Below are 143,589 nucleotides of genomic sequence, written 5' to 3' on the forward strand. Positions count from 1 at the left end.
GAATACATGTTTTAAAATAAATTCCAAACTGGTTAGTTCTCCTTGATGTTCCAGTAATTCACATTAAATACACAGGTAAGAAGGGAATGTAAAAACAAGCACTTCCCCAGTTCATCTCTTCAGCATGTTATGCAATTCATTTTCTTCAGTCTGACACTATTTAACATCCTGCTTGAATGCACAGAATTAAATCCAAGAAAAATAAAGAAGCTATTTCAGAAAAAGAAAACAGTTACATAGATTAACCTAATTTAAATGCACAGGGGAAAAAAAATGTCTCATTCACACAACAACAGAGTAGTTTTCCTAAATTCAGACTTGGAACAAAGCAGACATAAAATTTCTGATGCTGGATTCTCTGGGTTTGCTTGGATAGGAAAGTGAGAGTGACCCATGCAGAGAATCCTGGAGACAGGAGCTGTGATGCAGCCTGCTCTTCTTTGAGCAGAACATGGAGTTTTCCCAGAGAAGGCAGGTTTCCAGCAATGTCCCAGGTACAGCTCCCAGCCTCTGGGCCTATGAGGGATGAGTGTGTAAAGTGCTTTTAAACCAACTGTGACTTTCCATCCCAGTGAGCTACTGCAGCTGCCTTAAGGGAATATCAGAGGAATCCAGGTCCTTATAGCCCCGCTGAAGTAGTCAAAATTGATGTCTTAAAGCTGATTCTGACCTTGGTCTGAGATTTACAGAACAGCACACAGTCAAAGAACAGGCTTAATCCCTTGAAAATCAGGATTGCATCTTCAATGAGAGAGCTCAGCTCAATTAGTCCAGAGACATATCTCCAACTGTCTTGTCCTGGAAAACTCAAAGCACAGCTGAATAAATTCTCTTTAATTTAATTCTCTTTCGTTTAAGTTGAATTACATATCTCTCTAAAAAATCAATATATAAGGTCCACAAAGATGCTTTCTCTCTTATTACTAAGAGAAATTAAAAGAAGAAATAGGTTTCCTCCCTGTTTAAAAAACCATACTGAGAGATGGATGCCAGGCACAGAGAATCTTTTGTGTCACCAAATAAAGAAAACCAGGCATCTTCAAAGCCATCTTGATTTGTACAACTCCTGTGCTATCAATTCCCAACATTAACCCAGGAGAGTTTGTCAAGAATGAACCTGCATCTGTATAGGGCCAAAAAGCCTTCAAACTAATAATATCTAATCCAAAATATTAAAAAACCCTGCCGGTGCAACTACAGCCAGTAGGATTACACACAGTGTTAAGGTACCTTTGTGGCTCTTAATGAGACCAGGCTGTAACTCACTGCTGACTGAGTTCAGTTTGTTCAGCCTGGAGAAGACAAGGCTTTTGGGGGACCTTAGAGCAGCTTTCAGTGCCTAGAGAGGCCCTGAAAGAGAGCTGGAGAGGGACTCTTAAGCAGGGAGTAGTGAAAGATAAAATTGCTACTTCCTCTTTTTTTTCCCTTTTGCCAGTCTTGCCCTGATTTTTTTTGGGCTCTTGTTGTGGAGCTGTATTTACCAGCCCAGCTCTTGGCAGGTTTAGGTTCTGGCCAGTCCATGCTAGGAGCCAAATGGAATCAGAAAGTCACAACACAGTGGCTGGTGCTTCCCCTTCTGTGGTTTCCTTGCCTTTACCAGCTCAGCAAATCTGGGTACCCCTGACAACATCCTGTTATGATGCATTCATATTTCCCCATTATGATTCTATTATTTTCTTACAATTTCCCCATCTGAGGCCTATCTATGTGAACCTAGCATTGCTGAGTCATCCCAGAAGCCAGGTATGCTCTCCCTTCCTAGAAGACAGCCCCATCCCCATTGACAAGCCCCCCAAGTCCATGTGGAGTCCATGTGGGTGCTGCCAGAGCAGCAGGTGGGATACTCCTGTGCACCCCTGCCTCACAAAAATAAAGTATCAGGTCCCCAAGAAGAAAGGTGAATGCAGAACATCCCCCTGAGCACCGGCCAGAGCAGATTTTAGCTGGTGGCCCACTGCACGCAGAGGCCCCTGAACTGTGGAAGATGCTCTGGCCTCTCCCTCATGCAGTTCATGGCATTAACCCCAGTGGCACCCCAGCATGGTTTTGGAGGTGACACTGGTGCTGTCTCCAGGCACTGCTCAGGCTGTGCCAGTGAGCTGACATTGTGCCAGCAGGCCATTGTGCCAGCAGGACAGGCTCGGTGTCCACAAGAATGGATTGGTGAGTCTCCAGAGCTGACACTCCACGGCCCTCAGCCCTCTTTTCCCTTCCTGCAGTGCCAGGCCAGCAAGCTGAGCCAGACAGGGACCAGTGAAGAGGGATTCTACAGCTTTCCCCTGACAGCCAGCAGGAGCTGACGCAGTTGGCACAGAAAGTGAGGTTAGGAGTCTTCATGCCCCCAGTCTGGCAGTGCACAGGCAGGGATGCTCTGGTAGCCAGCTGCAAACCACCAACCAGACCTTCATTTACCCAAAAAGGCTCATTTCTGCAGAAATTAGGTCTTTTGAGAGGGTACATGATGGTATCAGTGGTTCCTGTGGTTCTCACTAGCCAGGCAGCCCACTAGCAGGGGTAAGGGGTAACCAGGCTCCCCGGGGGAGTGTGGCACTGACATCCCCTCAGGGGCTGCACCTGCTGCTGGGGGGACCTCAAACACCACTGCAGCAAAATTCTTACTTGACAAAGGTAGGATATAATCAATTCCTAAAGACCTCAGCAGTGCACTGTCACCCCATTTCTCTTCACAGAGAAAAGCAAGGCACAATTCTTCCCAAGAATATTTCTGGGTTTCACATTCTCTGAACCTCAAAGGAAAAACAATTCTTATCATTTGCTGTGCCTGTGTTTGTGCAAAAGTAGAATGCAATATGGAGATGTTTTTTACCCAAAGAGATGGTATTTTGTTTCCTTGGCCTGTCAGGGCCAAGTGTGTGTCTGTGTCAGGACTGTCAGCTGACAGTCACGAGATTCTGTACAGTGTGTGCAGAGTTGAGTGCTTGGTAGATTCAGTTTAGATGTAATGTAATATAATGTAATATAGAATAATATTGTATAATAAAGTAATTAATTAGCTTCTGATAAGATGGAGTCAGATGCATCACTCTCTCCCCTCATCGGGGCAGCCTGCTAATTGGATAGTGCACACTCAGAAAGCAAGCTATGAAACTTGCTACTTCCTTCTTCTTTTCCAGTGTTTATCCTTGTTCTGGTTCTCCTCAGAACCCTGGTCAGCAAAGTTCACATCCCATCCTGGCTCTCAGCTAACAGGTCATTGCAGCAGTAGCAGGGCTTGTGTTTGGGGGTTTGGCTCCGGCCAGTCCCACCAGAGACTCAAATGGAATCTCAAAGTCGCAGATCTGTCACATGCACTTCCCCTTCTGTGGTTTCCTTCTCTGTCATGTTGCACTCATTTTCTCTCCTTTAAACCCTGGATGAATAGGGACTGAGCATTGTGAAGAGGAAAACCCTGCAGCCACCCCAGCTCCAGTCCAGTTTGTGCTCCCTCAGCCTCTGCAGTACCATGAAGTTGACAGAAACAAATTGTAGGATCATTTGTGTTGGAAAAGACCTTTAAGATCATCAAGTCCAACTGTTAATCCAGCATTGCCAAGTTCACCACCAAACTATGTTCCTACGCACCACATCTACATGTCTTTTAAATGTCTTTAGGGATGGTGACCCCACCACTTCCCCAGGCAGCCTATTGCAGTGCTTGACAACCCTTCCAGAAAAGAACATTTTCATAACAAGACCTGGTTCAATGTGAAGCCATTTTGTCTCGTCCTTGTAACCTGGGAGAAGAGAGCAACCTCCACCTCACTACAGCCCTTTCAAAAACTTGCAGAGAGCAGTAAGGTGCCCCTCAGGGGGGCCTCCTCTTCTACCATCAAAGAAACCTATGGAAGAGGTTTTACAGCAACTTCTGTGGTCCAGAGGGAAGTTTGATAAGAGGATCCATGTTTACTCCTGAAAGGATTTTCCAGCAAGGTTGTTGATGTAGAAGCCAAGAAAGAAAGAAGGATAAATAAGAGAAAACTGCAACTGTCTGTTCCAATAAGCACCTTGTTTGTCTTTTGTGACCAATGAGTAAAGTGTAAACTTAGGAGTTTTGTAAGAATGTGTAAAAAGCATGATACTATAATAAAAACAGGTCTGAAGCCTTCTGAAAATTGAGTATGTTGCTTTGTACTGTGACCATCTCAACTACAACACAAACCCAGCTCCTTCAGCTGTTCCTCATAAGACTTGTTCTCTCTCATCTGATCTGAAAATCATAGCCCTGTGGCTGGCACTTCCCTTTCTGCAGCTTATTTACGTCACATAATTTTGCTGGTATGACAGACTCATTTTCTTCCGTGAAACCCTGTGCCCGCCCAGTGGTGGGGGATAGAAAAAGAGATCAGCAGGAGCAGGGGCTACTGTGCAGAGGACAGCCCTACAGACACCGCAGCTCCAGCGTCACTCGTGGCTCTCTCAGCCTTCCCAGCACCATGAGGGTCCTGGCAGCTGCCCTGGCTGTTCTGCTCCTTGTGGCCATCTGCTCCCTGGCTGAGGCTGATCCCAGCATCCCCAGCAGCGCTGCACTTTACCACGAGAACGGTAGGTTCTCTTTCCCCAGGAGAGAGCCCCATCCCCACTGATTAGACCCTCGTGTCTATGGAGAAGGCTGGGAGCTGATGGGCATCACCAGTGCAGGGACTAAGCCTCAGAGATGGAGGTTTCCGGAGGTGTTCCCAGCACCTCCTGGGAACACAGCATAGGTGATGGCAAATGCCCTGAGAGCCACAGGCAGAGCCTCTGCTGCAGTGTGGGGTCTCACTGGACCCATCTCTCTTCCCTCACAGAAGCTGAAGACACCACCTGCTGCTTCTCCTACATTTCCCGCCCCATTCCACGCAGGATGATCAGCTCTGCCTACGTGACCAGCAACACCTGCTCAAGGCCAGCTGTGGTGTAAGTACCCAATACTGCTGGGGTCCAGGGTGCAGCAGCCAGGGCAGTGCCCCAAGGGTGTCCAAGGTTGTCCAGGATGGGGAAGGGCATGGACAGGGACAAACAGGGGCTACCAGCAGGACATAGAAAAAGCACCTTGATGCCCTGGCTGAGTGCCTCAATACTGGTTTTCCCAACAGCCTGGTCACCAGGAGAGGAACGAAGGTATGTGCAGACCCCAGTGCTCGCTGGGTGCAGGAATACCTGAAGGACATGGAACTTCAGTAGTCACTCCTCCCTGCTGCTGGTCCCGGGCAGAGTGCTCAGCCCCCACCATGGGGACTGCAGTAAGAGCGCTTGAGCTGCATCCTTCTTCAAAAGGAAAATTTACTACAATTGGCATACACTGGTTTAACTAAACTTTGCTTTTGCATAAATGCTTGAATAAAATGTTGGCTTGTCAAATCCTTTGGGTGTCTCTGAGGTCTCTGCTGGAACCACAACATGACAGAAATGACAGACAAGATAGAACCACGTATTCCAAAATGACTCAGGAATACATATATACACTGTAATAATGAGACTAAAAGAAGCTCTAAATCCTAAAATTGATGTGTAGAGCTGCACAAGATTTGGGCAAGGCTGATGGACTTCTTTCTGCATCATCAGTTTGCTGTACTTCAAAGCTCACTTCAACTGCTCTTCAATGCAATGTATAGCGCAATGCTTTTGACCACTTCTGCAATTCAGTCTCATAGCAACAGCTCCTAGGTAAATAACATTGAAAATCTCTGACTTAGGAAAAATGTGAAAGAGAAAACACAAGATTTTTATATTACTTTCAAGGCAAAAATTACACTCCAGTAAAAATCCTCCGTGGCTCATTGTTTTCACAAATCTCATTACAGTTTAGGCAATCTATTGGTTCTTACAAATACACCAACACTGGATTAAACACTGTGCATTTTCACAGCATCATGGAGGTTTTTTTCCTTAATACAGCTTGACTTAATCCCCTCCTAAAAACGCCTGTTGACCACTGCATCCTTTGGCTGGCTCCTTGAAGAGGACACACTGAGGTAGGAGGTTGGCACCATCAGGACCAAGAGCTGCCCTCTGAGCACACACGACTGAGCCCAGAGCCATTCCACTTCACCCCTGGAGAACAACCTGTGAAAAATACCAATCACTTGTTTTTAAAATTGTAAAAGTTTAATAGTAATAAAATGGTTATAAAAATAGTAATACAATTAGAGTAATAAAAATTTGAACAATTGAGATTAGGACAATATGAGACAATTAAGACAAAGAGTTATGGACAGTCCAGGTATCTTTTCTGGGCAAAATAAGCCTGAAAAAGGACATACGTTAACAGAGGATTAACCCTTTAAAACAAAGGATTAACCCTTTAAAACCTGTTGCATATTCATACACCTCATACATGATGAATAAATTCCATTCAGACAAAGAATTCTGTCTGGTCAGGGTCAGCTTCTTCCCTTAATCCTGACGGTGTCTTCATGCCTGAGCGAGGCAGAAAGAAGTTTATTTCTTCTGATAAGAGAGCAATAAATTCTTTTTCTCTGAAAGATTTAGGTGTCCTGTGACTGCTATCTTGTGAGTCCTTTCTTTTAAAAGGACTTATATATCTTATATAGCATAGTTTCTATTTTAACCTTATGTTACAACTTAAAACTATATTTAACACACTATTTAAGAAAATTAATACAGCATAACTTTCTAGCCTAAGACATATAATATTCATTTTAATATTTACAAAAAGCCAATCATAAAATACGTATTTTTCACAAAGCCAGACTAGGTGTCCCTGCATTTCACACAGCCCTCCTTCTGCCCACACCACCATCCAATACCACCATCCATCCCTCTGTGCTGCAATAAGTACAGGTGTTCTTCCCTGCCACCACCAAGGGGGAACCCGTTCCCATTCCTGCCTTCCATTCCTTGAGCTGCCTCCTTCTTTTTCTGTTTCTTGGACATTGTGTTAATATCTGAAAACTTTGTTTGATGAAAATAGCGGTGTTCAAACCCACTGTGTCCCCTTATTCCCGCACAGCTGACATCAACACTGAGTGTTGCATGGGAGACTAATCATAAAACGTGCCATATTCAGCATATTTTGTCAAGCAAGTGCTGAGGGGAATGAGAATTGAAAAATGTGTCTTTTATTATTGATTTTTTGCAAATATTGAAATGAATATTATATGTGTTATGTTAGAAAGCTATGCTGTATTAATTCTCTTAAGTAGTGTGTTAAATATAGTTTTAGGTTATAACAAAATGTGAAACTATGCTATGTAGGATACTTTTTTTTTAAGAAAGGACTCGCACTGAGATAGCAGCCACAGGACACCTAAATCTTTCAGAGAAAGAATTTATTGCCCCATTGTCATGAGAAACGAACTTCTTCCCGCCTCGCTCAGCTCTGAAGACGCCGTCAGGATTCAGAGGAAGAAATTGACACTGACCAGACAGAATGCTGTATTTGAATGAAATTTGTATATCATGTGTGAGAAGTATGAATATGCAACAGGCTATTGTTTTTAAGGGTTAATCCTCTGTTAACGTGTGTCCTTTTCCGGGCTTATGCTGCCCAGAAAAAGGTACCCGAACGTCCCTAACTCCTTGTTTCTATTGTCTCATATTGTCCTAACTCAAATCGTTCAAATTATTATTACTCTAATTATATCACTATTTTTATAACAACTTCATTACTATTAAACTTTAAGAGAACAGCACGAAGCGCAACAGCCCACACCTCACTCCCCTCACGGTCCCCAGACCCAAACCCCACTCTGAGTTTCCGGATTTCCGGCCTTTTCCCCGGCTCATCCAGCACCGACCTCCCGGCCCCGCAGGGCATCTCGGGAGTTGTAGTTCTCCGCGCGGCGCGACATGGCGGCTGTGCGGGCGCTGCCGGCCCTCGCCGCCGCGCTGCTCCTGGCTGCCGCCGGCCAGGCCAGCAAGTACTCCCGGGAGGCCAACGAGGGGCTGGCGCCCGCCGACGGCAAGCGGCGGGAGGCCGGGGAGTTCCGGGTGGTGAGGCTGAACCAGATCTGGGAGAAGGCGCAGCGGGTGAGTGGGGCGGCGCTCGGAGGGGGCTCCGAGGTCGGGCCCGGCCGCTTCAGACACTCCTTCCCCGTCGGGGAGATGGCGAGGAGCGGGCACCGGTGTGTGAGGAGACGCCGAGGCTGTCTGGCCCCGGCTCGGGGCATCGGTGGCGTTTGTTCCGTTCTCGGGCACGGCTGTCCCCGAGCGTCACGCAGCGAGCGCTGCGCTCAGCCCCGCGGCCGCTGCTATGCCGGCGGCGGGAGCGGCCTCCTCCCGGCACAGGGATGGGTGTCCGAGCCCTGGGATGTGTCCGAGCCCTGGGAGGTGTTCACCTGCCCTGGTAATGCAGCAGCTAAACCACATGGCTTCCCGGGACAGAGATGTGTGTCCGAGCCCCGGGAGGTGCTCACCTGCCCCCGGGTAATGCAGCAGCTAATCCGCATGCCCCGGCAGTGCCAGAGAGAGGGAAGCCCCCCTGGTGCCGGGTGGGATCTGCGCTTGGCTCCCGGGCTCGCCGGTTGAAAGCTTTAGCCGTGCTGTTCAGGACTGGGATGCTCTCAGCTGTCTGAAGGTGGTGGGCTCGGTTCCTGCTCGGCACAGGGCAGAAGTTCACTGCGGGAGAAGAGGAAATCTCCACCCTGGTGGTTGTGTCTCCTACGTTCACGTCAAGTAATGTAGACAAATGCAAGAGGACCAGCAAATGGGTTTTGCCATTCCCAGATGAGAGCCTTAATTCTGACAGTGAGTCAAAACAGTACTTGAGTTTCTCTCACAGTGGACTACAAAAGATGTTTAATTAAAGTGAAAATACAGTCAAATTATTTAATTACAGTGGAAATACTTGCTTATAACTAAGAAGAACAGCTGCAGTGGGAGGAGAAGAATGTACTGCAGATATCCCCTGAATATTGTGGACCATGGAAATCAGGGTGATGACTGGCAAAGGTTCAGTTCTTTCAGGCTATGAAATATAGTTAACATTAATTTTGGATCTTCTGTATTCTGAATAGCCTGATCTATTGAATTGGAGGTAGGGCATCCCCAAATTCAGCCAAAAACTAGAACCCTGCTATACTGCTGCCTCCCAATGTGCTAAAAGATGGTATCAAAATTACTCCTTACATCAATGGGAGACAGATGGAATGGGGCATAGGAAAGTGTGTTAATAAAACTCCAGCTGTTGAACTGACAGCTGAAAAAGAAACAACACTGAGACTGGAAATAATCTGTAATTATAGTAATGTCAGTTACATGTCACCTTTCCAATTACAGTCTTTTTTCATATCTGGCTCTTCTGAAATTAAAATTTGAGGTGCTTTACATCATCTGTGTTAAGATGCTAAAATATAAAATGGATTAACTTTGTCAGTAAGGAACTAAGGCTTAGTAAATTCTATATGTGTGAGCTGGATTTTAGAGATGCAGAACCTACTTGAACTAAATTTGCTACAATCGGAATTTCACTTTTGAGTACAACTGTCATCCAGCATGTGTTTTATAAAGTGATTTTTCAGTATGTCTGGGCAATATATAAAATAAGAGGAAAACTTTGGCTGTGTATTGCATTTGTATTTAAATACTATGTGTGTCAATGCAGAACTCTTCATTCCTTCATTTTGGTAGTGATAGAGAAACTACTGAAAACAGGGGACTTCTTTGTTTTGACATAAAAGTCGGATACCACAATTTAGCATTGCAACACACAGCTGGAGGAGCAGTCCCTAAAAAAAGCCCCAAAATGTTACTTAGTGGGAGCAGGAGCTGGCAAGCCAGACTTTCTTCTTGTTTCCCTGAGGATGAGTGGAAGGGAGTGCTTGATCTTTCTCCAGAATCTCTTTTCATAAAGAGTAAATTTGTAGTAAAAAGCTCTTTTCTCTTGGAGGCAAGAGTGTAGGTAAGGGTGTTGCAGGTAATGATTGCAGCCAGCCCAACAGCAAATGATGCAATTGTTGTAATGTTCAGCAAGTTTCCAGCACTCATTCCCAGAATTTCCAGGTGCCTGTCTTGGATGTTAATGTCCAGGCAGCATAAGGAATGAGGAATAAGGAATGAGTTTAAGGAGCTTGTTGCTTGGTTATTTAATCATTAAACTTAACTTTTCACCCCTGCTTCTAGTTAGTTATTCCAGCATGTGAGTGATGTTAGTAAAGTGATGAGGAGTCTTACCACTGACATTTTTTACCTGGTGTACTCAGGGTCCAACATGGGATAACCTTAAAGGAAGTAGTTCTTGAACCGAATACTTTAAATTAATTTATGTATTCACTCTGTTTTGCATTAATAGGACAGGCAAGGGGCTTCCAAATGGTTTCAAAGGATTTATAATGCTACAAGGACAGTTACTTTAGTTTCCTACTAAAATTATGATGAGAATTAGAAAAATATTGCTCTAATTGGGAGAAATTTGAATAGAATCTTGTTTTCTCTTAAGGAATAGTGGACTTAAAAATGTAGCTCCTTAGTATTTATTAAGACTTAAACATGTTTGATTGATTATGTCTCCAGACTTTATGTTTAGAAGTTCTGATATTCTTTTCTATAACATCTAGAAAAGAGAAAGCTGTACATGTTTATGGGATTGCACTAACTGCAGAGGGGCTCTAACATAAAATGCACTGTAGAATCTTTTACACAGTAGTGTGTTTCTGATGACAAGGTCCCACATAAAAGATTTTATTATATTTGCAGTACTTAGGAGTTAAATTACTTCTTATCTAATTATGCATGGCTATTTATTCTTGTATTTCCTCAGCCCAAATACATGTGATGTCCATGCTACTTGCTGACTAATATTAGAGTAACTAAATAAGTACCAAGATATTCGGCCATTCCCTTCACAATTTGTAGCAAACCTCTCACTCAGTCTTGAAGCTTCAGAGCACAATTCTTGCTGAGGAAAATGATTCTTGGTGCCACTGCAGCAGTGACACTTTGGCTGTCCAGGTCACCCTGCACCAAAAAGTAAATAAGTACATGATTAAGGTTTTTCTTTTACTCAGCACATCCTAAGAACCATAAATAAAGTGGTTCCTTCTAAGTGCTTTGTTTCTGTAAAGCAGTTCCCCAAAAGTAGATGGTAAAGGTCACAACAGGGACACTCTTTTCCTTTAGTATTAGAGGGATCAGAAGTTTTAATGTGTTCTGTAAGCATTATATTTACCTGTGATTCTAGATTTTAGTAATTTCAGTAAGCCAAGTGCAAAATGCAGAGAAAATATAGTTTAAAAATCAAAACAATTGCATGCAATGGCACAAGATTAATTAATAGGACAGCCTATGATGGAAACATAAACAATAATGTGGATAGTTTCATGAATTCTTGTCAATAGGAAGCGCATTAGTTTAATTACACTTTTTCTAGTTACTTTAAAATAACCTAGTGACACACTAAGGAATGGGTGAATCTTTTCAGTATCATTCAGGTGTTTAAAAACAATACTGAGTTCTGAGTTTGTGTTTATCAAACATACTCCTTCCTCACTGAAAATGGTAATTTTTGTAATCTGTAAGCTGGTTTTAATGATAAAATAGATAAACTTGTGCTAGGACTGACGAGCCCAGGTGGTTTCCAGCTGGATCTGAGCTCCCAGGAGCTGGGCACGCGGTAGTTGGAGGGGTTTTATCTCCTCTCTTCTCTGGGCTTCTCCTCACCTCACCTTCTGTTTTTTGACCACATAGACACAAAAAAAAAAGTGGTTCTGAAGTATTAAGATGGTTTGTTACATTTATTTGTTTTAAATTGAATAACTAAGGTGACTAAAATCTGGAAGTTCGGGATCAACTCACAGCGGTGCTGATTAGCCAACCACATATTAGTCATTGTTCCTGTTTTCTCTGTAGCTCACAAAATTTCAATTAGTCCATATTTTTCCTGTTTTCTCTGTAGCTCACAAAATTTCAAGCTGACCTAGCATTCATTTAAACTATTTTTTTTTTCTATCTTCAGCCTCAGTGTTATACCTTTTTTTTTTCTAATATGTTAGACAGGAATACCTGTAGGTTTTGTATGTTTTAATGCACATAAACTGTGTTAAGAAATTATTTGAGAATTTCTTTTTTCATTTTGATCATAGTAAATATTGCTGATGAAGTGGCTGTCTGACCTGCAAGGCCATCCTCAGTGACCTGGGAGACTGAAAAACTGTACTAACCAATAAAGTTTTCCAACTCACTATAACTGTATGGTTGGAAGATGGTCCACAAGAAAGGACATGTGATGGCAATGGCATGTTCTTTGAGAAGAATTGCTGTGCCATGCTGGTTGTTATCTGTCTGTACGGGTTCCTGAGGTAGCTCTGAAGCAAAAGGGGACTCCACATAACTAAATACAAACCTTTCTGTGTTCTCGTCAGCTCCATCTCTCTGCTGTGAAACTGGCAGAGTTGCATAGTGATCTAAAAATACAAGAAAAGGATGAGCTGAGCTGGAAAAAACTGAAAGCTGAAGGGCTGGATGAAGATGGAGAGAAGGAAGCCAAGCTCAGACGGAACTTAAATGGTAAGGGCTGTCTTGGAAAGGAGGAGTTTAAACTTTGCATCACACACACACATGGTTAGACACTTGTGTTTATTACATAACAGGTTGTCTTTGTGGACACTAAGCACACAAGTTCTCTGCAGGTCAGTAGGGAGCTGCAGGAGCCTAACGGAGTGCTTTACTCCCAATAATTCCAGAAGAGGTCATTGAACCTGGGACCACTGTGTCTTGAACTGTTTGTTAGCTTTTCCTCTATGAGCTGCAAAGTCCAGCTCTGAAAGTCACAGATGTAGCCCATCTCTCACCTTCCATACATCCATAGTTGGTTCTCATGTTTCTGTATCTTCTATTCCCTTGCAGTCATTATGACTAAATATGGAATGAATGGAAAAAAGGACTCTCAGCTAGTTGATACCAACTATATTAAAGATGGCACAGAAAGCGACACACTAGATGATCCAAGACTGGAGAAATTGTGGAGCAAGGTGAGTAAGATTTCCAGGAACTGGAGTGTAGGAAGTCAGTATTTCTTCATTGAACTCTTAGCTGTGTCTTCTGTGAGCATTCAGACTTGGAAATTAATGGCTTTACTACTCTTTTGTTAAGTACTGACCAAGCTGCCTTGCTCTGTAGCTCACATCTTCATGCCCTGTATCCAGACCATCCAGCTGTGGCAGGTTGTCTTTGGCAATTAAAACACCCAGTTAATCTGAAAGGTGGAGCCTGGGTCCTCACATTTCCCTGAACTCATGGCTTCCCTTAGTGTGACTGTCACACTGTGTGGTAGTATATCTATGGTGTTTTTCTCAGTTTTCTTCTTGTTGTTTGTGGATATTTTTTTAAAATATATATTTAAAATAGAACCATTTTGTAGACTGTCTAATGTGAAATGTATTGTGGGGAAGGGTTTTAAATAAGGGCTTTCTCAACCTAGTATTCAACTGAAAATTTCAGGATTTGCATTCATGCATAAAAAGTGGAAGATGTACTGTCAAATTTGGGCAGTTAAAACTGGCGAAGTCATAATCTTCAGCAATTAAATAATTCAAATTTTAAGAAGCAACTAGTCAGGTAAATCTAAAGAATTCTCCCATGAGTGTAGTGCAGTGATAGAAAAGCAGAAAAAAAGATTTGCTGAATATTTAAATGTTACTGTAACTAGGTACAGCTTTGGCAAGAAACATGTTGTCCTGTGCTTTGGGGAACAGTAAAGTGCAATAGGAGAAATATTCCCTGAGCAAAAAAAACAAAAGGGGTCTGGATAGGTTTCAAAAATATTCACTTTTGATCAGGCATTGCAGCAAGTATCCCCCCAGATTTGTGAGTAGTGCCCCAGTTGTGTGAGCAGTGCTTCTTAAATGGTTAGAGAGCAAGTGCACAGCAGTGATAAAATCTTCACATGCCAGTAGAGTAAGATGCAGTAAAGACTGTGTTTAATATCCGACTGCATCCCTCATGCAAATGGTTCCCTTACAGTTGTCTATGGAGCTCCATGGCCCTTATTTCTGGATTAAATTGTTTCCCATGGAATAGAAATGCCAGACACTTTTCACTGGGTAATCCATAGCAAGTCCAGCTTTATAAGTCTGAAGCAAACTTCTTTTGACATAATTAAAGGCATCTCATCCATCAACATCTAAATCCTGACCACATACAAATATTAAGAGAATTAAAACAAAAGATCTAAAGAAAAGCTGCACTTAAAAATTTTCTAAATGTGGTGAGGAGTGGGAAGACATTTTGGCAGTTGAGGGCACTTAAAGCACTTGGCCTGGAAAGCATAATGAGCTCATGTTTCTTTCAGGCCAAGACCTCTGGGAAGTTCTCTGATGAGGAGCTGGATAAGCTTTGGCGAGAATTTAAGCATCACAAAGAAAAGATCCGTGAATACAATATTCTGCTGGAGACTGTGAGCAGAACGGAAGGTGCCTGGACATTTCTCTGATGTTTCAAGATCAGTACATCTCTTTTCTCTGCCCATTGTTTCCATCACTTCCAAATGTCTTTGAAACTCCTCACATTTCTGTCAGAACCACTTGCAGATGCTGGCATTTTCAGATACCTCCTGGGTTTAGTTCTGCATTAGCTGCCAAAATTCTTGCCAGCTAATGAAACTGTTGCCATTTCAGTTTTCTGATTCTGCCTTCATTTCATGCAGGGAAAATGCCATCAGATTAGCAATGATGGCCATTGTAGTTTTACAGGAAATTAGGCAGCAAGCATAAATCCACTGCTGCAAAATGCAATTCTAAAGTCTGCAGAAAATATGTGTTTTGTCTCACCAGCTTTATTTGCACTCAACTGAAATCCTAAGAACTTAGCACTTTTTTATTCACCTCAGATTTGGGGGATTATTTGGAGTTTTTGAGCCATCAAGATTTGGCCCACAATCAATAATACTTGCTGTTCTTCAACAGATATCCACAAGAATGTTATCAATCCATCTGAGGAGAACCTGGTGAAAGAGGAAATCTTGCACAACAAGCACAGAGAGCTGAAGGAGAAGTTAAGGAGCATCAATCAGGGCTTTGAACGTTTGCGTAAAGTCAGTTACCAGGGATATGACACAACCAGTGGTATGATACAGCAGGATTTGTGCTTCTTTGGGATTCATTTCATTTTTTAAAAGTTAAAATCAGTAGGCAAGGGCATAGTCACAGTATCACAGTGTGTTGTGTGCCACAGTGGGCTGAAGATACAGAGTCAGCCAGTCCTGTCTAGCACCAAACACTGGTAGCCTAATGAAAGGATACAGTCATTGTGTTAAGAGGATAATTTTGTCTTCCATGAGAAGGGATATTGCCCCGGGAGGGCAAGTAAATGAGACAACATGCAGGACAAGCAATGCCTTTATCCAGTTCCTTGGGTTTGGGGTTTTTTGCTTTTAAAAACCTACTTGTTTTACCTAGTACTAGTATCTAGTTTTATCCAGTACTTGGGTACTTCTCCCAAGTACTCAGTTTCATCTAAATTAGATCTATTAGAAATGCAGTGCTTAATGTCTCTGTGCTTAATTTAATAACTATATGTATGTGAGAAAGCATCTCTTCATCTTTCATAGAAGTTGAGCATTAAAACCATTGTGTCCACATTTTAATTTTGTTATGTGTGTTTGTTTAGAATTTGAAGAACCAAGAGTGATTGATTTGTGGGACATGGCCAAATCAGCTAATTTCACAGAGAAAGAGCTTGAATCTTTTCGAGTAAGTAGAATTCCAGTGACTTCTCTTGCAGAAAGATATTTTGCCACATAAAGAAACGCTTGATGTTACTCTGATTGCAGCCACTTCTGTATTACCCTCCAGACACCATAAAAAAGGTCATACTGCCTTTTTAATTCTTCAAATTTATAGACATGTGTGTAACTAATCATATGCTGGTTCTGTTATAATCAGCAGAATGAACATTCTGAATCCTCTCAAAACAACTGTTGCATATTTTGAATCTTTGAAAGATCAGGCCCTGCTTCTTTGTTGCCAAGGCACCAGATTTACGCCTCTTACCAATGTCTTAATTATGTCTTTGGGAGGCACTGTAATCTGTATACCCAGCAATTTCCCTCTCGTGCCCATCTCCTGTACTGCTAACTTCCCATGTTGGAGCTGTGTTGAGCTGACACAAAACTATTGTGATAAAGACCGTTTTTCAATGAAATAATGTAGAACTTCATTCCTGTGCAGTTCATGCCACTTTTATTCAATTCAAGTTGTTTACAGAAAAGATTTATTTTTTTTAACTGACTCTCTCTGTTTATCAGATTTCAAAAAGAGGCTTTTCTAAAAATCTGTCTCTCTCCCCTCATTCTGCTGTTCTTATGCCTAAATTTTTGCTTGGTGTTCACTGCTCTCATCTTGTAGCACCTCACAGCCACCCACAGTCTCCTTTTGAGGACTGCAGTGGGTCGTTTTCAGCACTGCTTTCAAAATCAGCAGTCTGGTGGTGATGGTAATGGATTGTCCAGACACTTTTTAAGAAGCAGGGAACTGAAAAAGCTTTCTGTGCCTGACTTAGTAGAGTATCATTAAGAGTGTCTTGGCAAGAGAAAGGAAGACTTGGAAAGAAACTCCTCTGAAGCTGTGTGTGTTTGTTATCTTAGGAGGAGCTGAAACATTTTGAAGCAAAGATTGAAAAGCACCATCATTACCAGAAACAATTAGAGATTTCACACCAGAAACTGAAGCATGTAGAGGAAACTGGAGACAAGGATCATCTGAACAGAAACAAAGAGAAATATGCCATGCTGCAAGAAAAGACAAAAGAGCTAGGATATAAGGTCTGTATAAATGCAGTGTTACATACATGTTGAAAGTTTAACTCAATAGTAGAGAGGAAGCAGATTATCCAGTGCTGATTTTTCATGCAAGCTGAATGACTTCCAGAAGGGGAGTTCAAGACACATCTGTTCTCCATGTTTAGTACACCATACACATAATTGTTCTTACAGACTTAAAAAGGCCTGAAATCTTCCTGCTCTCTGCTCTTTCTGTTGTTACAAATACTTGTGGCAAAGTCTGAATATATTACTCTATTGATAATTTATTGTCTTCCTGATTTTTTTGTGTGTGTTTTCTTTTCCTGATAGGTAAAGAAGCACTTGCAAGACTTATCCAGCAGAATCTCTCAAGGTCTCCAACACAATGAGCTATAAGAATTTGTCCTGCTTCATGGGATCAGTCTGTTAACACAAAGCAGTTAGTGTGGTTTTTTGAGCAGGGCTTACCAAGGAGTCCTTCTGAAATAGTAAGGATTGAACAGATGTGTGGTGTAAGAATTTTTTTTTGCCTACTTTATTACAAATTTTGTATTTGCACTGTAAAATTAAACGATTAAATATTAAGGTTTCACATCTTGGATCATAAGAATCTTACTTCTGAATCAAGTAGCAGCCTTTGAAATAATCAGTTTTGTCAAAAGGAAACAAATATGCAAAAATCAAAGGATTCCTGCTAGTAAAAAAATACTAATCTGATAGTCAGGTAAGGTATTCTGATCAATGAAAGCAAACACTGAGGTACAGGAAGGTTAAACAGGGGCCAGAAAAAGTCTTTATTTCAATCCTTGGCCTATTGCATTTCCAACTTAAGGTTACAAAAATATTTTTACTGACTTTGAGCAGTGGCTCAGAGCTGGACTGCTGCACTGTATATGAATCTTTCATGTGAGAGGGGGAGGAAGGGTAATGAGGGAACAAGTACTGAGGTCAATTTGCACAGTTTAGTTATTGACTAATGTGTGTGTACAATTATCTTGTTCATGGTTGCTTTGGTTTTGCTACACTTGGTCATTAAAAAATCAAAACAAGATACTGGTGAGTCTTTTTCTTTTCACCTTCCCTTTCATAAAGTGAGAAGTAACCAGACCTGTTTTTTGAGCATGTTGCTAGTTCCTGTAATGTTCATTCACACATCAGTTTTTAAGAGAGGAGGGATAGTTTTGCACCACAAGGATGTGTTTCTATGTTCTGAATAGGCAGAAAGATTTCTAAAGTAGCTTATCTCTGAGTGTATATTTCAGTTCAATCTCCAGTAAAGATTATTATCACTTCTTCTTTCAAGACCGGATTTTTCTGGTCAGAACTTTGGCACACATCAGGCACTTGGATTGAAATTGTCTATAATAACAATGCTGACCCTTTATTTCAAATGAAAGTTTCAAATTAAACTGTTCCAGGAGCGAGGCCAAGGCCAAGGTCCAGTGTGGGTGAATCATTACAGCTTGGTTGGGGAGCTCTGTCCCTCACAGACGGCAATGCTGAGGTGTGCTGGATCAGGCAGCTGTCTTCAAGCCCTGCTCTGCCTGCCTGTTCCATGAGGAATACTGAAGAGACCCATTCAGTCAGAATAGGCCACTCATCCTGGGTCATCATGGCTTAAAAGTAACGTGATTTTTTTTACTTAAAAACTATATCTTCATGTGCAAAAGATCTGAACCAAAACTCTGGTAGCAGTCTGACTTTGAGATTTTCTTTGAAGATAGAATCTTTTTCTTTTTTTTACTTTGAAGATAGAATCTTTTGTTTACTTTTTTAATTTAATGTAAGCTTAGAATTATTTATATTGCAGAGAATCATTGTCCATCACAATAAGAAGCCACCACTAATATTAGCAATCTCCTTAGACAGCTCTGTTCATGTAGTTTAGGTATACCTTTGGTTGGCAAACTAAAAAACGTAAATCCAAAAATAGTTACAAGCCATTTATGAGAAAACTGCTTTGTTTTGTTTTTTTTTCAATTGCTACACACTTATTTCTTCTCCAGACTATGGCTTTAAGGGTTGTATCAGAGCAGTAGCTGTATTATCTTTCATGTTTCTCTACATCAATTCCCTGTGAATGCAGAACAGAAATGTAATCTGTATTATGTTAGAAAGCAGAGACTTCACTGTGTCCTTCAGTGCCCCCTTTGGCAGGGTGGGCACCAAATCTGTGAGCTGCAGGTCAGTTTGGTGGCTGTGGCCTGGGTGTGGGGGGTCCCACAGCAATGGCCCTGGGTGAAGAATTTGGACACATGCAGAGGAGAGGAGCTACACAAAGCACTGAGGCACTGCTGCTGGGCAGTCCTGGCAGGGTGGTGGGGGATGGAGCAGCTTTCCCAGGGCACAGAGTTCAGGTCCTGCTGCTGGGGGAGCTGTGCTGCCCATGGGAAAGCAAAATATCCCAGCCCGCACTGAAGGCAGGCACAGCAGCTGTGTGCTCCACACAGGAGGGCACAGCACGAAGCTGGGTTTCATTCCAGTGTCTACCTAAAGTAGAATATGCTTATCCAAGAATTTCTGAGGATGTCTGGAACATCAGAAGGTGCTGTATTCATGGAGTGAATAACCAGGGTCGGATCAGTTACTGAACAAGTGCAGAGGTGCTGCAGCAGAGGCTTTAAAGAGGCAGTGGCTGTGCTGTGTCTTTACCTACCACACCGTGACAGTAATTCGGCTCAAAGGTCAGGTTGGCTCAAGCAGAGAGAATGCTTGGCAGGTGCTGCAAAGTACAAGAGGCTGACAAAATACTTACATGTCACAGTAATGTAAAACTGGGAACAAGTCACAGCTCATCAGAGGCAAAGGTTGGAGAGTGGGGTCAGCAGAGTCACCTCACTTCAGTTACAGAGCAGAGCTGTTAATGAGTCTGAGCACACAAACCTAGAGGAGAACAAAGTAAAAAGGCTGTTGCTGCCCTGCACCCAGCTTCCCATTGGAATAGTCTGTGGCTGAGTTAGAGTGCAACAGCATAAGGGAAAGCATGAGCAATAGTCTGTTCCTGTCAAGGTTCCTCAGGGCTTTCCCTGCCTTTTAAGATTTGGGACAGGCTAGGGGGGTGCAAAGTCTGATTCCACTCTAGTTTCTATGGTCTGCACCTCACATGCATCAATGTATTACTGTATTTGCAGGGACCCCTGTGGTAGGGAGGAATGATGAATCTGACTCCATGTTCTCAGAAGGCTAATTTATTACTTTAAAATACTATATTATATTAAAGAACACTGTACTATAGAATACAGAAAGGATACTTTCTGAATGCTAAAAAGATAATAATGAAAACTCATGACTCTCTCCAGACTCTCGACACAGCTTGGCCCCAATTGGCCAAAGAGTCAAAACAACTCACACCAGAATCCAATGAAACAATCACCTGTGGGTAAACAATCTCCAAATACATTCCACATGAGAAAAACACAAGAAACCAAATGAGATAAGAATTATTTTCTTTTTCTCTGAGGCTTCTCAGCTTCCCAGGAGAAAAATCCTGGGCAAAGGGATTTTTTCCGGGAATGTGAATGCTACAATGTATCTACAATTCAGTTATTGTTGCAGTTTTAGTCCTCCAAAAACTGTTCATATGGTCAAAATAACAAGAGTGGGTAGTGTTTGAGATATTAAAGATTAAAAAATAACTTGAGTCACCACTCCTGTGTTTCTCTAAATAGCCACAAAAAATCAGAGCCAAGAAAAAAGGTATAAATGAGATATACCTGCAGTCTGTATCCTGTAAGAGGTGAATAATGGAGTTCATAGATCACATGGAAAAGGCATCTGAAAAGCAAAGAAAACTTTTATACAACGGTTGAATCTTCTCTTCCTTAATAGGTTTTCTAGCTGATCCTTCTGTAATTTTTCAAATTAACAAGTTTTTAAACCACTCTGAGAAACAATTTGAAATACAAAAGGGGGAGCAAAAAAAGGAGAAAAGAGCTGCATTTCTTAGGAAAAAAAAATCAGGCCATTTAATATTCTATAGTCAGTCAAATTCTGCCCTGAAAAGAACTTCAATTTAAGTAAACATGTCAGTGACTTCATGGACAGATTTTATTTGTTAAAAAGGGGGGTGGAAAGGTGAGGGAAATAAATACATAAGGCATTAAATGCAACAAAAATAACCAAGCCTTTCTTAAAAAAAGCCCATCCTACATGTTGGTACAGCAGCTAAGGTGGCATCATTCTACCAAGACAAATAAGGAACAGCACTGTAGCAGATTTATTGTGCAATAATTTCCCCTCTCCCCTCCCATGGCATCCTGATGAATGATAGATCTGGCAATAGCAGAAATATTTAAATTTACCAAGTAGAGATCATTTACATTTTGTCAGGTGAAGTGGCATCTGCCTTTTCAGATCCTGTTTCTGCAGGTGGGGATCCCTGTGCTCAGGAGCTGGTGGGATCCTTGCCTGGGCTCTCCTGCTTGCTGTGTCCAGCTCTCCCTGTGGAGTTCCCTCAAGCTAGGCTTAATGCAGATTAAGGTAGAAAGCAAGGGACAGAGAAACCACCTGAGCTTCCAGAATGTGCTGCCTCAACAGCTGATCTTGGCTGAGCATTTCACAGTAAGTACTACACAGGAAGTTCTAAAATATATCTTAAATATATTTTTTCATTCCATAGCATTTAATGAGAATAGAAGAAATAAAGTAATTTAAGTCAATAAATGGAATAGATTGTTGCATTCAATACAAACAGACCTACCTCTGTAACTGAGAGCTGGGTGCTGCATTTTCTGGATGCATTATGTTCTTTAAAAAAGTGCTGCTAAATACCACAACCAACATTTCCAAACAGATCACACAATTAATGTGTATTTCAGTGTATTCACCTAGTGCCTATTGGGAAGCAGGATCTTCATCTGCAAAAAAAGACTGCATGGAATTCTTTTACTGGTATCTACAGGCATAAAATGGAAGCACTCATAAAGTCTGTCCAGTAGAGCCAAAATAAATTCATAAGCTTTCCTCCACAATAAATATTTCAAGTTGAGCCATATTATTACTTCAACAATTGCAACCCAAGTGCTTTTATCAAAAGCCTTTAAAGCACTTTCATATCCAAATGTTCAAATGTTATATTATCCCACCACTCAACAAAAGAGCACTCTCCTAAATCAGAAACAGTACACAGATAGTAATGCTTAATATGTGAACTTTGTTCCTTCACTGCTGCAGTAATTTATCACAAAAGCTTGCCATTTTAATAAAACTAACCATTTCAGTCTCCAAGTTTGCCTCTCAATAACTTCTCTACTGTAATTTAAAATTGACACTTTCTATAGGCAAAGTGAGTGTTGAATCACTTTGAAATAAACCTCCTTCTAAAATAAAATGCTGTTTAATGTTCTACAGTTGTAATTTTCCAAGCACTTTAAAGAGAGAAGGGAGCTACACTATTTGAAGTATAAACACACTGAGAACGGGAAACTCCCATATGAAAACCAATAATTTACAATACCTGGCATTGGGTTCTTTAGTCCAAAATTCAAATTTCAGTTTCTAATTCAAAAAGACATCTGAACCAAAACCATTAACTAAATGGTCCTTCAGTGGGAAAAAAGTTCATTTTCCACCATTTAAGACCCAAGTTCTGGGTCTGGGATGGATGTGTCTTGAAGAATGTTTGCATTAGACTCAGTTTGCTGGTGTCACTAAAGCCTTGCCACCAATCAGGCCTTGCACAAATTGACCCTCATTTTTTGTAGAACTGCAAAACAAAGTTTTTATTCATGATTATTAATTCAGGATGAGAACGTGATTTTCCAGGGATGTTCTTAGGAATTGTTTTCCTTCTCATTTTAACGCCACATGTAGAAACAGCTGTACTAGAACTTTTGAAAGATCAAAACAGCCAATGTAACCAAATAGGACAGTCAGAATTCCAGATCAAAGTGCTGTCACAGTATGTGTCTGGGATTACAGAAGGAACAGGAGTTTAGCCACAAGCATACCATGAAAAAAACATGAATTTTCATCAGCCCCTTCCAACCTAGGAACAGAGCAACTCACCCTGTTCAGCTTTGACCACTTACAGCAGAGACACAGCAGGGTGCAGTTAGTTTGGCATCTTCACATGGACAGTTTTGCTGCTTGGCCACCAGGTTTCTGTTATCCATTCATTCTGTTTCTCCCTGCAGTGCTCAGGGCAAGCTCTGTGCTGATGGACAGAGGGACAGGGCTCCCATCACAGGCCACGCTGCAGATGTGGCCAGCTGCAGGCTGAAACTGGCACCTTGACAATTCCCCAGACAGAGCAACAACAATGCGAGGCTCTAAGCTGGTTAAATGTTCCCACTGTATTTGCTGCCTGCAGGGCTCCAAAGCAGCACAGCCAGGGCTGTCACCGCAGTCACTGCAGGAGAAGCATTCCACAGCTATCACTTCTGGCCACTTCTGGTCACTACTGTCATAGGTCTGTGATTCACCATAGAAAGCACAGAGACAGCAAATCCAAGATCAGGTCCTGGGCTTTCAGCAGACCTGATGCATCTGTACCAAACACCCCAGCCACTGTAAATGACACTGGTGCATTTACAGAACACAGAATTAGGAGCACTCTCCTTTCAGATCTCCTTTCAGTTCTCTCTGTTTCACAGCACTTGGCTCTTTACACACACACATCTTGTGGTGCTGCCCTCCTACCAGTGCTGCCAAAGGACAGCTGCTGCTTTCTGGTTCTCTGCTGACACCTACCTACTTCATCACATTCCCAGGAAGACACTTTCCTGTGCTTCCCAATTTGTGTCCAGTACTGCTGACTGTCAGCATCAAAAGGACAGAGTGTTACAGCAGGCCATGGAGTACATCCTCCAAATGTGGCAGAGACATGGGGGAAGATGGATCTGAGTGATTCATTACATAACAAAACTCCAGTATCCAAAGAGCAGGTTCCTTTCTGAACATCTAATCAGCTCTATTTTCTGTATATGGACTATCCATAAATTGCCAGCTCAGCCCACAGATGAGCAAAATTTAACTTATACAATAGCAGATGCTAGGGGTTTTTTATTTATTTATTTTTCTTTTTAAGGATTTCACAACCATATAATGTAGAGAAAAATTACTGTCATGCTAAATCTGCTTTCTGATCCCACCCCCCCTACTGCATATTCCTCAAATAAGTTGACACGTATTATTTCAGTAAAATGGTGATGTTACATACGCCTCTGTGTACACAGTGGGATCATAAATTTGAATTATTTCTAGATGCCCTGATGCAGGAGAGCATTTGAAAGTATATAAGTTTTAAAGTTCACTCACCCTCAAGTTTTTACTAAATTCAAAGTTCACATGTCAGCTGCACTTTCCTAAACCTGCTCACTGTCTTACAAAGCTATTCCTTGTGTCAGAATCCAGGTGAAGATTACAGGTACTTTCCTGTCACTTATATCCCAGCCTATCAGAGAAAATTGATAGCTGATTTATGAATAACCAACTCATATTACTCAGAGTGAGGCTACTCTGAAACCTGTCATCTTTGGGATGGGATGGGATGGGATGGGATGGGATGGGATGGGATGGGATGGGATGGGATGGGATGGGAGAAGAGAAAGAGAAAGAGAAAGAGAAAGAGAAAGAGAAAGAGAAAGAGAAAGAGAAAGAGAAAGAGAAAGAGGAAGAGGAAGAGGAAGAGAAGAGAAGAGAAGAGAAGAGAAGAGAAGAGAAGAGAAGAGAAGAGAAGAGAAGAGAAGAGAAGAGAAGAGAAGAGAGAAGACAAGATAAGACAAGACAAAATATATTTTAATTGGGAGGGAGCAGTATCAACCAACTAATCCCCCTGCCTGACCAATTCAGGGCTGACCAAAAGTTAAAGCATGTTATTTAGGGTATTTTCTTAATGCCTCTTAAGCACTGCCAGGCTTGGGTCAAGAATCACCTCTCTGGGAAGCCTATTCCAGTGTTTGACCAGCCTTTTGCTAAAGAAATGCTTCCCAAAGTCCAATCTAAATCTTCCATGGTGCAGTTTTGCACCATTCCTGCACATCCTATCTCTGGATACCAGCAAGAAGAGCTCAACACCTTCTTCTCTGCTTCCCCTTAGGAAGCTGCAGAGAGCAATGAGGTCACCCCTCAGCCTCTTTTGCTCCAAATAACACAAACCCAGAGCACTCAGCCTCCCCTCAGAGCACTCCCAGACCTTTCACCAGTTTTGTTGCTCTCTGGACACACTCGGGGACCTGCCTTTGCTTCTTAAATTGTGAGGCCAAGCAAACATCACTCAAGATAAGGCTGTAACAAAGCTGAGCACACATTCACCTCTTTTGCCCAGCTGTCTGTGCTGTGTTTGATGCAGATCTGCTCCCTACAAAAATTCCTTTTAATTACTTTTAACTCTCCCAGCCTTACTCTGCTTTGCTTGTTCTAATTGCTGTATGAGATTAAATTAACATTTCCTGTCAACTTAGATTGTAAACATTGTTTGTATGACTGGTCAAATGAGAGCTGAGGATCTTCCCAAAGAAAAGGTGACATAAAAATGTAGCAGCATTGTCATCTTAAAAAAAATCCTCATAATTTTAACAGTAACTCATAAAATACTGTGTCTTTTTCCTGTGGTGATTGTACCAAGTATGTGTCTTATTCCAGACAAACTAGAAGAGAAACTTACCAAGGGCTGCATGTTTCAGCATCTCACAAAAAAATGCAATCGCTCATAATTCAAATTCAAATATAGTTTCCCAAGCTACACTAATTAAAACTGTTTTGTTTACAGCAGAGAGGAAAAATGAGGATTTTTTTCCAAGCCGTTTGCTGAAAACAACTCTCAGGGCAGATTTTCACAAACATTTACATGCCTAAAGACACCTACTGGCATTTTCCACAACTAGGTGCCAGAGTGCTATTAAAACCCAGACAATTATTTGCATTGTTGGGAAATTAAATCCCTCCAAACTCCAGCCCTCCGTCCTGCAGCCCGTTACCTTGGAGAAAATTCCATCAGCCAAATATTTGCCTGTAAAACTGTTCCACAGCAGCTTATGAACCTTGCCATTGCCCCACTGAGGCAGCAGTTACAATTGGCAGCAGGTTATCAGGCAGAAGGAGGTACACACACAGCACATTAATGCTTATGCCCAAACACTGCACTTGAGAGCTTTTTCTCATCACCAAGTGCACTTCTGCCACATTAAAGTCCTTCAAGAACACCTTTCAGAAGTACCAGCCATATCACATTGTCTTGTTCTTCTGGTAATTAATACTTTGTGCTCCTGGTGAAAACAGATCTGACTCTGATAAAATGCTAAATTAAAAATGATCAAATCCTTCTTTTTATCATCAGAAGTTACAAGTTGCATTTATTTCCAAAAGCATGGGAGAATTTGTTTTTTTGGCTTTTTTGATTTTTTTGCAAAGAGCTCTGTATCTGGACTCATCCCATAGAATCACAAACTGTATTTTAGATCACTCATGCACATGGTTTTTTATGCAAGGTCTGTGAACAAGCACAAGCCTGCTAACAGGACTATGGTTTGATTTCCATTGCCCCTGGTTCACTAGTGGAAGTTGAAGGCACATGATTTTATTTATCTAGGAAAAAAGATTTCCATTTCTGTGAGCTCCTGTTGTTCCAATGAGAAAATTCCAGTTCTTTCAACAGAAATGTCAAGTGTGTAACTTGACAGGGAGGTACAACCTGCAGGTAACTACTGAAACAAAAACCAACCACTTTTTAACAGATGCAACAATTTGGCTTGGCCTCCTGCTTCAGCTCCTGATATAATTTAGTGCATGACAATATAACGTGAATTTTAAAACTAAGTGAAAGTCATCTATTTGTCCTATTCTAGTGAAGTAAAAGTAATTTAAAAGAAACAGAAATTACTATGACATACACAAACACGTGCACAGAAAACCATGTGCATGCACAGATTCACAGCCCTTCTCAACCTGAAAAAATACATTTTTTAAAATTGTGATTCCTCTAAGAGACCAGCAGCAATCTGATGACCTTTACTATTGTGTCAAATCCTTACCCATGCTACAAGTCCCAGATTTAATGCAAGTAACATTCAGAAAGGCAGCCTTTGTAGAGACCTTGGGTAATTTATTTTCCTGGTAAACAGAATTTTGCAATAAAAATATTTTGTCATGGAAAACACTGCATTTCAATGCCTCAGTCCAGGTGGCCTCATCCTAAATATGAAGAGATTTAACCTTGCAAGTCCTCCGGTGGGGGATCCTTGAGTGAAGAACTCTGATAACCTGGCCCCAGGAAGTCCAGGCTATTCCAGTTGTACTGAAATTTAAAAAGCAGATCAGCACTGTCCACTTGTCAAAGAAAAATCTTTTAAACTTAGAATCTCATAAAAAGATCTCTTTTCCCTTCAGAAATATGCTAAGTGGATCAACAGAAAAAATACATCTGAACACAGGACAGAGAAGAATGGCAATTGTCAACTCTCAAACACTGGGGTTTTTTTTTATTTGAGAGATTTCTGGTATTTTACATTACTATTGAGGCTACATTCAAATAAATTTGTAGGTTAAATCCTGCCTCAGAAACAAAATCCCACCTCTCATTTTAAGTCACTTATTGAAACCCTCACTGGTACAAAACTTCCACCCACCAATATAAATTATAATCGTATCTAGAAAACAGAATTTGGCTGTAACACTGGATCTTAAGAGGACATTAACAGAAAATCATAATACCCAAGATGCCACTCCTGGCAACTTCTGGAAGCTAAAGCTGATATTTTATCAGAAAAAAATTCCTTTCCTTCTTAAGTACATTTCTTTGTTAGTCTAACATCACTGCTATACATTTTATATAACATTTTATTTAAATAACATTTTATATGAGGACAAAGAAAATATTTACATAGCCAACATGGGGAATTAAGTTTTGAATCATAAACTCTCACTGTACAAAAGCAAGATATGGCAGATTCATGGCTAAACCTATTTTACAAGACAACATCCTATTGTGCCTCAAGGCTGTAGCATCTCTAGAGATATCATCCTCTTACACAGAACTGGTTTTATGCTACTTAGGGACAGCAAAGAATAATTCAATAAAGTTTTGGATTTAAGGGGGATGATGGTTTTACATTATGAATAGTTTTTGTGACATTAAAGACCCAACTTCGAAAAGCAAATGTTTCTCTTGAATACCTTGGTTTTAAAATATGCTGTGGGAGAAAACTGGGACCTGATTTTCAAAGTGATATATATGTTCAGCTCCAGGAAAATTGCTAAGAATTACAGATACCCAGCAACATGGTTTGAACTAGGCTTTTCAAGAACAGAAACACCCAAATGGCCCTTCACATTACTGTGGTTTATAAACATAATTAAATAACTTGTTTGTGTGCTCTGGTCTGTTTGCAGACACGTGCATCCCTGACACTCCGGCTTTTACATCTGAGAAACTTTAGCCAAACTGCAGGACTTGGTGAGGTATAAAACTGAATTATCCGTAGGTATAGTTGAGCATGTCCATAAATAAGCACATCAATTGAACAAAACTGTACTTGCAAAAAGAGCTGGCACTGAATTTTCTTGCTTTTGTAGGAGTCCATTAATGTATTAATAGAGATTTTACATATTTTATACACTCAGATATATACATATATTTTATCAGTAATGTGTGCTTACATACAGACATATGCAAACATATGTGTACACTTACCACACACACTCACATTCCCTTATCTACACACATTCAAGTTCTTTATTTTCAAAGAAAATGCCACCATTTAATAAACACTGAAATTGGTTCCAGGTTCTCCATGATTTTAGAATTATAGAGAAAGGTAACTAATTGCCTATGACAAAAAATCTGGACTTTACAACCAAATTAAAACAAAAGGAAAGACCAAACACACCCCTTGTGCTACCAGCTTTCCAACCAGGAATCAAGACATTGGAATGAATCTGGTGTAACTGCAAGGAGCAATGGCAGCAATTTGTGTGAGCGCATTTTTGCAACAAACGTGAATCCTTTGGAAGATGAATTAGGATGGATTTGTGGTGAGCACAAAGTTCTTTCCTGGCCAGGTCACTGCTGAGCTCCTTTCTTCTTGTGCTGCAGCTCCTGCAGGCGCTCCTGCGCGTGCTGCGTGCCCACCTTGTGCGCTGTCTCGGTGGCTGCGATGTCAATCTGGGCGTACCGGGACGATCCACTCCCTGAAACACCACATGGAACCCTGTAAAAGGCTGCACCCCTCACACATTCCTGAGCAAAACAGCTGTTGTGACACTTCCTCCATAGATTTCCTGGACTGTCTTTGTCCAGTCTCAGAGAAAGCTGTGTAAAGGGAGCAAGGTGATAACCACCACTAAAACAAAACACCTCGAAAGCTTTGCTACCTACATATTCTAGCGGCCTGGCTTTCCTCAAACAAGCAAATGAACCACTTGCATGTCTGCCCCAGGTGTGAGTCTCCACTCCTATTACTCCCAGTCAATGACAAAATTGAACTTGACTCTCCCACTCCTGGGAGGCTTCCTCACCAAGCTATCAATCAGGAAATCAGCTCCTGCTTTTTGAACAGAAAACTCTTGTGGCAGCTGGCACTGTTCTTTGTCAGGATTAGGCACTCTGTGAATGTTTACCAAAGCAACACCTTCAGCCTCATACAGAATGACACTTCAGCTCATTTTTCTTGGCAATAGTGAAGACAAGTTAAGTAAAATACTTAAGTATTAAGAGTTGAGCAGTAAAATACTTCTATAAGGCTAGAGGCTGGGAAAACTTTAATATGACAAAATTTAAATATTTGTGGTCATTACAGGCACCTTTAAAGTTACACAATTTGAGACTGGGAGGGTAGTTGACATTTAGGAAAATTTAGAGTCTTTAATTCTTCATTTTTAATGCCTTGGTTCATTGTGTTTAAAATTAAGAGAAAATATTGCTTTTACATTTCAACACAATGGTTGTAGAGAGAACTACATTGAGGTCCAGGAGAAGCTTAGAATTACATAATGAAGAACATAAAAACATTTAAAAGGCAAAAAGCATGGGAAAAGTGCTAGCATTTCAAGTTAAAAAAAATTGCTGAAATTAGAAGTATAAAAATTAAAGTCTTTATAGCTGAGAAGTATAGATGGGAAACCTATCAATATCAAATGCAAGGAATTAAATACCAGCGTCTGATGAAAGGCTTGCTGTAGCAAGGACTGCATCTCTAAATGACAACAGATAGCAGATGTATTGCATGTTTATGTGCTAATTGCCCAAGTTAAGCAATAGAAGTAAAATATTCAATCCACACAAAATAATTAAAAAGAAAAAAAAAAACATAAAAAATGAAATCATTTGCATTCTCTCTGTAGCACTTTCACATGCCCACATGGAGAGCAGATAGAAAAACACTGTGTTCTGTTCTGAATCACTTGCTGCATGGCTCCAGAGCCAGTGTCTTCAGGAGCAAGCCCTGTACACCCACAACCCTGTTTCTGAAGCCAAGAAAAATGAGGAAAGTGTAGTCCTAATATGCAATGAAAATCTTGAGAACACAAGCAAATTACTGTCTTTCAAACTCCAGAGTTTGAAATGTTCACTTTAGAAGGAGTGCATATACAATCACCTGTCAAAGGGATGCAACATCTTATAGAACTTCATTACTCAAAAATCTTTTTCAAGAAGAGATGCCAATTAAAAAAAAACTTCCTCTGAAACATAAGAGGGTTCAACTCCTCTGTTAGCAGAAGCCTGTGGGTAGATCATGGAATCATTAAGGTTGGAAAAGACCTCCAAATCATTGAGTCCAAGCTTTGACCAAGCACCATCAACTAAGCCACAGCACTGCATGCCGCATCAAGTCATTTCTTGAACAGTTCCAGGAATGATGACTCCATCGCTTCCCTGGGAAGCCTGCTCCAATGCTTTTCAGTGACATCCTGTCAGTGAAAAAATTCTTCCTGATGTCCAACCTGAACCTCCCCTTGGGCAGCTTGAGGCCATGTCCTGTCCTGTCACTGTTTCCTGGGAGAAGAGGCCAACCCCCACTTGACTACAGCCTCCTTTCAGGTAGTTGTAGGAGCATTAAGGTCCCCCTTGAGCCTCCTTTCCTCTGGGCTGAACACCCCCAGCTCCCTCATCTGCATCCCGTATGAAATCAGGGTTCCACATACCCATACATTCTGCATATTCTTAGCTGTTTAAAAGTACCACAGACTTCCTTACCTCTTATGCTTGTGCTAGACTCTTGAAGCTCCAGTTCCATGTAGTGAAGCTGTTTTTTGGAAGTAGGGCTGACAGGAATATTAACATAGGTGGCTGTCTCACTGTGGGGTCGATCTGGTGTTGGGACATCAGCTGAATAACCTACAGCCCCTTCTGAAATAAATAACAAGTTACAGCAGGCACTGTTTGCAGTGACCAATGTCCATACAGACACACAGAAAGCAAACAATGGGCAGCAATAACTCCTCTCGCCAAACAGGACATTCCTCAGTGGTAGATGGGACCTGAGAAAACTACAGCTTCTACTTTAAATATCCTGAGACACTGATCAATGTCTCAGGAACTGTGCAGAAGGCCACAGACCACAGACAGACCACAGACAGACCACAGACCCCACAGGGTCTTGCTGTGTTGCGGCAGAAGGCAAACACTGCAGATATTTCTAACAGCAGCACTGCCTTAGGTTAGTAGAGCTTTATGTGAAGTAATTTGTTCTAGGAAGATGTGAATTACTATATCATCTGCAAGACAGAAAGCAAAATCAGTAGAGGTTCTTAAAGCCTGTCCCAAAAACAGGGACTGAAGAACTGTTTCAAGCAAAGGGAGGGCGATCTTGAGGAGACAATGTTGACAGCTTCCCTGTGCAGAATTGAAAAAGATAGGAATAATGAGAGGACATGAAGATATTAAAGGACTTTCACTGCAGAAAAAAATAGTGGGAAAACCCTTCTAAATAGTAAAAATCACAAGAACTTCAGAGGAAATCCCAGAGTTTTCTAGAACTTTCTAAAAAAGACACAGACCAACACCTACTAGGAAAGAGTTCCTATGAAACAATTTTGACTTAAAACCAATTTTTTGTCTTCTGGTTGAATTCTCAAGACCTTATCTAGCCCTGCTTTCAATAATTTTAATCTTATCTGCCTGTTCAGTCCAGTTGGAGTCCTTAGCCCTAAAGACCTTCTACTCTCAAGTCAGTTTGAGACAGAGGAGTGCAGAGGGAAAACAGTATTACTTTGAGGTTCTTTATCATGAAGTTCTCCTCTTAAGCCCTTCCTTAACCTTCCTTATCCCTACTAAGAACTCATATGAAGTCTTTTTTTGTCCAAAATGTTGCTTTTCCTTTTTTCCCCATTTAGACCCTATTGAGATGTGAACAGAGAGGCAGTAGGATATCAAGGCATTTTAGAGCATAGAGAAAAATTACTTCTTATATCCAGAAAACAGCAGCAGTGAATAACCACTGAGGGAAACTTTTTCATCCTTTTGGAAGTATTATGAGTAGCAGAAATAGCTTATACAATGTTAGGCAACAGTATGGGTATGTTCCAGTATAATGGAATCTCCCCACGCTTAAGCTGTTTCAATCAAAGGAGTCTACAATCCAAATACTGGAAAGACTGGAAATTTGGCCAATTTGCTCACAGATTTTAATTTTAAAACATAGGAAAATCCAAAAAGTATACAAATATTTCTCAGTCAGTCAGACTTCAAGTTGTTGTTGCAAAGCAAGATGTTAAGAACAAAATGACAAAATCAATGCAGAAATGAATGCAGAACGAATTTTTGTATTTTCATCAAACATCATTCTAAGAAATTATTTTCAATTATTGTGTCCAAAGTATTGCAAAGGATTTTGGCCTGATTGAGCAAGAATGGACTCAGAAAAATCATAGCATTGAAAACCTGCATCACAAAATTTAGAAGCTGCAAGCAAGTGACAATTTTGAGTACAGAGTCACAAATAGTTCTGAAGGAAAAGATCATTTTTGAAGTATTTCTGTATTCTGTAAAAGTGATGTAACAGAAGTGTTAAGTGAAGCATCCTCAAAGTTAGCTAGCATGAAAACTAGCAAGATCCCCAATAGAACTGAACAGTTAACAGGTTTAAGGAAGCTGAGCATCATACCTGATGAAAACAAGCCAAGGGATTTTCCTGAGAACTAAAACACTACACATGGACAATTAGTAGGGCTTTGTAAAAGAAAAACAAAAGAAACACACAGGAAAAAAAAAAACAAGACCTGGCAACAGTCAAATATTCTTCTCAAAGGAGGAAGAAGAAAAAACACAAAACAAAACAGAAAAGTTATACACAAAAAACTCAAACAAAAGCAAACAAACAAAAAAAGCAAAACAGTTGGGCAAACTGGAATGGAAGGAAAGAAAAAGCCTTCTGTAGTTCAGTCAGTGCTGTCTCAATAGAAACTGTGCTTTCTTTGCAAAAATAGGAATACTTGGTTTCCATTTTTCCTCAAAAAGCCCAACCAAACAAAAAAAAATCTTACTAGCAACTGAAAACTGGCTTTTATTTGTTTAAAGAGAAGAATTTATTTAAGAAGCACAGTCAAATGTTCCAACTAATGAAAGCATGGTGCACAGAGTGAGCCATGGACAGTGCTTGCAGCAGTACCTTCTGGTTGGACAGAGAAAGATGTTTCCAAGAGGGGTCAGAAGGCAAATACTTGAGAACATTATGAAAGGAGGATTTCAGAGAAGAGCAGACCACAATGGATAGTTACAACATTCTGAAAGAATTCCTAGAATATCATGATTGCTTGAAGAGAAAAGGGGAAACTGTAGGAATCAAGAAAGATGGTCAAGCAAGTAAGAAGAGAAGAGTAAAAGTGAAAATTTAGTGGCCCCCAACTGAGCGGAAAAGGAAGGAAAAGACTATAACTAGGGAGGGAAGAAAAAAGTTATATTTGAAACTGGTGTTGCAGCCTTTCTTTCAGGAAGTGTTAGTTATTCATATTTTCTCCCCAGTATAGGCCCTGTTCTCAGAAATGAGCAATAAATTACACAGAAAGAAAACCAGCACTATAACTACATCCCAAAGATAAGTGTGTGTGTGAGCATGCATGTGAAGCTGACACGTTCAAAGGGCAACACTTCAAAAATTACACTTAGAAGAGATCTCAACAATAAAAAAAAATTTAAAAACAAAAGGAACATGAAAAAAATCAAGAGGTCTTAGTGACCTCTGCACAAAAATCTGTACTCACCAAGTTCCTCAGAACTAGTTGGAGTTCCAGGTTCTGAAGGAAGTGCTAGCATCTCATACCCAGCTTTAGGACCTAGAATACAGGAACACTGTTAATGGCTTTGGATTTAGCAATTTGTGCAATATAATCAAAGCCTATGCTTTTCTGGTTTTGACTTGTAACCTTTTAAACTAAACCATACAGAATATCCTCAGAAAGCATAAACTGTGCCTAGAGCTGACTTTTCTGTGACGGTGATGTCAGCATTTCCTTATGAGTGTAACACCAAGGAAATAAAATTTAAGACACTTTTACAACTATTCACACTGAGGGCCACTGAAGTCAACAGCAGTGCATTCTGCTGTACAGCAGTGTGGGAGCAGAGCTGTCTTGCATGCATGAATCAGGGAGCAATGTGTGGGTGATCTTGGGAGCATCTGGAAGACTCTTGTTAAAATTCCACCTCCAGCATGATGGATAACTTCTTGATTTCTGAAAAACCATCGAAAATGCTTAAGCTAGCCCTTCCAAAGACAACTTTGCTTTCCAAGTGCAAACCTCCATCTTTACAAAGAAGTCAGTCTGCACGACATTATTGGTCTTTCCTGAGCAGGAAGCTGAAAAGAGATGCCCACATTTCTTCACAATTTCAGTCTCCACTCCAGTTAAAACCAGGCAAGCAAAAATGCTGTGTCCATAGAATGAACATATTGCAATTAATTCTGAATGACAAACACACATATCTATCTGCTGGCAGTGTTTCTATTCTACATTATCATAAAGAAGTATATTTTAAATGTGGTGGGTGTTTTTTCCCAGCATATCATTGTTAGGGTACAGGACTTCTCATGACCTGAGGTGAATTTTTTTGGTGGGTGCCCTTTGTTAAAGTGATGGCAGCATTTCACTGCTGTGAATAAGATTACTGCTTATACTCTGTCAGTTATCTCATCTGTCACTGCCTCTTCTAAACTTATCCCATCTGTCAATGCCTTTCTGACAGAAATTCCTCAAAGCAAAAAACCCAAAGAAATACGTAAGCCTTACAATAGGGAATCAAATCATGCATTACCTTTAATATTTTCTGAAGCTTAAAATAATTTCAGTTTAAATTAGTTTTGATTTACATGCAAACACACCTCATAGTTACTTTTACTTACCAGCTTGGAGACTGTGCCCTCTATGCACTTTCAAAGACCCAGAAGCTGCCATGACAGAAGCACCACCTGTTTTCAAAAACAGAGATTAACATTAAATCTGAATTCCTGTTTCATTTTTAGTAGATGTTTCTGGAACATCTAGGAAAAAAATAAAACAAAACACAAAGAATTACAAGTCTTTGTTCTTCATTTAGGCAATTTTTTTTTTTTTTTTGCTTAGTTCCTTATCCTGAGTTTGTGGCATGAAAATCTAATTTTGTATTTTCTTTCTTTAGAAAGAAAGGATGCCTTCTATAAAACCTAAGGATGCTGTCCCTCCCTGTTTGTGGTAAGTACTTCCTTCCTCACAGGGAAAGCTGCCTTAAGCTAAGTAAAATGGCAACGAGAACTGAGTTGGGAGATGCCTTTGCAATCCATAATGTCGTTTTAGCAATCACAAAGTTTAAAATGCTCATTAAAATCTGGTCAGAGTGGATCCAAAACCTATCTAAGTGTAATGTGACCTCTGGCTGGGTTTTGGGGTATCCCCGGGTGCCTCACTGCTCTGGAGAGCGCAGCCTTGTCCAGCACAGCCTGCCCGGGCTCCCAGGCAGTTCCTAGCCACAGGCTACCTCAGCAAGCTCAGCTCTCAGTGAGATCAGCTCTTTGTGATTATCAGCTCATTTGTGATTTCAGCTCTTGGCTTGCAAAGTGCCTTGGGCAGGCACAGGGAGAGAGAGGAGAAGGCCGTGTGAGGTTGCACAGGATTGTCTTTATTGGCCTTCTGCGAAGGCCTCAGGGACAGCTCCTCCGCCAAGCTGGGCAAAAGGAGCTCTTCGTATAGGGCACAGGAGTTTTAGGAATTGTCCAACAGCAAGGGTCAAAAGGGAAGTGATCTATAGTCTTACAGAGATATAAGCAAGGTCTGGAGGCAGAAAAAGGGGCTTTTTAGGTCCAGCCATCATGACTGGGCATTTCCTATCTTAGGCTGCTGAACGCCAGGAATGCCTTGCAGGCCCTGTGCCTGCTGCGTAAGTGAATGAGAAAACTTCTACACTCCAGCACTCCACCAGCCATGCTCAGACATGGACACAGCAGGCCAGAGGCAAGGGAACACAAGGGATCTACCCCATGGGGATTGAATCCAGGTTCTTGTGAAACACCCTCCCAGTGTTCCAGCCATGGACACCCCAGGTGGCACAGCCAGCCTCCCTTCCCCGGCCCGAGTCTGGCCAGCAGGAAGCTGCACTGGGGAAATTTGAGGAAACAAAAGCCATCAGCTCAGAAAGCTCCAGGGTGGCATCCCTGCAGGGTGGCTTGGCTGCACACACAAGCTCCTTCTTTGAGCAGCAAGCTCAGCAGCATCATCCCCACTGCTGGCTACGGGGTGACCTCACGCCATCCACCCCAAACCTCTGCTGTGTCACTGCGGCCACCTCAGCAGAGCTCAGTGGCATTTCTGTCCTGGCATGAGTAATTGTGAGGGAACTGCGTGTGCAGGAGATGGAGCTGAGCGGGGAGCGGGTGGGAGGCTGTGGGGATGAGTAACCCTGCCCCTGCTGCCATGTGCTGCAGCCTGCTGGGGCTCACATTTAAAATTAACACTTTTCTAAGCTGATGAATAGTCTCTGAGCAGGTGAGACACTGCTCTGCAAATTGTTTTTAAAATAGCGTCCAAAAATTACCACAGCTCTTATGCAACACGAAGAAATTCTGTAAGATAAATATTCTGAAATATCTAAGAAAGCTGCATGGCCTGGGAATCTAAAGAAAATGGCAATTTCTTTTTTTTTCCTCCTGTATAAAGTATACACACAATTTTAATTCCAAACCTAAGGGTTTCCAAGCTTCATCCTAGTTTTATAAAATAAATCTAAAAAGCCACTCATTATTTCACTTAATGAGGGCAATGGATTAAAACAATAGAAAAAAAACTATTTCAAAAACGCACAACTGAACTAAAGCTTTTAGTTTGTTCTCTTTATATACATCCAAGGGTAATACAAGGCTACAAAATTCAATTTTAAAGTATGCCATACTGAGAATCTGATTTTGTATTTTAACAAATGAGGTCAGATTGTAGAACATTTACATATTATAGAACTTTAGTGAGGACTTAACAACTAAAAATGTTATTTGGAATTTTGTTTTTACCAAGACTGCTGATAAAAATAAATGCAAAAATAGGACAGCCCCAGGCTAGCTGATTTACTTATATTTTCACTTTAACTCATCTTCCTTTTTCTCATATCAGTGCATCCTCTCTCTGCATTGAAAACATCAGAATATGTTTTATGAAGCCAAAAGCCTCCCCTTACTTTGAAGAAAGATTAGAACCTTATGCTAATTTCAGCATCATCACAAAACTAGTATGGGGTTGGGGTTTTTATTCCCTCAAAAATGTATTGCAACTCAGCAGAAATTATTCCAGAGGCATTGTGGATTCTTAAGTAACATTTTTAGGATCTATGAGGAACACCCAGGACAGGAAAGATTTAAAAGAAAAAGACAGTCCAATCCATTTATGGTCAAGTTTAAATTTTCTCATTCAGGGCTTATTTAAAAGAACCATGTTAATGTTTTAGGATTTGACCTGTTGCATTTTCCTCATTTTCAAATCTGGCAACTAACAAATATTTACATAATCAAATCTCCCAGGGAATTTTTTTTGAAGCTTTGAACTTCATCCTATAAACACATGTCAACAGAGATCAACCTAGATATTTTCTTCCTTCTTCTTTTCAGCTACTGAATAAACTGGTTTGATTCTTATTTGTGAATCTAGGCTAACACTTGCAGGAATGGAAAAGCAAGATAAATTTCTAGCAAAAAAAGTATCCAACAGGAGACAGACGCTCCCTTCCATTATTCTTCTCATTTTACAAGGGATTGTTAAGATTTTTTTTTCAGTTTCCCCTGTCATCTAGGTCTGTGTGGCAGACTTGCTCAAGTCTTTCTCAGAACTGGGTACCTCATCAAGAGAGTTACTTCTGTTCTACTTCCTCAATCTGTAAGAGGAAGAAGGTACTCAAAATGTGACAAAATGAAAATGATTTGCAGGATATTTTGAATTCTGACATTTGATTAGACTCAAAAGTTTAACACAGCTCAGTAGTTGAAGACAACTACTATTTGAAATATTTTTCTAGCTTTATAGTTATTACTTCATGCCCATTCTTCAAACATAAGGACAGTTTACAGCACATGTGCTACAAGAAAGAGCCATGAAAAAAAATAATGAGGGAAGATGGAATATAAAATATAAACTGAGCCCAGACAGTTTACATTTTCAAATCATCTGACCTATCCTTGCATGACCAGTGAGGAGACACACACAGCCCTGCACTGCCTTTACCAAGTGATCACTTCTCACTGCCAGCCTCCTCGAGGGGTAGGACACACACTCTTCAGGTCTGGGCTATTAAATTTCCTGAAAAGGAGTCAGAACAGAAGAAAACACCACGTTCTGTGATAAAACCCTGCTGCTTGTTGAATTAAAACTAGCTTTATTATGAAGAACTTTGACCCACTCACCCAAGCAACATTCTCATCTCCTCCTCTGAAAACAGATACCTTGCTTAAAAGAGCATCCAAAGGCTACAGCAGCTGATTGGCAGGAGGAACCCTGCAGGAGCACCAGGAGGTTGTTTCATGTAAATGTAACAGGAGACTTCCTGCTCCTGTATATTTGCCCTACAAAACCTCCCTGTTCGTTCTCTTCGATTTTCAAAGTAATTTCATATATTTTCTGCTATACAAATGGCATTACCTGCAAGACATAAAAGCTGAAGGGGATACTTAAAAATGCTTGCTTGCTCCACAGATTTCTCCATATTCAGAAATGCCTCCTGTCTCTCTAACAGATTACTTTAAATGTGGCAAAATCTCTCAAAATTAGAAATGCATTCAAGCACTCTGTTCAAATATTGCTCCTCAAAGATGTCTATTTAGTCTGTGCAAAAAATAACAGAGGATCTAACTAGGTCTAGCTATTATTCATCTTCTCATGCTGGGGGCCATTCCATCCCAGCCTCCTATCCTTAAAAATGCAAAAGTGTTAAGCTAGAATTATTACCATTTCCCTGTGCCAGGAAATTCAGTGTCTGGGGTTTTGGTTTTTTGTTTTTGTTTTTTTTTTTTAAATACACCTTCAAAGATGCTTTACATACATTTAATTCAAAAATCTTCATACATGCAAAGCTCAGAATCTACACTGGGCAGGGATGAAGGTCAGACACAAAACCAAAAATTTTTTAAAAATTTGAAATAATCACTATATGTGCAAATAAGGTCCTCACCTTTGTGCTCTATAAGGCTGGGATAAGTAATTTCTCCAGATTTCAGTGTCAGAGAAGGTGTGGAAAAGCAAATCACAAATAAATAAAGGACAGGACTAGAGGGTTACTGTGGCACAGACTCACCACCTTCTGTCAGCCCCAGTCCAGAGAACTGGATCTGCTGGATCTGCTCAGCCCAGAGGATGAAGCAGCAGCATTGGGATCATTCTCTGACATGGTTTCCCCATAGATTTCTTTCACCCCTGGAAATTCTCTTAATTCAGACATTAATTTAGTTTATAAATGCAATATGTATTTTAACAAGCTCACTTTTTCTGAGCTCCTGTATTTCTTCCCCTGCAGAATTATTTTGAGTGGACTTTTAGAATAAAGCAGGACCAAGAAAGAGCATGCCACTTTATGGCAGGTTTTCATTAATCAGTTTCTCATTAGAATGATGTCTGTCTATTACAGTGTTCAGCCCTATAAGGTATGACATGACATATCTATGGTGGACACTGTTCAACACAGAGTCCTTCCCTGGCTCAATAAAAATATCAGAGTGTACTTGGTCATCCTACATCTGAAGAACTGACAGCACAAATCTTTTAAAAAAGTGAGAATTGTAAACTGTTTTCAATCTAAGCAATTATAACCACCACAGTATGGCCCAGATTCCTCTTTCTCATTGCTCTGAATTAATTCCTTAAAAGCTGACTCCTAAGCTTGGAATAAAAGCATCATGCTGCATAGATGTGCAATAAAAATATTTTTAAAGGCACAAAAAACCATCGAATTTTCCCTCAGGAAAGTTAAGCTGTCAGACGGCTGACTTTGTTTTCAGTACCTGTTATATACTTAATTTTATTCTTTCTTCTTGTCTGGCTGCCTTGAGTCCCTGTCTACTTAAGAAAAATTTAATAGGTGATATTTTAGCTGAATTCCAATCTACAGCATTGTTTTATGTTTACTCCTTAATCCATCTCCTCAGTACATTTCCCATCAAACATTGTGTAGGTTTGGTATTGCAAGCAAAGAGGATGTCAGAGAGCAGAGTGTCTGCTGCAATGACAGTGAATCTGCTCCTCTGGAATAAGGGGGGAAATGGAAAAGGAGAGAGACAATTTACAAGTCAAAAAGCAAAACTGAAAGTGCACTGCTTCCCTGGGAGCATTTTTATTACTTGCCCTTTTCAACTACTGGCTTTTGCAAAGCCAGAGCCCCTGGCACAGGGGTGCAGGGAGATCAGATCTCCCTCAAGGAAAGTTTAATTTGAGTGTTGAAACACTCAGGGCTGGGTCAGGCTCATGGGAATGCCCAGGCAAGCAGCTCCCGTGTGGGAATTGGAAATGGATGAAAGTTTCTGAAATATGGTGCATAGAGCTTGCATGAAATGCCTTCCCCAGGGACTGCAGTGTCCCTAAGCACTCCTGCAAGCTATTCCAGCTCCCAGCCTCCCTTCTCTAAACAGGAGTCTTGGGATTCAGTCTGCTCAGCTCATTTGGAAGTGGTTGGCAGCTAAGGACAGAAATAGTGGCATTTCCCCAAGAACAAAAATAGTGACATTTCCCCTCCACACTGAACAGCCTCATGGTTTAAACACCATTCATAAAGGAAGATTGCTCTGAAGACTTCTACTCAACTGAGAAAATACAAATATTTTGAAGGAAATCATTTGCCCCTATGAGTAAGAGCTGGAGGTTCCTTATCTAAGGTGTTACAATGGAATAGAAAGGAGAACAATATTAAAAGAAAAGGCCTAAATTTCAATGAGAAACAGCACAACTGCTAGGAAATACATTGTAAATTGTAAGAATAGCGGAGGATTTTGGGTGATTCAAGGTGGATTAAGGATTAAGGATTCTCACTGCAGAACTAAACATGTCAGACATACACAGAAGAACATCCAAACCTAAGGGCAGAGACTCTAGACAACTGCTTCAGTCCTATTTTTCCTACAGTGCTTTGGTTAATAGTACCAGAAAGATAATGAAGATAATGGCAAGCTCTTCAGCTCACCATTCTGTGAAGGAATGAATGTGCAGTCTATTGTTTCATTTCCCAACACTGAATGTGGATCTTATTCACAATCCCTTAACTCAAAGCATATAAGCAGTTCCTGAGAAAAAGCCCTACATAAATATCTCTGAAATTGCAACCACCAAATCAAGCTGCAGGATTCCTTAAGCAGTGATGAGAATCTGCCCAGGTCCCATGAGAACTGCTCACACCAAATGTACCAAACTGAGGTGTCTCCAGAATCCAGCAGTCTCAGGAAATCTGAATCATACTTTTGAACCTCTATCCTGTCATGGTATTTTGAGGTCCATCATAACTATAAATGCAGTCTATTATACTTAAGAGCACACATTCACACATCATAGAATCCCTTACCTTTATCTGTAGTACAAAGCTATGATAACAATGGGAACATTTTCCTCCTACAAACTCAAGTAATCTAATTCAGTCTCTCTTTCTAATCAATATTTACAAAGTTATTTATAACAAAGGCAACCAAATTATTTAAACCTGAATTAAATGATTCACCCCAACTTGTTTTTTTCTATCTAATAATGCAACTTAGAATTGTTGCCATATTTAGAACACTTTGCCATTAGAATGAAACACAATTCCCGAAAGTTGCTGAGTCTGTTGCTCAGCATATCTAACGAAAAGGAGAAAGAGAATACCCACATTCCCTACAATAAACCAATAAATACACAAACAATTGATTTGTGACTGTTTAATTTCATGTCTTGCTACAGGACCAAGACATTCAAGAGCAAAAATATTGCATAGAAGATGTAGGTACCTGTATCTCTGGAAGGAATGGGTTTGCATTCTACAGTGTATTTAAATGACAATATGATAGAAAAGAGATTTACTTGTGAGTAAGGAAACTACTACAGTAGGAAATATTATATCTGGGTATTGGTCATTGTCATCCATGCTAGCAGAGGTATCTTGCCATGTATATGCACAATACAGGTTTTGAAAGTTGCTACCTCAAATTAGTGTGCCTCTATTTTATTCTCAACAATGGATAATAATCTCTCTATTATTATTTCTGGATAATAATAGAGAACCACAAACAAGTTCTAATGCAGTTCCTTTAGTGCAACAGAACAGTGTGAATGACTGCTCAGCACCCTGGGACCTTCAGTTAATGCCTTAGATTTAAATATTCAAATGCTACAGAATTATTTTGAAAGCTTTGCAATGCTGAGTTTAATTATACTTAAAATTTCACCTATATAAAAGAGAAAACTTTAATACAAAACAATAATAATCATCATCATCAAATATCTACGGATAATAAAAATGCAATGAGACACAGAAAACTGCAGCTCCTTTTGTATTCTGAAAAATAGTTTTAGCTTTGAAAATAAAATTTTACTGGTATATTAGAACATTTGAGAGGTCAAACCCCATAAACAAAATTTCACTCACTGGCTTTAGATGTTGCATTTGTCTCAAACATTTATATTTTTCCTGCAAGAGTTATTTTCATAAACTATATTTTTCCAGTGTACCAGACAATAAAATGCACCTGCTCAAACTTCTTTTTCTGTTGATATAAAAATCTGTCCTGTATTTCTGCACTTCCAATTTGCTTCATGGTAGGTTTTATCAAAACAGCTAACTCCCTCCTATGCACGAATAGTCTGAGATAAGGATTTTTGTCAGATGTTGTTTGCATCCAAAATTAACTTGATGCTGAAATTAATACAGAAATAACATTCTGCCCACCACATGCAGCAGAAGTTTCCCTGTATTTACACACACTTGAATCATAAGTGTTCTGGTTTCCTTGCTTTGAGTTGAGGACTAGAAACTTGAGTACCAGAGGGAAAGATAAAATTAATGATCCAATTTGGGATTCTACTTACACCTCTATAAATCAAGAGTAATTCCACTGACTTGAGTGGAATAACTAGCAACAACATCTGCTAAATGCTTCTGGATTTTCTCCTGCTAAGACAGACAAAGGAAGGAGTTACTTTTAACCTTCTCCAGAGACACGTCCTGATCCTGAGTATCTCACTGGATTTGTTCACAAAAATCCCATCAGTCACACTGCTTTATGTATTGGCCAAGGTTTTTTAAAGTAGTAAAGAAACCCAAACATGAAGAGCTGCTCCATGTCTATTGGAGGTGGGAATCCTATGAAATTTAATGGATCTGATGAATTATCAGGTAAACTATTTAAGGAATGGAAAGACATTTAAGACAGTAACCAAATTCTTTGCACAGATCTCTCCAAGGTCTAAGACAGAGAGTAATCACACAAAACTAAATGCTTATGAACTAAATGCTTATGAAATGCTTGGTTTTTTTTTTTTTTTGAAGTAAAATGATAATTCAGAAGTGCCAGATCAGTTTGGCTGCATTAGAGAGGGAACTCAGGTGACCAACACATTCTACTGATAGAGAGGTTTACACTGCAAGGATGGCCAGTGCCTCTGCATAATCTTTCCAGGCCAGACACTCAGTGTCCTCTCATTAGTGATTTTGTTGGTCAATCAAGAGTTTTACTGACATGAGAGAAGCATCTCCCAGTTGCTTCTGGTAAAGATTCATTCCTGTGATTTTGTGTTATTTAGGAAACTGGCTACACACACTGAACATATAAATAATGTTTGCCTTTGGTGCTAATATAGCCTAAAAAGAAAAAAATTCTTGTTGTTCTTTGAACATGTAAGTAGAAAAGGCACTAAACAGCTTTTTTAAGACTCTAACAACTTTGAACCTCTTCAGATTAACAAAAGAAAGGGGGAAAACAAATATATAAATCTTTTCAACCAAGGTTATTACAGATTACAATGTATTTCATAGCTGCCAAGTCATGGATTGCAGAAGAAAAACCAGCCACAAACAGCACACCTCTCAATACAGTATTTAGTTCTGCTTCCATAAATCTTCTGTTTCTTTTGTCACAATTTGAGACTAAAACATCATTGTTAAATAAAGTAAATAAGTAAATGACTCCTACCTGATATAGCTGATAAGACGCCAGACTGTAATACTGCTGTTCCCTAAAGAAAATAGAAAATTTTAGAATGAAATATCTTTACAAGTAGAAACCTGACAAAATATAGAAGGTATATAAAAGTAGAATGGAGGGGAGGAAATCAAAAATGTGGCCAAGATTTCATTTGTGAAAGAGAAAAACATCTCACAGCATTCCAGAAAATATTAGATTTTACTTAACAAAGATGCAAAAATGCCAACAGAAGTTTGATGTGTGAAATTACAACAGATATGGGACACAGTTAAAGTATCATTCAAATTATAGGAAAGACAACAAATAACTAGAAGAATCACCTTTGATTAGATAAAGAAATGAGTCTGACATAAGAAAAAAAAAAAAAAGCAGTGTTTTGTTATTAAGTGATTTTTTTCAGTCTCTAAGAATGTTTTCATTTCCCTTTTCAGTACATCATATTCTATTATTTCTGCAACTCTGAGGCCCCCAGCTGCAATCCTCTGTAAGGCAGAGGATTCAGTAACAGTGGCAACAGCAAAGGCAACTCAGCAGAAAGAACAATAGAGAGATGTAAAAGATGCCTTTTATAATTCTACAAAACACAGCAAAACATGGTTTTTCCTGTAGGAGAACCTTTTAAAATTATTATGGCATCATGTACAAATGTAAGTGCATGGTTTTCAAATACAGAGCATAATGCAGATCTCAACCCACCCTGTGATTACATCAGAGGAGAAAAGGGGCGAGTGACCTCACTCAAATCATATGCTTTTGTCACACCTGCTATGACACCCAGACAAAAACTAACATGATTACCTAAGGCCTGCATGCCTCCTAGTATTACTCATAAATATAAGTTAAATAGCCTCATATAAACATGTAATCTTTTGTCTGTGACCCAGGAGCTGAGTGCTGGGGTCTGTGATGCCTGGCCCCAGCCACCCCAGCAGCACAGCACCCTCAGTAAGCAGATATGCACAATCTGTGTGTCACACACCAGGAGTGCATGGCCAGGGCTATTTTGGCTCTGGTACTGATCTGCCTGCTGTCAGATGACATTCATTTTTTATGTTCTGCTTCCAAATATCTTGGGTAGAGTTCAATGAGTGATGTTAGGAGAACCCAGTGGTTTGATATGCTGGGTCATTATTCATAGATTAGCTTGATTTCCCTAAAGAGCTAAATAGAACTTAAGCCTGGCATTTCTTTCTGTATAACAAATAACCACCATGGCACATAATCCTTTTCATGATCAAAATGGGATTTTCTTTTCCCTTTTCTGTGTATATTTGGAATATCTTTGCCTTCCTCTCACCTTTTTTTTAAGCTTCATTTTATTATATTCAAACTTTCACTCATTTTAAATTTCATTAAATATGTGATTGATCACACCGGTTCTCATAAAAAAAAAAAAAAATCAGCAGTTAAAAATACGGTCCCACAGGAAGAAGAGCAGGCCTTCCCATATCTATACAACTTTTCAGTGATTACATACCTAATCCTGCTTTTGGTGCTGCTTATGGGAGTTTTAGTCTTTGGGTCCAAGACCAGCCCAAAAATTCCAGATCATCTACTATAACCTCCACAGCATGGAGCAAAGATACTGCACTGCACAGTTCCCTGGCTATAGAAGAAGTTTTTCCAGATTCATAGTGACAAAAAGCACCAGAACAGCTTTGCAAGCTCACCTTTGTGGCATAAAAAGGAGCCAGAAACTTGCCAGTTGGATGAATAAAAAACAAACAAACAAACAAAACAAAACACAAAAAAACATTGTCTTAAAACTAATTCTTCCCATATTGGCTATGATAGATAGCTGATCAATATTAACCAAGCATTTTCACAGAGCCAAAATATTTTTGTTTCCTATTTTTCCTCCTAAAAAGAAGTAACCTACACTTCCAAGAAAAAGCTCTGTAGGTTTGAATGCTGAGCAGGGCTCCATGATCACTGGCAAGAGGAATGAAATGCCAGTCACCTGATAACTGTGCCAACATTTCAGACACACCTCATCAGCCACAGCTTATGTAATTCCCTCTGTGTATCTTTAGAAATAAAGCTTTTCTTTCAGCTCATCTAAGTTTGGCAGCTTTTTATAGCTCCATTATTCTGCGCCTACTGAGAGTCAGAGTTCTCAGCACAGGGAAGATGAACCTCTTGGAGCAGGTCCAGAGCATGGACAGAAAATTATGGGAGGGCTGGAGCACCTCTCCTTTCAGGAAAGGCTGAGAGTGTTGGGCTTGTCCCTGGAAAAAGGAAGGCTCCAGGGAGACCGTGGAGCAGCCCTTCAGTACTTTTAGTATAAGAAAAATTGGGACAGACTTTTTAGCAGATTGTGTTGTGATAGGAAAAAGGGTGATGGTTTTAAAATAAAATAAGATAGATTTAGCCTGGGTGGTGAAACACTTGCATAGGTAACCCAGAGAAGTCATGGATGTCCCATCACTGGAAACATTCAAGATTAGGCTGCATAGGGCTCTGAGGAGCCTGACCTAATGGAAAGTGTTCCTACTCAAAGCAGAGGAGTTAAAGTAGGTGACCTTTAAAGGTCCCTTGCAGCACAAAATAGTTGTGCTTTTTAGGTCTCTCTTGCTTTAGTCTAAGCACATATCTGAAGTTTTGCCCCAATCTGAGTCCTCAAACATGAAGAAGAAAAGCTCAACATAAATGAGAGACTCCCAGATTTGTCTTGTTATGAAACAGGACTTTGTACTTGACAGTAATAGAAGCAAGTATTTACTTTGGGAGATTTTTATTCTGCACATTCCAAAAATGCACTCATAAACAAAGGCTTGATTGCAACATTGGCCAAATGCTTCATTTTTGCAGAGAAGATGATCTAGATTGTTTTTTCTCCTCTCCCTCCCTTTATGTTAAAGCTATTATGTCGTAACAAGGCTACACAAAATATCCAGTTTTTCAACAGGAAACCATGAAAATCATGATTCAAAATTCCCTGAGTTCCTGAAAACCAGGAACTGTGAGCAGACTTCTCCAACAATGAACAAACACTCTCCTGCATGCTGTGGGTAGCTGGTGGCAAATCATCACAAGCCTCTGACTGCTTCACATAGTTTGTGTGCAGAGGGAGGCAGCAGATTACAGTCACATAATATAGTTTATTACAATCAACTTGAACCATCAGAAACTTCTCAAAGGAGCAAAGGGCTCAATGAGAGATCCTGAATGAAGATTTTGAAATCAGCGTCACAAAGAGAACTTTAAAGTGCTTTTAGAGAATGGAAGAGAAAAAGTATGTGTAAAGTTCTGCAAAGCTCACATATTTCAGCAAAAAGGAGCCAGTCTCTAATGAAAGTGACAATTCTAGTACTTTTCTTGTAAGGATTAAAGACTGTGATTTATTCTATTATTCGAAATCATAATAAAATATAAAGCTTGAATGCTTAGGCTGCCACAAGAAAAACAAAGTTCCCAGGAAAGGTCAATAAATACAGTCACATGGAGCAACCTTTAAAGGTCATCTGCCTTACTGGGCTCTTTCACCCAGCAGTTGATCAGGTTCAGAACAAAAGATACAAAATTTTTAACTCTATGATCCTTTCTAACAACTCCAATGAAACAAACTCCTGCCCATAGCATGTTTCATTGGTGCAGGGCTCCAATTTCAGCCACAAACTCCTGATTACTCAGCTTCATCTGTGACAAGCCCACTGCCAACTACAGAAGGACTGCTGAAGTCAGTTTAGAAACATCTCCACTTGCTCAGCCAAGCCCAAACATCAGCTATTTTATGAGGCATGAAGCTGGGAATTTCAGTGCCTCTAGCAAGCCTTGGGCTGTGCCAAATTAAAATATACCCCTGCATAAAATACACCCCTGTTAAAATGTACCCCTCTATATTTTATAAATAAATAAATAAATAAATAAATAAATAAATAAATAAATAAATAAATAAATAAATATATGAGCTCTGCTCATCTACAAGGTACGGTCTTGTTTAAAAAACAAGAGGTGAGAAACAATCAAAAGTATTGTTTAATTCTAGTCCAGATTTGTGTCGCTTTCTTCTAATGTTTTTTACAGAGGCCTCTGCAGTTGTGATTTTTTTAAAGCTTCTGTTGAGAGGCATCCAGCCAGGAGTCTCTTGTCACACAACCAGACCACAACCATTAACATCAGAACGTGATCATTACCTCCCAAAATGACACAACTTGCCTAGAGCATACTCGGAAGCTGTCCACTCATGGGAGAGAAAGAGAGGCTGGGCTGAGTTCCCTACCACAAAAGCCAGTAGCTGGATCCCTCTGCCAGGCAGCAGAAATTCACAAGGTCGAGTCTCAGTTGCAACACTGAAGGGTCAAATTTCAAGCTCTGCTACTGATAATATATGAGCCCACAGGGAAACTGACACAGCAGCAAGGCACATGATTTGCTCTTGTCTTTGCCTTTTCAAAACCAGACCTAGAATTACTACAAGGACAGTCACACTAGGAGTGTGCTTGAACAACTGCACTGTAATGCAATTACATGGTCACATACCAGTTTGTCCATGGGACATCTGTTTCCTTCACTGCATGAGAGAGACACATGTGTGGCTACAAGATGGCATGAGCCACAGTAAATCTGTCAATTCCTCAACACTGAGGAGCTTAACTTTCCAACCTAAACCACATCCTTTTAACATCACACATATATCTCATTATGCACAGAAGTATTCTAGAGGAAGCAGCTATGCAATGCCGTCCAAGGCATATAAAACACCTGGTGTAAACACATCAGTGATGTTGGTGTCTGTCTCCAGGCATTGCTACAAGCCAAGCTTGCATACTTGCTAGACAAAAATATAAGTCAGGAGAATATACAGCTGGCCCAAAGCAGCAACACTCAGCCCGGGTCAATAGCAAAGTCTGAAGGCACAAAACACCAAACCCTCCTAAACTGTCCTAACAGCAATATCAGCTATCTTGTGATTACAGAGACATGCCCAAAACTACAAGTTATAACACATAAATAAAATAAGGACACTCTGCTGCCTCTGTCAAACTGAGGGTTTGGGGTTGCCTTACCATTTCTAACTGATTTCATAAGGTTTGAGTTTCTCATGGTTTCATTTGATATAATGGCTCCAGATCAAACAAAATTATTCAATACTTCCATGAATTTGAGGGTCTCTCCTCTTTAACCATGGGTAAAATTCAGAAGCACTGGTTTCTATACAGGTAGAAGCACTTCATTATTTCACAGAGATTTTGTAGGGATAGATATAGTGACAATCTGCAGAGAGAGAGGCTGCAGTAGCAAACCCTCTAGGGAGAGCTGTATAAGAAACTCAGATGGAAAGATGGACACTAATGATTATGAATATTGCTGAAGGGATGAGCTCATCTAAGGTTCTGAAGAGATCTCACAGGACAAAGACACTGAAGTACAGTCAGAGAACACTTCACCCCTGGTTCATGATACAGGAGGACTTTTCACAGCAGGAGCCAGGACTAGGCTGAAGAATTCCACCAGAGGAAATGGCTACACCAGACACAGCAAATTGCCTCTGAAATCAGTTTTAATCCAATGTATTTGATAAACACAGGCAGAATGTTGGAGGAGTTAGAAGACTGGAACTAAAAATAATTATTCATGAAAAATAAAACCACCATATGTAAATTTCACGGGATATATTCCTCAAACTTAACAGCATCTCCTGATTTCAGAGCACAAACCCTAAACAAACCCTAAACAAACACACCTGTGAATTTATGCTGAGTACATAATGCAATGCATTAACCTCAGCCTTCACTGCCTCGTCTTTCACCAGGTATCTCATAATAATCATTCTACCATTCAGGGCATGAATGACTCCTTACACAATTGCCATTAAAATAAACCACACTCAGCTCAGAAGTGATAAATGCTTTCTCTCCAGCTGTGAGATCTAAGAACAAAGGCAAATAGCCCAATATAATCTGAAGTTCAGTATTTCAGATATTCTTAGGGCCAAGATAAAGAAAACCAATTCTTCCAGGTAATTAGAATCATCTACATTGTTCTCCCCAACTCCTTAAGTGAGCTGTCCTGATTTACAGTAGCAGATGATGTTCTGCAGTTTTATGAAAAAGAACAATTTTTAATTTAAGCATTAAGACACATAGCAGATTTTCCAATTCAAAACAGTGTTGTCAGCTTTTTAGAGACGTTTTCATAGAAACATTACATTCCCTTTTCCAGAGCATTGCTCAGCTCAGCTCTCCTGAGGCAGAGACAGAAACTCCTGCTGCAATGCCAATGCACAAGAGACCAAATACACTTTTCCAGACTGTTCCATGTCCAGCAGGGCATCCACAGCACTGCTTTAGCCAGTCCCATTTCCACAGGGGAGCACAAGTGCCCTTCCTCAGCCAGCACCTGAATCACAGCAAACACTGTAACTTTAGCCATGCAAAGAGAGAAGCTGCATTTCTGTTTTAGAAGTTGCAAGTTCTTTATGACGAGATGCTTGTGAACAATAAAAATCAACATTAATAGGTTATACATTTGTATTCTTATAGAAAGACAGTAAAATGACAGGCACTTTTGCCTGCAGCTGTATTTCACCATGAAAGAATATTTCAAATTTAATTCAGTGGTAACTGGAAGGAAAAAAAAAAACTTTCCTATTTATGTTTAAAAAATACTTTTTTTAAGAGAGACTGGTAGTTCTAAAGTCTTGTCAAGTGGAATGGAAACAAAGTAATGTACACCAAGTCAGAGGCTTCAATTCCATGTATTCTGGTTTCATGTATCCCAAATTCCAACAGGGGGTAGCATTACACTTCTGCAAGAACGTTTGTTATTGAGAATACACTCAGTTTCCCCACATTCGATAGTCTGAGCTTCCTAGTACAACAGATCTGTTAATTTCCACTCATTCTGCACCCAAGGAAACCACACAAGGCAGAGACTCCAGCAAAACTCCCCACTACTGAAATTGAGGTTCAGATGGGCCCAAGCAGGTATGAAAACCATATTTGACTCTGTGCAAACAATCAGTGTGTGCCTCTCAGCTCGTTCTTCTTACTCTGCACATAGCACAAGCAGGAAAGGCAAGGTGCTCACAGATGGAATGCAACGCTTCACATGATCCACTCCCTCTGCATTTTCAAGTTCACAAGACTGACTGTGCCCCCACTGAGCACCTCAGTTCTGCAGAAACACCTGTGAACACCTGGCCAGTGGGAAGTACTGCTGTACATTTTCTCAGAACAGCACAGCCCAATAGAAACCACAGAGCTCTGAGTCAGAGCATTAACCCATTTCAAGGTAGTCAAAGTCAGTACAAAAGTACTATGGAGCAGGAAGCCTGGAGAGGCTGAAAATAAACAAGAAGGACCATCACTAACATATGGACCTATGGACACACGTGCTCACAAAGGGATTCAGGTGGCCTTGCTCTTGTGGTTAGCAAAGCAGCAATTTATGGAAAATTTACACACAAAAGTGCATGAAGTATAGCTTTACCCAAGTTTTCTGCTTGCAACAAGATTTAAAATCCAAGCCAGCCATTAATGAAGAAAAGGGATCACTTTTTGCAAATAAAGAGTTCAACTCTACAGCTGAAGTGACAGTAAACAGAGAAGGACTCAAATGAAAACATTTCAAAAGTTGGCAAAGTGAAATCTCAGATCTTAGAGACAAATTAAACCTGCCCCTGTGGGGTCTTTACACACAGAGAAAGTTAAGCTTTAATTATCATATTGAAACATTCACCTGAGGAAAGCCCCAAGTCCTTTTCTTCCTCTATTTCCCCAAAGACTGTTGCTCCACAGTGTGAGCTTATCTTCTGCTGGCACTAAAAATACACTTGTGCCTGTCTTGTAGCTGATGGAGCTATGCCAATTTACATTAGACTAGTTACTTGATTCCTTCCTTCCAGCCCATTCCACAGAAAGACACAGAGAAAAGAATCCTTGTTATAACCTGTGCATCCTGTTCCACAAAGAGAACTAGAGTGGGCTTAATTATGGGCCTATGAAGAACAAAAATGAAAGCCTTGCAATATGATCTTCACATTCATTTTCCTCCTTTTTCAACCTCACATTTAGAGCTATAGTTAGTCAACTTCCACAAAAAAGTATTAACAAGATAATCAGTGATCATCACAAAGAAATGGATGGAAGAAGAAGGACAAATAAGGGAGGAAAAGCTCAAAATAGTAAAATTAAGACAAGTGTTTTTCCTTATCCCCATCTTATCACTGAAATTATGGTTTGTCAAAAGTAATGAAACTATAATTAAGCTGCACAGCTTCAAAGGATAGAGATACTTAACTATCCATGGGGGCTGCTCCCAGGCTTCTTCTATATCAGAGAGCAGTGCAATAAATTATTGGGCACAATTATATTTGTAGTTTTTTCCAAAGTCTCCTACAGTAGTTATCTCCACAGCACGTGTGTTCTGCTTGACTTTGTGTCTCCAGGAATGAGATGAATCAGCAAACTTCATCTGGAAATGTTTTCCTTGTGCTACAGGGGATTCAAGTGTACTGTTACCAGACCTGATATAGCCCACTTAGCACTTCTCTGTCCTTCTAATAAACCAGATCTGGAAAAGGTTTATATTTCCTTAATATTTTCCAGGCTCAAATTTCTAGTACATCCAGAATTGCTTCCAATCAGCATTGAATTAGCAGAGGATTCCACAGAATCCAGACTACTGCAGAGGATGTGGCTAGGGGAGAGGGAACACAGCCAGAGTTCATGTCCCACTGATTCCCAGCTGTTGAAACAGTCATTTTAGTTGACTGACAGCTGGCTGCTGCATTTTATCCTGCAAATAACCCTTTATCCTCATGTGACGAGACTTAAGAGCACAAAGTCAACTTCAGAGTCCCTTTTCCATCTATACTTTGAACTCAAGTTGGATTGAACTTCTGCAGAGAAAGTCCCAAGGTCTGCTTTCTTTCATCTACCCTGGTTTTGGAAGAAAAATCATGGAAAGACATGGAAGATAACTCCAAGGAGGACATACAAGCAGAGCTTGCATGCAGTAAAGGCATTTTACTGCAGCCTAGAAGTCCTATATATGACTGCTATTCACTCACACATCCTGGCTTTCATTTATCATATCAGTCACATTTATTTTGACCTTAACATCCTCATCCCACCCGAGGAAGTTCAGTCTAACTTTGACCCATGTACACAAATTTTGCATTGTTTTATTGATGCATCAAATTTCCCTGGAGATGAACCAGAGGGGACAGAAAACACACAGTAACTCCATATTACATTTTCCCCTTTTCTTCTATCCTACACTCACAGGTTGAATTACTGACTGAAGTAAGATAGTTTTTCAAGGCACAAAATGTTGCTACACTAGCAGGGATGGCCAGAATGCAAGGAAGCACTTCCCTCTGCAGTGTCATTTAGGAATGGAACAGAAAAGTTTGTGTGCAACTGGTAAAAAGAGCTTTATTCCCACTTAAAGATTTACTCGGTTGGTCAGGTGAAGTAAGTGAGGTTTCACTGTGTTCACCTTGGTTCTTACCCAGAGTTTCTACATTTCAAAACTAAGTTTAGCCAGAACCATGGGAACTCATTTGGGTTAATTTGCTACCAAAAACATTGCTCCAGAAGTTCCCTGCAGTCATCTGCTCTCACACCTCCTACTGGGGAACAGCTGAGTTTTACCTAATCCCTGTTTGGGCAAAATGGCTTTTGATCTAATAGAGAAATTTGTGGAGAGCCTGGTTCAAGCATGGCTTAAAGAAAGAGGCCATGAAGGTATACAGCTGATGGGAAAGTAAAGGGCAGCTGTAAAGCAGCAGTTTCCAGGCCTGATTTTGTAAATAACTAGGTTCTCAGATAGTCTTCTCATAACAGTCCTTGGCTGCTCTGGGAACAGATATGAAGGTTTTGAGAACTTTTCATATCACAGTGAGAACACTAATTTTGGTTTCAATAAACAACCACGGGTATTGTAAACAAAAGGAGGGGTTAGAGTTTTCTCTGTAACCTATCGTGAGCTCGGATTTTGCAATATGCATGAAGTCAATTAACACTATTATAAAAGATGACTGATTTGATCAATAAATCGGAGTCGATGCTGAACAACAAAGATGGGTCATCTCCCTTCGCTTTCAACAGAAACTGGGGGGGGAAAGTCATCGCACCCAAAAAAATTTGCAAAACTACATTTTATGCAAGATGCTTCTCCATAAGGGTTTTAGAAAAGAATACATTGAGAAAACATAATACCAGTATAGTCTTTTCCTCCCTCTGTTGTTGCAACTTGGCTTGAAGTTCAGGCATATCCTCAAGCATTTTCTTGGTACCTTGCACCTTTCTGAATGCTAAAAAATCACTCAGCCCTCAGGCTAATCCCATTCTTAGAAAGAACTGATCTTCAACTGCCATGTCCTCAGTCTCAGATTTTCTGAATCAACTGAGTTTAAGGCTCCAACATTCATAACGTTTTTCTGTTAACTTTAGTTCTTGAAAGACACCATTCTTCAAGCTCAATTTCAGATACAAAAAAAATCTCTTGAAATAACTTATGCAGTGCCACTGCTTTGTGGTCTTTCATTAAATAGAAAACGGCTTTCAACTGTTTGTTGAAGTTATAAAAATTATTGATAGACTTGCCACAATTTAAAACAATAATTGTGGAGCAGCTGCTTCATCCTGGCAGGTTGATTTTTCCTTTAGCAACTCTCATTAATGACTTCCTTTTCTATCCACAGTTCTCTAAAAAGGCAAACAAATTTTCTGTCTCTCTCACTACCTAGTGGACAACATTGCATTTAACATAATCTTTAGCACTTGGACAGAATTTTCAAGATCCAAAGTCCTGTACAAACATCATCCCATCAGACAACAGCCCAGGGAAAGAAATACAGATATCACAGATAGAGTGAGGTAAGCTGGTCACAAGAAAACCCTGGCACAAAATCCCTGCATCAGTCCAAATCTCAAGCTGCTTTCCTCTCTTTACAAAGTGAGACAGTGCCCAAAACACCACTCTGCCATCACAAACTCCTGCCAGCAGCCTGTCTGCATAGACAAGCAGCTTCATAGCATGGTGGGCAGGTTTGTCAGATGCACTCAACACTAAGCCAGGCAGAGCAAGAACACCAGATTGCAGTATGGATTCTTTCTGTATTCCCTCAGGTCCAGAGCAGTCAATTCCTCTCTTCTACTTTGGGACACGGTATAAAATCTACCTGTTTTAAATATCAAAGGTTCATCTTATTTGTTTTAACTCACATGCAGCCCCAATCTCTAATGAAGTGAACATTCTACCCATATTGATTCAGTGGCCTTGCTTCCAGGAGTGTCAAAGGAAAGGAGATGAAGTCTGCACAAGACTTCTGCTCAACTCAGAGGAACATTTTGGTCAGAACTATACAATTGCATGAGGGGTAAATTTGACAGTCTTTTCCTCCTTATGAGCTTCTAAAGAATTCTCTCTCCTTTCTCCTCTAGACAAGTTCCCTGGCATTTCACAGAAGCATTCAGAACTTTGCATAACAAAACAATAAATAAAATCTCAAGGAACTTTAAAAATAGTCCATCCTAAAAACTGGTAGGCATTTTTCTATCAGAATGGCTTATGCACATTTACTACCTTCTTTGCCTATGGGAAGCATTCATTCAGTTCTGAACATATAAATATATTTCAGTGATTCATTTCTCAAATTGGTTTCAGTATAATGAAACCATGGAGCAGGTTCAGTGGAGTAGGTAATAAACCATTTTATATTCAGTAGATGTGTTGCCACATATTTTCATGCTAACAAATTCCAAAATTGCATTACCCATAGGAAGATGTTGTTACCATATTATTACATTTCACAAACATAATAGATGGAAAAATTATGTGTTCTTTATGACTAAAGTAATGTAAATTGGAATAGGGTCGAATATGACAAACAGTAAGGATTTGCCTACACCACAACACAACCAACACCTTCAGATATAATCTGATTACAAGTAATTACAACTCACTGTAACTCTGCTGACATGTTATCAGCTAGACTGAAAGTACTTCCATGGATATCCTGAAGTAATACGTATATTGGGAATCTTGAATTACCAAAACTAATTCCACTCCTATATCTTGTGCTGAGTTGTGGACCAGCTTGTTTAATGTTCTTGGAACACATTTCACCCTTCTAATTTGCATACTTGCAGTTTAAGTGGTTCTGTCACAAAAGGTTGGTTGGAAAGGTCACACCCCTACTGAGCATCTATTTTCAGTCCTCTCATCTACTCCCAGGGAGCTGCTGTCAGCCCTCCAGACATCCCATCTAAGTGATTGCTATCCTACTGACACTCACCAGTTCCTTCTGAGCCATGCAATTACTTTGATATCACTGACTGTTAATCAAAACAAAATATTTCCTGCATAGTCTTTTTAATGCACAACCTTAAAAATAGAATGTTGGCAGACATTACAAACATTTTTCAGAAATGTAAGTCAAGGAATTGAGGTTTTTTGAAAGTAACTTTATGATCTTCCAGAAGGAGATAAGCCATATGGGAATCAAACTTGGGAATCTTAATCCAGGGCTGCTACTGTAGTTATTCACTTCCCCTGAGTTCAGCTCCATGTAATCTAGCTTTCCTTACATCTATGCTTTTCCTCTCTTTCCTTTCCCTGCAGGTGAAGTTTTCTTTCTCCCTTTTATAAAATGAAGATAGAAAGTGTTTGCTAACACTTTGTAGGATTCTGTTGAATTTTTCCAGAAATAAATGGATTTGTATTGGGGGGGGGGGGGGGGGGGGGGCTAGATAGATTTTAAAAAGCCTTCCATTTCTCATTTTGGCCACATTCCAAGCAATCTGAAGACTCTCCTTTACAGCTGGATCAAAACCAGAAACCCCACAAACTCTACATTCCAAAGGGAATTTTTCCCAGCTTTTATTGTCATATGACTCCCCCTTCAAAGCATTTCTTTCTCTCTTCAGAAAAGCTACTGCTCCCAACAGAGGAAGAAGTAGCCATTGGTATTAGTAATAATAAAAGCTATTATCCAGCTTGATTTTATTTAGGGGAGGAAGCCAATTTTCTAGTTTGTTCATTGTGATGGGGATAGAAGGTCAATAATGGGGTTTATCAAGATCTCCAAGGCTGACAGAAAAGCAATCCAGGAACACTTGTGTTTGTTACAGAAGAATGAATTCTGCTGAGTTACACTGTCTGCATTCCCTCATGTAAGGAAGGATGCTTTCTTCTCTTGACATTGTTATCATTTCACTCACCAGTGCTTCTGTGGCAGGCACTCCTTTTCCCATTACAGACTGTCTTCTCCCCTTAGTGCCAGAGCCCAAGATGTGCCAACTGTTATTACTCCAAATTTAGATTAAAACTCTTATTCTTTGCACAAAAGTTATGAGAATTCTTTCATGATAGTTGGAGAGTACCCTGAGTACAGTTTTCTAGATAAGAGATAAGGTAACCTCTACAGGGCTGAAAGCAAGTCAGATCTGCACTGCCCTGGTAGGGTTGGCATGTCTCATGTGTTCCTGTGACATCTAAAATCCAAATTCTTACCCCTTGATCTCCTCCATGCCCACCTTTGGACGAGCTGGGTCACTTATGTGAGCTCTTACCAGCAACAACAATGGAAAAGGAAGCTGGGTCTCTCCTTGGTTACTTGGGAGTGAAGCCTGAAAGCTGCCAAGAAGCATTAAATACTGGACAAGTTAACTGGGGAACTGGTAAGAAAAAACATTCTTCCTTTCCTGCAAGCTGACATTAGGCAATATCTCTACACGGTGCATAAGCACACCTGGATGGGAGATGAGATCAAGAGGATGGAGAACATCTCTACAATAGACTTAGGCTCTTGACCAAAACTACAAAAAGAAAAACAAAACAAATGTAGCCTTAAACCTGACACTAAATCCACCTGTTTTATGCCCCTTTTTTCTGTCAGCTTCAACTGGAAAAAAAAATTATTGAAAAACTGACAGAAGTGATGACACTTCTTCTCATCTTTGATCTGCATAGCACTGGGTGCTTTTGTCCAGCTCCAGAAATTACTGCATTTCATTGTCAAGAGCAGCAATGATCATGGATTTCTTCTACTTCAGAAAGATGCTGTGGTGGGCTTTAAGATACTTTTGAATTTCTGAGAAGTCTGAAGAATAACACTACTTTATTGTAAAAATTTCAGAGCCTTTTACAGTAACAGTAATGTAAGTAAAATGCCAGATGGCCAAATCATTGTCCAGTGCAGGCACCTCATTTAGTGGTGACACATGCTGGGAGATGCACATCACTGCTGGTTCATGTATCACAGTCAGGACTCATAGAAAAACAACTGGAATTAAATCTTGAAAGAAAAGAGCACAAAAGCAAGTTTTCTAATTCATGCAAAAAGCCAACAAGACCCAGATACAGAAACCTCACAAACATATCATTCAGGTCAATAATGACCATTAATTTCCAGGTTCCTCTGAGGTGCAAACTGCTCCTGTTATACTTCTGACAGTGTTGCTCAACTGCCCAGAGCTCTGAGATTAGAGCAGGAATACAAGCAGCAACAATGCTGTAGAAGATGACAAATGCATCCTTCTCAGCTGAGAATTTAGACAGCTTGTAGCTTTTTTAAAGGTGGGAGGAAGCAAAAATGTTACAGCACCACACGTCAATACTGTAAAAAAAAGAGATGTAAAAGATGTGCAATTACAAATAATCATGTTCCTACACTGTCAGAGAAAGCATGGAAATAAACACAGTACAAGATAAACACATAAGGTTTTCAGTCTCCTGGGGAAAGAGGTAATGACTCCCAACAGAAAAAATATAGCTAAGTTAAGGTTGTAGATAACCGTACATTGTGATTTCTTTAGTATCTGTTTTAGTACTACATTAGAAAAGTACTTGATTAAAAGCCAAAAAAAATTAAAACATTCTCAGTTACACAGATATGGCCATGTAGTCAAGCAGCTGCCATTTCTCAGATTTCACTAAGAAAGTTAACACCATACAGGCCTTCTCTTTCACCCCTTTCAAAAGGAGCATCTACAATGACAGGAGAAACACCAGCTAACTCCAGGGTTAAGAGTTTGTACAGGATTTGGAGGATTAAGGCCATATTCCCAAGCCAGTGACAGGCTGCTCATGACCCTGGTGAAATTAGTACCAGGCAAGTCAGCATAGGATGCTCTAGAGCTGAAGCCCCTTCTCTGCCTGAAGTCACATCAGCTGTGCTTCTCCCTAGGCTTAGTCCCTCTCCCTGGTCTATAGTGCACAAGGGACACAGAGATATTCACAGTTTCTCTAGAACACAGAGACCCTGCACTCACCCAAGGCTGCAGGAGATTACCCACTCTGAAAGCGGGACATGGGGCTGCAGCGTCAAGCACTGCAGTAAAGAGCCATGCACATGCCACCCTCTGGAGTTGTAATGCAAAACAAAGCAGTTTCTACAGGACAGACTGAAAGAGTTAAATATCCTACCAACCAAACCAACTCCTCACTTAACCTGAGATCCATGAGCTCCCAAGGCAGCTGCCAGTCCTCCCTGGATTGTGTAGGGAAGGGTTCTCAGCCCCTCAGTGCTGTGGATCCTGCTGCCTGACAAAACCACTTTTGTCCATCAAGACCACCACACTTCTGTACTTCCACTTACAGCAGATATGCTGGGAGATTCAAAGTTTGAGGCACAGAGTCACTGTGGTAGCAGGAACTATACAAGTACCTCATAGAGAATTTGGGACCATATTGTCCCCAACGAGGCCTTGGTATTTTAAAATCATCAACCCAAGTTGGTGGCTGAATACCAAAAGCCATTGATAACAACAGCCACAACTTCTTTTCTCCTCTATCATGGCAAGTTAACTACCAAAGCAGTACTCATTACTATATTTCTACATAAATAAGAACTCCCAGTGACATAAATATGAGTTTAGCATGAGCTAGACATACATAAATGCAATTCTTACTAATAGGCACATTTGGAGCTGTCAACAGTTATTTGAGTATAACACTAAGTAGCATGAAGAGACAGCCATAAACACTCCATATTAATTCAACTTGCAAGAAGGAGGTCAGGGGACAAAAAGCAAAGCAAAACAAAACCCAGAACTTGTCAGATGGAAAAGAACAAAACCAGTTGGAAAATACTTTTATTTTTCAGACTTCTAAGAAAATTTACAAACAATGGTGATGTAAAAAAAAAAACCCTATAAAAAAGTTGACATTTCTCAAACTGTATCATCAAAGGAAGTTACAGAGCAACAAGCATACAATTAAATTCTATTCATCAAATTAGTATTAGTTAAGTAGTTAAAAACATAATAAGTAAAGTCTAATAATAAATCTCTACAGCTTACTCAGAAATTGTAACAATCAATTCTGAGCTTAAATTATACTTACAATAGACAATTAATTCACCTCTGCAATCATCTACAGCACTGAAATCATCTAGGTCAAATTACATAGCAAAAGCACACCTTGGAAATCTGTAAAGGACATCCTGAGCACAGCACAATTACATACAACAGAAAGCAAATCACCCTGCATGCTTGCTTCTTAGCCCCAATGTCTAATATGAAATACAATAGACAAGTAATAGAAGCAATATTTAGTAACTCTTGTCATGCTGGTTCTATTTTTCATGCAGAGTGACAGAAAGGCTTCCTTGCCCTGTTTTCTGTTTGAGCCTTGGCACTTTCCCAGGCCTGTTCTCCCTGTTTTCATCACCATCTTTGTCACTAGAGGAGCAGGTGGTTGTTAACAAGTCAATCCCATCAGGACCCCCACCATGCCCATCTTCACCCTGCAACCTCTCTCCAACTCTCCACATGCTGAACTCCAACATGCACACAGACATGCCCAAAACTACAAACCTAACCTCCATGTGCCTTTTGTGCCAAAGGGCACAAACAAACTAATGCTTATAGCCTTAATTACTGCTGCAGACTCTCCTCCACTCAGGTCACTTCAAATAGTAGGCATTTAAAAGCCATTAACACAATTTAATTAACAGCTTAACTCAAAATTGCAAAGGAACTCCAAACACCAGCATATTAAAGCTTTTTGAGCACGAATTTGAATAAACATTAAAACCTGGTGTTTTCATCAACCCATAAATCAACTCTTCCTGGCCCTAACTTAAATATATTCTGTTCAAAGTACAAGGAGTAATAATTATTTTTTAGTTACAGCCTATGGATTTGTTCTTTCACTGAACTCATCAGGAGAAATGCCAAAGACAGCGTCCATTAAATACTGCTAAAATAGCTCATTCATGACAGTTCAAGAGAGTGCACCAAAGGGTTATTTTTTCTTTCAAAAGTAAAAACAAACCCATGAATCATTCCATTTAATGAGACTTCTTTCGTGACTGCTTATAAATGGATTGATAAAAAAAAAGCAGATGTACATATCTCATGCTAAAACAAAAGTTAGGAAGAAGGTTGCACCAGTGTTTATCACTAAATTTGTTTAAGTATAGACAATATCTGAAATTCTTGCCAACTTATTAGGGCAGCTAGAAACACTGTTAAACCTGACACCGCTTTGTAATAAAAGATGTGGGTATTTATGTCATTGGGGTCAACAGGCAGTTGTAATGACATAATTTACTTTTTTTTACTTAATGATTTTGAAGATATCCAATGGAACACTCACTTTCAGCTTCCCATCTTCCACAGATAGCTAGGGTAAGATCTGACAAATTCACATCTAAACCAACAATTCTGGTCACCCAGAAACATTTAGGCCATGTGAGCTAATTGTAGCTGAATTACTCCTTTCCTCCCTGCCTATAACAAAGCCACTTTTAAGCTTTCTAACCTCAAAGCAGAGCCCTTCCAGAAATCAGTCTTGGTTATTTTCCCCAAATTTTCCCTGACTACAGGGAGCAGCCACAGGAAGCCAACAGCAGATGTTGGCTGTGCACCCCATTGCCTGCAGCCACACTTCCAGAACTGGGCTGAAGGCCTCTGAGGGCTTGTGGTGCAGGTGGCTGGCAAGGATGGCCTTGGAAAATCACTGATTCCACTGACCACAGCCTTAGACAACTTGTCCCACAGGTGCCTCCCTACCTGCCAGGTGCTCCAGGCACATGGCACAGGAACATCCAAGGTGCTGTGATGGGGCTGTGCAAGTGGCCCAGGCAGACAGAGCTTTCCAGTTTGCAAACATGTGAAGGCACTCAATGATGCAAATGCATGAAACACCTCATGAGAAGAAAACAATCCCTCAAATTTATAACCTTTTAATTTTTCTTTCATCACCTACTAGGCATTCAAGCCCTTTCCATAGCAGTGGTTTATGTAATCTCATATTTAATTAAATGCACACACTTTAATAGCAGTGTTTAATTCTTCATGCAGAAGTCTCTCTTGCTGAATCCTTGCTTCACACATTCCCTAAATTAAGCACTCCCTCTAACCTTCTCAGCCTTTCAAGAGCTCACTAATACAAGTAGCTTTAACTTCAAGTTTAGCAAACACATTCACAAAAAAAATAAATCTTCTCTAGCATGGATAAAATCAGATACATTTTCATACAATGTATAATTGATGTATAAAGCTTACTGCCATAAAAAGACAAGAACATAGCAGGTCCAAAAAGAATTTATAAGAATATCAGTCTTAGATACTGGCAAATGTGTTTGGAAAGGCAAGTGAACCTCCACAGTTTTGGTATTAATTCTTTACATGACTGGTGATAATAAATTTCCCTGCAAATAAACTTTCTGTTTGTAGACTGCTTGTGAAATTTTGTGTACCTGCTCTAAAGTGCCTGTCATTGGCCAGTCACAGAACCAGACTGCCATGCTGACTTGGCTATCTTGTATTTCCTCAGTGAGAAACGGGTCTAACCTGGCTTCTTGTGCAAGGCATGCTCAAATTACAGGGACAAAGAAAAGGAAAACATCAATAAAATAAAAGTATGCACTCAGACCTCCTTAAGAGCAGCACATACTATTTCACCTCCCTTCTTTCTTTGTAAATACTCACAGCAAAACAGGTCAGCATCTTTCATGCTTGCTTGCCATTATATGACAAATCCAGTGCCTGAAAAACTTTCCTCTTTCACTTACATGTACCCAAAGCCAAAATTGGCCGATTTAAAAGTAGTGGTTGTGGTCTCTATTGTTCAGTGTTTCCATGACTAGGAACAGATTTTGAGGAAACCATGTGCTAAGCCTCTCCATTTCAGCATGAACTACAGAAAAAGTTATTACCTGTTCAGAATATAAAGGAAACAATATTACTTATGACCTACAACTTAGGTAACTTTAAATCAATCATGCTCTATTAACTAAGGCTCGTTAGCATCAGCTCAGTGTTAGGTATTTACCTTTAGTCCACCACAGATTGGACAAGATGAAAAAAGAGCTCTTGTCATCCCAGGGTGGGGGCTACATGTGTCACAGGGGTCAGCTGAGGCCCCACCAGGTGGTGACAGCTCACTACTTTTGGAGTCTGACACCTGTCCTTGTGGTTTTGTGTCTGACCACCTTGAAACAAAATCCACATATGTCTCATCACTTGAGTCCTTGCTGCTTTCTGTGAGTAAGGATGAAGGCCTCCCTCTGTGCTGGCTGTGCTCAGCTCCCCTCCGTGCTTCCAAGTGTGGCAGCAGCAGTCTTGGGTCACTGGCACCTTGAGCTGGCAGGGCCTGGTCCTTGGGTAGCGTGGAATCTGCACTCTTGAGCTGCACTTCCTTAGAAGCTGCCTGTAACACACTCCTGGGTATATCATAAACGTGTCTGAGAGAGCTGGGAACCTGATACTCTGATCCCACACCTCTCTGGGACTCACTGTGAGGGCAAGTACATAGACTCTGATCTGAAGGGAAGTTCAATGGCAAGCTTAGCAGTGATCCAAACTCATCACCATGGCAAATGTCTAAGCTCCCAGCATAGGAAGAGAAGCTCCCAGAGTAGGAAGAGTGACTCCCAGTAGCTATTCCACTGTCAGAAGAGCTCTGACGTCCTATTTCCTGCAGCTGTCTGGACCGCAGGGGCTTTGGAGGGGGTTTGGTGGTGCCACGTGCCCCTTCTGGAAGGGTCTTCTCTTCTCCCAGGTGAATGCCCTTGGCAGCTGCCAGCCCATGGCTCTCCTGAGAGGTGCTGGCTGAAGATTGCTCAGGCCACACTGTCAGCCTGCTCCCAACGCTGACATCCGAGTGGCTGGTATCTGAAGATGAGCTTGAAATACTCCTGTCATCTCCTGGAAAAGAAGGAAACACATCAACCTACATTTAAAACACAATCAACAGACTCAAGCATGGCAAGTATGCACTAACAGGAAGGGCCGAGAGATTCCATCTGCTTTTTGTAAGTAGAACTGCCGTCAGAAAGCCAGAAATTCCTACAATAACTCACAGCCCCACAGGAAAAATAAAATGCAATGGTATGTTACCTTGCCATAACCCTACCACACTGTGGAACATCATGCATTCGAGGCTAAATTCTTAAAAGTTTATGCACCAAGCTCTGCCCTTTTCAAACATATTTTACTTTCATACAGTTAATTGGGTTGCTGTACCAAAATATAATCATACATCACTGTACAAATAAAAATAAGAAAAATATTGCTATAAAAATGTTTACATATCTATATACGAAAATGTCCTCTGTGATTAATTTATGTCTATATTGCAAGATAATTTCTTCAATGACAGTTGCAAGAAAGGCATTTTAGCAGGTAATTACTGCCATCATGCCAAAATTAAACATTGGCATGAAAGAGCACAAGGACAAAACATAAACATCACAAACAAATAAAAAACCAAACAAATACAAAACCACTTTCTTGTAGCACAAAGTCCGAAACTGTACATGAAGTTGGGTCACGATTTCTGACCAGAAGAATTTAAAATTAAAAAAAAAAAAACAGGCATGCTTATCTATCAAGTCTCATTTTTTTCTATCCATTCAGTTAAGTCTAGTAGTTATGTGCAAATTAAGAAAAACCTCAGGAAGTCTCACTGGAATTCAGTCACAAACCCCATTACCCAGCAGTGTCTGGGCCAAAGCAGCCATGGACATGTATATAAGCACATAATTAAGCTCCTGAGGATCTTCACAGGGACAATTTTTAGGCTTGTAGGCTTTACAGTCAAGAGCAAAGCAGATGTTTGGATGATCTAACTTTGGCTATTAAACAGTTCAAATGGCAGTTCAGGGCACAGGCCCTTTTACAAATCCAGTGCTAGACACCAATTCTACTTTGATACACTAACAACTCCAGAAAAGGCATGTACAGATAGCAGAGAAAAGCACAGGAGTCCTATGTGTTACTGCAAAAATCTGCCGTAAGTCTGATGTGTGAACCATACAAGTGAGTCCATCTCACAGGCTGCATTGACTAAGGTACTTAAGCAAATATCAGTATCAATGCAGACAGTTCTTTTTAAGTTTTACATGCAAGAATTCAGTAGGACTCAGCATCCTAAATGTTCTTCCTGGTTTAATAGTGCTTGATTCAAAACTCAGTCTGCTGAATTGAAAACCTCCAATGTACATCAAAGGACTTCAGACAATGCCTGTTGGAGAACTGCCTCACAGGAAACATAACAAATCAAATGTCTTGACCATTTCTCTAGTATTTTTTCTTGTAAGCTCCACATCTTATAACACAGACCATACAACTTTTAAAGCCTGGGCAGGAAGGAACATAACATAGTATTTTTATTTCATTAAAGATATTTCTTACCTCCACTACCTTGACGACTTGTATGGGACAGCAAGCTCAAACGCTTTTCTAATTGCAAAGCTTCATGAGCCAATCTTTCTTCTGAATAGGCTGGGTTTGTACTTGGATCTTTAAAAAGAAACAGAAAATAAATAAATAAATAAATAAATAAATAAATAAATGAGGTAATATGGAAAATAAATAAAAAATAAGGAAAGAGAAAAAGACATTCTTATGCTTTAAATGCTGATTGGAAAAATGTATGGCACAATCTGACTTCAAGCATATCCTGGGCATGTGCTACACAGTAACTTATAAAAGATTTTCAGAGATTATACCCAATGTCTGTAATAGTTACCACCAGTGACAGAACACTGAAAAGCACAGCACCAAAGACAATAGCTACAGAAATAATTAGCATCCATCAGGTCTAGAGAACTTGAAAGCTAATTTGACCCACGTAAAATCTGTCCTGAATTCACTGGATTCACTGGGATTTTTAACATTCAGAAAAACCTAATTTTTCATCCTAGAAATTTACAAATCTACATCATAAAGTCAGAATCAGAGGGATTAAACTGACATCTTCCAATCCAGATCATCTATTTACAAAGACTTTGCTTTCAAGTTGGATGTTCAGACAGTCATTAAGTTCAGATGTCAGAGATAAAATAAGCAACCCCGGTGGCTCTCTGTCTTCATGTTTAAGACAAGACAAGTTAGGACGATATAAACCACTTCTACAATGTACTGTTATGGATTTTCCCCATACATTTTAGTGAGCTTGCCATTCTAGCTGAGATTATTTCACTGAAGGCAGCTCATTATATTCCAAAAAAAAAAAAAAGGCAGAAAGACGAAAAAAAAGCAGAATGTGGAAGTCTCATCAGTAAAACAGGCCAGTTTCCTCTAAATAATTTTATTTTCAGAAGGCATAACAATAAAACCAGATGTTGGAAGTAATCATAACCATTATCCCAAGAGAAACCTTACAGATCCCTTCAAATAGCAGCAATGAGTCTGTCATGCTCAGCAGTTGCAGAGGATAAAGTCTGCTAACTTGTTCATCATCAGAAACTTCAGTAATTCTTATTAACACACAGGGAAAGTAATTAATGACAGCAAAAACAGCTTAGCTTCCTCACAACTGCTGCACTTGTATATCTGATCAAATGGGCAGCAGAAGCAAACCACAAAAACACTGTATCATTTAATGAAAGGAAAAGAGGATGAAAAAGGCTATACATTGTTGTGATTGAGTTAGTAAAACAAAAACCAGTTGGAAAGATGAAAGAAAAGTTTAATTTTCACCCCAGGTCTTTTATTTTTAAAAGACTTGGTTTTAATATTGTCAACACAGCAGTCAAAGCAAGCTCATAACCAGGGGAAGGAGCACTGCCAGCTCAGCTGAAGCTCCATGGGAGCTCCCTACATTATCAACTGCCCCAAGAAACAAACTGCCACATCTCTCCTCTCTAATCATATTCCCTTTCTGACCTGCCCTAGGTAGGAACAGAAATGACAATGCTAAACTTTCTAACTTTTCTTTCCTATGTCAAGGAGGTTTCCATCTTTGGCAGTCTGCAATCTGGGTAAGATGAGCAGAAAAACCAAGATATACACAATCCACCTATAACAACAAACATTGGAACCCAAGGGTGTTCTAACAGGGACAAGGCAACAACGCCCATGACAAACAGGGTCTGTGACCTCTGTGTGTCCCAGCTCGGACAGAAAATAGGAATGTTTGGTGTGGATTATTTGTTAGGTGTCCATTTCTATTTACACTGCAAGACAGTTACACTAGGCATTGAGTACCTCAAACCTGTGTGACTGCTTACTCAAATGTAACCCCCAGTGCTTCCATATGGACCTCTGCCAAAGGAAAGCACAACATTTGGCCACCAGCACCTATGGTGAAACACAGACACATCCATGCAAAGATCTTCTCAGTAGCATACAGCGTTACAAGCTGCTGCCTATTTTTTTTATGTCCTCTACTCCAGTTACTTTAGTGTATCTAGTTAAATTCCTTATGTCCAAAAAGGTCCCAGAAAGATGTTCTATAAGCACTTTAAGTATAAAGTTGTCATAACAGATCAACAAGTTGGTCAAACAAAGATGCAAACAGACACTACTAATCCTTCTCACACCAAAGAACTGTCAGTAGGAAAGGTCCTTTTACTTTCCTCAGAACATGACTACTTGACAAATACAGATGTTCAGAACTAGGGCACCTACACAACAACTAGTTTTTGAAGTAAATTATGTCCCTCTTACAGACAGCAAAAGACATAATTAAAAGAAATTCAAACAACTGATCTTGTAAAATTATAATAAAATACAAGATGAGGTAGGAGGGAAGTTGAAGTCAGAAAGTTTGCACTTCACATGTTCAATTGCTTCCAGAAGTCAAATTCCCTATCAGCTACACAGCTACAGAACACACCAGGTTTCACTCAACAACATGAAACCTCTGTCTGTCCAACAGAACTGGAAATTTTTTGGTTAACCTTCCCCTTAAAGACTGCCTATGGATAAAATGTTTGTATAAAATTGTGTTCATAGTTATGTGCTGCTCTCATCACCCAGGTTTGTGAAAGATTAAGCAGAAAAACCTTCCTCAGCAAGTTCTAGGAAATACCTATTGAAAACTTCAAAACTTGACAAATATACCATCTAAGTTTTAGATAATTACCTATCAGTCTTAACCAAGTCTTTGTTTCACCTTGAATCTTCTCTGCTAATAAGCCAGACTTCCATGGAAAACACCCACAATATTATTTCCCAGAAGTAACAGATTCGTGTACCAGTATTTTTGGTTACAGATGACCAAGCTCTAATCAGGACATTTTCCTACAGGATCTGACTATGGATTGAAGTCACTGGCAGCCACTTTTTAGGGACCAGTCCTCATTGGAGTGCATAACCTATGACCTCCCATGAGTGCTGTTGTGATAACCATTTTTCTAATACATTTTTTTGGCCATAATACCACAAAGTTGGATTTGTTGGCATCATCCTCTACCTTTAGCATGCCCAATACACAGCCTCTAAATAACTGGGTGGCAAATTGCCACGTTAGTAGCCCAGGGGGACAGAAGCAGCGTGACCGGTACTGAGCCAGCTGTCCAAGGAAGTTCCGACAGCTTCTGCCCACACAACATCCGAGAGCAGCTCCAAGAACAATCAGTACCTTCCTTCTCCAAACTGTTAACAAATGGATCCTGTCCTGTGACTCATTCAGGTCTTTCAATTAATAATTTTTTATCATTTTCCAATCAAACATGGATCCCTTGCTATGAAGAAAATAATCTTCTATGTGAGGCAGTCATCGAAATCTTCTTAAACACTGCTTTGGGGCAAAGGGGAAGGATTACATCAAATTTAGCTGGACTAAAAATGCCTCTGCTGGAGATTTTATTTTTACATTACGTTGGTGGGTATTCATTAAAGCCACATCAGCTGCTCATCGTGGGAGATTTAGAATATTTTGGTAACATAGGAATAAAGTGTCATAGTAATTCAAAGCTCCAAGGCTGTTCAATAAGCACCTGTCAGGAAAAAATGTATCCAGTCAGTCAGCAGCTACCCAATTGATTATATGCACCTTAAAAGCAACACTGGTTAATTACTTTGTTAAACAAAATTAAATAAGTTAGGCTGAAAATCTCTCTTTTCTTTCTTCCTGTATAACTGTAGGCACATTTGTAAATCAGGCCTGGACCCTCACCTTCTAGCTAACATCTCCACACCTTGTAAGATGTCTGGAGGAATGGAAAGATGCCCTACAGGTTTAAGGAGGATCCATTTGGTACAAATACTGCAGAAGGCAGCCACAGGGCTGTCTTGCAATGACCAAAGGTGTATCAAGCTTCAACAAAAAAAAAGAGTATCAATGGATCCTCAGCAAGCAGCAACTGTACACTCTCCAGTCAGTCACAAAGCAGCCTGAAAAAGCTTCCAGAATTAAAAAAAGAGCATCCAGACTATCAACATCACACCTGGGGTCTTTCCAGACTGCAGGACTAGACTGTCACATAATCAGATATACAGAGTACTGATCTGCCCATTGATCAAAGATATCGCTGATGGGCTCTTGGGCCTTTGCTGTGCTCAGGTTTGGCATTCAATGTGAATCTTGTTAGTGAAAAAAAGGAGTTCAACACACACCGGATAAACAAATATTTCTCAAATAATAAGCATGCAATTCAGTATAGATTACAAACCAAGCAATCAGAGATTCATTACTAAGTCCATATCTAGACTTCTGTCAAGACAGAATGCAAATTCTCTGGACTGTTTTCTAAATATCTCTTCAAGGAAAAACAAAAAAGAGATCACACTAGTAGCCAGTTACAGCAGCTCTCTTCCAACTAATAGCTGCGGAAAACAAGCCATCCCTAGCCATCACCCATTTGAGTCCTTTATTTAAAATATCACACTTCCTAAAAATATCTACAGATACCTATACCTACATGACCTTCACATTCCCATCTTCTATTCTTTGGGGGAGTTTTATGAGACCTGATCAGGCAACTTTTAAACCATAAAACAACTAATTTTCTTTTCCTCTTCCAATTTATTTTGGGTGTACACATAATAGAATTATTTTTTATTGTGAGAATCGTAATTTAATTCATTTCCAAAACATCACAGAATAATTCAGGTTGGAGGGGATCTCAGGAGCTCTCTCTGACTGGCTGCTCAAATCTGCTCTGTTGAGAAATTAGACCAGATTATGGTACTTTGCAAGGGTAAGTCAAGTTTATGAGTTCCACTGCACTGGATTTTCATTGCATATTTTATAGATGACATCATAAAATATGTACAGCAGTCATATATCCAAGTGATAAGAACATCATGCTTTTAAGGAAACAAGGTATTGTTTTTAAAACTACAATCTTGAAAAGAAGATGTGAATATTGTCCTTGAGCAAACACCCCCTGCACACCCAGTTTACAAATTCCATTGGGATACTGGCTGTTTTACATTTGTTTAAGAATCACTATGGCAAGTAAGAAAACTGGTGATTTTTCAGTCTTCTTCAAACCTCTACCATCTCCTATTAATTTCATGCTAACACATAAATATTTCAGCACCCCTTTTAACCATATTGTTGAGTTGTTCATACATGAAGCAACTGGCTTCATTCATTCATCCTTCCTACAAAGACAAGGACAGACTACATTGATTGCATAACATCTACAGATTATATCTGTGCTGTGGGAGTTGGTGTCCAACACTGTCACTGTTACTGTTTTTACCACATTACATTCCTTCTCAGTACATCTGCCCTTTGTGTGTTTTCCTTGCTTGAAAATACCACAGTGCTTCAAACATATCTCATGTTTAAGTTGGAAAGGCAAAGGCAAGATGCCAAATTCAAGTAGCAAACTGTGAAGAGAAGGTTTCTCTAAAAGCTTTTAAATTGCACAGAAGCAGCATATTGCCTACATAAAGTACAGTTGAAGCTGTGTAGCATTCTGCAATGCAGTAAATATGAATTACATAGACAAGAGGTTTCTTGGTAGAACCTCCAATTTGGAAGTTTTGATCTAGTTGCCTGAAATGTACACATAATTAATCTGTTTACAAGCTGATGCTTTCAAAGGTTGAGTGAATTTCAATACCTGACACATGGTATGCATCTGGTAGACTCGACCTTTTCAAGCAATACAGCACATTCTGTGTAACGACATACTTGATAAGGAAAATTAGTTTATGGATGAATCACCAGAACTGTACATCTGTGTGTGCCTTAAACAGATCTGTACAAGCTTCTGCATGGGATAATAAATAAAGAACATTAAACAAATATTTTTTCCAAGGAACATGTACATAGAGAGAAACAACAAACTGGAAGACAAAAGGGTAAAATACACAGGAATGAAAGTTAGAGGCCTCAAGGTAGCTTGGATAAATAAAAGCAGAGTCTGCAATTACATGAGCACAACTGTTGACAAAACACTTCTCCTGTCCAGGGAAATGAGATTAAATCAAGTGGATGAGATTTTAATGGCAAGTACATCAATCACAGAAGAGAAATGGAAAGACCTCAGGAAAAAGATCTTCTCTTACAAAAAACACCAAATACTCCCCAGAACACTCCACATCCACTTCATGCACCTCAGTGAGGTCAGAGCTCCTGAAGGAGGGAAGAGATTGTGGTATGTGGCACAACAACCCACAAACACCAGAAGTGATAACTAACATGTGAAAGCAGATTTACTCCTACATGCTTGTGAAAAATGAATCTGCAAAGATTCATTGTGCTAAAATTAAAATTTAAAATAATAATTAAAAGAACAAAGACAACAGAATAGTTGTTTGTGGGCTTAATTTTTCCAGACAGAAATTTTTGTTCGACTACAATTTGTTTGGCAAGACTTCGGGGTTGTACATATATATTTACATACACGCATAGTTTTAGATATGCAGAAAAATGTGTGCAATAGCAAAGCTTTAAGCATAAACATTGATTCTTGTGTTTCTGTTGGGTTTTTTTCTGTTTGCTTCTTTTTTTCAAACACTACAGTTAATTGAATGCTGACATATATCATCATACAAGAATGACTTTTTTGTCTACTATTCTGCTTGATTATTTAACTTGCTTCTGCCTTATAGCCATGAGAAAGACAACATGAACTGAGACTTGTGTTTACTGAATTTACTAATTTTTAAGTAATAACTTTTTCATAATTTATTTTCACAAGCTTCACATTATCTAATGATCTAATAAGCTAAAAATCTAATCTTTCCCATCACATTTCCTTCCTGCAATTATCTTAACCTTCTAACAGCAATAAAACCCTGTTGAACACTTATTAACTGCCTAACACACAAACTCAAAGTATTCCACAAATCCCATCTCATCCTTCACCATTCTTGCAACCTATTCCTACTGTATGCCAGCACCAAATCACAGACAATTTTCTGCAATTTCATTTCTACACTTTTGTCCTGTTTGACAGAGTCATTCTGACTCAATACTTTACTTCATCTGCTGAAATCAAAAGGAAACAGGCTTTATTATGATGCCATCCAAATTCCTCTTTGAACACTGCAGTACATGCAGCACTTACCATGAAATAGGAAAAGGAATTTAATCCTCAGACATAAGGAAAAAAACTCAAGTTGAAAAATTTAAATATGATGTGAAGGCTTGACAAAGTTTTCTAAGGCTGACAAGACTTAGAACCTCGTTTTGGAGAAACTCAAAATGTTGCAGAAGTTAGTTTTCCATTAAACTATCAAAATAGCAATGCAGACATGGATCCAAGTTAAATGTCTAAGTTTAAAACTAAAATTTAGGATTCCCTTCAATTCAAATAGTCATCTTTTAGTACTGTTAAATAAGAGAGGGTTGGAGTTAGCAATATAACCAGAAACATGAATGAACCAGAGCAGCAGGGGGAAACTGGGTAAATCCAGCTTATAAATCTGTACGGTGACATTTCAGAATGAAAACCACTTTGCACCCTGCACACCCTCAGTGTCTGCAAGCTGCTCTCACACCAGCAGCAGGGGGTGTGAGACATGACAAGCTCCTGCTTCACTGGGTTACTCTGGACTTCCTGTATTAACCTGGGAGCACTGGACGCAGACCAAAGGGGCCTTTGGTCGGGGAGATGCCGCGGACGATGCAGTCGAACAGAAAGCTGATCTGCTCCCCTTCAGCACAAGAGAGGAAAAAAACACCAGCCCCTGCAAGAAAGCACAACATAAATATGTATGGTTTTCACCTGAAAACACTAGAAATATATTTAGCTGAAGCTATTTATAATGTAGCAATCAAAAGAGTTTTAAGTGCAAGCCATGAAAAGAAGTCAACAAGATATTCTCCTGGGAAAAGAAATAAAAAATTCAGGTCAGCACACACACACTATACCACAAACATACATATAAATTCAATAGCTGTCTAATAATTCATGCTAATTTTATGACATACAGGCAGTTAAAGTAGTGTCCTAGAACAACAGAATGGCTTGGGTTGGAAGGGACCTTAAGGATGGATCATCTACTTCCAATCCCCCCTGAATGTCAAAACAGACACCTTACTCTCAACAGCTGTGCAGGTCTTTTGTTCTTATTTACCCCTAAAATTTTGGGGTCAAACTTTCCTATGCAGGAAGTGTCAAGAATACTTAAAGTGACTTCAAAAGAATGAACCAAGTTAATTCCACTTTTAACCGCTTTTAAGCAAGAGGAGCTTTTTATATGCCAACAAATTAGAATTTGGTTATATTGCTGGATTATAGTATAAATTTTCCTAGACTAAGTCCTATGTGTCTATTATTAACATAATGTAACATAACTCCTCAGGTTGTCATCAGATCTTTACCCTTTGCTCTATTCTGATATTTGCTTTCCATTCATTAAGAATAGCCCCAAGCAAAATTAGAATGAGATTCACTAAATAAACAAACAAGTTAGGAGCTCCATGACACATGGCTGCATGAACAACACAAAAGACTAGAAGGGCTCCACAGAACATTTTATAAATTGTCAGTCCAAATATAAATCACATCAGGGAAAAAAAGTTATTATCTTAAAACATCAGACAAAAGACCACCCCAGTAACCAGCAATTTTAGGGAAATAAAACTTCAATACCAGACAAAAAAGGAAATTAAATTAGTATATAGACCTAGAAGAAGTGCTGCCACTTCACCAGAGCCAAGAATGCTAGCAAACTCCAATATAAAATCTTAGACCTGCAGTAGGGTTTTGCACATTACTTTTCTTGTGACTCAGGCCCTAATTTGGACATGTTTGACTTCTGCATGTCTCTAGCCAATTCTGAGTTGCGTTTGTATTTTTTTCAATTTTACTCAAAGAAGCACAGCTGATCTTGACTAGAATGACTGCATCCCCATCACTTTCCAAACATATGCCCTGTCATACCCAACAGGATACTCACATTTCACTTAAGAAATTTATACACTTTTGACAGCTTGACAAAGGGCTGTGTGATTCAAACAAAAAGGATCGTATAAAGTGGATCACAACCCACAACACCTACTTGAGTAAATTAAGTATAACCAGCAAACTGTAAACCAATCTCTCTAGGAAAAACATATTCTGGTCCACACTCTTGTCATTCCCAATTTATGTCACATCTAAGTCTCTCCCAGTTCTGCTTAAATCTGTTCAAGACAACATTGTTAGAGACATCTTCATAACTTGATTTGTCACTCCACTGCATTTGCATCTCTTCAGATCTTACCTATCAAGAATTCTTCAGCCAAAGAAACATGAAGCCACCCTGGCTTCATGGTCAGAGGCTATCTAGGAGAGTACAACATTAATCACACAGCCTGACAGATATGAAGGTTTCTGCTGCTGACTCACTTGAAGTCTTGCCCATCTCTTCCCTTCCCAGGAGATGCCAAAGTCAGAGAACATTGTATTAGGATAAAAAATCCTGGCTGCAATGTATTCAGGAATTATCTGAAATTCAGCTTCTTCTTTGAGCTGACTTCTCCTCCCTGAACAGAGCACAGAGAGTCTACAGGAACAGCACCTTTGCATTCAATGCAGCAAAAGCAAGCAGGATATAAACACAACATAGCAGAGGACATTCAGGTCTCAAGCACAGTGATACACTATGTGGCTTGATAATTCAGCAGAATCCTACACCTCCCTGTTGCCACTCAGGGCAAAAAAAAAGATTCCTCAAATATTTCTGTACATAAGGAGTACATCTGGACCATTTTGTTCTTTTATCACCTTTCTTAAGAGTTACTTAAACTCCAAAGAGGCTCTACAAGCCTCTGACTTTAATGGAAACAAAGTAAATGTGTGTGTGTACGCTTGCTGCTTAACTCAAAGGATTTTTTCTGCAAATAATTATCAGTCATCGGGAAATGCCAAAACCAAATGTGATGACCTTTATATAACCAGTGCAAAGAGTGTATGTCCATGTGCATGTGGATACAAATCCAACAGAAAAATACAATAATCCCTTTGTAGATTCTATTCTTAATTGCTGACTGACTCTCACAGGAAACATTTTCTTTCTAGTTTTGTTAGGTAGGACTAGATTGCAAGGGAAGAAAGAAGTCTGAGGGTCCTTGCAGAAAACATCAAGTGAGATGAATGAGTAGGCAGGGCTTAACTAAAGCATACATAAAAGCAAGTGATTACATTTCTTTTCTCCTTTCTTGAGAAAACTGAGAAATTCACTACTGGAAATTACATATCTCAGTCATGTGTTGGAACTGGTTTGGTGCACAGGCATTTAGAAGCCAAGGAATGTGTGGCATGCACAATGTAATAGCATGCAGCTGTTCACCAGACTGAAGGGCTCACTCAGCTCTCTCCATGGCCTATGAGACTTGGTGAAATGCAGCCTCCAGCCACTCGCAGGAGACTGAAACACTCAGCCAGTCCTCTGTGGCAATCAGCAGTGAAGCATTGAACAGTCCCTCAAACATTCAGGACAAGTTGCCAATTTCATAAAACTTCAAGTACTGCTTAATCTTGCCAATGCTGATTTTAACTGATCATATGGGCAAACACACTTTAAAAATGGACAATAGCCAAAAATTACTTCAATCTCTGTAGTGTGTGTGAAAGTAGGGAGGAAGAGTCAGTTCTTTCCCATTAATTACTATTCCTAACATAGAACACTAGAGCCTGAAGCCTTTTAGCTGAAGCCTTTAGCCTTTAGGCAGGAACCAGAGCAGCTCATTCCATGGCAATCAGCATGTCCATTCCAACCCCAGCCTTGAGCAGCCTCTTCAGAGGGGACCTCACACTGCTTTTCTCTGTGGGGAAAATGACACAGTATTCCTATTATTGCCAACTAAAATATGGGCATGACAACTAAAAATAGATAAATAGAGATAATGTTGGTTGCCTGCAGTAGGCCTAAGTAGGAGACAGCACAGAATATCTGCATATAAAGAGACATTTCAATCTATGCAACCCAGGATTTTTCAAAAAATTCCAGATCTTGCCCCAGTTTAACCATCTCTACTACTTCTTTATTTCAAATAAATGCAGAAGGGGAAACAAGGAAAGAAGGAAGGAAGTACCAAATTTTATCAAAGCACCAGAAGGATTACAGAAATATTCCTGCTTATCCTGCAATTAGCATTTGTTCTTTCAAAGGGCACTAAGGGTCCCACAAGTTCCCTTCTTCAAGGAGATGCTGTCAGAAAATATGAGGCAGCTTTAAACCAGGCTCTGGCAGCTAATCCTGAAGCACTTGAACATGGAGAGCCTGAATTCTCATGGTGTTAATGTGCCCTTTTATTACCCTACTTGAATTTTTTCACACTGACCTCCAAGTGAAGATTCTCCAGGTCATTTTAACTGGTGCACACTAATTGAGCTGGGAATGTGGGAAAGTGAGAGGCTTCTTTTTTCCAGCCTGTTCCTCCAGGTAAACCTCTCCATTGACTGCTAGGCCAAGAAACCAGCTTTTTTCAAACGGTGTGTGAATAAGCTTCAGCTACAGAGAGAACAAAATTTTGGCCCAGAAAATAACTTATCTGCAGCTTTCAGAAGCAGAAAAAATATTTTTTAAATCTCTAGCAGTACAATTGTGGTGTTAAGAGTAAGAGAAGTTCAGAATGTAAATGTTCTTCTTCCTATTTGTGAATAAACTTGTGTGAACCATCTTGAAAATGCACCTAGACTTAATGTTTGAAATCTCAGCATTATCTCAGATGGTTTCCCTCTTCCTGGACTGAGTACCAAAGCCTTTGGAGTTGAATTAAACCTGTACTAAGCAACAGAACATAATGAAATGTTATATCTTTATAAAAACTTCTGTGAGGAAGCACGAAACAGAAAGCTAAAACAAATTCATATCCTTTTAGACCTCAGTTCTACCACAGACATAACCAAAAAAGCTCTGCTTCAGTTTCAGGCTTCATGTCTTTTGTTATGGAGAGGCAATCAAACCACAAGATTACTGGTTCCTTTTAATAAGGTATTTATTACAGTGATATTTAAACCTTAAACTCACTAATCCTCTGCATTCAGACCTCCACAGGATGAATGTGAGCAAAGATATGGTTTAAACTGTAGGAAAGTAACATTAATAATAGAGTCTGCATAATATTATATTACACTTACATGACAGGGTAATGGAGAGTGCCTTTGTTTAGGAATTAAAACAACTTCTGTAATAACATATCAATTTTTTTCCTGAACACTACTTATTTGCCTCAAGAATTCCAGAGGACTGAGGTAAAAGCTATCTGAAGAAAGATGGTCCTTCTCTTTACCAACACACTTCTGACAAGAATAACCAGAGTAATATTTTAATTTAGGTTCTATTTTCAAAAAGCCTTTTCTTATAGTGGCAATATTAAATCAAGTGTTTAGACTAAACACATATTTAAATGTTGTTATGCCTGTGGGTATGTTTGACTGCTTAGTTAAGAGCAACAACTCCTTTAACAAGATCAGCTTGAACCTGTAAAGAGTTTCCAACTGTGGCAGGCAATTTTGTACCAAATTGACTGTGCTGTTCTTCTCTCTGAATGCACACCTGCAGGGGAAAGACAAATATCCTTTCATGGCAACTGAAAGGGCTCAGCTTCCAACACTCACATTTCTTAACAATGATCCACAAGGTAGTGGGACCTTTTCCAAGGCACTTTTCGAATTCTGTTTGCTTGTAACCTTAAAAAAATCAATAATTTCATATTTTTTAAAGTATGCACACAGGGGAGCTACGGATGACCCCGTTTCACCAGAAACTAGTGTAAGTTTAAGGGAGGAAAAAAAAGAAAAACCACCATAGATAATTCATGTTCCATCACCTACAGTTCCTCATTTCACAGAATCATTGAGGCTGGAAAAGATCCTGACATAATCAAGTCCAACTTTTGACTGGACACCACCATGTCAACTAAGTGTCATGTCCAGTCATTTCTTAAACACCTTCAGGGATGCTGATTTCACCACCTTTCCAGGCATCTCATTTCAATGCCTGACAACCCTTCCTGTGTAGAAATTCCTCTCAAAGCCCAACCTAAACCTCCTCTGGCACAGCCTGAGGCCACTTCCTCTCGTCATATCCCTTGCTGCCTGGGAGAAGAGACCAATCCCCGCCAGGCCACACCCTCCATCAGGTCAGAAAGAGGTCAGGAATTTGGGTTTCCACTCCATAGAAGTAGAGAAACCAGAATTTACATGCAGAGCACAGTATGCAAGTCCCAGGAAGAATATATTTGGATTTGGATCAACTCTGAAATCTTCTAATTTTTCAGTTTATTTATTGAAAAAAGTATGCAAGTCAAACAACTTCACATCCAAACTGGCAGTCTGCATATCCATCTGTGCTCACAGGCCATCAATTCAGCATGGCTTCAAACTCTGCTTATGAAATTAAAACCTTATTAATAAAAACCTAATTATATGTTATTATACCTGTACATTTATTAACCATCCCTTTTAGATCTTGTGTACATTTTACCTGAAGTAAGAAACTGAGAAGTCCTAAATTGCCCATGGGAACAAGAGATTTATCTCCATGTAAAGGTGTATCTTAGCTACTAGGCTGTGGAAACTAGCTTCAGCCTGCTTGCTTTCATTCTGACCCCAAGTATCACTATCCACCCCATAGTTACAAAGCTGCTAATAGGGAAGGGACCAGAGAGTTGTTCTAACTTTAAGGAGTAAAAAGTCCTCTATGGGATTTAGAAATTAGCATTTAAAAAATGAGAACATTGATGCTGCCTGTAACCTCAAAGCTCCGGATCACTTTCCCCTCAGCAAACAACAAAACAATTAATCATAATTTAATAATCTGTACATTAAGCCATTTTACCTTATCTCTTGCATAACACAAGCCATAAAATTTCATTACTTTATTTTTGCTATGTATTCAATAGCAGCTTTTGACTAAACATCTTCTGGAGAGCCACAGGGCAATTTTTAGCCAGGACTGCACACAGTCACATTTCTCCTGAACACCAGGGTTGAAGCCTGCAGAAATCTACTCAGAACAGACCCTCTGATAAGAGGCTGCCTGTTTGACAAAGCAGCACAGCTGGCTCTGCAGTCTCCACCAGGAATCAGAGTGCATTTACATTTCTGCAAAAGGCAGCAAGCAACATTTGGAGGTTCCATTTGTACTTACAGAAGCCGCACCTGGTGCCCCCTTCGAAGATGAATCCGTTCGGGACAGCCCCGTAGCGCCGCAGATCCGAGAGCTTCCACTGCCCCATGACACTGGGAGGAAGGTCTTTCACCAGCACAAGGATGTCATTGCAGAAATGCAGGGTAGCAGGCCCACTCTCTAGTTTTGTGCCAGGGGCTACAAAGACTTGAAATCTATGAACTACCAAATAAGGAAAAAAATATTACTACAGGATATACAAGTGTTATGTAAGTGATTCTGTTCAGCTGTGGTATTTGGACCCTCATGCCCACACCATGAGACTCTGGCATAAAGATCTACATGGAGCCCAGACAGCCACATGTAAGTAGCTGTAAGGCCATTACCCTCTATTATGCCAGTTTAGGATTGAAAAAAATCCACTATATCTTGCCCTAATGCTACAAATGATCAAAGTTGCAATGCTACATTAATTTATCCTAAATCCTCTAGGCTAATCCCTATCTCAGATTAGTCAACCATCCAGCCCAGACTTCACTTACCTCTTCCATCCTTGCATCATTACATGGGTTGCTTTGTCTCCTCCTCTAACCTGTGTCTCTCCTTTCCCACATGCATACAATAAAAATAAAATGGTGCTCAAGGAGCCCAAAGGCCAAGGCTCAAAGAACGAAACAAATCTCTCTATCACCGACTCATCTGCAACCTTTAATAAACTGCTTCACTTCCTCCCTAGCAGTAAAATGAGGAAAATTATATTTTTCACCTTTGTGATTATTTCATGAGTTGGTGATGGTAGACGCCAAGACATTTTATATTACTAGGAAACAAAGTGATGTATAAGTAACAAACACTTTTGGATGTCAGTTATTTTTTTCGTATTTCACATCCTGAATTTTAAAAGAGCGGAGAAATAAAAAGAAACACGTATCTCATTCAAGTTTACAAAATCTAGGTTCAAATCTCAGTCCCAGTATCATCTATAATTCAGTATCCTTACCAAAAGCAGTTGTTCTAGGCTGGTCTTCCATTTTCTCTTCCAAGGCTATTGCATTCTGAATAATAAGTTATTGGGATCACTCAAATCTCAGTGTTTCAAAGGGAACAATTTAAGTGAGCAAGCATACAATTCTCAAACAATTGTTTTGACCTCCACTACTGTTCTAGTTTCTTTCATATTGTGATTAGACACAAAAAAACCAACCAACAAACAAAATAAAAACAATAAACCCACAACAAATTTTTTAAAAAGCAAACAACATCTGTCTTGGTAGAGAGAAGCATCGAGACTCTTATCTTTAGAGAAGGAGGTTTTTGGTGATGTTTATCAAGAAGCAACATAGACTTAGTCTTTGGTTATGCATCAAAGATCACACAAACAGTTCCCTGACTATGAAATCTACTGGGTAACTTCCAGGTACTCTCAGTTCTTGCATCAACTCTTCCCTGTTTCTTGCCCATGCCTCGTCAAGCATCACAAATTTCATCTGGGTCTGAGTCTTGCTTCTCATCTAACTGCTTGCTGTATTCTTAGTCACGATCCGCGCTGTAAGCCAACTCCTCATCTATGACATGCATTTGCTAAGTTCCCTGAGGCTCCAGCAGAATTAGCCACAAAGTCATTCGAGTGAAATGTGCAAGGAGACAGAGATAGATCTAACTAACCACAGCTCTGCTTACAGCCCTGCCAGCAGCACTGCTAGGGAGCAAATCAATAGTCACACCATGTCCCCTTTTGGGCACACAGTTGTTACGCAATCTGCTTAAACATCAGCTATCAAAAGGACAGCAAAACCATCATGATCAATAATGCTCAGAAAGCAACCTTTAACGCCATTTGTACTCCTCTGCCCAGAACTTTGCTGACAATTAAACCATGGGAGAAGCAGCATCAGGACTCTTTCTGCTTCATAACTGAGGAATGAAGCCCACTCTTCACACAATCAGTTGCAAGTTAAAACAGCTGCTGAAAACAAAGAGCTGCAGCCCAAGTTCTAGACCACTGTCAAAATACAGCATACCCAACTCTGAACAAAGCCAAAGTAAAAGGAAAAGCACATTTGAAAATAAAGCTTTTCCCATACACCACTTTTGGTAAATTGGAATATTTTTTTTAAAAATTCTTCCCAGCATTCTCTTACTCTGGAATAAAATACTTCCCACACTTCTCTTACTCTATAAAAAAAAAAAAATAGTGAAGACAGAGAGCTGAGTATATCCCTGAACAAAAGGTACTACTTAAAGCCATCACTTTCTTCATCCCATCTTTTCTTTTTCACAGCTATGCACTGACCTGCAGTACACTAACTTCTCAAAATGAGTTGTGAGCCCAAGCACATTGCAGGAATCACATCCACCTCATCTGCTAAAAACTGAGAGAAAACACTGGGAACTCCAGTGTGAACGCCTCCATTCTGTGGTCCTCATTCAAGAACAGTGTCAGCTCCTTTCACTTTTTTTTTTTGCTTCCCAGACTCTGAGGTCATCTCTCCCTAGCCTATTTTTATCATCCAGCCACCTTATTTTCAAGGCACACAAAGGCACCCTTACTACACTTTAGAAAAAAACACCAATCACCATCCTCTCTTCATCTACATCTTCTCTCTTTTCTATTCCTCTTTACTCAAACTAGACTCCCTTTGACTTTGTTCTCCTAACTGAACATGTACTGAAAGACAAAATCCTGAAAAAAGTTTCAATGCTTTGGTTTATTCTCCCGCCCCTAAGATTTTTTGCAATTAACTTAACACAAATTATTGCCAGTTCAACCAATTACACTTGTTTTCTTACTTCTGCATTTCTTCACTTCCACACACACACAATCTCTCCCACTTCACCTTTACTCCATGGCTGCAGATGTCATAATCCAGTAGGCTCTATTCCTACCTCATTCACAGCTTTCCTTGAAAAAAAACCTTTGCTGCTTTTCTATGTCCTCCAATCCCAACCACAACCCTCACACCCAGACTGAGATTACTCCAGCACTACATCAGTGCAAGAGCATAAAAAACAGACCTACCCTGTTATATTCAAGTACTCCTTCAGCTTTTAGGATAAGTATGCTATATATAGATCCCAAACCTAGTTTAAAAAACCAAACAAACAAACAAAAAAACTAAAACAAAAACACCAAACCAACACTGGAAGACTGTAGAGCTGTATCATCAAAGTGCACCAACCACTCCCACTACTCATGCTTGTATTGTTCAGCAAACCTTCTAACCTTTCCTGTTATGTAAGGCATCATATTTGATAGCCCTGAGAGGTACATCCACATATCTCACTTCTTATAGTTCTACATATTTTTACTGTAAAATTCCCAGGCCATCTTTCTACATATGTACTGCAAAGGAATGAGCCCACAAACCCAACAGATGGCAGAGCATATGTAACAAATGATAAAGATTGCTAATGTGTGTCTCCCACACACCTACCCTCCTTCCCTAGTTATGACTAAACAAACATAAGACAGATACTGTGGATTACCAACATTATCCCTCTTTGTTCACCACAGTTCATTTTAGAGCTGCTAACCAAGAAAATAAAATAGGAGGAAAGAGAAAGGTGAAGTTAGCTGGAAAGAATGTGTCTGATGACACTCCTTAGGGCAAAAAGTCTCCTTCTGAAATGGCACACTAGCAGCAATGAAAATTATCAATGCAACACCCAGTAGGCAGCTCAGCAAACTGGGCATGAACTGGCAAAGTTCTACTCAGGACTTTGCATCTCTTAATTCAGGCTCCCCCTGAGTCCTTTTGCCAGAATCCCTGAGTCAGTTGTAGGACCAGAAGCAGAAGTTTGATCACTTTGTTTCAAAGCTACACATCATCAGTGTCCAAATCAAAACCCCAAGTTAAGAGCTGCCATAATTATCCATCAGTACTGGGTGGTACTGTAGCCAAAACCTATTGGAAGGGATACCTGCTTTAACATCTAAGGGAGAAAACAGTTTGTCCACTCTCAAACGAGTGACAATCTTGTCCTGAACTCTACTGTTTTATTTGCATTTTAGTTTTACCTTTCTTTGTTTTTTTTAATCCTGTGGGGGAAAACCCAAACCAGAGTGAGAGGACAAAGGTTACCTTCCCCCAGGCTGTAGCGTATTCGCACATCCCAGGCGTACATGGCCTCCTTGCTGTCAAACCCCAGCATCACAACCTGGGACAGACAGATGATGGCGAGCGTGTGATTGAGGCCCTCGTAGGACAGCCCAGGATCCAAGCCACAGATGTCTTCTAAGGTCATGCTGCTCCTCTCCTTATGCCCTTTTGCTCGCTCAGATTTATCCTTGTACACCAGCATGAGCAAACAGTCTAAAAGAAGCAAAACTGTCAGAGATGATGATGCAGAGCACAGACCATAACAAATTTCTCAGCACTCTGCTGCAATACAAAGGAGCTTTAGACAACTGCAGGATCAGCTTGATCAAGTCAATGTAAAACTCTGATTTCTTTTCCCAGCCCACCCCCAGGTAGCTTATAGTCCTTGTTTTCAGGAAGCAAACACTGAAGGTGTGTTTTAAGGGTTAAATTGCAGGCTAAAAAAAAGGAGGTCAGTAATAAATCTTCCCTCTTTTATTCAAAGTCCAGTGGCATTTCAGATCCTCTCCTGAGTCCGGTGGGACTGGTTCATTAATTCAGAGCATTAGGAGCTATGCTAGGATAGCTGTTCACGTTACAGACTCTAAAGACCAAGAGGCTATTGTTGTCTGTATTTTCATTAGAACATACTGAACCACAAAAGAAATTCTTACAGCAGCTCACAGATTACCCAGCCACTAAATGGCAAGCAGACTTTGCTGCGAGATTGCTGCTGTCGGCTCAGGTTTCCTGGTTAAATGCTCCACAGCAGCCATTGCTAAAAATCATTATGTGCCACACCTTCTTTTATTTTTTTTTTTTTTTTTTAGTGTTTGCCTGTGTCACCGGTTGTTATTAACCCCTTTTCAGAGGTGTTTATTGCACAGCAACCATGCAATGGCAGAAACCAGTTCAAGTGCCATGGTCCCATGGGGAAAGCAAGCATTTCACAAGCAAACCCAAAAGGAAAGGGGAGTCACCTCTCCCACCTTTTGCACTTATGACAAAAGCAGCCCTCCTTCCCCCATATTCATTTCCTATCACACAGCACTCAGATGTAGATGAAATTAATGGTCAATATCAAAGCTGCAACACCCACAGCTTAAGCTGAGCTACAAACCACAAAAGACAAAGACCCCCATGTATTTTATAAATACTGAGGCTGGCGCTCCCAGTCCCACTGAGGTGCCCTGCAGCTCTCAGCTGGGCAAGGGACTGGCAAAATCTCCACCCACAGAGATGAAAAAGTACTGAAAGACTGAACTGTCTGCTAACTAATGCAGAGCTTTGCATGGATTCCCAATTGTCTTTGTGCACCTGTTAGCAAAAACAGCTGCAACCACAGTATTTAAACATTCTGCAATACAGTTGTGTGCCTGAAGAATGGCTATAGTTTATATACCAAGAAAAGAAGATCACCAGGGGCTTTTTAGTAAACCTGGCTAGATTAGCTAGAATAAAAATAGTATTTTTGAGGAATATTATCAGTCAGGCTCCACCATCTACAGCCTTCGAAGCTGGCTTACTCACAATAGAAACTCAGGCCCATGTTCACAGATCGATGTACTAGCTCTATGATCAACAGATGCCCTTTCACACAGGGAGGCTGCACAGATTTAGATGAGATGCAGGCATTTCAAACACTAAAATATTACTGTAACAACTCAGGTAACAAAGAATTACTAAGAAGCCCTCCGTCTTTCTAACAGGAGCCAAGGCTGCCAAAATCCATTCTGCAGCAGTGAGGATTCACGTTTTCCAAGTGTGGGCAACATTTCGCCCTAGAAAGAAGTACTTTTGGGCCCAAATGTTTTCCCTCTTGGGAACAGATGAGGAAACCTGAAGCCTACTTTTCCCTCTGCAGCAGTAAAACATCAGCTCTGTGTAACGTTTTCAATTTCCCCTTCAGAAGCATGGAAACGATCTTTTTTTCTTCTTCTTCTTCTTCTTAATTCAAAATGTCATTTTATTTTTAAATTGAAGTGATATTTTCTGTCAAAACACTGATCAAAAATAACTATCGAGCTTACAATGTCAGAGGCTTTTTTTGGTGGTTTTTTTTTTTGTTTTTTTTTTTTTTTTTTTTACAGCCAGCAGTCACCCTGAAAAAATAAGTTCACCCTCAGAAAATTAAAATTAAAATTAAAAAAAGAGAAAGAAAAAAAAAAAAAGTGCATTTGGAACCAGCACCAAATCCAATGCCTGTGCTTTCGAAAGTCACTTTTCCCGTTGTTTTTAGTGAGGGCAGGAGCTCGTTCCGAGGCCGGACGCGGCTCCCGGGCAGCGCAGCTCTGAGACGGCCCCTCCAGGGCTGTGCTGGCACTCGCCCCGGGAGCCGGGCAAGCTGCGGGGCCCCGAGCCCCGTCCCCACCGCCAGGCCCCTCTTACCTGCCACCGGGGAGGGCTTGCGCAGCACCAGCCACCTGCTCTTCCACTGCAACGAGAGGCAAAGGGACAGGGTTAGCCGGGGCCGCGCCGGGGAGAGCGGGCTCTCTCCCCTCAGGGCAAGGGGCGGCGGTCGGGGACCCCCGCGGGCCGAAGGGGCGCCGGGAGCGGGGACCTTTTTTCCGTCTCTCAACTTGACGTGACCCTCCACCACCACGGAATCCGTCATCTTCAGTCATGATTCCGGACAGCTGCGCCGGCTCGCTGCGCCCGCCCCGCGCTCCGGCCGCCCGAGGGGTCACTTCCAAAATAGCTTTATTAGGGCCCCGCGCGGGCGGGCGGCCAGCGCGGCCCGGCCCGCCCCCCGACCTGCCGCCTGGGCAAAGGGGGCTGCCGGCCGTCCCAGTGTCTCTGTTCATGTGTTTTACTTCTGGCTTGCGGGAGAAACTTGGATTTTTTTTTCTTTAATTATTTATTTCCCCAAGGTTTCAGAGCGCGAGGCGCGGCCCCCGGAGCACCGCGGATCCGCTCCGAGCGCGACCCCCGCCCCGATCCGGCTCCGGACTTTGCCGCTGCCCGCAGGGGCTGCCCCGCGCCCGGGCGGCCGCAAAGCCCGCACCGGATTCACTGTCCGGAACGGGGCCCGCCTCTGGCCGGTCCGAACGCCCCCTTCCCGCACCTTCCTTACAATGCCCAATTCCCACTTTGCAAAAGTATAATTACAGCTCTCCTTGGCTCCCAGAAGACGCTGCCAACTACACCCGATAAAAATACTCTTCTCACTTTTTTTTTCCTCTTTGCAATACAACTGTCACGAGATAACAACCCGCTTACACCGAACCAGAAACAGCTACAATTAATAGAATAAGATGTGTTAATGATGTCCTCAGATTTATTTTCACTAGCAATGGACTAATTAGAGTCCATTATTCCAAAAATACTCCTGCTGCATCTTATTTGATGGTAATTAGTCCTTCAGCTTTTTTTAAACAGCACTACAGCACATTTTTCTTTCAGTAGCATAATACAAGGGGTTTTTTTAGATGTTTGCATTTATTTCTTCCTTTTAAATCGGTCGGTTTGCATGGAATAACATACAATTTAATAAAACCATCTTTTAAGTGTTTTTCATAATGAATTAGGGAAGTGTTTGCTCAACTGGCTTTGCATTCTAATTCAATTTCAATATAGAGTTAGGAAAAATATCAGATAAAATTTCACTAGTACATTTGAGTCTGTTTTTTCATTTTAACCAAGGCAATAATCACTTAAAGGGGGTGAAAAACATGGAGAATTAGTTTCCATGGGGTAATGCTCAACAGAAAGGCCGGGGGCAGATGCTGGAGTGCCTCATAGGAATTTGACTGATGTCAGGATGTGAGAGGTCAGGACATCTCCCAACCCGGACATCTCCTTGCCACCCCTACTCTGTGCTTGTTATACTGTGCTAGTCACCTCACAGCTGAGGCTTAAATGATTTTCATTTAGTTCCACCAAGCCAATGCAGTCACAGTGGATAAACAGGCTGCTTTGAAAGCCAAAAATTAATTTTAATGCATTCAAAGTATTCAAATTAGAATCAACTGGAGATCTGTCATTTAAACCTTTGAGGGCAGAAACCAGACCATTCAATATATTTTTTTTAAGTGTGTTATTATTTGTACTGCTGTTGGTGTGTACTCATACAAGCAGCATGGATTTTAAAAATGGGACAGCTAAAAAAACTCTACACAAATTGTCAGAAACACCAGTCTAACACCTTTCCTATCAAACAGCCACCTTCTTTACTGGAAGAGAAGACCAAGAGAATATATACAACATGAAACTGCAAGATCAAAACTGTGCACAGTGTGGATAGATATTAATTTCACAGTGAAACTGAAGTCACAGAACAGATACAGACATTCAGGCTGGCTTCATCTTTGAGTGGAAACCTGTTCCTGATGAATCCCTTCCAAAGAAGAGCAAACAGTTCCTTCCTGCTGATACAGTACTTGTTTCAGCTGCAGGTACAGTTAGTTAGTCCTGCCACATGGTCATATTCATTTTAGGGCATTAAACAAGCCAGACTCATGCTGGAAATGGCCAGGGATGCAGAGCCACACAAAAATCTTCAGCTTGGTTTGGAATCAAGATCCCAGAGGAGGACATTAATATTTCAAGCTAGTGTTTAGTGCCTCAGAAAAATAAACCAAAGGCTTTAATCCTGGGACTCACAGTATCCATAGCTGAAAAACATACCCAGGTGCTTACATCTACCTACTGGAAATGTGTGTGACACTTGCATTAAACTGAGAGCACCACCAGCTGAAATTAACCCTTACAGAGAGATTTTCTGATGCCTTGCAGCTCAAATTGTTATTGCATCTTTCTACCAGCTCTCATCCTCTAGAACAGCCTACAGAGGGATTCAAAGATCTTACTGTAACTTTATACATAACAGACTAAGTTCAAGAAACAGAGGGTAAATGTTTTTATTAAACAGTTTACATCATTTATCTAGATTAGCATTGTTGTATATTTTTACTTACAGATGCAGGTTTTGGTTATTTTTCCTTTAAAAATCTCTTTTTACTGTAAATAACATTCACCACTACTAAGAAACCCATGAGGAAACTACAAACAAAAAACATCTGAATATCTAGGCACCACTTTAAAATTCTATTACTTTAAAAAACAACTTTGCTTGAAAAACTTAAGAGAGTTCATAAATGTTCACTGCCAGGGGAAAAATACTTTTCACATCAACACCTAAATATACACATCTGACATGGCTAAAGGAAAAAAAAAGGATTTTCCATTCTTTGTCCGACTTTTTCTGTTGAATAATTTTCTGCCTGTTTTTGCTCATGCAACTGAGTCCACTGCCTCTAAACATCTGTAATTATTGTAATAATTGCTTTGGTTGGTCCCATAACAATTCCATAGGCCATGACAGTAAAGCCTGTGGTTTATGATGTCACCAAATCCCTAAGGAAAATGTCAAGCTGCACCCCAGCTATCCAGTTGAAAAATCTGTTACAAGAAACCTCCTTTCTGAATTATCTAAATAGTTGAACAACTTGTTAGTACAAAACCTAAGACATCTTCAAAACACTGTCAAATTAAAGAAACACTGAGGGATTTATCAGCAAGGTGAAGTGTTTCCATTGCTATCCTCAGGGCAAGGAGCAGATCACAGTCTGCAGAAGGTCCTGGCTGTATCAACCTAAATCAGCTGCTCCAGATAACAATATTTTTCAGGAAGACTGAGCTCTCAGGAGGTGTTGCATTAACCTTGCTGGGAAATTGCACACCAGATTCAGCAGAGCTCTGAGGCACGTTCCTGATTTTACGTCAGTGGAACACAGAAATATGTTTATATAAAAATATGCTTACGTGTTTGGTTGAAATAAAACCTAAACCCTCTGGTTTCTTTCCCCAGACTTGTTGTTGCAGTTAGCTGAGGAGCAGCTTTACCTACATTGTTCTCTTGCTGTCTCTTGCCCTGAGCTTCAAGCGATCATTTCTCAGGGAGAGGGAATTTCATTTTTGATTCTCGTGTTTATTTTTTCATTTCAACTGAGAATACAAGGACAATATTGTTGCAGGATGGTTTGGGGGATGACAGCTCCACCAGAAACTGCAGAACACATCAAATCCCTTTTTAGATAATCGACCAAGCTGACAGAGAGTTTCAGATTTTTGTGCACTGTGTCAATATGTTTGAGATTTTTTTTAAGACAAATAAAGGCAGTCAGGTGCATTGAGCAATCCACAGTTCTTGAATGATAGATCAAGGCAGCTGACATCAGATGGAGCAGGCTGCTTTTGGTGGCCTGGCTTGGAACTGCTAAGAATTACCACGAGAGTTTTCATACCAGCTTGTAATAAAATATATATGCCATTTTAATAAAACCAGAAGACTCCAGAACCCTGCTTCAAATGTTAGTGTATTTAACTATTCAGCTTGTTTTTCGGGAGCCTATTTTCTCATTAATCCACTGGACATAGTTTGTCACTCTTGTGTATACTCCAGGTTTGTTGACTCTGCCACAGCCATCTCCCCAGCTGATAATTCCATACAGGTAAGAGATGTCATTTTCCTCACAAGCCAGAGGTCCGCCAGAATCTCCCTGCATCAAAAGTAAGCAAAGGTTATCTAATTTGATAGAAAGCAGTCAGAAGATCAGTTAGGGAAAGTCATAAAATAGGAATTCTTGCACAGGAGATTTAAACTAAAAAAAAAAAAAAAAAAAAAAAAACAAACCAAAAAAAAAAAACCCAAAAAAACCACAGTTTACTGAAGTTTCATTATAGAAAGCATTTTTAGTCACATTTAAATATAATGGTTTTTTAAAATTACACGTTAACAAAAGTATTAAAATATCAGATTTTGTTTAAAAACATGAACATTTTAGATTCAGAGACCTACTGAAAAGCATGGTTGATGTAGATAATTTTCAGTGGAAGTGAACAAGCCTTTGGGGCTTGGCACTGTGTTGTAATATCAGCACTGCATGGAGAGGTTACATGGGGGCATTTGGAGAATTTCTCAATGCAGTTTATTGCAGCTTGCAGAGAACATGAGAGTTTTCAAAGAAAGGTGTTGCATGCAGCCACACTTTGGGACTGTGGGATACTGTAATTTTATGTGGCATATGGGGTTCTGTGTGTGTTTGAATTTTCCTATTAAGTATTTATCTTGTCATTAAACCACAAACTGAAAAGCAGCCCAAACTACACTACAGCAAGGGTTAATTTTGAACATTTTTACTTATATTAAACCTTGAAAACATTCAGGACAGGGGGTTTTATTATTTTTATTGTTTCTCTTAGATTGATTTTCTAGAGAAATTAAAATGTTAGAAATTAAAAATGTGACTTAGTAAATGGTACTGGTGAAAGCAGCTATCACTCTAATTATTTGAGACCAAGGAGAAATATATTTTTTCCTATCTCAAAAGAAAATTCTTTGAGACCAAAATACATAAGAAAATTGTGTTGCCTTTATACTGAAGATTTCAGTATAAGTGAAGGACATCAGATGAAGTCTTATTTGTATATTTTTCACAATTAGTCTAATTGATTGCAGTTTTGGCATCAGTGCACTAATTAAATGACAAAAGTTTCGAAGAAAATATTTTAAAAATAATCAAGGGAAACACATAGTCTGTTTGAAGTTTCTTGGTCTTGGAATATTTTTTATACATAACAGATTATTTACAGGTTAATATCCTAAGTGTACATTAAGGAAACCCAGAGGTCAGCCACTTCTGTTGTTACATTAAGAGGTCTACAGTATTTCTCCTCAGACCCCACTACAAGTCTGACAATAGGGAAAAATGAATTATTGATTCACTAATAATGACTTCATGTCATGAGCACTGTTCTTCAGCAATATCTGTGACTCAAAATCACTGTTTCTCAGACTTTGTAATCTTCTCCAGACCACTTGTCTTTGTACAACTCCTTTCTCCTTCCCTCCACTTTCTTTTCTCCTTCTCATTCCTGATTTCTGTTTTTCCAGGGCAGGGAGAGAGAATCAGCTGTAATGCTGTCTCTTATTTGCACTTCCTGGGAAAGGCAAGGGGAGCTGGGCAGGCAGGGTCATTTCCATCCCTCTGGCTTGTGTGACCCCTTGCAGCCTCAGTCTCAGCCCTGGCCTTGAGCCACTGCTGGCTGCTGCCATTTCACTCGTGCCACCTTTCTTTGGATATGTTCATGACCTCTATGGGCCTTCCAGCACACAGTATACATGACATTCTTGCCTGCACTTACACTGCCAGCTATTAGCTATGTGCTGCCTTTTCACGAACTTATGTTAATAGAGCAAAACCCTCCTCCTTCAAAATGAGCTGTAGATGAAATCTGAAGTTTTATGTAAGGAATAATCTGATCCTTCATTTTAAGAAGTCTCATCTATCACCACAACAATTCTGCATCCTTATTCAGAGCCGAGGTGTGACATAACTGAAAGTAGTGAGAGCATGAGGTCATTCCATGAAAGACTGAGGTTGCATAACACAGTTTCCTATTGACTGACATTCTACACCATTCAGTCACATCCACTATAGAAACCTCAGCTCCTTCCTCCAAGCCTCACCACTGCTCCTCACCTCCTACCCAGGTGTCCTTATTTTCCCTCAGTCAAGAGGCAGCAGCTCTGGGATTTGTCCCCACTCAGGTTCATGCTGGTTTTCCTGCTGGCACATCCCTGCCAGCTGGGCAGAAATCCATTGCCACCACCTGCAGGCTCAGCCAGGACTGGAGCAACACACCCTCCAGTGCACAGCCACTGCCTTATGACAAGGTAGGAGGAATGTAATACCCTGCAGCCCTTCTGTAGAGCTTAATTGGCATTGAACATGATAAAAAATGAAGGTGGAAGCAGTCATATAAGGTTCTTTTCTTTAGGAATATTTCTTTTCTTTAGGAACGCTATAAAATCAAAAGTAAGAATTGGAATACTGCAACATTTACGACCCAAATACATTTTTCTATCACCTGCCTAGAGATGATCCAGCATTACCTGACAAGCATCAGATTTGCTATCAAAGTAGCCAGCACAGAACATATTTTCTGTGAGTTCTGTTCCATAAATTTCAGGACTTCTGCACTTCTCCTCCGAAATAAGTGGAACCAGTGTTTCTTGCAGGACATCTGAATAACCAGATATATCTTTAAAAAATGTCCCAGAAAGGAAAAGAAAGTCATTTTTATAGAATGTCAAGAGCACAACAGGAAAACACAAGGCACAACACATTTAACACATAATAAACATATTTAACACCTCTCAGTAGTATTCATGTTATGGACACCTTTAAAATAAAATAATTTGTATAATGATCACTTTCTGATCCTCCAGTCAGACTCCATAAAATAACTGTATTGCAATGTCCAGTCATTGATACATTTTGGCTTCTCTCATTTTCTAGAGACTCAGCAACAGTACCCCAGCATTCCTGTCCTCACCTCTTTCCAGATGTGATAATAAATCATCCATTTTTCAAAGGCTCTGTTGCTTCTTTTTATCTTTAGACTACAAATTTAGACTGGGATATTTGCTCATACTTTATCTGTCACAAAAATATGGTAGCCAGCTCCCCAATCCTTCTCATCTATCTACATAGGTCTTTGCTATCTCAGCACTGAAGCAGCATGGTCCAGCCTCATAATCCTGAAATTCCTCCTCTGAAAGGATGGGATGATTTTTTCCACTTTTCTCAAGCTGGGTGTAAGCACTTCTTAGCCCAAAGTCTACCTAGCCTTCTCCTATCAATGTTTTCAAAGTTTGTTGATGGTGAAGTTAAAAATCTCTAGATTTTTAGTTAGAAAGTTAGAAATCAGGGGAAGGATTCACTTTACTAAAATTCCAGGTGTTGGCACTCCAATGAGTTACTTTCTCCCCTCCCAGTCCAGTGAGGTCTAGCTAGCTCATAGCTCCTTCCATCCTGAAATTGGTGCAAACATTTGGTCAAAGGAACCACACTCCAAATTCCAAGACCTATAAAGGAAGTTCAGGATGACTATTTCAGATGTAAATATTGTAAACTCTAAAGGTAGGTATAAAGAATCCCACCAGAAGTCCCTTGCAAAACATTTTACCAAACTCTCAGCTGTATAACACACCTGAGCGTTATGTTTTTATTATCATCATTTGTTTAATACAAATATCAGCTCTTGTTTTACTCACTCTCATGCTTGTGTCCCCATCCAGAAATCTGACATTTCAACTGGTCAGGGAAAACAGTGTTACTTTCTGGCAGGCAGATGGGCTGAACAAACTGGGACTTGACAGCACAACGTTGGCCGTTCTTCTTCAGCTTAATCAAAGCTGCAGAACAGAAAATGCAGGAGGAAGAAAGTGACTGTTCCCTTTCTTTAATGGGATTGGCAGTAATGGGTCTCAAATACAAATTTAATTATCCCCTAAGCCTCTCTTAATTAAGATATTTCAATCAAAGACAGACAGACTCATCTCAACAGCACCTGATTTCACAGCAAATTGAAGGCTGAAACATTTAGCTACTCCCCTTGTGGGAATATTTATTTTATGCTAGCTCACTGAGCAGATTTTGCTTCACTGCCTCTGTAGAGAAGGGGGAAGATAGAAAATACATGTGTCTCCTCCCACCTTATAGTTAAATAACAGTGACATATCCCCAACTTTCAGCTGAAATAAGTGGGATGTGCAAATACTCACTGCTTCTGAAAGCCTGGCCATTGGCCTAATTCCAATTCCATTAAAAAAATTAATTACTCCATGAGCTGGTGTATTTCATGTCCTGTTATAACTGAGTTCAGCAAAATTCAAGATCTTTAAAATTAAGGAATAAAACCTTGGGACATTTCAAAACCAAGCTTCTTGAAGCTACAAAATATTACATAACCTACACAACTAACTAGTCTTTACTAACCAGTCATGGGGTTGAAAACAGTATAAATACATAGCTGTGCAGCATCATGGGTTTGATACTGAAAGATTTCAAAAATTGGTTCCCTCTTTCATTTGGCTGTAAAGCAGCAGAGGGGGCTTTGTACTGGGTGGAACAAGGGCAGCATGTTGGTTCGGCCACAGCACTCAAAGAGCTGAGGTAATGTGGACGCACCTATCAAACCTTTTCATTAGGCCTTTAGGAAGCTCAAAGTTTTGTGAGCACAGCTGTGTGGAAAGCAAGTGACCTCACTGGTTGTATTTCTCTACCAGCTACAGTTTTTGGCCTTAGTGGAAACATAGAAGCAGTAACTCACAGCTTGAGAAACCCACACAAACCTTGCTCCCACACTTCCTCACCTTGCTCCTCTTCCCCGCTAACTCTGCTTCTGAATCCCTCAAATTTCCTAGCAAACACTCATGTGATAGTTGTTTCCTTTAGAAAAGTATTTTCAGCAGGACAAAACTCTTCTGTTGCATCAGAAGAAATCACTGACTGGACAGAACAGGCACCTGCATCTTTCTCCCCACAACACAGCTTCTGCTTTCTCTTTTTTTTTTTTTTTTTTTGCAGTTGGGCTTGTCTTAGGTACTCCATGTGCAGCTCTCCCTAGATTTGGTCATAGCACACTGGTGAGGCATGCCTACCTAATTTCAGAGTAATTAAAAAAGCATCATGGGTGGTTTTCACCAGAAGATTTCAGAGCAATGTCTCAAATCCAGTTTATCTCCTTGTACACTGTGACAGAGCTCACACCAACACAGAACTTGAATGCTTTTTGCAATAGAGTAGAAAATATTCACCATCTGTGAGCCAAAAAAAAAACTAGTACATGCCTGACCTAAAATATTCTCAATGTCAGGCTATTAAATAATCTCACAAAGTGCTCACACAGCTTGATGCCCTGGGGTGACGTGACAACTTTCACAAGAGCAGATCAGAAAATAAGAAATAAGTTGCTGCTCCATTGTCATTCTGACTAATATTATAAGGTCAATCAGAAGGGCATTTAACTTCTGAGTGATAAGACAGCTGATTTTTAAATCTATCTCAGGGTAAAAAATGATTCTTAGTACCACAGGTTTTCAGAGCAGATGGGGTTATTACATTCCTGTAGTCAGATCCTTTATACAATACAGACAATAGAATTTTACCAAGTAATTCCTGCATCAAGCCTACAGCTTCTGGTTCAGTTGAAAAAATGCCTAATCTCACAAAGACTTGAAGTGATGATCAATCTGCCACACAGCTAGGTAAATTGCTCCAAAGGCTAATTATCATAATTATTTAAAATTTGCAATTTATTTTTCATCTGAATTTGTCTAGCCTTCAGATGCTGTTATAACTCTGGTAGAAATAAGAACCCTCGGCATTCAAAAGCCTCTCCTAGTATCTATGATTTTTCTGCTCTAAAGGCAGTTTCTAACAGACCATCTAAACTTGAAACTAGGTTGAGTAAATGGAAAATAAAACTGTCTGAAGAAAAATACTCACCAATATCATGTTCAGTAGGATTGAACACGGAATACTGAGGATGCAAGATGTATTTCTCTATCTCAAATGTCTGTGTTACATCAGTTGTTTTATTAAATATTTGTTGACCCAGAACTACTCGAATGGTAGATTTTAGTGGACTGTAATGCAAAAGAGAGACAAGCATTACTAGGACAAATGCAGGTGATTTTCCAGTGGCTGGGTATCCTATGAACCATTATAACCTCAGCCTCCCACTATGTCCATTCTTTACCCTCTCAAATGCCTTTACCTGTTCCCCAGGTTTCCTGCCTGCAGAGGGCAAGAAAAAAGATATTACAGTGAAACCCAGACTCTGTGGGTCCTGATTAGCCTAATTAAAGGCTGCTCCTTCTTGAAAGAAGGAAAAGGCCAGCACAGGCACTGTGCCCAGCTGCTGCTTGGCTAGCAAGAATCTTTGGGGGATGTAAACACCTCTTCTAGAAATTCAACTGAGTCAACTTAAACTCAGCTTTGCCAATGAATACAAAAACTGCTCAGAAAGAAAGGAGGGATCAAAAGATGAGTCAGTGGTGAATATCTCGTTTCTCCAGGAAAACAGTCTCCTGAAAAAAATTACAAGCATGGGCCAAGATTTAAAGGTGCTGGAACACTGACAATTCAGGAACATCTGGGAAGCTTCCACTGAAAAGATATCACAAGAGATTTGCTTATCTATGTTAAATCTGTTGTCCAGAATCAAAAGCAACCTGGTGAAGTCCCAAAAGCACATGGATTTAATGGGAAACTTTACAGCCAGAGGAGAACACAGTAATTGCAATTCACACCATCTTTTCCAACTATCAGTTTTTTATTTTGAAGAACACAGTTCTCTGATATCCAGCATCCTAGGAAAGAAAACTAATAAGAACAAGTATAGCAACTGGGAAGTAAGGGACATTGGAGAATAATCAGGAAGTGTTTAGGAAAGGAAATATAGTCTCTAGCTTTGAAAGCAACAGAATTCACATTTCACTCTTGTTCTAAAACCAATTCAAACTGCTTAAGTCTATAATGAATTAAGTTAGCAAGTTTCTTCAACATTGGAGCATTCCTGTGTTTTGTTACCCAGTGCAGGAGAAGGAAATATCTGATGTCACACATCATGCACAGACACAGAGTGGTTTGCATCATTGCAGTTTCCCTGGTTGCATTTCTGTGCCCAACAGGTACAAAAGTACCAGGACTCTCCCAGTACTGAGTGCACAGCAATGACCAGCAGCCATGGATTCAGAGAAAAGAGACTGGGCAATTGCAATGCAGAGAGATGCTACAAGAATTGTGCTTAAGGTTAACAAAGGAAAGGAAACAAAGTGTATTCTGTATTATCAAAATACAAGACAATAAAATGTTCTTCAATTAATATGTAAGGCCATGATTTTCTCAGTATTTTTGCAGTAGTAAATCAACCTCCTTGAAAATCAAATTTTGGGCCTGTAAAACAGTGGAAAGTTCACTTTCTGGAACAGTATTTAGAATAATTTTAGAAGCACTGAATGATTCTACTAGAACTTACAGATGGTTCATTCAGGAAAAAAAGAAAAGAAATAAAACAGGAGGGGTTACAGAAAAGAAAAAAGAAATAATTGAGCTGCACAGGTATCTATTGTCTCCTAGTGGAAAACAGTTGGAATTGTGACTACCAGAGGTACTAAACAAACACAAGAGCACAGACTACAATGCAGTAATTATGGAAAATCTGTACGTACCAAACGACCAGCTGGAAGTGGGTGGAAATGTCCTGAACAGCTGCCAAAGTTAGTAGCTATTTCACAACATTTGAAAAACAAATGCATTGTGGCTTGAGCTCCAAATGCTTCAGTACAGCATTCACAGTGGTATTATTAGCTCTAAAAGCTATCAGTGTCTATATTCTGGCAAAAGGTTTTCTGTTTCTCTTGGCTTCTTTACTATGCAAAGGAACAATGGGTATCAAATGATGTAATATTTTTCCCTTGAACGTGATCAAACTGAAATCAGGGAAAGTGTTGAGCATTTGTAGAAAATTAAGTATTTAGAATAAAGTAAGAGCATTCTATAATCAATATTTTCTCCAGTGTCCCACAGGAGAAAACAAAAAACTCTCTCAAGAAAATCAGCTTCTGAAGTTTGACTGTTTAGCTCTTCCATGTGGCTTTTTGTTAAGCTCAGCCCACTCTATTTGTGTCAACCAACAGTAATTTATCGTCTCCAATAAATCACTACTTGGCTGTCTCAGCCTTTCTGAACAAAACACAGCAGAGAGCACAGTCATCTCTGTTATATCTCAAAACAGGCATAAACATTCAGAAAGGTAACCAAGAAGAAGATAAATACTTCTGCTCCCCTGCAGGTTCTTGCACATGCAATGCCCCATTCTATGTGCTGTTTCACCCTACCTTATTCCTTTAGTCAGGGTATTTAGACTCTTTGAGACTCCTTAAGGAACAAGATAAGAGCTTATGGGATTATAGTAGTCCAAGCCATTTTTCAGATCATGAAGAGTATTCAAATTGCCAGAAAATCCTTTTGACACATTGGTCTTTTATAATCTCATCTTTTTTCTTGTTTCAGTTCAGGTTTGTTGTGAGGACCCATTGTCACACTAAGGAGTGAGCTTACCTGTGAGCAAAGCAGTGTGCTGCTGACACAACCCAGCAGGTCTGAACCAGGCTGCCACCACAGAAACTCTCTCCAATATATATAGCTGCTGTCCAGGGGTGAGATCCAGGCAGAGATGAGGATCCCCCCACAATCCTAGGTCTCACAAAACTTCTTTTTTTATGTCTTCTTCCACATGGTCTTTTGGTGATTGCAGAACTATCTACTGTGGCTGGAACTAGTGGCCTCCTTTCCCTGCTTGCTGAGATAAAAAGGGATATGGCTTCAGACTGCCAGAATCTTTATGTTTTGGAATTAAACACCATGTCTCATACATCTTCAGGTTGTAGACCTCTCATTGCTCACACTCCCTTTTCTGGGCCTGTAATTCCCAGGGTGATGAAAATTTTTACCAAAACATCAGTAATTTCTGGCACCTTGCATGCTCTAGCAGAAGGTTTGGTGATATTGGGATGGTTGTGACCAAAACAGTAGTATGACACTGCTGCTATTTCAGGACAAGAATCACAGACTGTATCACAACTCCAAAAATGCAAAGGAAGCCTGTTGTTTACTGGAAACAGTAACATATTCAACACTTCTGGGAGCAGTAGAGCATTCAAAATTATACAGTGAAACCTTGTTGTAGTATCAATAAATTTTTATTCATTCATAACATGGATTTTAAGAAAGTCTTTACATACCACAACTTGGAATGTCACAATACTCCCAAGACAAACTGCTGTCCTTCATGATGTAACACCAGGGCTTATCATCATCATCTGGATTTCTGGTGAATTCAGGGGAAGAGGGAATTACAAGCATTAACCACAGTGTTAGCTTCCCAAAGCTTCCCAAAGTTTTCTTTTTTCTCTTGCACCATGCACACCACTGACAGGGCTCTCAGATTTTGAGCCATCTGACAAAGTACTCACCTACAAGGGTGAGCAGCTTTTCCACATAATTATTCATCTTAAAACTAACCAAGACTAAGGCTCTCTAGGACATGAAATACTGACATGACTGAACACCTGTGAAACTTGCCTACAAGTATTTGGATGCATGAGCACGTTCACAGCATTTAACTACAGCCCACACTGAAGTGCTTTCACAGGTATCAGCTCAGCTATTTTCAGGACTAAATCCCATGGGAGATATTCCTGGTTTAGGTTATTTTTTAGGCAAGGAGATTCCAACACAGGTAGAATCACAGAAAATCCATAACAAGAATAGCTAGCAAAAATGAATTTGCAAATCTCAGGTTCACATTCCCTGGAGAGTCTGAGGAAATGAAAGACTATTTCAAGAAAATATTGTATTCCTCAGAAAGGTTGGGAAAAGACAAAGGAGTAATGGAAACCATTTTGCTCTTTGTTACCTTGGTGTTAAACAGATTTTGGTTTGACTCCATTAGGGTTTCTCTGTGGTACAGCCTGTCTTTATCAGCGCGTTTTAAGTGACCAGAAATCTGCCCAGTTTACACCTCCAAGAATATAGGGAGACTTTATTAGACCAAGAAGAATAGACAAGGTAGTTCAGAGCTCCAGATAAGCAGTAATTCTAATTTCAGTTGGATTTATCACAAGTGCTATCTTTGATTATTTTTTCTTTTTCAATCTGACTGCTCTTCAGAAAAAGATAGGAGCACTTTCAAATTCTCAGAACTGAAGAAGCAACACAGGTTGAGTCATCTTCCGCCAACAATGTTTCTAAATTAGACTATTTGAAGAAGAAGATATCTGCAGGATTATATAGTACAGCAGAGATATCCCCAGAAATTGTAACAAGCTGACAAAAAAGTGAAAAGCTTTTTTCTCAGCTCTACAGAACATGAACACATCAGCTCCTACGCCATTTTGTTCTCTGCATTTCAAATCTGGAAGTGAATATTGGGCATAAATGATGTAAATCAAAGGGCTCAAGTTTCATCAAAGCACAAAATCTGTGCCAGGTAAATTGCCACACTGTGCTGGGACACCATAAACCAAATATTGAAATGTTTGCATGAGGAGCAAGCCCTGGAAATCAAGGTGGGAGGGTTTAAAGGATGGGGTAGGAATTGTTTATTGTTGGTTTGTGTTACATAGAGAGGGGCTACTTTCAGCATTCATGCATGCTTTTTATCACCAAACAAATTAAGAAGTGCAATAGATTCTGATTTTCCTGAACTACTGGTCTAAGTTCCATTAAAAAAAAACCACACACACACACAGATATAAAAATAAGCAATCAAGCAAACAAACAAAATCTTCAATCAAGCAATCAAGCAAACAAACAAAAGGCATCAACCAGTAATTTATGGAGAATCATCTATAGTTTGGCAGGTTTAGCATTTACTCATCTCCAGGATGAGAAATATTCTTTCTAAACAAAAACATTTCCTTTATTTGTGGATATCCATTGAGCTCATGGATACCTCAGAAACGGGGGGAAGAACATAAGGTGACTGAGGAGAAGGCACAAACCTACATAGCACAGGCTGTTTTCATTATAGCTTAAGTGCATATAGAAAACTTCAGCAGAAATGTAGTTCATCACTATGTGGTGCAATCAAAATTGAAACACTGGGACATCTTCTTTGGCAATAGTTTTCCTTTGTAAGAAATCAAAAAACAAATTTCACATCCCACTTCAACCTTATTTAAATATAGTGCTTTGATTTTTCATTTTCAAATAACTTTTCTCTTTTGGAAATATTTCTTTATGGTATGTCTTTCACAAGCAAAGAATAAAAAGTTAAATTTAGCCATTTCAATTTAGCTAGTGCATTGATTTCTCTTTTTGGATAAGCATTAATGAACAATGTCAAAATTTTTGCATTATGGTTTCATTTGGGAATAACACTTCATTACTCAGGGGAAAAGAAAAGGACCTGGAATTTCCAACATTATTTTGTGTCTGAGCTTCTCTCAGCAGCTATTGATTGAGCCTATCTACCAGATCTTGTCTTCTGTACAATCACTCTTGTCAGGCTGACTGATTACTGAAGTCAGCCTAGCTTTCCTCAGACAAGGGAGCCCTGCTTTGAGATCCCTGGCCCTTCTCATTTCCACATCACATCCATCTCTGGATGTACAAACGCAGGACAAACAAGAACTTTCCTCACCTGCAGTAAGGGAAGGGTCCCAGGCCAAGCTCCACTGCTTTCCCAATGGTGTCAACATGAAGCTCTTGGTAAAACAGGTCAGAATTCCAAGGCAAGCAGCTGTGTCCAGAGATGGTTGTGTTGGCTGTCCCTCTGTAATCCGTGCCATTGCCGATGTAGCACCGTTGGCTCGGGACTGGCAGAGGAAGAGACTGGTCAGGAATCAGGAATCAGTGCTAAATGCATGTTAAATACTCACTTCACAGCTGAGGTTTGAAATGAGAGCCCAACTTTGTAATGCCTTTCTCTTTAAACAGGACCTGAATGCACCAAAGAATTTTTTTAATAAAGAAAAAAGGAACCCAAGAAGTTAAAACCTCTGCTTAAAATTTGTAGTAAGTTAACCTCATTTTACACAGGAGCAAGTAACTAATCAACAGACAGAATAGCAGAAAATTAGACCTAAATTTTGTACTGGGCATGGAAGATTTCAGTCAGCAATCGGCAGCAAAGTCAGCAATATGGCTGGGATTCCTCTGGTCTAATTTTAGACACAACTGAGCTCATCTCTGGAGGCTCCCTTTTTAGTTAATTAAGAGAAACAGAGATTTCTAGTGCCAAACTGATGCAGCCTGTTTGAGGTAACTTTCTTAAGATGAGGTAGGCCCCACAGACTCATATCCACTTTGAATGAATCTCCATTGAAAATTTAGGGTGCTTAAGGCAACCAGCTCAAACAGAAAAAAAGTACTGAAAATAACATAGCACTGCTCTGCAAGTGTTTCAAGGGCCTGATTTTTGAAAATACTTCTTTTAATGGCCTCATATGTACCCATATATATATATACAGACTTACTATACTCATGTATATTACAGATATGTAGCTACATGTTGCAGATACATCAATTTTGCAAAATTCTAACTAGTAGGCTGAATTTTCTTATTCAAAACCCACATCTTTATCACCTGCATAAGGGCTATTTCTTCAGCTAGGTCTGACACATACATACTCTATGACCTGTATACTCAGCTGCCAAGATCTATCAACAGCACATACCAGCATTATGGCTGAAAAACATATGGGGATGCATTTGTATACAAATAGCTACACTGAGCAGAAAGCCTACACCTCAAAACACAGCTAAGAGCATCCCAAAGGAAACACAAAACCATCTAATGCACAAAAAGGATTAATTGTGACCGAGCCTCAGAGGATTTCTTGTCCCAGCCATGTCAACGTGACATGTCCTTGACATGTCACGAGACTGGTGGAATCTCCTTCTAAACTTATAGGCATACTTAAAGATATAACATCATTGACCAACTGTTGAAAAACACCCTCTGAGGATGATCCATCACACCACACAGTGCAGACAGCTATTGCCAAAGACCAGTTTATTTTGACAGAATAAGGTGACACATGAACCAGGGCACAGAACCAGGGCTGAAATAATGAACCACAGTGCTGAACTGCTGCTGTTAATTACCCTGCCAAGTCATCAGCGGAGTGACAGACCTCAAAACCACAAGCAAGCATATGGCATAAATTTGGGAGGTGAAGGTCAAGAAGTTAGGTGGAAGAACATTAGTTAATATACAAACACCCAGCTAAATGCACTCTACCTTGGCCTGGCAGACACTTCTGACATGCTGAGATCACATTTTCTCCCACCCACAACCTGAATCAAATTCCCTTTATTCAATGACTGTAAAAATAACATTAAATCAAACTCATGTTTTAAAATCCATAATCTAGGAACTCACAGAAAATAACTTGCCTATCATTTGTATTGTTAGCAAGAGTAACCATGTCTTGGCAAACCTGCCATTTAATTTTCCAGGAAGTTGCAAGTTACCCTGCTTTGTTTGCCTGAAACAGTGTCATGAAAATACCACAATCATGCTGGATGCTAAGTTTTTTCATTTATGCAGGTGCTGTGTTTACTTGTGCTGTATTTATTGCATTCAGAAACAATTTAGAGTGGCTGCTTTTATGAGAACCAAACAAGGGGTTGCATTTCAGCCCAGACCCAGGGCCATATTCTGCAATACCTGTGGTTTGGATGTCTTGCAGATGGTGTTTACAATTTGTGCTTATCCTTGTCAGGCTTAAAATCCAACAGATTTCATCAGGTCTGCCAGTCATTGCTAAAGCTGCCAGCATATTTTAACTGGAAGAATTTGGCCTCTTTCTGTATCATCCCTCACGTTCTCCTCCTGTAGCTAAGATGTTTAGATTACATCTTGCACTTGTTGAGGGGAACAGTGATATCTCTCAAAAAGTTTTTCGTTTCTTTTTTGTTTTATGAGGAGTATTTTGGAAACAGGCATAACTTGAGTTAATTTGCAACCTGTGGAAAGGCTTCTGAGGTGAAAAATTAACATTCATTAGCAACTTTCCATTGGTCTGTGCTCCACTCCAGACTCCTTTACCTGCTGCTCCATGGTTGGCAGCAGCATCATGGTACCCACTAAGGCCGTGAGAAGTATCTGCAATGCTTTGTACATTTTATCACCTATAATTTAGGAAAAACAGTTTTTAAAAATATCTCTACAATTATTGCAGTCATGTAGACCTTTTGCCTCTAATTCTCTTTTTTTGAACTGTTACAGCACTGAAAAAACTCTCTTTTCCCCCCTTTGTCAGAAATAGTGTGTAGGTGGTCTGCTTTCAGCAGTTCTTAATGGATTGCTCTGACTGGGAACTGTTCAGTCCCAGATCCACATAGCTTTCACAATTTCTCACAACTCTGAAACATATTTATTTTCTTATGTGTAAGAAATTAATAGAGGATGTAATATGTGTTTTCTTGTTCATTCACTTCACTGTACTACCACAAATCACTGCTAAGAATAGAAATGGCCTAAATTTTCAGATTATGAAAGTTTTGATGCAAATGCGGATTCAATTTACTCTACAGTCCTATGCCGCTATCACCCCTGTTAGCTTATTTTCAGAAAAATATTAAAATTTAAAATTATAAATAATCTTTTGTTGTGTTTTATTTTTTCAGTTTAAGGTATTTCAATAGCTCATGTAAAATATTACACATGTTAAGATTTTATATTTTATAAGCAAGTCACAGCAAATCTCTGCCTTTTCCAATAAAACAGGTTTGGGTCTTAAAATTAACAGCAACCTGAAATAGCAGTTCTAATTGCTAACTTTCTGAAAGCATTTCACAAGACTTTTTTTCTTTAGATCTTGTTTCAAGTCCTGTAGTTACATACCTGAATATTTCTGGGAGTTTCTTTTGAAACTCTCTGCAGAAAACAATGAATCTTTCACGTTTCCTTTTCCCCAAAACACCTCACCATCAATTTTCCTGATGTTTTTGAGCTTGGAATGTTTTTTGGTTTTTTTCCAGATACACATCAGCTGTTTCATTCTATTTGTAAAAATATGTTTTTCCACCAATGGTTCTGATTCTGGGACAGGATGGTTTAAAGTAACCTTTTCATTCAGCAATGCTTTGATTTATCCCTGACCAACATGTAATGCTTTTATGAAGTACAATGTTATATTAATTTTTTGTATTGTTCTATGTAAGCTGATGGCAGGAACAGAGAAGGGGGAAGAGGAAAAGAACATATCCAACCTAAACCTCCCCTGACTCAGCTTGATGCTGTTTCCTCAAGATGAACAGCACTGAACAATGATGTTCTACACCTCTGCATTAATTTATTGCTTACACAACCTCAACATTACAGGATGTGCTGCCCTTCAAGCCATCCTTTACAAGGGTATGAGCCAAATTTCCTTTTTCCATGAGTTCAGACTCATGGGCTGCCTGCAGAAGGGTTGGTCCTTTCTTCATTCAGCCAGAAGTTCCCTGATCTCCCTTCCTGGGTAGCTGTGAGCTGCCCTCAGAGATGAAAGGTGTGAAAGCCTTTGATTTGAGGGAGCTGCATATCCCCTGCCGCACAGGCAGACAATGACAACTCTGGGCTGGCAGTAAATGTGTGAGAGAAAGGAGTCTCTGGAACTTACGGAGATTGCTCTTCCAGGCATCTCATTCCATCAAATTGCGCACTGAAACACAGCACACACAGACACACACACCCTGCCATGTGTTCTGACAGCAATAAGGCAAATATTCCTGTGCTAAATGAAACAAACACCATGAAGAGATCTTTAAAAGATATCCACCCAGTACTGCTTCCAAAGGAAGATTTGACTTATCTTCCAGTGTGTTCCTATGCCACTGAAAATCGCTGTAAATATCTAAGGAGCAGGCTCCACTGAAGAAACCAGTTGCCCTTTTTTCACTCATTAATGATGAGAATGTGAATTCTGATGACATGAGGCAGAGGATTGCATGGCAGCAGCACCTGGACTGTTCCTGGCTTGAAGCAAATTGCTTCACATTTTCCTGCCTTTCTGTGAATGTGAGCAGCAATAGCAAAAGCCACCACTGTGGCTTTCAGAGTTTAGAAATTAATGAACACTTACCACAAGTGAAACGTAAGGGGACCTATGTATCTATATTTCAGTATAATTCAATCATACTCTCACAATATATAGCTATATTTCAATATTTCTTTTTGGGGTCATGAACAGCAGATTGAACACATATATAACAAATAACTGATTCAAATAATTGTGTCACTTTCTAGTTGTTGAATAGCAGTAAAACCTCTGGACTGACAGCACCTAACACTGGAATTAATGCCTGCTGAAACTGCAGCCTGATTATGACACAACCAATCTGTCTGAGCTAAAAGCTGGGCAGAAAGGTGGGAAAATTGGAATCTTTTTGTAATTAATTAATCTAGCAGAAAATTAACATGTAAAACAAGGATGGATTTAAGACTGGGGGGAAAAAAGTGATTTATATGCACAAAACCTCTTAACATTGCTGACACGAGGATGGCACATTACATTTACTGAAACTAGACATTTTTTAATATATTTCTTCTTTAAAGTCTCTTTGTCCTTTCATACTTGCCAATGCTTAGATCATCTGAGGTAAAATTGAAGAGATTTATATCTGTTATAAAAGCTAATGTACAAAGCTACCTTCTCAATAAGTTGAATTCTTTAATATAAAAGTTTAATTCCAGAAATCTATAAACTCTGCCAGTACTTTCTTATAGCTTAGAAAAGTAATATCCTACATAAGAGGAAGGAGTGGCTCTTTTTCCATTTCATTTTTCTATTTATTATGTTCAATTCTAGTACAATAGTTAAGATTTACAGAGACATAAATGCAATCCAATAGGTAGGTATATAAAGCTAATAGGAGCAATATATTTAGGAAAAGGCTGTCAAGAGCTAGGGGAAAGAAATTCTGGCAACAACAAGCCAATATTGGTGCTATATTACTCTGACAGTTACACAGCCTGCCATACAGGATTTTGAAGAATATCTGAGTGCCTAATTCATAGTGAAAGCCTTCATTCTTTTGAATATACCTGTAGGTTCTGATGTGCTTAGAGACTGAGCCAAAATAACTCACTGTGCAGGAAAAGGAACAGACTGTGTAGCAGTGAATGATGGTCAGCAGAGGAGCAGCTGCTCTGTGGAGAGATTTTAATGAGAGATGGGGGTCTCTTGAGCCCCCAGAGCATCCAGAGTAGGCTGAGAAAGCAGAAGATTGAAGAAACAAACAATGCAGTAATCCAAGGATGAGCTGCATCTTCCACATCTTCCTTTCAACCACCTTCCTGACAATTACACAGGACAACAGCCTGCATGGGTTAAGAGATGTCAGTCCTCTTGTACTGCAAGAGAAGATGTGCCCTCTGTAACATAATGAACTGAAACCACTGTCACATCCCAAACACATCACAAATAGGATTAAAAACACACTAATGGCTTTCAATTAACCAGCACCCAGTAGCACTGCTGCCAAGTCAGGCACTCTCACAAGACTAAGGACTAAGCAGCTGCTTAGATATTAGAGGCTGCTAATATTAATCATATTAGTTTACACTAGGATTAGAACAAAGACTTGTCATCTAAAAAGGCAACACTGTAGGAATAGAGAGCAAAACACAGAAAACTTAGTGCCCACCAGCATCTGGAAGTGCACATCTATGTAAAAATAAAGAAGTAATTTGTGGATCTTGAACCTACTTCTATCTCTGAGAAATCTTTTCCTCTTCTTTGTTATCTGCCTTATCTTCTAATCCTTACAGAGACAGTCCTTGCTGTATGCCATGCCTCTACCAGCCCAGCTCATTAGCTCTCATCTCTAGCTCACATTTGCCAAGGTGTCAAATATAAATTACTAATCCATAACCCCAATGCAAACAGTATTTCCTTCATTTTTGTTTTTCTCCATATTAGCCAAAAGCTTTATTATGGCCCTAAAATTATAAAGAAGGCTGGGAGATAAGAAGAGCCTATCATTGCTCACATCTGTCACCTCCATAAATGACATGGAATGGTTGTTTTGCAAAGCCACAGCTGTCTCTGGTCTCCTGTTCACCATCCCCTGGAGTGGAACTGTCTCAGTGCAATGAATCACAGGTGGGGGCTTAGTGGACAATGCCATGCTCACCCATCTCTTCATCTTCCAGTGCCTCCTTCCACTGATCCTTGCAGGCAACAGTCCACTGGGCATAGTTTTATCCTTATAACTCCACCATTGTAGAATTTTATTTTAATAATTCAAAATCTGACAAAAATCGAACCCACCATTACTATTTCTGCAGTGGTGCTCTAGGCTTTCTCTTCATTACCCTTGCATTGTTAACCCATGCCTCCCCCTCATTCAAATTCCATGGTGACCTCTAAAACTTGTCCTGTGCAAATACATAATCACCTCTACAAGCCATATTAATACATAATATGTATTAATACATAATGTTGCTTTTTTATCTGCTGCTCCACCTATTTTTCCACAACTGTGGAGAAAGAATGACTTTATTATTTTCCAGCCTAGTTACATTATTAAGCCCAGTGCTTCACACAAGCAAGCAACAAGCATCATCTCAGCCTCACTTAGAAACCCTTTTCAAGTCTTACTTACAGACCCACCTGTCCAAGTTCAGTGGGGGACTGAGTGACCAGTTAAATGCCCATTTATCATTGTCAGCCAAGGGACCTTGTTATTATACTTCACCCTGTTTCCCTCTGCGTTTCTAGAAAGTAAAAAATCAAACACTAATCCAAAAGCATTCTAGTACAGCGCAAATATAAAGCAGAAAGTTAAAATTCATTATCTTATGTCTTCTTCAGAAAACAAAAAATATTTAAAACTTTCCTGCCAGCCTCCAGAGCTGAATTTCCTTTACTAAAGTAGCTTTTTTAGTAGAAAACTGCCAACACACTATTTCAATAAATGAACCACTAAAAAGGTGGGTTTGCTGTCATTTTTTGCTAATTCTATTACCTCAAACTCCTCCAGTTTAACCCCTAAAGATGTGGCCAAGAAGTTTTGGGGGTTTTTTCCTGTAGGTCATTATATATTCAGCTATTCTATCATCTTCCTTTTCTGAAAATCCTCAGCCTACTTCTGACATACACCACATCTCCTTACATAACCAGAAGCTTTCCACAATTAGAATTCCAACCCATGCTTTCTTTAAAGATATGGTACCCCTCTAATTCCATTATCCATAGGCTAATGAGGAAAATACCCCCAAACACTACAAAGCAGAGTTTTGAGAAATACCTTCACCAACTTCACATTTCATGACCAAAATATTATCAAAACCATTATCAAAATATTACCAAATCCATTTCTTTGGGTTAAGGCTACCTAAGCCTTAATCCAAAGAAAACTCAGAATGTTTAATCCTCTGTGCAGTGCTCCCAATGCACTCAAACCCAGTGCAACCCACAACCACAGTGAGCAAATGCTTCAGGAAAAGACTTGGTGACTAAGAGAGTCAATATACCCCACTAACATATCAGAATATAAATAAAGCATAAATAATGATACATCAAGAATGAATTTAAAATACAAATAAGTACCCCAAATGTAATAACAACTGACATCCAACCAACAGTAACAAAGCTGTGGTAAGAGAAAGGAAGTGCTTTTACATGGAAATCTGGCAAAATATATATTCATTTTCATTCACATTCCATAAACTAAAGCAAAAACTGTGAATGCAATGGTGGGGTTTCAACCACAGAAACCTAAAGGCACTAACCCACTGAAAAAAAAAATTCTACATCTCCTTCCTTTACCCTTAAATTCCCTTTAACTTCTCCATAAATGCATATTATAATGAATTATCTGTCCTCTGGCCAGATAACTCCTCCTCTGTATCCAACATCTCCACCATGGCTCCTGTCTGTTCAAAGAAACATAAAATGTCAAAGTAATTTTACAATTACATATTTATAACTGTTTGTCATCAATTATCACCTCCAGTGAAGCTAAATATTTACAAAGTTAATCATCTACAAAAAAATCCGCTCTCCATTTCCAATGCCAGCCTGGGCTAGAGATAAAATATTCCACTCCCATCTTTCTCAGGTTTCACTTCTTGCCCACATTTGCCACTGCTAAAGTGGTTGGATTTGGGCCCTTTTGATAAATTTCTGTGTTCAGTGAGACAACCATTGCTACTCATGATTGGGCAATTGATTCTGAAGCTTCACCTAGAGCCTGGATTCAGAGCTGTCCCAGCAAGAGCTGTTTCCAAAGAGAATGCAGTCACTCTTTTAGCACAAAATCCTTATTTCTGAAAACAGGTGCATATTTAAGGACAGTTATTATGAATTGGACTTAATTAAACATGGTTCCTTGAACAACTTTAAACAGCATCTCTTTGGGGAGAGATTTGTTGGTGATGCCTCTAATTTCCTTCAAAATTAAATTTCACTGAAATCCTATGCATATAAACTGTCTCGGAACACTTTTTTAAATGGCAGTTCTTTCTTTAGTACTGCAAGTTTCTTCTTTAAGAAGAAAATAATGTATTGCCACAAAGAATAGAAATCTATATTAGAAACTGTCTTTTGTATATCAATCTCCTTTGTGATTGATATCTCCTCTGTTACTTTTATCATCTCTCTTTTTTATTTTAAGTCAGCTCATGATTTTCCAGTAGCTATATGGTCATTTATGATAGTAGCCTAGAAATATATATACACATACACATACACACACACACACACACATATATGATGATTGCTCGCAAGAGAATTTTAAGATCAAAGATGAGTTTTGAGTACTGGTAGGGACATTGTAGTCCAAAAAGTAATGGACAGATAAATAGGTATCTTTAAAATCACAAAAGTTATGATTATTCTGTTACTCACTGTTCAAAGGAGAAGAATAAAATTACCAGGCAGTAGGTTTTATGTTAACAATAGAAAATAGTTCTTTTCATCACATCTATTTATAATCTGGGACTTCTTGACATGGAATGCTGTGAAAGGGGAAAGCATAAAGGAATACTGAAGAATTTAGACAAATTCATGGAAAACAGGTAAAGGTCTGACAGATATGATGGTCCAAACATCTGCTAAGTATATCCTCAACCAAGAGGTGTTTTCAGTACTTTTCTCCTGGTTTTGCTCCTCAGTCTACTGTACCAGCGCTTGAGGCACAACAGCACTAAAGCTTGTGATATGATGGATGAAGGATGGTACTTCATTATTAATATTTTTGAGTATAATGTTTAATATTTTGGGGTAAAATGTTAGGATAAATTTGCTGATTTTTCATTAGATACATATGAAGGCTGGTTATTCTCTGTGTAAGTCAAGGGCAGAGGATACCTCAAACATATTACATCTCAATAACAGTCTGGGAGACTTCCTGTTTATTAAATTGATTTCTGCTTAAAAAAAAAATCTAAGAAGACATTTTTGCATCACACCTTGGCTTTAAGGTTGCCTCTTTAACTGATAATTCAGAATAAAGTACACTTTGGAGAGGAAATACTGTAACACTTTCTCTGAATCAAGCATTGTAGCCACCAGCTATTCCAACTAAAGGGTAACCTCACAAGTGCATCCTGTTAGACAAGGGAAACTGTACAAGACATTAAAAAGGAAAAAAAGGAAAAAAGCCATTTCTTTTCACTGCATCAAATTAAAGTGTTAAAGAAAAAATTAATCCAACAAATGTTTAAAAATCATTTCTGAGCGCTCAGAGAATACAAGGCACTTTCACCAGAATGCCATTGCCCTACTGTGGTGATAGTACCAGGTGTGTAGACCTGAAGATTAATTTATTTGCATTAATTCAGAATGACTGCATCTTGACGAAGAGTTTTTTCTTTTTTTAGACTTTTTTAGACTTTTTTTAGACTTTTTTAGGCAAGGCCCTGACACACAAACACAATTCTTCAGTTCCCATTCTGTGTAGGGGTGTTAGGAAGCTGAACACAGATGGATTGTATGCATCCAAAGCCACTTGTTTAGCAAACCAAATGTTTGCTTTATTATTTTCAAGTAATCAAAGAGCGCCTGCTTATTTCTTGTTCAAAGCTAGTCAGAAACCTGTATGACAGCTGTAAAACTGCCTTTCTGGTGTTTATGATCCAGCCCTGCTGGGTGGATGTCTCTGTTTGCACCACTGCTGCTTGGGGCAGGGGAAGCTGATAATAAAACAGGAACTGGAAAAGCAGTTTAATGTGAAAATGAGCAGAGGGCAGCCCTGCCCCAGGCTCCAGGCCACACAGTGTGTGCTGTGCAGCCCCTCACCCAGATCCCTGCAGCAGCATTCCCAAAGCCTGGAACAATCTCCCCAGGGTAACTAAAGGCCAGAGCAACTGAGCTAAAATAGTGCTCCTTATGAAGGATTTAAAGAGTCCCAAAGCCATTTCTCATGATTCATCAGATACCTGGTGAGTCCAGGACCAGCTCATACATTGTCCAATTTACCCACTCACTCCTGCTATTTGCTTTTCCAGCTGTACTGCTGGTCTCCCAAATGGATTTTTTTTCCCCAGCTAGAATAGTTGACTACGCCATTTGTTAACTATCAGAGTAAAAAGAAGAATGCCAGATATAAATTGCAGTGTTCATTAAGAGGTTTTTTACCCCACCACCCCTTGGATTAACAAAGTGCCCACCAGAGCCACTGGAAGTCATGTCCTCAGTTTTGATGAGCCATGGGATTTATGCACCCAGAAAGACACAGACAGTGAATTGATGGGGTCACAGGATTGTGTGGCTGAAGGTCTATTAACATTTATGCCTAAATTGTGCATTTATTTAAAAAGTAGCCACTGGCACAACTTGCAGATATAGCATGCCAGCAAGATTTAACCCCTGCTGGGATAAATGTTAAGTATTCTGGAGGAAAGTTGTATCAAAACTATGTAGCATCTAAAATACAAAACAGGACTTACACATAGATACCAAAAAACAGATTTCTCTGACCCACCAGAGAAAGGAAGGGGTTTTGTACAACCTGTACTGGGCTAAATGTGCTATTAACCTAAAATGTCCAGTAACCCAAAGGGTGAGCATTTTCTCTGTCCCACAGTCATTGAGTGCTACCAAAGAATGGCTGCTAGATTTTGTCAGATGTAAATCCCTGCTTTATAGGGGATGTGTGGATGTGTAGGGAGGCAGTAGCTCTATAGTAGAACTCTGTGACTGATTCTGCAAAATAGAAGCATGCACTTATTTTATAGGCATGTGTAATTGGATTAAAATTTCTGTTTGATTTTCTATAAAGTAAAGGGTGTGAAAAAATATTTTTAGAAGCTGAGTCTCAGTGGTGAAGTGTGTGTTATATTTTACACTGGAGAAATACATTAAACCCTTGTTCTGTGTGACTCTTCAGTTGGTACAAGAAATGTCCTCAAACGCAGAACACAACAGAGCCAAACCCACCAGCCTTACATCCAGACGAAAACTCCTAATTCTGTCTGCCTGTAGGTTGTTATACTCACCAATATTGCAATGCTTTCCTGCATAATTTTCTTTGCAATCACATACTGTTTTCCCAGTGGAGACAACCATCTTGCACTCTCCACCATTCATGCAAGGATTATCAGCACAACCTACAAGGAAACACAACGAATGGTCAAACCAAAGGTACAAATTATTCAAGAGAATCAGCCCATTTTAACTTACTCTAATGCATCTCCTCTGTGCATATGCATTTGGGGGAAATTTTTCTTCTTTGTTTATGTCAGACCTACACTTGTGATAAATTAAAGAAAAGGAAACTCAAATTATTTCTGCCCACTGAGGTCTGTCTATTGTTTTCCCTGCTATTGGATAATTTCAGCTATGAAAGATATTATCAGTGAACAATAGGTAAAATGGGGGTGGTGATTATTATTACTAGTGGAGATGGTATTAACATTTCTCATTTCTTCCTCTATAGAGGGTTCTGCCAATTCTAGACTTGCCACTAAGCTCTATTAGAATTTATAATAACATATCTAGTAGGGAGCTCAGTTAAATATTTAAGATCTGTGATTGGGAAGTATTCAGTCTATCAAATTTTCCAACTCTCACATGGACCCTCAATGTCCTAGAAATTGACTCTCCATACATTAATTTCCAATTGCATAAGGGAATAAAGGCACCTACACATTCCAAAGGGCTTTTATGAAACTCATTTGTACTGTGACTTACTTGTGAATCTGGGCAAGGTAAAAGTTAGCCAGACTGACAGAATAGCCATACCAGAGCACATGTGTAGGTGAGGCACATGGTTTGCTTCCCAGCATCTCTCCTCCAAATGAAAGGAGCTGTGCTGGCTTCTTCAGATGGGTGACAACCCAAAGTGCATATCCAGTGCTGGCTGGCCAGGGTGTTGGGCTCCTGGCAGCCCCTTAAAAAAGGATAAGGCTTCATAATGTAAGCATCATACCTGCCAGGAATGGGCCAAAAATCATGGGGACCCTGGAGCCAATGCAGGCCTTACGGGATCTTGGAGGCAGGTAAAATTTACATGCTGCTAATTCAAGAGTGAGATGGACTTGGGAAGAAACAGAGACAAAACAGCAATATGAAGTGATTGTTGGTGTGCAGATTTCACCTCTCAGGCAGGTTATAGTTTTGGAGAAAGAATTTTACCACTTCTACTATATAACCTGTTGTATATTCTTATATATTTTTTTTTCTCTGTAAGAAAACAATGTATGTCCCTAAAATTCTTCCTAAAATAGTTGCTCCCTCAAATAAGGATGGACGCATTGAAGGGATTTCCTGGGTCAGTATAACTGCTCACTCTTGGAAGGGAAAGCTAAAATGTTGTCTTTTAGAGAGCTGTAAGGGCAGCATTAGGGTGTGTAACACCTCTCAGGCTTTGATACCCTCACTGTCCTTTATCCTCCCTCCATGCAGAGCTACAGCTGTGGTACAAAACAGAGCCTTACTCTCGTGTTCCACGCGCTCACACTGCATCTGGCCATGCACACACGTGCACTGCTCCACTGCTCCTCCTTGGACTCTCGACCAGCTCACTTCCTCATCAAAGAATTCATAGAGGCTGTTGTCAAAACATTTCTCTGAAATGAAGTTTTACAAACAACACAAGCTTTCAGATGTTATTTCGTGCAAGAAATGGCACCACAATCTCTATTATCATTCCCTGCTCATCCCTTTTTTCCTGTTGAGCAGATCCATGTTTGTTGACAGTTCTTCTCAAGCTAGCCAGCCTCCATAGTGTGGAGGCACTGAGCCAGTAGAGCAGCAGCTCCAGGAACCTCAGGGCAGAGGTGGCTTTCTCCTAAAGCCCTGTAGGCAGGACAGCATCACTGTCCCCAGCATGTGCATGTACATAAGGAACAAGGCATCCCCTGAAATTGTGCTGTTTTTTCACATCTCTGTGCATTGCCTAGTGCAATATTAGTAATTTCCAAACATGTAAGGGATATTTAAATCTTAAAAACAGCAAAGGAAGGGGAAGAGGCTTTTTGTGTTTCCCATGCTCAGAGCATACTTGGATTTATAATTGCAGAGTCGAGCTATTTTCAGTTGTCCTGTCAGGAATGGATTGTCTGTCATAACCATTTGGAAATCCACCTACACAAACATTCATGCTGCAGTGGTCTCTCCCATCACAACAGCACTACCTTTTCATTAAGCAAACATTAATGAGCTCTACTTACTATTCACATTTCATGTTGTAACACTGGTGGTAGAAGATACTTACTCAGCTGACAGTCCTCGCCTGTGAATTCCTCAGGACAGGTACAGTGGTACATCCTGTGGCTGTGAGTGAGAGAACAGGTCCCTCCATTTTGGCAGGGGTTGTCTGCGCAGTGATCTGGAGAGGCCACTGAGAAATTGTTGTTAATAAGTATGGTATAAGTCATGCTTTGTCCTTTTGGCTCCGTGAACCATGCTCAGTGGGTTTAATACCATCTACTAATGTAAAACTAAGTTTGTCCAACCAATTGACAGCGGGTTTGGGGAATATGGAAGCATATTTATCCAGCTTTTAAAAACCATGTGGCAGATCTGAACCATGTGGTTCTGAGCTGAACCTTCACCCCCCAAGACTAAGTTGTCTGAAGGGGGTAGGTCCAGGCACACCTGGAGTCCCCAGAGCTGGCACTGTGGCGAGGAAGAAGACGGGCTAGGTGCCCACAAGATGGAGCTGTGCCTTTACACTGGGCGGGGAGGAAGGCTGCAAGGGAGGAAGGCTGCAAGGGAGCAAGGCTGCAAGGGAGGAAGGCTGCAAGGGAGGAAGGCTGCAGCGCTGCCCGGCCTCTGCCACCGCCGGGATCGTGCATTGCTTTCAAACTGCTCAAAGGACAGCCCTCGACAGAAGGATTTGCCATGGGATTTTGGATTATGTCTAAAACGAATGGACAGCTGGAACCAAGGGAAAAATTATAAAGAAAACCACAAAGCACATTGTCCTGGGGTGACATGATGATGCTTGTATCCTCACTTACACATCCAAGTAAATCACACCAAGAAAGATGAAAACTGGACCAGTCTAGCATATTTCCATTTACTGGGGAATTATCTGAATGATGGGAAAATGTGGTGGGAGAGGAGTTAGGTGCCACGACACCTCGTGCAATAGAAGCTTTACTTGGCAATGTGCAATGTAAAAGGAGTAAGAGTCTTGCTGGTCAGGCAGTGTTTCTGATTTCAGGCAGGGCCAAGGGATGGATCTCCACTGAAGTTAACCAACAACAAGTTTACACCTGCTCCAGAGTTGGCCCAACAGCTTGTCTGCATTCAAATCTTCCTTTTTAATGCTAGTCAAACTCTGCTATGCCATCTCCAGGGTTACTCAATCCAGGTGCTCCTTCAGCCAGACTGTGTGTCCTGAGCATGAGACGCAACATGCAGAGGCACAGGCACACATGAGCAGGGCTGAGGTGAAGCACAAAGGGTGCATCCTGAATTTGCTACAGCAGGATAAATCTGAGCTTCCCCTGCAGGGGTCAAAATATTTACTTCAGAAGAGAGTGATGTAATTCCTATTAGATAGCAGGTCTGGGTGTATTCACTGGGAGTTTCAATCCAGGATAACATCAAGGGAAAGCAAGTGAAGTCAGTGACATTCCTACTCTTCCTGCTGTTGAAGGTTATGAAACTTCTAGTGCTGTAATGTTTCCTCAAATTTCCTATTCCCACTACATCCAAGCCATGATCTGATCTCCAAGCCATCTTCTGCTGTAACAAATGTTCAAGAAATTTTTGTACCCTTGTTAAATATGCAAGAAGCACTTCCACTCATTTATTTCTTTCTCAATCTGTTCCTCACTACATCCCACCCACCACTCCAGTCTGACCTTCCAGGCATGTTCTGTGTTGCTCCACATCTTTCCTGGAATCCAGGGACAACTTCTGCTCATAAGCAGATGGACACATCTCAGTTCCCAGTGGGGAATCCTGCCCACAATTAACTATCCATTAACTGGGGATTGCCAAGTCCACACTTTCTCAGCACTGTCTAAAGCATCCTCATGGATAAAGCACTCCATGCTTGCTAGCTCTCATCTTGACTGCAGCTTCACCTCTCCGAGTCTCTGCTGATTGAGCAGTAGCCTTGTCTCACCTTTCTGCCCATATTTCCCAACAAAAACTTTCTGTTTCTGCCACCCACTTTCCTCAGAGCTCCTCCTAGGATGATGCCTCTTCCTCTTGCCTGCCCAGCCCAAACCACTCTACTATTTCTTTCCATATCAGTCCAGAGGGATCTTAAAAATACTGTCTGGCAATTTTCTCCCCCATGTTTAGTTCTCCCTGGGGGTTTGGCCATTTGTCCAAGATTTCCAGACATTCAGAGAAGTAGTCCTACCAGCCTGCCCAAAATCTGGAATTCCCACCTATAAGGGCATTTCATGTTGATGGACATTTGTACATATATGTGAGCTATGCCTGCACAGTCCACGTGTGTGCAGTACTAACAGCACCCTCCAGCAGAAACTTCCTACCCAGGCTTCTCTTCATCCTAGACCTAGAGGCCTCTTGGTTAAACTTCCCTTTGAATTTGGCAGATGTATTTTTCTGGATCAAAGCTTTCAGTGCTTGCTTAACATTGGTTTGTAAGCACCTCCATCATTTTGAGGCTGATTGTCACATGCATGTGGTAATCTTGGCCTGGAGAGATTTGTGCTTCAGCCTTTGCTCTAAAGAAGCTCCTTCTCCATGCCAATGGATACACTGCTCACCAACCTCTTATGGACAAAGGATACTCTCTCCCTGAAATTCAACTTTTTTCTTGTTTTTCAAGAAAAAACATTCAAAGATTTAATACTTTAGTGGAATTTTTAAAAAGTATTATTTTACATGTTTTAGAGATCAGCAGTGTTCAGTTTGACTGCTTATTTCTTCCAGGCAAACTTTCCTTCTTTGGCTTCAAATTCCCTTCATCCATTAAATTGCTTTTCCTTTCAACCTCATCATAGACCTGTTCACTTTAAACTATGGTTAATAATCTGTTAAACATTTCCCAAATCCAAAAACTGCTGCTTAAAAAAAACCTAAGTAGACTTATGTTTATAAATAAAAAAATAGCCAAAAAACCTTGCATTTACTTTTTTCAAATTCTAAATGCTTCCAGAAATAAAGGGGTTATATTTTATTTTGCAACAGCCAGTGGTGATCTCTTCCAGCTACCCCTTCCCTTTTTCTCTTTCCTTTCTCACACACATGTAACTCTTTTTATTTTTTTTTTTTTTTTTTTTTTTTTTGTATTTTAAGCTCTCGGAAGCCACTGATGAGTAAGTGCAGCCCTCACAACCTGACTCTTGTAAGCATGAGCTGCCCATAAAGTCTATGTTCATGTCTGGCACACTTGCATTACAAAGTTGTATACATTGCTGCTTGTTTTGGGGCTAGGTCACTGGCCTCTGATCTACTGTTAATCTGTTTTAAAGCCAGGCTGGAAAATAATTTAAAGTAGCTACATTTTAAAAGGTGATGCTGTGCACTGCTTAATTCTGGACTGTGAGCATGATTCAGCTAATTTGGCTTTTCAAGTGCTCTGGTAGATTGCAATCAGCTTGGCAATGCGACTCCTGACACTGTGGGGAGCTCCCTGAAAGGGGTTGGTAGAAAAAGCCCTTCATTTGAAAGTGGGAAGTGAATATCTAAGGCTATTGGTCATATCCTGCAGACTAAACATGTCTCATTTGAAAATTGTGAGACAGCAAAAAGAGGAACATGAACAGAATTAGACAGAGATCCCAAAAAACGCCTCAGGGGCATCAAGTTTGACCAGTTCAACACCTGATTTTTCAAGCTGGTTGGTGGCTGTATGAAATGAGAATTTATATATATATATATGTATATATACACATACACACATATATATGTATTATTTATAAAATGGGATTCCCCAACATCCAGCTCATGGAGCCAGGGATACAGAGATAAGCAAAGCCAGTCACTGAAGGACTGCTGAGGACAGGGATGCATATTCCCAGGTGAACTTTCACCCAATGTGTCAATTAAAGTGACTTTTTTATATAAAGGTGACTTTGCCACAGACCTTGACTTCCCCTTTCAGACAGACTCTCACAATGAGGTAATTGTAGCACCGGAGTGTGGTGACCACAGGAAGCCACAGAGCTGTTCAGCCAAGTAATCCTTTCATTATCCCTCACGACTCCTGCAATGAACATGTCTGGCCTCTTGTCTTCTCTGACACAGCCCAGAGCTCAAGAAGTCTGGGTTTGAGAACTGCTCTTTCCCATGAGATCTCAAGAAAGGAAAGCTGGAAGTGATGGCTGTATGTTGTACAGGGTGTCAAATGTTTCTGTGCCTTCTAAGGAAATTAACTGGTCAAACAAACAGAAAATGCAGCTGTGTAATTTAGGGAAAGCTAAAAGGCACATCCAAGCCATGAGGGAGGAGAAGATTATCACCTTTGTGTTTGTCTCCAGCAGGAGTTTAGATTTCCATGCTGGCATTACCATAATTTCTCTCCATGACTTAGAGTTAGTCAACAGAGAGTGAATTAAAGACTGTGTGATATTCACAGTCTAATGCTCTGGCTGTGCAGCGTCACAAAGAGATTATGGAAACAGCTGATGTGAAGGTTTGCTTCAAAATAAATGCACAAAGAAAAGTTGCACTGAAGGCACTCTCCCTCCTTCCTGCAGGTGGCAAAGCAGGAGCCAGGCACCTGGAGCAGCTCAGCCATGGCCTTACCTGAGTGCTCTCTGGGCAGGTGCTGTCTGGGGTGCTCTCTGGGCAGGTGCTCTCTGGGCAGGTGCTGTCTGGGGTGCTGTCTGGGCAGGTGCTCTCTGGGGTGCTCTCTGGGCAGGTGGTCTCTGGGCAGGTGGTCCCTGGGGTGCTCTCTGGGGTGCTCTCTGGGATGGTCTCTGGGATGGTCTCCGGGCAGGTGGTCTCCGGGCAGCAAATCACAGTGTCCCCACCTCCTGTCCCGGTCAAAGTTATGTGTTGTTGAACACCTGAAAAGAATCAAAGGTGCAGCTTAGTGCATCTTTAAATAGCCTTAGTTCATGTTTAAACAACCTGGATGTCTGCAGTGAAACTACAGGGCCTGCACACCCTGGTGGCCTGGAAATTCATGCTTGGTTTTTTTTCTAATTAGCATCAGTTTCATTCAAATTGTTGTAAGAGCAGAGGAAAAAAATATGCTTTCTTTTGTTAAAGTTGCTCTGCTCCACTTATCTCACATTAAAAACATATTAAAAATAAGATGTAAATGCAGGACCTGAGATTTTCAATGAATCCTTCAGAAAAACCCAACATTCTTCCTATTTCTGGGATTAGAAAAAGAAAGAGAGGAATAAAAACAAAACCAAAGACAAATAATGTTTTCTTTACTTATTACAAAACAAGCAAAACAGACCCAGCCCATTTATGATGCCTGACAGTTACTGTAGTAATCTGTAGAGGCAGGAAACTGTCCACAAAGGGACTTTTCCCTGACTTTCAGTGACAAGCATATTTCACTCTTTTCAGACTCAGTTCCTTTAAAGCATTCTTGTTTTGGAACTTACAAGATGAAATGAGGAAATAACTGACACGGGGGTGATTTCCAAAGGCACAGACAAAACCTCTCCTTTTCTGAGAGCAGGGGACAGAGTCCTGCCCACCCTCACTGCTGCTCTGAGTCTGCTATCTCAGGCTCAGAGCACCCCAAGGAGCACAGAGCTGCTATTCCTCTTTTGCAGGAGCAGATTTGGAGGCTTCCCTGAGGACACACAGGGAGCACATGGCTGAACTGAGGTTGTGCCTTGGAGATCCATGTCTTGTCCCAGTGCACCATCCACCAAAACATCCTCCCTAGCCAGTTATAATGCAGAATAATAGGTATCAGCCACACGACATTAGAAGGCACTGGAGTTTATTTAATGTGCCTGATGATCTACTTCCATTATGCCTGGTTTTATAATTCCTTGAGCAGTTGTGTGATCAAATTTTTCATCCTAGGTTGTCACAAGCTAGACTGAAATTTTATTGCAGCACATGTCTACATTTTAACTGCCCTAGTTTCCTTCTTAATTAGATGCTATGAGGTATTTAAAATGCATCATTCCTATGGAGCATCTGAATAGGCCATGTATATTAAGTTGGGTGACCTCAATTATAAAAGGTGCACTAAAAGAGGTGCTTGGTAGTCTGGTGCAGATTAAGGTGGCATATGCTTAAAGAGGCTGTTCTCTCACAGGAATTAAGGCTGGTGAAACTCCTGGGAGCTGATGGAAATTCCTCAAAGATCCTTCTGTGGGAAGTGGATTGTGCTTTCTTTAAAGGGTGGTCTAGTATGCACAAGAATGAAGATGAGAAATCATAAAAGTGTCCTCAGCACTGCTCATGTCACTGTCCAGCAGCAGCCAAGTTCTAAGCAAAGGGGAGTCTCAAATTTTTCCATCTTAAAAGTATTTTTTGTCATCAGAGACCCTGACAGAGGCTTCTTCTACCAGCTCTCCACAAACCACTGGTCCTCCCACTTGATGCTCTGCCCAGCTAGTCCTTCCCTATTGCCTTGCAGTGACTACAGTGAGATTGGTCCCCCCTTGTGATGCCAAGCTGCCTCCTTGGTGCCAAGCTTCTTGCACAGTGACATAATCCTTTTATATTTTCCACCACAGATCTCACTTTCTCTGAGATCTCCCTCCTTTTCTTTTAAAAATGTTTTGTCTGATTGGAGGCTTACCAAAAATGAAATTGTGACTTTTCAGTCTTCTGGAACGTTACCTCCAGCAGCCAAACCAACCCAGTAGCTTTATTATATCTTTATGCTATTTGCAAATGCATCCACACTCAAAATTTATGGGATAGCAAATATCTTTACATCAGCTTGTCATATAAAATTGCTAATATGAAAGTGAAAACATAAAGACAGAGATACTGAACTACTTATATCAGAAAAGTCCACTACAAGGGACTGCATTTTAAACCCATAGATGGTAAAGAGCATGGGAATGGGCAAACAGAAGATGAGGCCTAATGATCCTGGCAGGCAGGATCAATGGAAAGTAGGCTGTTTTTCCCACCAGGAGTACAGGGAGCCCTAACAATAGGATGTTTTGGAGAACAAGCAAAGCCCCAGGCCTAAGGCAGACAGGTGTAAGGAAAGAGCTTTGCCATCACACCTGGTGTTGTCACTGTGTTTGAGACTTGGAGGTTGCCTGAGACTTTTTTAGGTGTTGTCCTGACCACAAGACATGGCTTGACAGACTCTGTCTGACAACACCAGACCAACCATTGGCAGCTCCAGGAAAATTCAGAACCTGATGCCTAACATCTCCCAGCTCAGCCCACAGGTTTCTCCTTTCCAGGACTGTCAGAAACTCCCCATCCTGTAATCCAGCTGGCCAAAAAGCTTCCTCTGCACTGTTTGCATTCTGTGGCCAGTCTGATATCAAAAGTTATCTTCTTGTTTCCAAGGAAGATGATAAGATCATGTCCTTCCTACACAGACCCAAGCTCACCCTGGCCCAGTGGCCCTGCCCCTGCAGAACTCAAGCACAGGATAAGGCTTCTGCAGGGCATGAGTCAACATCTTCCCGTTTATAGCCAAAATCTCAGGCAAGGTCTGCTCCTGCCATTCCTCTAGAGCAGAATCTGAGGAACCCATCCCACCCTGGGATGCAGGGACAGGGTGCTGCAGCTTCCCTGCAGCCACAGCTTGGTCCAGTTGAGACCACCCTCCCCTTTTGCTCTCACCAGTGCTCACTGCACCCCCATTCTGTCTGTCCCTACACTGCTTTGTCTCTCGGGAGGTACCAATGAAACTCAGAAGCAATTCCAGTTATTTTTTTTTCTCCTCAGCAGAAAAAGGAAAATTTACACTATATCCTTAGCAAGATATCATGTAAGACTTACTAATAGATCACTAAATGGAAATTTATCTGTAAAAACAGATTATAATTAGGGAGAAAAGCCATACAGGATGCTGTTAAAGGAAGTCTGTTATTTAAATAGTGTAATTATTCTGTCTTCTTTCCTGTATTTTCAATAAATATTTATAAAGATACAGCTTGTTTGTTGCTCTCAAAGTAGGGAGAGCTTTCTGTGGTCAGGAGCAGATTTATGTTGAAACACAGTGTCTGTGTCATATGTAGTATGAGAAAACATAAATCTAAAGCAAATTTGAGTGGGGTTTAGCCTGCACTGTAAAGTCCTGCCGGTAGTCCTGACCCAAAATATGACTTGAAGATTGAGGACATGAACTTAAACACACAAGTCAGGGTTCTCCTGGTTGGGTTTCCTGGAATTCAGAATTCAGAAGCAGTTTGGACCCAGCCTCCCATCATCCCTTCCTAGCAGCTTGCAGGAGGCAGGAGCAGAAAGGGCACGAGCCTTGCTCTCACCTGGAGCCTTCCAGGTGCCCTGGGATCAGTTATCCAGTGTGAGTCCAGCCTGGGATTGTGCCAAGTCACACAAAAAGTGCACAGAGCAGGTTTCCCAACTGCTATTCGGGGCCCTTTTCCTGGCATCTCTGTGCCTGAAGTCACACATTAAGTTGCTTTTAGCTTATGAGTGATGAGCAAACACTGGTCAGAAGGTCACCCGTAGGGTGAAATGGTCTGTCAAATCCAAATAACTCCAGGTGTCCTCCTTCCTGTCTCCCTGCTTGTAAATGGCTTTTAAAATGTCAGAAGCATAAGAGCAAGTTGTTCAAGGTCAGCTCTAAAGTGTTCTCTAACCTTGGACCACATCCATTGACAGGTTTTTCCATTTCTGTGCCCTAACTGGCTAAAAGCAAATACACAGGGTCATGTATTAACAGGATCTCTCTTAAGCATTGCATGAAATTAAGTGTGTACTAAGGTCAAACTCTTTGTGGCTAAAGTTCATCAAAGACAGGATTCAAACTGGTAAATTATTCCAGTTCCCTTTCTTTAGTTAAGATAGTCTCAAATTCTTGTTTCCTGGAGGCTTGTATTAGCTGGGTTGTATCAGTGGATATTGGGGAAATTCTGAAGTGGTTTCCTAGCCTGAAGCTCAGTGTCTATTTGTGCAAACAGGTTTGTTTTGTGTTGTTTACATTACACCAGCACTTGCACTTGAAACAGATGTGTCATCAGAAAGACGCCAACAGATCATGAAAAAATGAGACAGTCCAGTATAAAAAATGAGAGTTCTGCCCTGCCTGGGCAAGTAAAATAAACTCTAAAATATCATCTCTGCCCTGAAAACAGGCAAGTGTTTGCCTTTCACATGGCTCATCTGGGCATAATTTTCACATTAGTGGTACCCACATACTCTCTGCTTTGTTGCCTTTGATTTCAGTTAATATATGCCTATGAAATGAGTTTGTCTGCAAAGTTCATCTTTTTTATTCAGTGCTTTAATTCAGTAGGGTTCCCCCCTGACTGCTCCTACCCCAAAAATGGATCATGAATACTCCTAACAGCTTCTTCTGCAAAAGTAAAAGAGTAACCTTTGCCCAAAAGAAGGCAAAATGGCCTTAAACACACTAGTAGAATAAATCATTAACCAACAAACAGGAGTAATACCTCACTTCTTAGGACTGCACTGTCCAAAGGGGTTCTGGTGCCAATCTGGATAGAAATTAGAGAGATGGGGTTTGGGGAGAAAACAGCTTTCCTCAAAAATCAGATGGTCTCTGCTACAGTGCAAGTACAGCCTGCACAAATCAAACAATCCCTTAACCAAGTGTCCTCTCTTGCAGGTGTCTGTGTCTCTTTCTCCCTCAGCAGAGGGTCTCTCCCAGGCCCATTCCATCAGTCCTGCTGTTTCTGTACAAGCTCTTGTCACCCATGTAAATTGCAGTTCCATGGGCAGGGCAGCAAGGAAGCATTTCTGCAGTTCCTGAGGCTCCTGTGGCTGTGTAAACCCAGTGCCAGGGCTCCCTTCCCCTGAGCACACCCTGAGCCGAGGGCCACGGCCATCAGCAGCAGAGCTGCACCTTGGGCACAACTTCCTGCTCATCTTAATTACTCCAAAAGCAAGATTAAAGCACTAAAAGGATGACATTTCATTTGAATGCTGTTTTCATTTATGTCAACTCACCATTTCTTTCGGGAAAATAAATTTGATAAACACGTGTGATAAAACCTTCCACCAAACCGGAAAGGGAATTTGCATAAATGTCCATCCTCTGTAAACACTGAAATACAAATATAAAAAGCTCATAATGCAGCTGAAAACCAAACCACAAATTATATTACATACTATTATATGAAGTTATGAAGATAGATATCTGCAAGTTTTTCAGCTGTACTCTGGACTCTGTGTCTCTGCAATGTCTAGGGCATAAGAAGAAGCTTAAAACTTTGATAATTACTGAATCAACAAAGATTAATGGACTCTGCAGTGGAACAAAGATCTCAGATCATTTCAGTTTAAAATATACTGCCATTTCTGGTACAGCAAATGCCAATTACATTCATTAATTGCAATTATAATTTCTAATTATGTAGTATTGTAATTGCATATTAAAATAATTTCTGAAGTTGTATCCTTTCAGGCTCTATATCATGTTGTAATATCTGCTTAAAATAATTAAGGAACCAGACAGTACAAACTGAAATAGAAAGAGTCAGGAGGAAGAAGTTTTAAAGGTTGAGGGTAGAGAGAGAATTTGATCATAACACCTTCCCTTAGGGATAAGCAGATTCCTTACAAGAGGGGAGAAACTGATGGGACCAGTGTCTAAAAAGGGCAAGTTTTCTATTTGCCACATGAGTGATGGCAATCTAAGGAAGGGTGGTGGGACTTTAAGGAAGGCTAGTGGGAGTCTATCAGGAAAAAATCTTTCAAGATGAGTCTTGATAATGAGAGAGCCTGGAGACAAAAAAGACAATGAAAAACTGTCAGAGCTTATTTAACCATTAAACTAAAAGTAATCTGTTTTGAAATCCCAAATCTGAATGGGAAGCCAACCAGTGCTGCAAGAGAGAAACGGGTCATCCAACCAAACTGGCAGTACAGCACATTTCCATTTCTCAGAGACAATGTGTGACTGCTCCTTGTCCTGAGCTTACCCTTCCCATGATGACTGGGGCTCCTGCACACTCTTACAATATCTGTTAACTCCCATCAGCCCAGACATCCCAAAGAGCTGCTGAGGTCAGTTATTGGCATTACAGAAAAAATAACCTATCCCTGTGGTCCAACCCCTTGTTAATCAGTTGGGATTATTGCCACTCCATCTGCCCTAACTGCCTCCTTCTCTATCAACAGGAAATAGCCACTGCCACCACCTTGTCAACCACCTTTCATTCTCTGAACTAATTCAGCAAATGTTGCAAATAGCAACTTTCTCTGTCTGATACCTTCCAGTACAACAGGCAGGAGAGTTGTGAGAATACATCCCCATCCAGAAGATATATTGCATCCCAAAGGCCACTGAAGACTGTTATAACCTATAAAGCCCAATGGCCCAATTCATGTAATCTTTAACAACAAAAGTACAGGACAATAAAAGCTTTAAAATGGAAACTGCAACACTCTCCCACAGCCAGGATGTCTGATCATTGGGGTGCCACTAGAACAAATGCAAACCAGAAAGCTGCATGCATCTCAAACCCACAGAGAGATCAAGGGCCAGGGTAGAAACTGAACCTGTGCATACAAAGAGTTAATGTGCTTGAAAGTTACAGGGCAGCTGCAGCTCTGATTAAAGGTTGTTGCAAATCTTCAGCCACACCACCTTGTGCAATAATATAAAGCCATGCCAGCTCAGACAACTCAAATCCCATCAGCACCTTCCCATTAATCTTCACCTGAAGGAAAATTACCTGAGATTCCTGAGCTAATCTCAAATTCCCCTTTAAACAGAAATTAATATTGGCATAACCATTCTATAATCCTTATTCATGTTGAAACAAAGACAGGCTTCCTACCAGCTTGCACAGCACGGACACAGACAGGCAGACCATTCTTACTGTCATGAAACCTACTGGATTTCACTTGGTACCTTGTGGGCGAGGGAACTCAAGCCTTGAGCCTCTTCCTGCCCCAGATGTGTCATGCTACAAGGAGAAAAAGAGAACGTGGATTGGAGACACAAATTCACTCTGGGAACCATACTACTGGTAAAAAACTACTTTCCAGGGTGCCCTGAACTTGTGTTTCTCCCAGTGCTTCTAAGAAAATCTTATTATTTTCTTTTGATTTTTGGTGGGGCACAATCTGGTGAAAGAGGGTAGATACATTTTGACATCTTGAAAGTGCCAGCTAAACCAGGAAAACCCAGCACAACACAACAAAGGCCAAAGCTCTCCTCCATTTTATCTTTCTATTGCCAAGGGACACATCTCCTATTTCTCTCAGCAGGAAGAATACATACATTCTGGGGCCAGTTCACAGTTACAAACAATATCCCAACATTTGCCTTTTCCTGCTATTTAACTGTATCTCCCCAGGGCATTAGTAACAAAAGCAACTTCTAACTGTATTTGGGTTTGCCAAACAGCAAGCAAAGAGCACTAGGCTGAGCTGATTTTAAGCCACAGGAAATAATAAAAAGAGAATAATACACATAAAGTGCTGCTGCCACCAAAGGTGCTGGCAATTGAACTATAGCAAAAAAAAAATATCACAAAAGCAGTCAAAGATGCACATATCATGAACATAGAACTGGACAGGGGACATAAAAGTGAGGGTTAAGAAAAAGCTGTTGCTAAGATATATAGAGAAGGCTTGAACAGTTCTGAGGAAAGAACAGTTTTTGCACTCTACACAGACTGCCACCACCAAGCAAGGGCTCCAGCCAGGGATGATCTTTACCTTGAGCATGAGCATTCTTCTCTGCTCCCTCATGCAATATCTGAGGATATACTTTTGTAATTTGCTAAATTAGTTAGGATTATAGCACCATCCAAGTATATCTGAGCTAGTTTTAACCCAGCTAGAGAAATAAGGCTGATCTTAAGGCCCCAGGGCTGACCATAAGGCAGCAGTGAGCTAACTACCCTGCTAGCCCATGGTAGATGCCAGGCTGTGGTGGGGTTTAAGCAAACTAGCAAATTCAGACCATCACAGCCTGCTCAGCAGTGCTTCATGTGCTTGGCAGATATACCCCCAAAAAAGACACAAGATACATAATGCAAACCACTGAGGGGTTTGGCATGGAAACAAGTCTGAAAAGAAGAAGACAGCCACCTAAGCTGGCCAGCTCAGTTACAGACACAGCAGCAGTGTCTGGCAGTGGAGCACTCTACCTCCATGCTCCTGCAGGTACCTGCCTGTGTCAACACTTTTGTGAGATGTATTTTTTAGGGATTTCCATTTTTGCAGTCCTTCCTCACTGCCCATTCCTCCTCCATAGCAAGGCATGGATGTAAGCAAATGCTTCAAACAGAGAAAGGTGTAGCACCAGCTGTCCCACAGTCCCCCCACAAGTGAGCACCTTATAAACTGTCTTATAAACTTCTTATAATCTGTCAGCCTTCATCTGGCTCATCCCTGCTGTGTTCCCTTTGACTCTCCCTTTCTCTGGGTCTGTTCAGTGGCTTCACTCATCCAGCCTCAGGCAGCCTGGTCCTGCCAGGTATCCCACAGCTGATCCATCACTCAGAAAGAGAGGAATCACTTACCATCCTTGTACAGTCACTGCTCAGACTCAGAGCCAAGACAACAGTGAGAGGAGCACAGACTCTCATCCTTGCTCTCCTCTCATGCAGGTTTTGCTTGGCAGAGGAAAACTTCCAGGGCTGGGCTGAAGCAGGAGGGTGAATCAGGAACAAGCTTTCACAAGGGACTGTGATTTTCTTGACTTTAAGGTATTTTAGTTTTCTAAGTAAGCAGAGCTGTTATCATTGTTAATCATTAATGTCTTTGGGAGTAGAAGGGAATGCCCTAGAGGGAGAGACTCTCCCTAAAACACCAGGAGTGAAGAGTTTACAAAGTGCCTGACCCTTGGAGATGGTCCCTGGTGTCATCACTTGAAGGGCAGCTCCAGAGAGGCTGATCCAATGTAGCTTATAACTAGGGCTGGATGTTTCCCTTCTTTCTCTTCATGGGCTGATTAAAAGCATGATATAGCAACAGCAAAGAGCTCCAAGCAAGCCCACTCAGGAGATGGCATCACATTGCAAAATGTGGACCAGATCAATGCCAACACCAAGGATTACTCATTAACAGATGGTTACCTGCCCAGCTGTGACTTGTAACAGCAGCCATCCAGCAACAGACTGGGAAAGTTAAAAGAAAGAAAATACACATTACTCTGATAACACATTTTGTGTACTAAAAAGCTCCCTTCTGCCACCACCTGAGCAAAGCCATCTCTGTTTTGTAAGTGTCTGTCTGAGATAGCTGCACTGCAGAATCATGTCTCCTACAGATGCAGAGGATATTGCTATAACTGAGATTTCACCAGAGCAGCCTACTGCAGCCCCACCTTGCCCCACAACCAAAATCCACAGGTTTGGCTGGTGCAACAGTGTCTGTGCTTGAGGCTTTTGCCATGTTCTGTCAATCAGGGACCACACCTCCTCACACCCAAAATCCCCAGATCCACAACAACAGAAACAATACCATAGTCCTTGCTCAAGTTGTGTGCTGCCCTTTGAAGTTTCACCAGCACAGCTATGGAAGGGAAATGATTATTTTTCATTTTTTTGACCCAACAAAGCCATGGCAGTAGGGTCCAGTGGTGAAGCAGAGCAATCCCTGCACAGTTTTGACATGATGGTTTATCATGGTGCAGGGAACTGACACACTGCTCTGCCTTTCATCACAGCAATAACTCCTGTTAGTTCAACTAGGCCTATATAGGTTTATGGAATAAACTTTGCTACTGTGAGCAAGGCTTGGAACAACAGGAAGTAGGAAAAGCTGGCATTTCCTTCCCAAAATCCAGCAAACAGACAGAAGAAAAATTTTTGCCTCTGTGCATTGCTTGCTGCTAAAGACTTGAAGTAAATAAAGCTTCAGAATAGATCTGTCTTATTTTCACTCATTTCAAATCTAGAAATAGGATGTACAGACAGTCTGATCTGCCTGAGAACACCTAGCAAAGCTGAAACATAGATTTCCACTTCCTCTCCTCATTTTTCAGTCTGGCCATCAGGTTTCAAATCAATAATGCCTATGCAATGACTTGTAGACATCTGTTTACCATCAAGGTTACTGAAATTTTGCAAAGAAAGTGGGGGGGGGAAAGAGCCATTACCTGCTATTGCACTCCAGAATTCCCAAAAGTTTTGTAGAAAGGGAGAAGCAGGGGAGTGAGGAGAGAAGGAAGATACTTCTTTAAGGTTGTGGAAATACCCTCTTCCACCCATTTCCAGAATAAAAATCATCCACTTCCAGGACCAGAAACACTGTGTTTCTGTGGTGACCAACGTGTGTGTTGTAGAGAAGCATTTTTCCATGCCTAAAAGTAACAGAGAAGAAAAGCAAGAATGCAATCTCTTGTTGGTGTTGTCTACTCCCGGCTGCTGCAGTTCATGTTGTAGATCTCCACTAAGAGCTGCAGTGTGTCCTTCTGGGGACTCACAACTCCAAGCTTTTGGCTCAAACTGATTCCTTTACATGGTAAAGGGAATAAATACCAACATCAGGAGCCACTTCAGCTGATAGGATGGGGCTGGCACAAAGTAAAAGGAAAAGTCATCAAACCCAGGAGTTGCAACAGCTGCCAGAGAAGCCCCACCATAAAATGGGAATTATCCCTGAGTAAGGTCTGGACAGTGATTTTAGGGTTCAGATGGATCTGAATCACTGAAATCCCCAAGTGCTCCATGTGCTGCCTTTGTTCAGCAGAGAAGTGTCTGAACAGGTCTTACAGCCATAGCAAAAAGGTAGGATTTGAGGTGTGGTTTTTTGGTCAATTATGTTAAATGATCAGTGAATCTTTCAGCCGTTTATAAACAGAAGAAACTCTGTCTGCCTCTTTCAAGCATTTTGTACAATTGTTAAAATGTTTGGGGTGTTTTTGAGACACGTTTTATCTTATTGGCAGGAAACTAGTCAGAAAACTAGACTCAGTTTTGATACTGAATTCTTATAAACTTCACAGGGCTCTGGGCCTTTGGGAGTTCATAGGTGCAAAGAATAATTTCTGTGCCAAAAGTATTGTCCCATGGGTCAGGCTGAGGAGCCTGCAGAGCTGCTCTCCACCACCTTCTCAATTCTTTTCATCTGTGACTCACTATTTCCAGTCTGGTGATGGAAACTTTGTATACAGGGAAATAAGAATCAGGTGTCTATGGAGCTAATAACTTAACAACCATGAGAAAAATAACAAAGCTATAGAAACAATCCATATGGAATTCAAGATAAATTCCCTGACATTAGGTTTTAGATTTCATCTAGTCCCCATTTCAAATGAGGCTCTGTAAAATACTAAAGGGAAATAAATATATGTGTGTATACATATACATAAATATAAAAAAGAGAGAGAAAATCTGTACAAATAAGCTAAAGGAAAACCTGGCTTTGGAGTGATAAAATATTTGGCAGCCATAAGGCCTGGAGCAACTCATCCCATCAGTAAAATTACAGCTAGAGTCTGGCTCTTGTTTTCAAAGAAAATTCCATTTTCCTTTTAAGAAAGGCACATTCTGATTCTCAATTTTGCTGTACATAATTTTGAACATTTCCTACAGAACACAGAACCCAAATGTATTTGAAGCCATATTCTGCTACTACTAATGACAATGATAAGTTTCAAAATAAGAGTAGGAATTCTTTTTCATATTTGCAGACTAATCCTTCTGTATCAAAGGCTGAAATCCATTCATTTCAGCAGTCATTTTCCTCTTTATACTGACATAATGAGAAAAAGCAAAGGCAAATAAACACACAATAAATGAGGAGAAAGAGACAGAACTCTTGCTGTGGCTGTATACCAGATACTGAAAATGCTGCCTCATACATTTGCCTTTTCCTTATTTCCCACACTGCAATGTTTTTTATTACTTAAAATTTAAAAATAATTAATAAAAGCTCAGACTGAGCCCAGCCTTTGAACTACTTAATAATAATAATGAAACAATATTAACAACTACCCTAAATCATTAAATATCTGCAAAACATAAATTAACTGAGTCAGCCATCAATATGAAATAATGAAATTGCAGAGGGTTTTTTAATCAATGAGTTGATTAGACATAAGTGGAAAAGACAAGCCTAGACACACACACACATCCATTTGCATTCATTCCTCTGTACCAGCTACCAAGGTAGTGAGAGGGCTGTCTGGTAACTGCACATTCATGTGTCCTCCATTTTTTCATTATTTTCTGACCATTGTAAATATTTCTGAGAAAACTTCCACTCAGCTACTGCAAAACTGAAAAAAAATCTACAAACTTTTCTCATGACAGGGGAGTGAGGAGATTCCCCCTGTATTTCTGCAAATTTCTAAGCTTTTTAACGGTGATAAAGTAACCCAAACTAATGGGGTAGTGTTGTCGCCTGAGATGATCTGATTTCATGACTTTAGTTGACATTATTGCTACACAGGCCAGACCCAGCTTCCCAGATAAGGAGACACTTGCAGGAGCACTGGTAGCACAAGGAACTGGTGCAGGATCTAAAGCCTCTGCAAGTGTGCTCTGTCCAGGACCTTTGTACAGCCTGGTGAGTGCATGTGAACAGGAAGTAATTAGAACTATTTCTGGTATTAAAAATACAACTTTTGATTTATCTTTCAGGAATGTGTAGAATGCAAGCAATCACATGTGGCAGTTCTGTTCCTGGTGTACTAACAAGGGACTCAGTGCTAACATGAAACTGATGAACAAACCCAACTAACTCCCTTTTTTTTCTTCTGGGGGACCTGCAAACCACACTAGAGACTTTGTTGTCCCTGCCAGATGGGATTTCCTTCATCTCTGCTGCTTGATATCATTCCCATCATCCTGGGAACCATTACCAAAACTCACAATAATAGACTTTGAGTCTCTGAAATTTAATGAATATTCAAATCACCAGAACTGAGGTGAACACTCATGGCTAAAAGCATAGCGACTTTTTTTAAATAAATAAGGTAACACAGCGGCACTGCGAGTGCATGAGGAACCCTTACACTTTTGTCCTTCAAACTCCTCAGCTGTCCCAGCACAGCAGGGCACAGGTCACACCTGTCTCAGCAAATGGTGCAACCTCAGTCTTGTCACTCACACCCAAACCCAGCACCTTCACCCCTGGGTGACAAGTGAGCCTCCACCTTCCCTTATGTCTCCTGGAGTGGTGCCTTGAGAGAAGCCATTGTAGCCATTGTGTTTCTTTTGCTAGAGCAAAGACAGAAAGCTGAAATCATTTTTCTTGTTTGCTTATTTCAGCAAGAAAAAAAGAAATCAAACTGGATAGTTATTTTTGTGGGCCTTAAACAGGGTAAAATCCAGCTACATTGTGACCATGAACATCTCTCTGTGTCATCCCTCTTGTTTCCCTGGGAGCTTTGGAAACCCAAGGGGAAAAGGGAAAAAATGCCATGCTTTTTTGCTCTCAGGAAGAACTGGAGTCCCAGTCTGTCCTCTCCTGCACCAGAATTTGCTGTCCCCAAACTGGGGATAATCTCTGCCAAACAAACTCTTTCACAAGGCTGTGAAAAGCACAGCTGCCAGCGCTGCTGCTGAGCAGCTGGCATCGTGCAAGTATGGATTGGGTGCTGCAGCACTTAGCAGATAATCCTGGGACTGAAATATATGTCTTCAGCCAAATGTTTTCTCCTCCTCACTCCTCTCACCTCCCACACTCCTCCAGGATCTCTAGCAGCTCTCCTGGCTTCCCTCACCCACCAGCTCACAGCTCTGGGGTTTTCTGCACTGATTTCCTTTCTCTTCTCTCCAGGGACTGAAGCAGTGCTCAGATCTATCATGTTATTTCTTTCATCTCCCTCACTCACTCTCCTCCCCTCAGACATGTTGGCTGTGATGTCCCATCCCAGCCCATGATCTCCCAGCAGCCTCCAACCCCTCAGAGAGCAGGACCACAGAGGGAATGTCATCCCTCTGCACGCAGGATGGGCTCAGGGCGTTATTGGGTGTCCCTGCTGCCACTGCCTTCTTGGGATCTCCTCTGCAGGCCTTGGGACCTCCTCTGGCAGCTCTGCAGGCCTTCCCCTTTCCATCACATCTCCACATGGAGATGGATCTGCTCCTGGATGTTCTCCACGTGGTTCCTCCAGCTGGCCTTGGCATGTTTCTGTTTAAACCCCACACCCTGGTGTTTATCTGACACTGCTGCCCCTCAGCCATGGCCTGTCTGATCTTACTCTGCACCAGCACCTTCTCTTCCCACACCTCTGGGCCTGCGCTCAGAGCTGTGCCACCCCTCAGCTAAAAGGATCAGACCATGAATCCCTCTCCAGCCCTCTCCAGAAGGCGTCACCTCCTCCCCAGTCCAGTGCTGCACAGCCTCCATGTCCTCATTGCCTGCATCACACAGGAGCAGGCACAGGGCCCTCCACAGCCCTGCACCCTGGGCCATTTTTGTAATGTGTACTTCTCTGTACTACTTCTTTTCATGTGTACTTCCCTGTGAAATCTCCATGGCCAGATACAGCCCCTGCAGTTGCATCTCTATATTGCAGGTACATCTTTTTAATGCCTTTATCTGCAGCTGTGCTTATAGATGTTTTTATTGATGCAGCCAAAAAACCTTCAGTTCTGCTATAAAAAAAAAACAAATTATATTGATATAGCAATGGAAGAGCTGGGCTTCAGCTGCAGAAACAAAACCAAGCTGTGCTTTTACACTCCTAATCACACCAATCTGTGAGTGATTTAAAGCTCTGCTACAATCCACAATATGCAGAACCTTAATTTATACATCCCAAACCTAGATCTAAACAAGGTTTTAGAAGTCCATTTCAGGATAGCACTTAGTTCTGTTCCACCCAGATGTCATGGTTTATCTAAAATGCCATGCCTGCAGCCAGCTTAGGGTGTGTTTGCATGAAGAGACTCTTCCTCCCACTGCATGAATAAGGGTGGAAAGCAGGTAACTGTATTTCTCAAGGACTTTGGTATAAACCTTTGCTGATAACCCTGGCTGAAACAGTAGGCCCATATACAGAGGCGTGTGGGGTTTTTCTTAGCTGTGTACTCACTGCAAACTGACAAGAAGAGGTGTGGAGGCACCCACCTTCCACCGATGCCAACACATTTAGGTAACTTGAGCACAGGCTGATTTGCAATTGTTAGGCACTTACATTTTTAGCTGTGCTCAAATTCCTGCAATTCCACCCACTTTCTTCATTAGCATATTAGACGCCCCCATGGCATACTTTAAAATGGTCTAAAGTCAGGCATGTGTGAGGGAAGTGGCTCCACTGGTGCAGCTGAAGGCAGCTGAAGTCTTCCCTTTGGAAGGGGAAAGAGCACTAACAAGGAAGGGACAACCTCGTGGGAAGGATGCCAGCCCCAGAGCCTGCCTTGACTTTGGGGTGATCCCCTATGGTAGGATGGAGAGCAGAGTTCAATAAATAATGCTCCAAATATTCTGATTGCAGGCCTAATAGTATCTTGTATGGAAACCTGTACACATATATATGTATATATAGATCTATCTACATTTTCTGTATGCTTTTGATGTGTGTATGTGCGTATATATACATATATATGTGTGTGTGTTTGTGTGTATAAACCAGATGTTTTTTCTGCTCTGCAAGCAGCTCCTATGCCAAGGGCTGAAGAGCCAGCTGTCACCAGCTGATCAGCCTTTTGGCCACAGTGACCAGGGGAAGCCAGACAAAGAGGTGCCCTCTGCTAAACCTGTGCAGGGAGTGCTCCCATCCCTCAGGATTACTGAGGCAGCTGCCCAGGGCCAGCAGGGCTGCTTGGACACTGCATTTTTCAATATCATTGTAAGGACACTCATCCTAGATTTGTTGATCTAGCACAGTGTTTGTCTCAGCTTTCCCTGGGGTTTTTCTATCCCAAATTGAGGGGAAAATCTGTAAGGGACTCTTCAAGCTTCTCCCTTCAGTCTCCCTGATGCCAAGGTCATGTTCCTATGCAGGAAAAGGACCCTTGGATCTCAGTCCCATGCCCTGGGGTATGTTCAGGAGAGATGGTGATGTATCAAGGAGGCAGATAGATAAAGCTGCCTCCTGGAAGCAGGGACACAGTGTTCCCAGCAGGGCTGCCCTCTCACTGCATACAAAAACCCCACTACTGATGCCTCTTATCTCCCTCTGCTCTTGCCAGTCCATGGTCTCATCCTGCTGGGCACTGATGCACACTTTTTTCACCAAATCAATAGGAATTCTGTCCCTGGCAAAACTCCCAGGCCATTTTTCCTGCACTCCTAAAGATAAGGCAGGCAGAGATGCCCCAGGAAGAAGAGCAGCCCTCTCCCCACTGCCTAAATCCTCGCTTCAGAAGTGACTCTGTACAACTCACAGGCTCAAGAACAGGCTTAGGCTAAAGATTTCACAACATGGTCAATATCCCTGCTGTATTTCCTTCTCTCTCTTTTTCCCCCCCTCATTTTCCTGTACTTCCAGTGCCACTCCTTGTAATTGCTGCAGAAATGTAATTGCTGCTCTGTGTAATTGCTGCTGAAACAATCTGAGCTGTCATTGACTTACATTGTTCAGAGATCAGGAGGAACTGGCAGATGAGAGTCACCCCACCTAGCTTCAGGGGCCTCCTGAATATGCATTTACATCTGAGGCAGCTATCAAGGCTCACAGATTAGGCAGTGGAGACCTTGAAATATAGAAGTGTTAAATTTAAGGTATGAGTCACCTGTGCAAAAGCATGTTTCAGCTCAAGGATGAAACAAATCATTCTTTATATACATGGAAGGTATTAAACAAACAATTCTTTATATCCCCAGACACTATTAATTCCATCCCTAACAAATACATAAAGTATTAGTATTTAGGATACAAAGGCAGCTTTGGAGCAGACACCTAAAGTTAGGCAAGATCCCAACTGGGTTCTCCTAAAAGAGAAATCATGTCTTTCATATCAGCTCTGCTAAGTGTACTTTGAATTAAACTGGACTTTCTATTGCAAACAGGAGGCTGAATCCTGTTGACTACAGAGTGTAAAGCAAGAGAAAAATACCTCTTATGACATCACAGAGTGGGTGTTTTAATGGCACAAGCTCATGTCATTGCAGTGAATGGCAGCAGAATCTCATACACCTGCATCAGTCCTTTCTCACAAGAGCATAAAACAAACAGGCAAGATGCAATGGGAGAAGCAGCTTTTTCCAGGAGATGCAGGCTGTGCAAGACCAGCAGAGCTTCACCATCCAGACCTTCCCACAGGAGATGAACATCTGCCTCCCTTCACAATCTCACCTGGGAATGAAATTGCAGCATGTGTGGCTCTGGATTTTCTAACACATAAACTTCAGTCAACACTCCAATAAGCAAGGTCAAGATCACAGATATGCTCCCACCACCATGGATTATCTCCTGCTTGCAAACAAGTTTCAGCTAACTGCTCTGCATACAGAGGGCTGATCTCAGCCAGGCATTGCTTCATCCTGCACACAGCACTGCCTCTGGAAATTTTTAAATCATGGAAAAGGTTGAGGTTATGTAGCTGTTGAGGGAGTGCATGCTCTTGATATATTGGTAAATAATGGCAAATAGCTACTGAAAAGAATGCATGAGCAAATCTATAAATGAGGGAGAATAATAATTAAAGTAATAGTAATTAAATTCCTCCTCATCACAAGGTTTCATCTTTCCAGAAAATACTCAAATCATTAAGAAAGACCCCAGTTACCTCTTTCAGGAATGGGGAGAAACATTAATTTCATTTTTGTGCCCTGGCCTAAGAATGTGCCACTCCAAGAAGGATTAGCTTTTTTCAGATGAACTTCTAGCTGGCCTTTTTTTGTTTATCAGCCTGCTCTGGAACTGAGGTGTGAATCTGCACAATAACTGATTTCTAGACTAGTTGGTGAGCAAATCTTTGCAAGCAAAGAATGCAAATGAGGAACAGGTTGGTGCTCCCTGGCAAGGCAGACACAAGGCATTTAAGAATACACTTCCCAAACTTGGACTCCAGGACCTTCTCCAGGGGGGTGGGTGAATGCCCTTACAGCATCCACCCTGACACTTGCTACAGGCTCTGGGCACCCATGGAAATGCTCCATTTGTAGCTCTGTGGACACACAGGGGTGGGATTCACACTTACCTGGAAACTGGGATGAGATTATCACAGGCAGAAATACAGTGCTAGCATGGACCTGGAAGAGAGGTTTCATCCCACTCCCATCAGACATTATTCTCCACTATTGGTACTTAAACTTCTGTATTCCTCTTGCTCTGGCACAGATTGTTCCAAGCACAGAGAGGGATGTGGAGGAGAAGGGAGTCATTGAAGGATTCAAGCACTCTTGTGTCACTGATACACCTTAGTTTACACAGGCATTGAACCCCTGTAACCAACCTGCCTTCCATCCATCTCGCTATCTCTCTCTGGCAGAGCATCTGTATATTTTAGCCGTGTTAGCAGCAAGAGCAGCTCTGATGCACTGGTCCCCTCAGATCACCACACAAAGCCAGACAACACCAAGACTATGCAGACAAGAAGCCAGAGGAGGATTACACTGTACCTGGAAAACATTTGGCTATTCAGGCTTGCAATCCCTTTGTGTTGCTAGAATAGAGCAAAAGGAAATAATTAAAGGCTAAAAACATACTCTACTATTATTAAATTCCTGAGGATGAGCTATTTTTAAGGTATATAAATATTTGGCAAGAATTCTTGATGATCCCCTTTTAAAGGAATTTCTTTATGTAGGCTAGGGTTAAGAAGATATTTTTGCAGAATCTAATAAAATGCATGTGAGTTTTATGTTGTCTCATACTTCCATTTAAACTGCAATATCTAAATGGCAACAGGTCCCAGAATAACTGAAAAAATATTTTTCACATTTTTTCCCCAACATTGAAATTAAATATCCATTAAGCATTATCAGCTCTAGTGGTATAAATTATTTACTTACTACATACACAATTACCATTTTAATGAGTTTGACACACTTAAGATTCTATAAACATTATTGTGCAGTACAGGATTTCTTAATACTTTGGGGAGATAAGGGATGAGGAAGAAAACCAATGTGCATTTTCATATTAGAAACTAATCATATAGATATTTAAAGAAAAACCACAAATAAAATAAGGATAAAAATAAAATTCTGTACAGCAGCATTTTAGACTATACAACAGATTTATGAATTGGGACAAAAAATATAAACAATTTTTTATCTTTCACATAAACAGTTCAGAAAGTTGGTTCATGAGCAACATCTTGGATTTGCTAATATTTTGAGTAATACAGGCAAGATTTGCAGATGTGATCATCCAGCACTTCTCAACAATTTTTTTCTTCTGAAAAAATCAATAGTAACCTGGCTAAAAGCGACAGTTGGTCTACAGAAAGGAAGCATTTTGGTAAGATCAATGAAATCCTTTCCTGTATTGTGACTGGCATTGGATTAGGGGTCACAAATCACAGTTCTCCATCACTCCACAATGCTAAACCTGGGATGCCATTCCAAGAGCACAGAGAGAAGCACCTGGATGTGCCCCTTGTTTTGCCACAGGGTGAACACCCACGCTGCCCACAGAGCAACTCTGTTGTCACACAGCTTTGCTACAATCCCACAAGGCTTGGAAATCTGCCTGTTGGTGCAGAAATTAGGGGCATTTCTAAACACAAGTCACCGAGCTGTGGTTGAGAGCTGGGAGGTGCCTCAGACCTGTTTTGGCTTCTCACACCCCTGGGTAAGGACCTGCTGCTATCCAACTGAGCCTTTGGAAACTTTTCAAAATCTCTGAGAAATTGTGAAAAGATGCCTCCAGGTGTTTGCATCACACTACCACACACACTCTCCCTTGTCTCCCAGTACCTTGGGAGAGGCCATTTGAAATGACAGTATTATTTGCTGTCAAATCTGTGTTGGAGAGGGCTGGGGTGAGCAGCAGCGCTGCTGCTGAGAGACAACTACTGGCAAGGATTTCAGTTTTGTGGTGAAAATAAAGCTACTTCCAAAACATAAAAATATGCTCATAAGTCCTGGTTATCTCTGCTACAATGAGACAAGGAGGCTGCCAGCTGAGCCACATCTTCTAGAAGTTTCCTGTTAAGAACATTAAATTCCAGCATCAGAACAGAAACAGGAATAATGCAGTTCAGGCTACAGCAAAGGCACAAGGAAACCAAAACTTGCAGGAAGAAAAGTAGTGCCAGGAGGACACAGCATCTTTGAAGGACAATAAACAGTCCCAGAAGACTTCCAGGGGCATGAGAAAAGACAACACAGCCAGGTACTGGCTCCTTCCCACGGAGCAGTAAAGCTCTTGCAAAGTCTCTTTGCAAAGCCTGTTTTTGTGTCTTCATAACCCCTTATTCTTTGTCACACAGCTCCCCAGAGCTAAACTGTGCAGTGATTTATTTTGCATGTGTGTTATATCACAAACTTGTTGACAAGGCACAAAACTGCAGTAATCCTATGGGAGAAGTCTCGTTGCAAATTTGCCTGGATTTATATTTTCTATTCTTCACAAAGCCTTTAAAATTAAACCACAACAAAACTGACTTGTGGAACCAATGAGGCTGAAACACTACAATTGAAAATCAGATACCATGACAACAAGTGAAATATAAGACAACTGCTACATTACATGAGATTTGGAATGCTGCAGGATTTTCTGAGTGTTGGGATTGGAGTTTTTTTATATTGCTGGTTGTTACAGTTTCAGGTTTGAGTACTGACACAGGTCAGTAGACCTCCCTCTTCCACCTAAAAGGATGAAAAGACCCTTGTTATTTATCATCATGGGATTAGGAAGAGAAAAGAGTAACTCTGCACAAGTGGAGCTTCCACATGGAAAAAACCAGGAAAACTAGAAGAGAAATAAAGCCAGTTAGAATTCAATTATCTTCAGGAACAAGCTGGCAAGATAAAGGATCAAGTTATCAAGCAGGGCTTCAATTAGGCTGATTTTTAACTGTAAGTAAATTTGATTAGTAGTGTAAATCACAGTATGAGGAGGCAACTTCAAATCATATCATAACGCTGAAGTCACACAGTAATAAAAACTAGACCACATCCCTAGTAAAATATTGGAAACCATCAGCCAGACAGGCTGCCCACATTCCTTTCTATTAACTCCTGATTCTTTTATATTCTGCCAGATATTGAAAGGAAAGCTGATATCATTAATGACTTCTAGGTCTAAGGAATTAATTTCTATTAGTTCTAGCTAAGAACTCATTCTTTTAAACAATCTGCTATTGATTGGCATGACAGCATAGCATGGGGAGAAACAGCTTTTCCCATGTCCCTTTGTTTACAGGATTTCCAGGCATTATGCCAAAGCTTTTCTCTATGTTAAAGAAAACTCCATTCTTCCACATCCTTCATTTCCCTGCACACAACTCGACTCCCATGCTGTCAAATTCCATTTGAATCCTTGATACAATAAAACCCATTTTGTTGCACTCAGAATTTATGAACTTCCATTTGCTTGTTTCTCTGAGCACAGCAGCTCAGGGATAGGAAACAGGAGAGGGTGGAGAAAGAGCTCTTTGATTTACACCTGGCTTTTCTTAGTTGCATCTGATGGCCTCTAATCCTTGCATTAGAAAGGAGTGTGAAAGTCAACTCCCTCTCCATGGCACTCGAGGTTTTTCAGCTGTTCTTGCATCTCCCCTCAGCTGTCCCTTTTTCCAGATGAAGAATTCTGCATTGCTCACTCCCAGTCATTTGAGTGCCCTTGCACAATTTAAGATTAACAACCTTGTTTCATCTAATATATTGATCAGAGATTAATAAAGACTGTAATGACTGCATTTAAATTTCAAGTTTTTATCTGTCAGATGGTAGGACTTTATTTTCCAAGACACAAAAGCAGTGCAAAGCATAACCCAGGTCAAAAAGCCCTCTCTTGAGTTTGACTGCTGTTATTTTAGTTTTGATTAGAACAAAGCTATGGATTTTCCAGAAGATAAGATTTTCCAAAAAATTATGGCCATTTATCTGTGTAATGAAATATCTGCTTAAGGGCAGCTATTAGCACAATACTATATAAAAAAAAAAAAAAAAAAAAAGGAAGAAATAAACTCTTTAAAAATACATAAATATTGAAGTATTTTCACATCACTGAGCTGTGTTCTGCCTGCTGTGTTTCCCAACTCTCTAAAATTAGTTTAAAGCTTGAAAGTTTTAAAAAATACAGCTATTTTCACAGCATATACCTTCATTCAGGCCCACACTGAGTTGAGTCTAATGTCAACAAAGATTTTTCCTCAATATCAAAGGCAAAATCCCTTACCAGTAGAAAAATATAAAGCATTAAGGCTAATGGGTGTTGTATCCCTTAATCTCACTGGAGTATTTGATGTAACACTTAAACATTAAGCTTTAGGAATCTTAATTTGTTACTACAAAATCATACATACCTTCTTTCTCACCTTACACATTTGAGTATAAGAAATTCAGTGACAGCATCCAGTACTCTCAACTGTTGTCATTACAGTGCAAGAGTTCTATATTCATTACATGGCAAGGGTTCCATATTGCCAGAGTTTTGTACCTCCTTGAGGTTTCTCGCAGGCAGCTCCTCCAGGCACTGACTCTTCCTTATCCTCACAGCAGCCACTGACTCCAGTTCCCCCAACCAACCAATCCACTCTTTTATAACACTCTTCTGACTGGCTACAGCTGTGGCCTGTTAACATCAGGCCTGCTCCTAATCTTTAGTAATTGGCTCAACTGCAACTCTTTAGGGGATAAAATTACTTTCCTCTTCCTTGTCCTCACAGCAGCCACTGACTCCAGTTCCCCCAACCAACCAATCCACTCTTTTATAACACTCTTCTGACTGGCTACAGCTGTGGCCTGTTAACATCAGGCCTGCTCCTAATCTTTAGTAATTGGCTCAACTGCAACTCTTTAGGGGATAAAATTACTTTCTATACCACCTTCA

At 40.4% G+C, this 143,589-nt stretch overlaps 4 protein-coding genes across 6 annotated transcripts; 2 read left to right on the forward strand and 2 right to left on the reverse strand.

Moving 5' to 3' along the window:
- Positions 1 to 4,358: 4,358 nt before the first annotated feature.
- Positions 4,359 to 5,342, forward strand: LOC131083585 (C-C motif chemokine 5-like). Its single transcript, XM_058024411.1, has 3 exons — positions 4,359 to 4,542; positions 4,788 to 4,896; positions 5,076 to 5,342. The coding sequence occupies exons 1-3, from the start codon at positions 4,434 to 4,436 to the stop codon at positions 5,161 to 5,163; spliced, it is 306 nt and encodes a 101-aa protein (XP_057880394.1). The 5' UTR covers positions 4,359 to 4,433; the 3' UTR covers positions 5,164 to 5,342.
- A 2,444-nt stretch (positions 5,343 to 7,786) lies between these two features.
- On the forward strand, positions 7,787 to 17,726 carry LRPAP1 (LDL receptor related protein associated protein 1). Its single transcript, XM_058024885.1, has 8 exons — positions 7,787 to 7,971; positions 12,300 to 12,444; positions 12,784 to 12,908; positions 14,228 to 14,348; positions 14,841 to 14,999; positions 15,544 to 15,626; positions 16,520 to 16,696; positions 17,006 to 17,726. The coding sequence occupies exons 1-8, from the start codon at positions 7,792 to 7,794 to the stop codon at positions 17,069 to 17,071; spliced, it is 1,056 nt and encodes a 351-aa protein (XP_057880868.1). The 5' UTR covers positions 7,787 to 7,791; the 3' UTR covers positions 17,072 to 17,726.
- An 8,970-nt stretch (positions 17,727 to 26,696) lies between these two features.
- Positions 26,697 to 86,611, reverse strand: DOK7 (docking protein 7). Of its 3 annotated transcripts, none has more exons than XM_058025064.1 (12): positions 86,511 to 86,611; positions 86,339 to 86,384; positions 83,954 to 84,184; positions 79,893 to 80,093; positions 73,377 to 73,496; positions 65,811 to 65,918; positions 63,448 to 64,322; positions 44,200 to 44,242; positions 34,951 to 35,016; positions 33,812 to 33,883; positions 30,807 to 30,959; positions 26,697 to 28,801 (listed from the first exon to the last, which is right to left on the reverse strand). In XM_058025064.1, exons 1-12 carry the CDS (start codon positions 86,562 to 86,564, stop codon positions 28,674 to 28,676), a joined length of 2,097 nt encoding a protein of 698 aa, XP_057881047.1. In that variant the 5' UTR covers positions 86,565 to 86,611; the 3' UTR covers positions 26,697 to 28,673. The 3 variants fall into 3 exon arrangements, with proteins under 3 accessions (XP_057881047.1, XP_057881046.1, XP_057881045.1); XM_058025063.1 differs by having other exon boundaries at positions 83,954 to 84,199; XM_058025062.1 differs by having other exon boundaries at positions 86,339 to 86,611.
- A 2,173-nt stretch (positions 86,612 to 88,784) lies between these two features.
- Positions 88,785 to 129,328, reverse strand: HGFAC (HGF activator). Its single transcript, XM_058024560.1, has 14 exons — positions 129,263 to 129,328; positions 127,642 to 127,696; positions 125,733 to 125,829; positions 120,623 to 120,691; positions 115,963 to 116,081; positions 115,184 to 115,315; positions 113,744 to 113,854; positions 101,951 to 102,125; positions 99,549 to 99,634; positions 98,866 to 99,106; positions 96,247 to 96,386; positions 94,011 to 94,151; positions 92,847 to 92,995; positions 88,785 to 90,450 (listed from the first exon to the last, which is right to left on the reverse strand). The coding sequence occupies exons 1-14, from the start codon at positions 129,326 to 129,328 to the stop codon at positions 90,280 to 90,282; spliced, it is 1,752 nt and encodes a 583-aa protein (XP_057880543.1). The 3' UTR covers positions 88,785 to 90,279.
- Between the last annotated feature and the right edge of the window lie 14,261 nt (positions 129,329 to 143,589).

The sequence above is a fragment of the Melospiza georgiana genome, chromosome 5, assembly GCF_028018845.1.
Source record: "Melospiza georgiana isolate bMelGeo1 chromosome 5, bMelGeo1.pri, whole genome shotgun sequence".
Lineage (NCBI taxonomy): Eukaryota > Metazoa > Chordata > Aves > Passeriformes > Passerellidae > Melospiza > Melospiza georgiana.

Coding starts and splice junctions, on each gene's coding strand:
- LOC131083585 (XM_058024411.1), top strand. CDS start 4,434: ATGAGGGTCCTGGCAGCTGCCCTGGCTGTTCTGCTCCTTGTGGCCATC. Junction 4,543..4,787: donor TGCACTTTACCACGAGAACG/GTAGGTTCTCTT, acceptor CTTCCCTCACAG/AAGCTGAAGACACCACCTGC. Junction 4,897..5,075: donor TGCTCAAGGCCAGCTGTGGT/GTAAGTACCCAA, acceptor TTTTCCCAACAG/CCTGGTCACCAGGAGAGGAA.
- LRPAP1 (XM_058024885.1), top strand. CDS start 7,792: ATGGCGGCTGTGCGGGCGCTGCCGGCCCTCGCCGCCGCGCTGCTCCTG. Junction 15,000..15,543: donor GGGATATGACACAACCAGTG/GTATGATACAGC, acceptor GTGTTTGTTTAG/AATTTGAAGAACCAAGAGTG. Junction 16,697..17,005: donor CAAAAGAGCTAGGATATAAG/GTCTGTATAAAT, acceptor TTTTCCTGATAG/GTAAAGAAGCACTTGCAAGA.
- DOK7 (XM_058025062.1), bottom strand. CDS start 86,564: ATGACGGATTCCGTGGTGGTGGAGGGTCACGTCAAGTTGAGAGACGGA. Junction 64,323..65,810: donor AAGTCGTCAAGGTAGTGGAG/GTAAGAAATATC, acceptor CTTCTTTTCCAG/GAGATGACAGGAGTATTTCA. Junction 35,017..44,199: donor CGTCTTATCAGCTATATCAG/GTAGGAGTCATT, acceptor TTTTGAAAACAG/GTGGTGCTTCTGTCATGGCA.
- HGFAC (XM_058024560.1), bottom strand. CDS start 129,328: ATGAGAGTCTGTGCTCCTCTCACTGTTGTCTTGGCTCTGAGTCTGAGC. Junction 125,830..127,641: donor TGAGTTCCCTCGCCCACAAG/GTACCAAGTGAA, acceptor TTTGTATTTCAG/TGTTTACAGAGGATGGACAT. Junction 94,152..96,246: donor TCCTACTGAACATGATATTG/GTGAGTATTTTT, acceptor TCTGTTCTGCAG/CTTTGATTAAGCTGAAGAAG.